This window comes from Tasmannia lanceolata, unplaced genomic scaffold (assembly GCF_043159265.1).
Source record: "Tasmannia lanceolata isolate RefF3 unplaced genomic scaffold, GAP_Taslan_0.1 ptg000044l, whole genome shotgun sequence".
Lineage (NCBI taxonomy): Eukaryota > Viridiplantae > Streptophyta > Magnoliopsida > Canellales > Winteraceae > Tasmannia > Tasmannia lanceolata.
The window spans coordinates 11,502,319-11,646,497 of record NW_027518721.1 but is presented as its reverse complement, the minus strand read 5'-3'; positions in this window follow the sequence as shown (position 1 = coordinate 11,646,497).

The window sequence follows — 144,179 nt, the reverse complement described above, 5'->3', positions numbered from 1 at the left end:
TTTCAATGAATTACGAGTTAAATTGAGTGAGTTATGGTCAATCAATCGTAGGGAGGTCAATAAATTGCTAAACCAAAGCGCGAGTCGAACTATTTCCATCATAACTCCCAAAATACTTGGAGTTTTTAATCTCCGTTTCTTTCGTTTTAAACTACACTTCGATTCCTTCGAAATGAAACTAATTTAAATGAATTACGAGTTAAATTGACAGAGTTATGGTCAATCAATCGGAGGTAGGTCAGTAAATTGCTAAACCAAAGCGCGAGTCTAACTATTTCCATCATAACTCTCAAAATACTTGGAGTTTTTCATCTCCTTTCTTTCGTTTTAAACTACACTTCGATTCATTTGAAATGAAATTAATTTCAATGACTTAAGATTTAAATTGAGAGAGTTATGGTCAATCAATCGTAGGTAGGTCAGTAAATTGCTAAACCAAAGCGCGAGTCTAACTATTTCCATCATAACTCTCAAAATACTTGGAGTTTTTCATCTCCGTTTCTTTCGTTTTAAACTACACTTCGATTCCTTCGAAATGAAACTAATTCAATGAATTACGAGTTAAATTGAGTGAGTTATGGTCAATCAATCGGAGGTAGGTCAGTAAATTGCTAAACCAAAGCGCGAGTCTAACTATTTCCATCATAACTCCCAAAATACTTGGAGTTTTTCATCTCTGTTTCTTTCGTTTTAAACTACACTTTGATTCCTTCGAAATGAAACTAATTTCAATCAATTACAAGTAAAATTGAGTGAGTTATGGTCAATTAATCGGAGGTAGGTCAGTAAATTGCTAAACCAAAGCGCGAGTCTAAATATTTCAATCATAACTCTCAAAATACTTGGAGTTTTTCATCTCCGTTTCTTTCGTTTTAAACTATACTTCGATTCCTTCGAAATGAAACTAATTTAAATGAATTACGAGTTAAATTGAGTGAGTTATGGTCAATCAATCGGAGGTAGGTCAGTAAATTGCTAAACCAAAGCGCGAGTCTAACTATTTCCATCATAACTCTCAAAATACTTGGAGTTTTTCATCTCCGTTTCTTTCGTTTTAAACTACACTTTGATTCCTTCGAAATGAAACTAATTTCAATGACTTAAGAGTTAAATTGGGAGAGTTATGGTCAATCAATCGGAGGTAGGTCAGTAAATTGCTAAACCAAAGCGCGAGTCTAACTATTTCCATCATAACTCTCAAAATACTTGGAGTTTTTCATCTCCGTTTCTTTCGTTATAAACTACACTTCGATTCCTTCGAAATGAAACTAATTTCAATGAATTACGAGTTAAATTGAGTGAGTTATGGTCAATCAATCGTAGGGAGGTCAGTAAATTGCTAAACCAAAGCGCGAGTCTAACTATTTCCATCATAACTCCCAAAATACTTGGAGTTTTTAATCTCCGTTTCTTTCGTTTTAAACTACACTTCGATTCGTTCGAAATGAAACTAATTTAAATGAATTACGAGTTAAATTGACAGAGTTATGGTCAATCAATCGGAGGTAGGTCAGTAAATTGCTAAACCAAAGCGCGAGTCTAACTATTTCCATCATAACTCTCAAAATACTTGGAGTTTTTCATCTCCGTTTCTTTCGTTTTAAACTACACTTCGATTCATTTGAAATGAAATTAATTTCAATGACTTAAGAGTTAAATTGAGAGAGTTATGGTCAATCAATCGTAAGTAGGTCAGTAAATTGCTAAACCAAAGCGCGAGTTTAACTATTTCCATCATAACTCTCAAAATACTTGGAGTTTTTCATCTCCGTTTCTTTCGTTTTAAACTACACTTCGATTCCTTCGAAATGAATCTAATTCAATGAATTACGAGTTAAATTGAGTGAGTTATGGTCAATCAATCGGAGGTAGGTCAGTAAATTGCTAAACCAAAGCGCGAGTCTAACTATTTCCATCATAACTCCCAAAATACTTGGAGTTTTTCATCTCCGTTTCTTTCGTTTTAAACTACACTTCGATTCCTTCGAAATGAAACTAATTTCAATCAATTACAAGTAAAATTGAGTGAGTTATGGTCAATTAATCGGAGGTAGGTCAGTAAATTGCTAAACCAAAGCGCGAGTCTAAATATTTCAATCATAACTCTCAAAATACTTGGAGTTTTTCATCTCCGTTTCTTTCGTTTTAAACTATACTTCGATTCCTTCGAAATGAAACTAATTTAAATGAATTACGAGTTAAATTGAGTGAGTTATGGTCAATAAATCGGAGGTAGGTCAGTAAATTGCTAAACCAAAGCGCGAGTCTAACAATTTCCATCATAACTCTCAAAATACTTGGAGTTTTTCATCTCCGTTTCTTTCGTTTTAAACTACACTTCGATTCCTTCGAAATGAAACTAATTCAATGAATTACGAGTTAAATTGAGTGAGTTATGGTCAATCAATCGGAGGTAGGTCAGTAAATTGCTAAACCAAAGCGCGAGTCTAACTATTTCCATCATAACTCCCAAAATACTTGGAGTTTTTCATCTCCGTTTCTTTCGTTTTAAACTACACTTCGATTCCTTCGAAATGAAACTAATTTAAATGAATTACGAGTTAAATTGACAGAGTTATTGTCAATCAATCGGAGGTAGGTCAGTAAATTGCTAAACCAAAGCGCGAGTCTAACTATTTCCATCATATCTCTCAAAATACTTGGAGTTTTTCATCTCCGTTTCTTTCGTTTTAAACTACACTTTGATTCCTTCGAAATGAAACTAATTTCAATGACTTAAGAGTTAAATTGGGAGAGTTATGGTCAATCAATCGGAGGTAGGTCAGTAAATTGCTAAACCAAAGCGCGAGTCTAACTATTTCCATCATAACTCTCAAAATACTTGGAGTTTTTCATCTCCGTTTCTTTCGTTTTAAACTACACTTTGATTCCTTCGAAATGAAACTAATTTCAATGACTTAAGAGTTAAATTGGGAGAGTTATGGTCAATCAATCGGAGGTAGGTCAGTAAATTGCTAAACCAAAGCGCGAGTCTAACTATTTCCATCATAACTCTCAAAATACTTGGAGTTTTTCATCTCCGTTTCTTTCGTTATAAACTACACTTCGATTCCTTCGAAATGAAACTAATTTCAATGAATTACGAGTTAAATTGAGTGAGTTATGGTCAATCAATCGTAGGGAGGTCAGTAAATTGCTAAACCAAAGCGCGAGTCTAACTATTTCCATCATTACTCCCAAAATACTTGGAGTTTTTAATCTCCGTTTCTTTCGTTTTAAACTACACTTCGATTCGTTCGAAATGAAACTAATTTAAATGAATTACGAGTTAAATTGACAGAGTTATGGTCAATCAATCGGAGGTAGGTCAGTAAATTGCTAAACCAAAGCGCGAGTCTAACTATTTCCATCATAACTCTCAAAATACTTGGAGTTTTTCATCTCCGTTTCTTTCGTTTTAAACTACACTTCGATTCATTTGAAATGAAATTAATTTCAATGACTTAGGAGTTAAATTGAGAGAGTTATGGTCAATCAATCGTAGGTAGGTCAGTAAATTGCTAAACCAAAGCGCGAGTCTAACTATTTCCATCATAACTCTCAAAATACTTGGAGTTTTTCATCTCCGTTTCTTTCGTTTTAAACTACACTTCGATTCCTTCGAAATGAAACTAATTCAATGAATTACGAGTTAAATTGAGTGAGTTATGGTCAATCAATCGGAGGTAGGTCAGTAAATTGCTAAACCAAAGCGCGAGTCTAACTATTTCCATCATAACTCCCAAAATACTTGGAGTTTTTCATCTCCGTTTCTTTCGTTTTAAACTACACTTCGATTCCTTCGAAATGAAACTAATTTAAATGAATTACGAGTTAAATTGACAGAGTTATTGTCAATCAATCGGAGGTAGGTCAGTAAATTGCTAAACCAAAGCGCGAGTCTAACTATTTCCATCATATCTCTCAAAATACTTGGAGTTTTTCATCTCCGTTTCTTTCGTTTTAAACTACACTTTGATTCCTTCGAAATGAAACTAATTTCAATGACTTAAGAGTTAAATTGGGAGAGTTATGGTCAATCAATCGGAGGTAGGTCAGTAAATTGCTAAACCAAAGCGCGAGTCTAACTATTTCCATCATAACTCTCAAAATACTTGGAGTTTTTCATCTCCGTTTCTTTCGTTTTAAACTACACTTTGATTCCTTCGAAATGAAACTAATTTCAATGACTTAAGAGTTAAATTGGGAGAGTTATGGTCAATCAATCGGAGGTAGGTCAGTAAATTGCTAAACCAAAGCGCGAGTCTAACTATTTCCATCATAACTCTCAAAATACTTGGAGTTTTTCATCTCCGTTTCTTTCGTTATAAACTACACTTCGATTCCTTCGAAATGAAACTAATTTCAATGAATTACGAGTTAAATTGAGTGAGTTATGGTCAATCAATCGTAGGGAGGTCAGTAAATTGCTAAACCAAAGCGCGAGTCTAACTATTTCCATCATAACTCCCAAAATACTTGGAGTTTTTAATCTCCGTTTCTTTCGTTTTAAACTACACTTCGATTCGTTCGAAATGAAACTAATTTAAATGAATTACGTGTTAAATTGACAGAGTTATGGTCAATCAATCGGAGGTAGGTCAGTAAATTGCTAAACCAAAGCGCGAGTCTAACTATTTCCATCATAACTCTCAAAATACTTGGAGTTTTTCATCTCCGTTTCTTTCGTTTTAAACTACACTTCGATTCATTTGAAATGAAATTAATTTCAATGACTTAAGAGTTAAATTGAGAGAGTTATGGTCAATCAATCGTAGGTAGGTCAGTAAATTGCTAAACCAAAGCGCGAGTCTAACTATTTCCATCATAACTCTCAAAATACTTGGAGTTTTTCATCTCCGTTTCTTTCGTTTTAAACTACACTTCGATTCCTTCGAAATGAAACTAATTCAATGAATTACGAGTTAAATTGAGTGAGTTATGGTCAATCAATCGGAGGTAGGTCAGTAAATTGCTAAACCAAAGCGCGAGTCTAACAATTTCCATCATAACTCTCAAAATACTTGGAGTTTTTCATCTCCGTTTCTTTTGTTTTAAACTACACTTCGATTCCTTCGAAATGAAACTAATTTCAATGACTTAAGAGTTAAATTTAGAGAGTTATGGTCAATCAATCGAAGGTAGGTCAGTAAATTGCTAAACCAAAGCGCGAGTCTAACTATTTCCACCATAACTCTCAAAATACTTGGAGTTTTTCATCTCCGTTTCTTTCGTTTTAAACTACACTTCGATTCCTTCGAAATGAAACTAATTTCAATGAATTACGAGTTAAATTGAGAGAGTTATGTTCAATCAATCGGAGGTAGGTCAGTAAATTGCTAAACCAAAGCGCGAGTCTAACTATTTCCATCATAACTCTCAAAATACTTGGAGTTTTTCATCTCCGTTTCTTTCGTTTTAAACTACACTTGGATTCCTTCGAAATGAAACTAATTTCAATGACTTAAGAGTTAAATTGGGAGAGTTATGGTCAATCAATCGGAGGTAGGTCAGTAAATTGCTAAACCAAAGCGCGAGTCTAACTAATTTCATCATAACTCTCAAAATACTTGGAGTTTTTCATCTCCGTTTCTTTCGTTTTAAACTACACTTCGATTCCTTCGAAATGAAACTAATTCAATGAATTACGAGTTAAATTGAGTGAGTTATGGTCAATCAATCGGAGGTAGGTCAGTAAATTGCAAAACCAAAGCGCGAGTCTAACTATTTCCATCATAACTCCCAAAATACTTGGAGTTTTTCATCTCCGTTTCTTTCGTTTTAAACTACACTTCGATTCCTTCGAAATGAAACTAATTTCAATCAATTAGAAGTAAAATTGAGTGAGTTATGGTAAATTAATCGGAGGTAGGTCAGTAAATTGCTAAACCAAAGCGCGAGTCTAACTATTTCCATCATAACTCTCAAAATACTTGGAGTTTTTCATCTCCGTTTCTTTCGTTTTAAACTATACTTCGATTCCTTTGAAATGAAACTAATTTAAATGAATTACGAGTTAAATTGAGTGAGATATGGTCAATAAATCGGAGGTAGGTCAGTAAATTGCTAAACCAAAGCGCGAGTCTAACAATTTCCATCATAACTTTCAAAATACTTGGAGTTTTTCATCTCCGTTTCTTTCGTTTTAAACTACACTTCGATTCCTTCGAAATGAAAATAAATTCAATGACTTAAGAGTTAAATTGAGAGAGTTATGGTCAATCAATCGGAGGTAGGTCAGTAAATTGCTAAACCAAAGCGCGAGTCTAACTATTTCCATCATAACTCTCAAAATACTTGGAGTTTTTCATCTCCGTTTCTTTCGTTTAAAACTACACTTCGATTCATTCGGAATGAAACAAATTTAAATGAATTACGAGTTAAATTGAGAGAGTTATGTTCAATAAATCGGAGGTAGGTCAGTAAATTGCTAAACCAAAGCGCGAGTCTAACAATTTCCATCATAACTCTCAAAATACTTGGAGTTTTTCATCTCCGTTTCTTTCGTTTTAAACTACACTTTGATTCCTTCGAAATGAAACAAATTTCAATGAATTACGAGTTAAATTGAGTGAGTTATGGTCAATCAATCGGAGGTAGGTCAGTAAATTGCTAAACCAAAGCGCGAGTCTAACTATTTCCATCATAACTCTCAAAATACTTCGTGTTTTTCTTCTCCGTTTCTTTCGTTTTAAACTACACTTCGATTCATTCGAAATGAAACGAATTTAAATGAATTACGAGTTAAATTGAGTGAGTTATGGTCAATCAATCGGAGGTAGGTCAGTAAATTGCTAAACCAAAGCGCGAGTCTAACTATTTCCATCATAACTCTCAAAATACTTAAAGTTTTTAATCTCCGTTTCTTTCGTTTTAAACTAAACTTCGATTCCTTCGAAATGAAACTAATTTAATTGAATTACGAGTTAAATTGACAGAGTTATGGTCAATCAATCGGAGGTAGGTCAGTAAATTGCTAAACCAAAGAGCGAGTCTAACTATTTCCATCATAACTCTCAAAATACTTGGAGTTTTTCATCTCCGTTTCTTTCGTTTTAAACTACACTTCGATTCATTCGAAATAAAACGAATTTAAATGAATTACGAGTTAAATTGAGTGAGTTATGGTCAATCAATCGGAGGTAGGTCAGTAAATTGCTAAACCAAAGCGCGAGTCTAACTATTTCCATCATAACTCTCAAAATACTTGGAGTTTTTCATCTCCGTTTCTTTCGTTTTAAACTACACTTCGATTCCTTCGAAATGAAACTAATTTAAATGAATTACGAGTTAAATTGACAGAGTTATTGTCAATCAATCGGAGGTAGGTCAGTAAATTGCTAAACCAAAGCGCGAGTCTAACTATTTCCATCATATCTCTCAAAATACTTGGAGTTTTTCATCTCCGTTTCTTTCGTTTTAAACTACACTTTGATTCCATCGAAATGAAACTAATTTCAATGACTTAAGAGTTAAATTGGGAGAGTTATGGTCAATCAATCGGAGGTAGGTCAGTAAATTGCTAAACCAAAGCGCGAGTCTAACTATTTCCATCATAACTCTCAAAATACTTGGAGTTTTTCATCTCCGTTTCTTTCGTTATAAACTACACTTCGATTCCTTCGAAATGAAACTAATTTCAATGAATTACGAGTTAAATTGAGTGAGTTATGGTCAATCAATCGTAGGGAGGTCAATAAATTGCTAAACCAAAGCACGAGTCTAACTATTTCCATCATAATTCCCAAAATACTTGGAGTTTTTAATCTCCGTTTCTTTCGTTTTAAACTACACTTCGATTCCTTCGAAATGAAACTAATTTAAATGAATTACGAGTTAAATTGACAGAGTTATGGTCAATCAATCGGAGGTAGGTCAGTAAATTGCTAAACCAAAGCGCGAGTCTAACTATTTCCATCATAACTCTCAAAATACTTGGAGTTTTTCATCTCCTTTCTTTCGTTTTAAACTACACTTCGATTCATTTGAAATGAAATTAATTTCAATGACTTAAGAGTTAAATTGAGAGAGTTATGGTCAATCAATCGTAGGTAGGTCAGTAAATTGCTAAACCAAAGCGCGAGTCTAACTATTTCCATCATAACTCTCAAAATACTTGGAGTTTTTCATCTCCGTTTCTTTCGTTTTAAACTACACTTCGATTCCTTCGAAATGAAACTAATTCAATGAATTACGAGTTAAATTGAGTGAGTTATGGTCAATCAATCGGAGGTAGGTCAGTAAATTGCTAAACCAAAGCGCGAGTCTAACTATTTCCATCATAACTCCCAAAATACTTGGAGTTTTTCATCTCCGTTTCTTTCGTTTTAAACTACACTTCGATTCCTTCGAAATGAAACTAATTTAAATGAATTACGAGTTAAATTGACAGAGTTATTGTCAATCAATCGGAGGTAGGTCAGTAAATTGCTAAACCAAAGCGCGAGTCTAACTATTTCCATCATAACTCTCAAAATACTTGGAGTTTTTCATCTCCGTTTCTTTCGTTTTAAACTACACTTTGATTCCTTCGAAATGAAACTAATTTCAATGACTTAAGAGTTAAATTGGGAGAGTTATGGTCAATCAATCGGAGGTAGGTCAGTAAATTGCTAAACCAAAGCGCGAGTCTAACTATTTCCATCATAACTCTCAAAATACTTGGAGTTTTTCATCTCCGTTTCTTTCGTTATAAACTACACTTCGATTCCTTCGAAATGAAACTAATTTCAATGAATTACGAGTTAAATTGAGTGAGTTATGGTCAATCAATCGTAGGGAGGTCAGTAAATTGCTAAACCAAAGCGCGAGTCTAACTATTTCCATCATAACTCCCAAAATACTTAGAGTTTTTAATCTCCGTTTCTTTCGTTTTAAACTACACTTCGATTCGTTCGAAATGAAACTAATTTAAATGAATTACGAGTTAAATTGACAGAGTTATGGTCAATCAATCGGAGGTAGGTCAGTAAATTGTTAAACCAAAGCGCGAGTCTAACTATTTCCATCATAACTCTCAAAATACTTGGAGTTTTTCATCTCCGTTTCTTTCGTTTTAAACTACACTTCGATTCATTTGAAATGAAATTAATTTCAATGACTTAAGAGTTAAATTGAGAGAGTTATGGTCAATCAATCGTAGGTAGGTCAGTAAATTGCTAAACCAAAGCGCGAGTCTAACTATTTCCATCATAACTCTCAAAATACTTGGAGTTTTTCATCTCCGTTTCTTTCGTTTTAAACTACACTTCGATTCCTTCGAAATGAAACTAATTCAATGAATTACGAGTTAAATTGAGTGAGTTATGGTCAATCAATCGGAGGTAGGTCAGTAAATTGCTAAACCAAAGCGCGAGTCTAACTATTTCCATCATAACTCCCAAAATACTTGGAGTTTTTCATCTCCGTTTCTTTCGTTTTAAACTACACTTTGATTCCTTCGAAATGAAACTAATTTCAATCAATTACAAGTAAAATTGAGTGAGTTATGGTCAATTAATCGGAGGTAGGTCAGTAAATTGCTAAACCAAAGCGCGAGTCTAAATATTTCAATCATAACTCTCAAAATACTTGGAGTTTTTCATCTCCGTTTCTTTCGTTTTAAACTATACTTCGATTCCTTCGAAATGAAACTAATTTAAATGAATTACGAGTTAAATTGAGTGAGTTATGGTCAATAAATCGGAGGTAGGTCAGTAAATTGCTAAACCAAAGCGCGAGTCTAACAATTTCCATCATAACTCTCAAAATACTTGGAGTTTTTCATCTCCGTTTCTTTTGTTTTAAACTACACTTCGATTCCTTCGAAATGAAACTAATTTCAATGACTTAAGAGTTAAATTTAGAGAGTTATGGTCAATCAATCAAAGGTAGGTCAGTAAATTGCTAAACCAAAGCGCGAGTCTAACTATTTACACCATAACTCTCAAAATACTTGGAGTTTTTCATCTCCGTTTCTTTCGTTTTAAACTACACTTCGATTCCTTCGAAATGAAACTAATTTCAATGAATTACGAGTTAAATTGAGAGAGTTATGTTCAATCAATCGGAGGTAGGTCAGTAAATTGCTAAACCAAAGCGCGAGTCTAACTATTTCCATCATAACTCTCAAAATACTTGGAGTTTTTCATCTCCGTTTCTTTCGTTTTAAACTACACTTGGATTCCTTCGAAATGAAACTAATTTCAATGACTTAAGAGTTAAATTGGGAGAGTTATGGTCAATCAATCGGAGGTAGGTCAGTAAATTGCTAAACCAAAGCGCGAGTCTAACTATTTTCATCATAACTCTCAAAATACTTGGAGTTTTTCATCTCCGTTTCTTTCGTTTTAAACTACACTTGGATTCCTTCGAAATGAAACTAATTTCAATGACTTAAGAGTTAAATTGGGAGAGTTATGGTCAATCAATCGGAGGTAGGTCAGTAAATTGCTAAACCAAAGCGCGAGTCTAACTATTTCCATCATAACTCTCAAAATACTTGGAGTTTTTCATCTCCGTTTCTTTCGTTTTAAACTACACTTCGATTCATTCGAAATTAAACGAATTTAAATGAATTACGAGTTAAATTGAGTGAGTTATGGTCAATCAATCGGAGGTAGGTCAGTAAATTGCTAAACCAAAGCGCGAGTCTAACTATTTCCATCATAACTCTCAAAATACTTGGAGTTTTTAATCTCCGTTTCTTTCGTTTTAAACTACACTTCGATTCCTTCGAAATGAAACTAATTTAAATGAATTACGAGTTAAATTGACAGAGTTATTGTCAATCAATCGGAGGTAGGTCAGTAAATTGCTAAACCAAAGCGCGAGTCTAACTATTTCCATCATATCTCTCAAAATACTTGGAGTTTTTCATCTCCGTTTCTTTCGTTTTAAACTACACTTTGATTCCTTCGAAATGAAACTAATTTCAATGACTTAAGAGTTAAATTGGGAGAGTTATGGTCAATCAATCGGAGGTAGGTCAGTAAATTGCTAAACCAAAGCGCGAGTCTAACTATTTCCATCATAACTCTCAAAATACTTGGAGTTTTTCATCTCCGTTTCTTTCGTTATAAACTACACTTCGATTCCTTCGAAATGAAACTAATTTCAATGAATTACGAGTTAAATTGAGTGAGTTATGGTCAATCAATCGTAGGGAGGTCAATAAATTGCTAAACCAAAGCGCGAGTCTAACTATTTCCATCATAATTCCCAAAATACTTGGAGTTTTTAATCTCCGTTTCTTTCGTTTTAAACTACACTTCGATTCCTTCGAAATGAAACTAATTTAAATGAATTACGAGTTAAATTGACAGAGTTATGGTCAATCAATCGGAGGTAGGTCAGTAAATTCCTAAACCAAAGCGCGAGTCTAACTATTTCCATCATAACTCTCAAAATACTTGGAGTTTTTCATCTCCTTTCTTTCGTTTTAAACTACACTTCGATTCATTTGAAATGAAATTAATTTCAATGACTTAAGAGTTAAATTGAGAGAGTTATGGTCAATCAATCGTAGGTAGGTCAGTAAATTGCTAAACCAAAGCGCGAGTCTAACTATTTCCATCATAACTCTCAAAATACTTGGAGTTTTTCATCTCCGTTTCTTTCGTTTTAAACTACACTTCGATTCCTTCGAAATGAAACTAATTCAATGAATTACGAGTTAAATTGAGTGAGTTATGGTCAATCAATCGGAGGTAGGTCAGTAAATTGCTAAACCAAAGCGCGAGTCTAACTATTTCCATCATAACTCCCAAAATACTTGGAGTTTTTCATCTCCGTTTCTTTCGTTTTAAACTACACTTCGATTCCTTCGAAATGAAACTAATTTAAATGAATTACGAGTTAAATTGACAGAGTTATTGTCAATCAATCGGAGGTAGGTCAGTAAATTGCTAAACCAAAGCGCGAGTCTAACTATTTCCATCATAACTCTCAAAATACTTGGAGTTTTTCATCTCCGTTTCTTTCGTTTTAAACTACACTTTGATTCCTTCGAAATGAAACTAATTTCAATGACTTAAGAGTTAAATTGGGAGAGTTATGGTCAATCAATCGGAGGTAGGTCAGTAAATTGCTAAACCAAAGCGCGAGTCTAACTATTTCCATCATAACTCTCAAAATACTTGGAGTTTTTCATCTCCGTTTCTTTCGTTATAAACTACACTTCGATTCCTTCGAAATGAAACTAATTTCAATGAATTACGAGTTAAATTGAGTGAGTTATGGTCAATCAATCGTAGGGAGGTCAGTAAATTGCTAAACCAAAGCGCGAGTCTAACTATTTCCATCATAACTCCCAAAATACTTGGAGTTTTTAATCTCCGTTTCTTTCGTTTTAAACTACACTTCGATTCGTTCGAAATGAAACTAATTTAAATGAATTACGAGTTAAATTGACAGAGTTATGGTCAATCAATCGGAGGTAGGTCAGTAAATTGCTAAACCAAAGCGCGAGTCTAACTATTTCCATCATAACTCTCAAAATACTTGGAGTTTTTCATCTCCGTTTCTTTTGTTTTAAACTACACTTCGATTCATTTGAAATGAAATTAATTTCAATGACTTAAGAGTTAAATTGAGAGAGTTATGGTCAATCAATCGTAGGTAGGTCAGTAAATTGCTAAACCAAAGCGCGAGTCTAACTATTTCCATCATAACTCTCAAAATACTTGGAGTTTTTCATCTCCGTTTCTTTCGTTTTAAACTACACTTCGATTCCTTCGAAATGAAACTAATTCAATGAATTACGAGTTAAATTGAGTGAGTTATGGTCAATCAATCGGAGGTAGGTCAGTAAATTGCTAAACCAAAGCGCGAGTCTAACTATTTCCATCATAACTCCCAAAATACTTGGAGTTTTTCATCTCCGTTTCTTTCGTTTTAAACTACACTTTGATTCCTTCGAAATGAAACTAATTTCAATCAATTACAAGTAAAATTGAGTGAGTTATGGTCAATTAATCGGAGGTAGGTCAGTAAATTGCTAAACCAAAGCGCGAGTCTAAATATTTCAATCATAACTCTCAAAATACTTGGAGTTTTTCATCTCCGTTTCTTTCGTTTTAAACTATACTTCGATTCCTTCGAAATGAAACTAATTTAAATGAATTACGAGTTAAATTGAGTGAGTTATGGTCAATAAATCGGAGGTAGGTCAGTAAATTGCTAAACCAAAGCGCGAGTCTAACAATTTCCATCATAACTCTCAAAATACTTGGAGTTTTTCATCTCCGTTTCTTTTGTTTTAAACTACACTTCGATTCCTTCGAAATGAAACTAATTTCAATGACTTAAGAGTTAAATTTAGAGAGTTATGGTCAATCAATCGAAGGTAGGTCAGTAAATTGCTAAACCAAAGCGCGAGTCTAACTATTTCCACCATAACTCTCAAAATACTTGGAGTTTTTCATCTCCGTTTCTTTCGTTTTAAACTACACTTCGATTCCTTCGAAATGAAACTAATTTCAATGAATTACGAGTTAAATTGAGAGAGTTATGTTCAATCAATCGGAGGGAGGTCAGTAAATTGCTAAACCAAAGCGCGAGTCTAACTATTTCCATCATAACTCTCAAAATACTTGGAGTTTTTCATCTCCGTTTCTTTCGTTTTAAACTACACTTGGATTCCTTCGAAATGAAACTAATTTCAATGACTTAAGAGTTAAATTGGGAGAGTTATGGTCAATCAATCGGAGGTAGGTCAGTAAATTGCTAAACCAAAGCGCGAGTCTAACTATTTTCATCATAACTCTCAAAATACTTGGAGTTTTTCATCTCCGTTTCTTTCGTTTTAAACTACACTTGGATTCCTTCGAAATGAAACTAATTTCAATGACTTAAGAGTTAAATTGGGAGAGTTATGGTCAATCAATCGGAGGTAGGTCAGTAAATTGCTAAACCAAAGCGCGAGTCTAACTATTTTCATCATAACTATCAAAATACTTGGAGTTTTTCATCTCCGTTTCTTTCGTTTTAAACTACACTTCGATTCCTTCGAAATGAAACTAATTCAATGAATTACGAGTTAAATTGAGTGAGATATGGTCAATAAATCGGAGGTAGGTCAGTAAATTGCTAAACCAAAGCGCGAGTCTAACAATTTCCATCATAACTTTCAAAATACTTGGAGTTTTTCATCTCCGTTTCTTTCGTTTTAAACTACACTTCGATTCCTTCGAAATGAAACTAAATTCAATGACTTAAGAGTTAAATTTAGAGAGTTATGGTCAATCAATCAAAGGTAGGTCAGTAAATTGCTAAACCAAAGCGCGAGTCTAACTATTTCCACCATAACTCTCAAAATACTTGGAGTTTTTCATCTCCGTTTCTTTCGTTTTAAACTACACTTCGATTCCTTCGAAATGAAATTAATTTCAATGAATTACGAGTTAAATTGAGAGAGTTATGTTCAATCAATCGGAGGTAGGTCAGTAAATTGCTAAACCAAAGCGCGAGTCTAACTATTTCCATCATAACTCTCAAAATACTTGGAGTTTTTCATCTCCGTTTCTTTCGTTTTAAACTACACTTGGATTCCTTCGAAATGAAACTAATTTCAATGACTTAAGAGTTAAATTGGGAGAGTTATGGTCAATCAATCGGAGGTAGGTCAGTAAATTGCTAAACCAAAGCGCGAGTCTAACTATTTTCATCATAACTCTCAAAATACTTGGAGTTTTTCATCTCCGTTTCTTTCGTTTTAAACTACACTTGGATTCCTTCGAAATGAAACTAATTTCAATGACTTAAGAGTTAAATTGGGAGAGTTATGGTCAATCAATCGGAGGTAGGTCAGTAAATTGTTAAACCAAAGCGCGAGTCTAACTATTTCCATCATAACTCTCAAAATACTTGGAGTTTTTCATCTCCGTTTCTTTCGTTTTAAACTACACTTCGATTCATTCGAAATTAAACGAATTTAAATGAATTACGAGTTAAATTGAGTGAGTTATGGTCAATCAATCGGAGGTAGGTCAGTAAATTGCTAAACCAAAGCGCGAGTCTAACTATTTCCATCATAACTCTCAAAATACTTGGAGTTTTTAATCTCCGTTTCTTTCGTTTTAAACTACACTTCGATTCCTTCGAAATGAAACTAATTTAAATGAATTACGAGTTAAATTGACAGAGTTATTGTCAATCAATCGGAGGTAGGTCAGTAAATTGCTAAACCAAAGCGCGAGTCTAACTATTTCCATCATATCTCTCAAAATACTTGGAGTTTTTCATCTCCGTTTCTTTCGTTTTAAACTACACTTTGATTCCTTCGAAATGAAACTAATTTCAATGACTTAAGAGTTAAATTGGGAGAGTTATGGTCAATCAATCGGAGGTAGGTCAGTAAATTGCTAAACCAAAGCGCGAGTCTAACTATTTCCATCATAACTCTCAAAATACTTGGAGTTTTTCATCTCCGTTTCTTTCGTTATAAACTACACTTCGATTCCTTCGAAATGAAACTAATTTCAATGAATTACGAGTTAAATTGAGTGAGTTATGGTCAATCAATCGTAGGGAGGTCAATAAATTGCTAAACCAAAGCGCGAGTCTAACTATTTCCATCATAATTCCCAAAATACTTGGAGTTTTTAATCTCCGTTTCTTTCGTTTTAAACTACACTTCGATTCCTTCGAAATGAAACTAATTTAAATGAATTACGAGTTAAATTGACAGAGTTATGGTCAATCAATCGGAGGTAGGTCAGTAAATTCCTAAACCAAAGCGCGAGTCTAACTATTTCCATCATAACTCTCAAAATACTTGGAGTTTTTCATCTCCTTTCTTTCGTTTTAAACTACACTTCGATTCATTTGAAATGAAATTAATTTCAATGACTTAAGAGTTAAATTGAGAGAGTTATGGTCAATCAATCGTAGGTAGGTCAGTAAATTGCTAAACCAAAGCGCGAGTCTAACTATTTCCATCATAACTCTCAAAATACTTGGAGTTTTTCATCTCCGTTTCTTTCGTTATAAACTACACTTCGATTCCTTCGAAATGAAACTAATTTCAATGAATTACGAGTTAAATTGAGTGAGTTATGGTCAATCAATCGTAGGGAGGTCAGTAAATTGCTAAACCAAAGCGCGAGTCTAACTATTTCCATCATAACTCCCAAAATACTTGGAGTTTTTAATCTCCGTTTCTTTCGTTTTAAACTACACTTCGATTCCTTCGAAATGAAACTAATTTAAATGAATTACGAGTTAAATTGACAGAGTTATGGTCAATCAATCGGAGGTAGGTCAGTAAATTGCTAAACCAAAGCGCGAGTCTAACTATTTCCATCATAACTCTCAAAATACTTGGAGTTTTTCATCTCCGTTTCTTTCGTTTTAAACTACACTTCGATTCATTTGAAATGAAATTAATTTCAATGACTTAAGAGTTAAATTGAGAGAGTTATGGTCAATCAATCGTAGGTAGGTCAGTAAATTGCTAAACCAAAGCGCGAGTCTAACTATTTCCATCATAACTCTCAAAATACTTGGAGTTTTTCATCTCCGTTTCTTTCGTTTTAAACTACACTTCGATTCCTTCGAAATGAAACTAATTCAATGAATTACGAGTTAAATTGAGTGAGTTATGGTCAATCAATCGGAGGTAGGTCAGTAAATTGCTAAACCAAAGCGCGAGTCTAACTATTTCCATCATAACTCCCAAAATACTTGGAGTTTTTCATCTCCGTTTCTTTCGTTTTAAACTACACTTTGATTCCTTCGAAATGAAACTAATTTCAATCAATTACAAGTAAAATTGAGTGAGTTATGGTCAATTAATCGGAGGTAGGTCAGTAAATTGCTAAACCAAAGCGCGAGTCTAAATATTTCAATCATAACTCTCAAAATACTTGGAGTTTTTCATCTCCGTTTCTTTCGTTTTAAACTATACTTCGATTCCTTCGAAATGAAACTAATTTAAATGAATTACGAGTTAAATTGAGTGAGTTATGGTCAATAAATCGGAGGTAGGTCAGTAAATTGCTAAACCAAAGCGCGAGTCTAACAATTTCCATCATAACTCTCAAAATACTTGGAGTTTTTCATCTCCGTTTCTTTTGTTTTAAACTACACTTCGATTCCTTCGAAATGAAACTAATTTCAATGACTTAAGAGTTAAATTTAGAGAGTTATGGTCAATCAATCGAAGGTAGGTCAGTAAATTGCTAAACCAAAGCGCGAGTCTAACTATTTCCACCATAACTCTCAAAATACTTGGAGTTTTTCATCTCCGTTTCTTTCGTTTTAAACTACACTTCGATTCCTTCGAAATGAAACTAATTTCAATGAATTACGAGTTAAATTGAGAGAGTTATGTTCAATCAATCGGAGGGAGGTCAGTAAATTGCTAAACCAAAGCGCGAGTCTAACTATTTCCATCATAACTCTCAAAATACTTGGAGTTTTTCATCTCCGTTTCTTTCGTTTTAAACTACACTTGGATTCCTTCGAAATGAAACTAATTTCAATGACTTAAGAGTTAAATTGGGAGAGTTATGGTCAATCAATCGGAGGTAGGTCAGTAAATTGCTAAACCAAAGCGCGAGTCTAACTATTTTCATCATAACTCTCAAAATACTTGGAGTTTTTCATCTCCGTTTCTTTCGTTTTAAACTACACTTGGAATCCTTCGAAATGAAACTAATTTCAATGACTTAAGAGTTAAATTGGGAGAGTTATGGTCAATCAATCGGAGGTAGGTCAGTAAATTGCTAAACCAAAGCGCGAGTCTAACTATTTTCATCATAACTCTCAAAATACTTAGAGTTTTTCATCTCCGTTTCTTTCGTTTTAAACTACACTTCGATTCCTTCGAAATGAAACTAATTCAATGAATTACGAGTTAAATTGAGTGAGATATGGTCAATAAATCGGAGGTAGGTCAGTAAATTGCTAAACCAAAGCGCGAGTCTAACAATTTCCATCATAACTTTCAAAATACTTGGAGTTTTTCATCTCCGTTTCTTTCGTTTTAAACTACACTTCGATTCCTTCGAAATGAAACTAAATTCAATGACTTAAGAGTTAAATTGAGAGAGTTATGGTCAATCAATCGGAGGTAGGTCAGTAAATTGCTAAACCAAAGCGCGAGTCTAACTATTTCCATCATAACTCTCAAAATACTTGGAGTTTTTCATCTCCGTTTCTTTCGTTTTAAACTACACTTCGATTCATTCGGAATGAAACAAATTTAAATGAATTACGAGTTAAATTGAGAGAGTTATGTTCAATAAATCGGAGGTAGGTCAGTAAATTGCTAAACCAAAGCGCGAGTCTAACAATTTCCATCATAACTCTCAAAATACTTGGAGTTTTTCATCTCCGTTTCTTTCGTTTTAAACTACACTTTGATTCCTTCGAAATGAAACTAATTTCAATGAATTACGAGTTAAATTGAGTGAGTTATGGTCAATCAATCGGAGGTAAGTCAGTAAATTGCTAAACCAAAGCGCGAGTCTAACTATTTCCATCATAACTCTCAAAATACTTCGAGTTTTTCATCTCCGTTTCTTTCGTTTTAAACTACACTTCGATTCATTCGAAATGAAACGAATTTAAATGAATTACGAGTTAAATTGAGTGAGTTATGGTCAATCAATCGGAGGTAGGTCAGTAAATTGCTAAACCAAAGCGCGAGTCTAACTATTTCCATCATAACTCTCAAAATACTTAAAGTTTTTAATCTCCGTTTCTTTCGTTTTAAACTAAACTTCGATTCCTTCGAAATGAAACTAATTTAATTGAATTACGAGTTAAATTGACAGAGTTATGGTCAATAAATCGGAGGTAGGTCAGTAAATTGCTAAACCAAAGAGCGAGTCTAACTATTTCCATCATAACTCTCAAAATACTTGGAGTTTTTCATCTCCGTTTCTTTCGTTTTAAACTACACTTCGATTCATTCGAAATGAAACGAATTTAAATGAATTACGAGTTAAATTGAGTGAGTTATGTCAATCAATCGGAGGTAGGTCAGTAAATTGCTAAACCAAAGCGCGAGTCTAACTATTTCCATCATAACTCTCAAAATACTTGGAGTTTTTCATCTCCGTTTCTTTCGTTTTAAACTATAGTTCGATTCCTTTGAAATGAAACTAATTTAAATGAATTACGAGTTAAATTGAGTGAGATATGGTCAATAAATCGGAGGTAGGTCAGTAAATTGCTAAACCAAAGCGCGAGTCTAACAATTTCCATCATAACTTTCAAAATAGTTGGAGTTTTTCATCTCCGTTTCTTTCGTTTTAAACTACACTTCGATTCCTTCGAAATGAAACTAAATTCAATGACTTAAGAGTTAAATTGAGAGAGTTATGGTCAATCAATCGGAGGTAGGTCAGTAAATTGCTAAACCAAAGCGCGAGTCTAACTATTTCCATCATAACTCTCAAAATACTTGGAGTTTTTCATCTCCGTTTCTTTCGTTTTAAACTACACTTCGATTCATTCGGAATGAAACAAATTTAAATGAATTACGAGTTAAATTGAGAGAGTTATGTTCAATAAATCGGAGGTAGGTCAGTAAATTGCTAAACCAAAGCGCGAGTCTAACAATTTCCATCATAACTCTCAAAATACTTGGAGTTTTTCATCTCCGTTTCTTTCGTTTTAAACTACACTTTGATTCCTTCGAAATGAAACTAATTTCAATGAATTACGAGTTAAATTGAGTGAGTTATGGTCAATCAATCGGAGGTAAGTCAGTAAATTGCTAAACTAAAGCGCGAGTCTAACTATTTCCATCATAACTCTCAAAATACTTCGAGTTTTTCATCTCCGTTTCTTTCGTTTTAAACTACACTTCGATTCATTCGAAATGAAACGAATTTAAATGAATTACGAGTTAAATTGAGTGAGTTATGGTCAATCAATCGGAGGTAGGTCAGTAAATTGCTAAACCAAAGCGCGAGTCTAACTATTTCCATCATAACTCTCAAAATACTTAAAGTTTTTAATCTCCGTTTCTTTCGTTTTAAACTAAACTTCGATTCCTTCGAAATGAAACTAATTTAATTGAATTACGAGTTAAATTGACAGAGTTATGGTCAATAAATCGGAGGTAGGTCAGTAAATTGCTAAACCAAAGAGCGAGTCTAACTATTTCCATCATAACTCTCAAAATACTTGGAGTTTTTCATCTCCGTTTCTTTCGTTTTAAACTACACTTCGATTCATTCGAAATGAAACGAATTTAAATGAATTACGAGTTAAATTGAGTGAGTTATGTCAATCAATCGGAGGTAGGTCAGTAAATTGCTAAACCAAAGCGCGAGTCTAACTATTTCCATCATAACTCTCAAAATACTTGGAGTTTTTCATCTCCGTTTCTTTCGTTTTAAACTACACTTCGATTCCTTCGAAATGAAACTAATTTAAATGAATTACGAGTTAAATTGACAGAGTTATTGTCAATCAATCGGAGGTAGGTCAGTAAATTGCTAAACCAAAGCGCGAGTCTAACTATTTTCATCATATCTCTCAAAATACTTGGAGTTTTTCATCTCCGTTTCTTTCGTTTTAAACTACACTTTGATTCCTTCGAAATGAAACTAATTTCAATGACTTAAGAGTTAAATTGGGAGAGTTATGGTCAATCAATCGGAGGTAGGTCAGTAAATTGCTAAACCAAAGCGCGAGTCTAACTATTTCCATCATAACTCTCAAAATACTTGGAGTTTTTCATCTCCGTTTCTTTCGTTATAAACTACACTTCGATTCCTTCGAAATGAAACTAATTTCAATGAATTACGAGTTAAATTGAGTGAGTTATGGTCAATCAATCGTAGGGAGGTCAATAAATTGCTAAACCAAAGCGCGAGTCTAACTATTTCCATCATAATTCCCAAAATACTTGGAGTTTTTAATCTCCGTTTCTTTCGTTTTAAACTACACTTCGATTCCTTCGAAATGAAACTAATTTAAATGAATTACGAGTTAAATTGACAGAGTTATGGTCAATCAATCGGAGGTAGGTCAGTAAATTGCTAAACCAAAGCGCGAGTCTAACTATTTCCATCATAACTCTCAAAATACTTGGAGTTTTTCATCTCCTTTCTTTCGTTTTAAACTACACTTCGATTCATTTGAAATGAAATTAATTTCAATGACTTAAGAGTTAAATTGAGAGAGTTATGGTCAATCAATCGTAGGTAGGTCAGTAAATTGCTAAACCAAAGCGCGAGTCTAACTATTTCCATCATAACTCTCAAAATACTTGGAGTTTTTCATCTCCGTTTCTTTCGTTTTAAACTACACTTCGATTCCTTCGAAATGAAACTAATTCAATGAATTACGAGTTAAATTGAGTGAGTTATGGTCAATCAATCGGAGGTAGGTCAGTAAATTGCTAAACCAAAGCGCGAGTCTAACTATTTCCATCATAACTCCCAAAATACTTGGAGTTTTTCATCTCCGTTTCTTTCGTTTTAAACTAAACTTCGATTCCTTCGAAATGAAACTAATTTAATTGAATTACGAGTTAAATTGACAGAGTTATGGTCAATAAATCGGAGGTAGGTCAGTAAATTGCTAAACCAAAGAGCGAGTCTAACTATTTCCATCATAACTCTCAAAATACTTGGAGTTTTTCATCTCCGTTTCTTTCGTTTTAAACTACACTTCGATTCATTCGAAATGAAACGAATTTAAATGAATTACGAGTTAAATTGAGTGAGTTATGTCAATCAATCGGAGGTAGGTCAGTAAATTGCTAAACCAAAGCGCGAGTCTAACTATTTCCATCATAACTCTCAAAATACTTGGAGTTTTTCATCTCCGTTTCTTTCGTTTTAAACTATACTTCGATTCCTTTGAAATGAAACTAATTTAAATGAATTACGAGTTAAATTGAGTGAGATATGGTAAATAAATCGGAGGTAGGTCAGTAAATTGCTAAACCAAAGCGCGAGTCTAACAATTTCCATCATAACTTTCAAAATACTTGGAGTTTTTCATCTCCGTTTCTTTCGTTTTAAACTACACTTCGATTCCTTCGAAATGAAACTAAATTCAATGACTTAAGAGTTAAATTGAGAGAGTTATGGTCAATCAATCGGAGGTAGGTCAGTAAATTGCTAAACCAAAGCGCGAGTCTAACTATTTCCATCATAACTCTCAAAATACTTGGAGTTTTTCATCTCCGTTTCTTTCGTTTTAAACTACACTTCGATTCATTCGGAATGAAACAAATTTAAATGAATTACGAGTTAAATTGAGAGAGTTATGTTCAATAAATCGGAGGTAGGTCAGTAAATTGCTAAACCAAAGCGCGAGTCTAACAATTTCCATCATAACTCTCAAAATACTTGGAGTTTTTCATCTCCGTTTCTTTCGTTTTAAACTACACTTTGATTCCTTCGAAATGAAACTAATTTCAATGAATTACGAGTTAAATTGAGTGAGTTATGGTCAATCAATCGGAGGTAAGTCAGTAAATTGCTAAACCAAAGCGCGAGTCTAACTATTTCCATCATAACTCTCAAAATACTTCGAGTTTTTCATCTCCGTTTCTTTCGTTTTAAACTACACTTCGATTCATTCGAAATGAAACGAATTTAAATGAATTACGAGTTAAATTGAGTGAGTTATGGTCAATCAATCGGAGGTAGGTCAGTAAATTGCTAAACCAAAGCGCGAGTCTAACTATTTCCATCATAACTCTCAAAATACTTAAAGTTTTTAATCTCCGTTTCTTTCGTTTTAAACTAAACTTCGATTCCTTCGAAATGAAACTAATTTAATTGAATTACGAGTTAAATTGACAGAGTTATGGTCAATAAATCGGAGGTAGGTCAGTAAATTGCTAAACCAAAGAGCGAGTCTAACTATTTCCATCATAACTCTCAAAATACTTGGAGTTTTTCATCTCCGTTTCTTTCGTTTTAAACTACACTTCGATTCATTCGAAATGAAACGAATTTAAATGAATTACGAGTTAAATTGAGTGAGTTATGTCAATCAATCGGAGGTAGGTCAGTAAATTGCTAAACCAAAGCGCGAGTCTAACTATTTCCATCATAACTCTCAAAATACTTGGAGTTTTTCATCTCCGTTTCTTTCGTTTTAAACTACACTTCGATTCCTTCGAAATGAAACTAATTTAAATGAATTACGAGTTAAATTGACAGAGTTATTGTCAATCAATCGGAGGTAGGTCAGTAAATTGCTAAACCAAAGCGCGAGTCTAACTATTTCCATCATATCTCTCAAAATACTTGGAGTTTTTCATCTCCGTTTCTTTCGTTTTAAACTACACTTTGATTCCTTCGAAATGAAACTAATTTCAATGACTTAAGAGTTAAATTGGGAGAGTTATGGTCAATCAATCGGAGGTAGGTCAGTAAATTGCTAAACCAAAGCGCGAGTCTAACTATTTCCATCATAACTCTCAAAATACTTGGAGTTTTTCATCTCCGTTTCTTTCGTTATAAACTACACTTCGATTCCTTCGAAATGAAACTAATTTCAATGAATTACGAGTTAAATTGAGTGAGTTATGGTCAATCAATCGTAGGGAGGTCAATAAATTGCTAAACCAAAGCGCGAGTCTAACTATTTCCATCATAATTCCCAAAATACTTGGAGTTTTTAATCTCCGTTTCTTTCGTTTTAAACTACACTTCGATTCCTTCGAAATGAAACTAATTTAAATGAATTACGAGTTAAATTGACAGAGTTATGGTCAATCAATCGGAGGTAGGTCAGTAAATTGCTAAACCAAAGCGCGAGTCTAACTATTTCCATCATAACTCTCAAAATACTTGGAGTTTTTCATCTCCTTTCTTTCGTTTTAAACTACACTTCGATTCATTTGAAATGAAATTAATTTCAATGACTTAAGAGTTAAATTGAGAGAGTTATGGTCAATCAATCGTAGGTAGGTCAGTAAATTGCTAAACCAAAGCGCGAGTCTAACTATTTCCATCATAACTCTCAAAATACTTGGAGTTTTTCATCTCCGTTTCTTTCGTTTTAAACTACACTTCGATTCCTTCGAAATGAAACTAATTCAATGAATTACGAGTTAAATTGAGTGAGTTATGGTCAATCAATCGGAGGTAGGTCAGTAAATTGCTAAACCAAAGCGCGAGTCTAACTATTTCCATCATAACTCCCAAAATACTTGGAGTTTTTCATCTCCGTTTCTTTCGTTTTAAACTACACTTCGATTCCTTCGAAATGAAACTAATTTAAATGAGTTACGAGTTAAATTGACAGAGTTATTGTCAATCAATCGGAGGTAGGTCAGTAAATTGCTAAACCAAAGCGCGAGTCTAACTATTTCCATCATAACTCTCAAAATACTTGGAGTTTTTCATCTCCGTTTCTTTCGTTTTAAACTACACTTTGATTCCTTCGAAATGAAACTAATTTCAATGACTTAAGAGTTAAATTGGGAGAGTTATGGTCAATCAATCGGAGGTAGGTCAGTAAATTGCTAAACCAAAGCGCGAGTCTAACTATTTCCATCATAACTCTCAAAATACTTGGAGTTTTTCATCTCCGTTTCTTTCGTTATAAACTACACTTCGATTCCTTCGAAATGAAACTAATTTCAATGAATTACGAGTTAAATTGAGTGAGTTATGGTCAATCAATCGTAGGGAGGTCAGTAAATTGCTAAACCAAAGCGCGAGTCTAACTATTTCCATCATAACTCCCAAAATACTTGGAGTTTTTAATCTCCGTTTCTTTCGTTTTAAACTACACTTCGATTCGTTCGAAATGAAACTAATTTAAATGAATTACGAGTTAAATTGACAGAGTTATGGTCAATCAATCGGAGGTAGGTCAGTAAATTGCTAAACCAAAGCGCGAGTCTAACTATTTCCATCATAACTCTCAAAATACTTGGAGTTTTTCATCTCCGTTTCTTTTGTTTTAAACTACACTTCGATTCCTTCGAAATGAAACTAATTTCAATGACTTAAGAGTTAAATTTAGAGAGTTATGGTCAATCAATCGAAGGTAGGTCAGTAAATTGCTAAACCAAAGCGCGAGTCTAACTATTTCCACCATAACTCTCAAAATACTTGGAGTTTTTCATCTCCGTTTCTTTCGTTTTAAACTACACTTCGATTCCTTCGAAATGAAACTAATTTCAATGAATTACGAGTTAAATTGAGAGAGTTATGTTCAATCAATCGGAGGTAGGTCAGTAAATTGCTAAACCAAAGCGCGAGTCTAACTATTTCCATCATAACTCTCAAAATACTTGGAGTTTTTCATCTCCGTTTCTTTCGTTTTAAACTTTACTTCGATTCCTTCGAAATGAAACTAATTTAAATGAATTACAAGTTAAATTGAGTGAGTTATGGTCAATCAATCGGAGGTAGGTCAGTAAATTGCTAAACCAAAGCGCGAGTCTAACAATTTCCATCATAACTCTCAAAATACTTGGAGTTTTTCATCTCCGTTTCTTTCGTTTTAAACTACACTTCGATTCCTTCGAAATGAAACTACTTTCAATGAATTACGAGTTAAATTGAGTGAGTTATGGTAAATCAATCGGAGAGAGGTCAGTAAATTGCTAAACCAAAGAGCGAGTCTAACTATTTCCATCGTAACTCTCAAAATACTTGGAGTTTTTCATCTCCGTTTCTTTCGTTTTAAACTACACTTCGATTCCTTCGAAATGAAACTAATTTAAAAGAATTACGAGTTAAATTGACAGAGTTATGGTCAATCAATCAGAGGTAGGTCAGTAAATTGCTAAACCAAAGCGCGAGTCTAACTATTTCCATCATAACTCTCAAAATACTTGGAGTTTTTCATCTCCGTTTCTTTCGTTTTAAACTACACTTCGATTCCTTCGAAATGAAACTAATTTAAATGAATTACGAGTTAAATTGAGAGAGTTATTGTCAATCAATCGGAGGTAGGTCAGTAAATTGCTAAACCAAAGCGCGAGTCTAACTATTTCCATCATAACTCTCAAAATACTTGGAGTTTTTCATCTCCGTTTCTTTCGTTTTAAACTACACTTTGATTCTTTCGAAATGAAACTAATTTCAATGACTTAAGAGTTAAATTGAAAGAGTTATGGTCAATCAATCGGAGGTAGGTCAGTAAATTGCTAAACCAAAGCGCGAGTTTAACTATTTCCATCATAACTCTCAAAATACTTGGAGTTTTTCATCTCCGTTTCTTTCGTTTTAAACTACATTTCGATTCTTTCGAAATGAAACTAATTTCAATGAATTACGAGTTAAATTGAGTGAGTTATGGTCAATCAATCGTAGGGACGTCAGTAAATTGCTAAACCAAAGCGCGAGTCTAACTATTTCCACCATAACTCTCAAAATACTTGGAGTTTTTCATCTCCGTTTCTTTCGTTTTAAACTACACTTCGATTCCTTCGAAATGAAACTAATTTCAATCAATTAGAAGTAAAATTGAGTGAGTTATGGTAAATTAATCGGAGGTAGGTCAGTAAATTGCTAAACCAAAGCGCGAGTCTAACTATTTCCATCATAACTCTCAAAATACTTGGAGTTTTTCATCTCCGTTTCTTTTGTTTTAAACTATACTTCGATTCCTTTGAAATGAAACTAATTTAAATGAATTACGAGTTAAATTGAGTGAGATATGGTCAATAAATCGGAGGTAGGTCAGTAAATTGCTAAACCAAAGCGCGAGTCTAACTATTTCCACCATAACTCTCAAAATACTTGGAGTTTTTCATCTCCGTTTCTTTCGTTTTAAACTACACTTCGATTCCTTCGAAATGAAACTAATTTCAATGAATTACGAGTTAAATTGAGAGAGTTATGTTCAATCAATCGGAGGTAGGTCAGTAAATTGCTAAACCAAAGCGCGAGTCTAACTATTTCCATCATAACTCTCAAAATACTTGGAGTTTTTCATCTCCGTTTCTTTCGTTTTAAACTACACTTGGATTCCTTCGAAATGAAACTAATTTCAATGACTTAAGAGTTAAATTGGGAGAGTTATGGTCAATCAATCGGAGGTAGGTCAGTAAATTGCTAAACCAAAGCGCGAGTCTAACTATTTCCATCATAACTCTCAAAATACTTGGAGTTTTTCATCTCCGTTTCTTTCGTTTTAAACTACACTTGGATTCCTTCGAAATGAAACTAATTTCAATGACTTAAGAGTTAAATTGGGAGAGTTATGGTCAATCAATCGGAGGTAGGTCAGTAAATTGCTAAACCAAAGCGCGAGTCTAACTATTTTCATCATAACTCTCAAAATACTTGGAGTTTTTCATCTCCGTTTCTTTCGTTTTAAACTACACTTCGATTCCTTCGAAATGAAACTAATTCAATGAATTACGAGTTAAATTGAGTGAGTTATGGTCAATCAATCGGAGGTAGGTCAGTAAATTGCTAAACCAAAGCGCGAGTCTAACTATTTCCATCATAACTCCCAAAATACTTGGAGTTTTTCATCTCCGTTTCTTTCGTTTTAAACTACACTTCGATTCCTTCGAAATGAAACTAATTTCAATCAATTAGAAGTAAAATTGAGTGAGTTATGGTAAATTAATCGGAGGTAGGTCAGTAAATTGCTAAACCAAAGCGCGAGTCTAACTATTTCCATCATAACTCTCAAAATACTTGGAGTTTTTCATCTCCGTTTCTTTCGTTTTAAACTACACTTCGATTCCTTCGAAATGAAACTAATTTCAATGAATTACGAGTTAAATTGAGAGAGTTATGTTCAATCAATCGGAGGTAGGTCAGTAAATTGCTAAACCAAAGCGCGAGTCTAACTATTTCCATCATAACTCTCAAAATACTTGGAGTTTTTCATCTCCGTTTCTTTCGTTTTAAACTTTACTTCGATTCCTTCGAAATGAAACTAATTTAAATGAATTACAAGTTAAATTAAGTGAGTTATGGTCAATCAATCGGAGGTAGGTCAGTAAATTGCTAAACCAAAGCGCGAGTCTAACAATTTCCATCATAACTCTCAAAATACTTGGAGTTTTTCATCTCCGTTTCTTTCGTTTTAAACTACACTTCGATTCCTTCGAAATGAAACTACTTTCAATGAATTACGAGTTAAATTGAGTGAGTTATGGTAAATCAATCGGAGAGAGGTCAGTAAATTGCTAAACCAAAGAGCGAGTCTAACTATTTCCATCGTAACTCTCAAAATACTTGGAGTTTTTCATCTCCGTTTCTTTCGTTTTAAACTACACTTCGATTCCTTCGAAATGAAACTAATTTAAAAGAATTACGAGTTAAATTGACAGAGTTATGGTCAATCAATCAGAGGTAGGTCAGTAAATTGCTAAACCAAAGCGCGAGTCTAACTATTTCCATCATAACTCTCAAAATACTTGGAGTTTTTCATCTCCGTTTCTTTCGTTTTAAACTACACTTCGATTCCTTCGAAATGAAACTAATTCAATGAATTACGAGTTAAATTGAGTGAGTTATGGTCAATCAATCGGAGGTAGGTCAGTAAATTGCTAAACCAAAGCGCGAGTCTAACTATTTCCATCATAACTCCCAAAATACTTGGAGTTTTTCATCTCCGTTTCTTTCGTTTTAAACTACACTTTGATTCCTTCGAAATGAAACTAATTTCAATCAATTACAAGTAAAATTGAGTGAGTTATGGTCAATTAATCGGAGGTAGGTCAGTAAATTGCTAAACCAAAGCGCGAGTCTAAATATTTCAATCATAACTCTCAAAATACTTGGAGTTTTTCATCTCCGTTTCTTTCGTTTTAAACTATACTTCGATTCCTTCGAAATGAAACTAATTTAAATGAATTACGAGTTAAATTGAGTGAGTTATGGTCAATAAATCGGAGGTAGGTCAGTAAATTGCTAAACCAAAGCGCGAGTCTAACAATTTCCATCATAACTCTCAAAATACTTGGAGTTTTTCATCTCCGTTTCTTTTGTTTTAAACTACACTTCGATTCCTTCGAAATGAAACTAATTTCAATGACTTAAGAGTTAAATTTAGAGAGTTATGGTCAATCAATCGAAGGTAGGTCAGTAAATTGCTAAACCAAAGCGCGAGTCTAACTATTTCCACCATAACTCTCAAAATACTTGGAGTTTTTCATCTCCGTTTCTTTCGTTTTAAACTACACTTCGATTCCTTCGAAATGAAACTAATTTCAATGAATTACGAGTTAAATTGAGAGAGTTATGTTCAATCAATCGGAGGTAGGTCAGTAAATTGCTAAACCAAAGCGCGAGTCTAACTATTTCCATCATAACTCTCAAAATACTTGGAGTTTTTCATCTCCGTTTCTTTCGTTTTAAACTTTACTTCGATTCCTTCGAAATGAAACTAATTTAAATGAATTACAAGTTAAATTGAGTGAGTTATGGTCAATCAATCGGAGGTAGGTCAGTAAATTGCTAAACCAAAGCGCGAGTCTAACAATTTCCATCATAACTCTCAAAATACTTGGAGTTTTTCATCTCCGTTTCTTTCGTTTTAAACTACACTTCGATTCCTTCGAAATGAAACTACTTTCAATGAATTACGAGTTAAATTGAGTGAGTTATGGTAAATCAATCGGAGAGAGGTCAGTAAATTGCTAAACCAAAGAGCGAGTCTAACTATTTCCATCGTAACTCTCAAAATACTTGGAGTTTTTCATCTCCGTTTCTTTCGTTTTAAACTACACTTCGATTCCTTCGAAATGAAACTAATTTAAAAGAATTACGAGTTAAATTGACAGAGTTATGGTCAATCAATCAGAGGTAGGTCAGTAAATTGCTAAACCAAAGCGCGAGTCTAACTATTTCCATCATAACTCTCAAAATACTTGGAGTTTTTCATCTCCGTTTCTTTCGTTTTAAACTACACTTCGATTCCTTCGAAATGAAACTAATTCAATGAATTACGAGTTAAATTGAGTGAGTTATGGTCAATCAATCGGAGGTAGGTCAGTAAATTGCTAAACCAAAGCGCGAGTCTAAATATTTCAATCATAACTCTCAAAATACTTGGAGTTTTTCATCTCCGTTTCTTTCGTTTTAAACTATACTTCGATTCCTTCGAAATGAAACTAATTTAAATGAATTACGAGTTAAATTGAGTGAGTTATGGTCAATAAATCGGAGGTAGGTCAGTAAATTGCTAAACCAAAGCGCGAGTCTAACAATTTCCATCATAACTCTCAAAATACTTGGAGTTTTTCATCTCCGTTTCTTTTGTTTTAAACTACACTTCGATTCCTTCGAAATGAAACTAATTTCAATGACTTAAGAGTTAAATTTAGAGAGTTATGGTCAATCAATCGAAGGTAGGTCAGTAAATTGCTAAACCAAAGCGCGAGTCTAACTATTTCCACCATAACTCTCAAAATACTTGGAGTTTTTCATCTCCGTTTCTTTCGTTTTAAACTACACTTTGATTCCTTCGAAATGAAACTAATTTCAATGAATTACGAGTTAAATTGAGAGAGTTATGTTCAATCAATCGGAGGTAGGTCAGTAAATTGCTAAACCAAAGCGCGAGTCTAACTATTTCCATCATAACTCTCAAAATACTTGGAGTTTTTCATCTCCGTTTCTTTCGTTTTAAACTTTACTTTGATTCCTTCGAAATGAAACTAATTTAAATGAATTACAAGTTAAATTGAGTGAGTTATGGTCAATCAATCGGAGGTAGGTCAGTAAATTGCTAAACCAAAGCGCGAGTCTAACAATTTCCATCATAACTCTCAAAATACTTGGAATTTTTCATCTCCGTTTCTTTCGTTTTAAACTACACTTCGATTCCTTCGAAATGAAACTACTTTCAATGAATTACGAGTTAAATTGAGTGAGTTATGGTAAATCAATCGGAGAGAGGTCAGTAAATTGCTAAACCAAAGAGCGAGTCTAACTATTTCCATCGTAACTCTCAAAATACTTGGAGTTTTTCATCTCCGTTTCTTTCGTTTTAAACTACACTTCGATTCCTTCGAAATGAAACTAATTTAAAAGAATTACGAGTTAAATTGACAGAGTTATGGTCAATCAATCAGAGGTAGGTCAGTAAATTGCTAAACCAAAGCGCGAGTCTAACTATTTCCATCATAACTCTCAAAATACTTGGAGTTTTTCATCTCCGTTTCTTTCGTTTTAAACTACACTTCGATTCCTTCGAAATGAAACTAATTCAATGAATTACGAGTTAAATTGAGTGAGTTATGGTCAATCAATCGGAGGTAGGTCAGTAAATTGCTAAACCAAAGCGCGAGTCTAACTATTTCCATCATAACTCCCAAAATACTTGGAGTTTTTCATCTCCGTTTCTTTCGTTTTAAACTACACTTTGATTCCTTCGAAATGAAACTAATTTCAATCAATTACAAGTAAAATTGAGTGAGTTATGGTCAATTAATCGGAGGTAGGTCAGTAAATTGCTAAACCAAAGCGCGAGTCTAAATATTTCAATCATAACTCTCAAAATACTTGGAGTTTTTCATCTCCGTTTCTTTCGTTTTAAACTATACTTCGATTCCTTCGAAATGAAACTAATTTAAATGAATTACGAGTTAAATTGAGTGAGTTATGGTCAATAAATCGGAGGTAGGTCAGTAAATTGCTAAACCAAAGCGCGAGTCTAACAATTTCCATCATAACTCTCAAAATACTTGGAGTTTTTCATCTCCGTTTCTTTTGTTTTAAACTACACTTCGATTCCTTCGAAATGAAACTAATTTCAATGACTTAAGAGTTAAATTTAGAGAGTTATGGTCAATCAATCGAAGGTAGGTCAGTAAATTGCTAAACCAAAGCGCGAGTCTAACTATTTCCACCATAACTCTCAAAATACTTGGAGTTTTTCATCTCCGTTTCTTTCGTTTTAAACTACACTTCGATTCCTTCGAAATGAAACTAATTTCAATGAATTACGAGTTAAATTGAGAGAGTTATGTTCAATCAATCGGAGGTAGGTCAGTAAATTGCTAAACCAAAGCGCGAGTCTAACTATTTCCATCATAACTCTCAAAATACTTGGAGTTTTTCATCTCCGTTTCTTTCGTTTTAAACTACACTTGGATTCCTTCGAAATGAAACTAATTTCAATGACTTAAGAGTTAAATTGGGAGAGTTATGGTCAATCAATCGGACGTAGGTCAGTAAATTGCTAAACCAAAGCGCGAGTCTAACTATTTTCATCATAACTCTCAAAATACTTGGAGTTTTTCATCTCCGTTTCTTTCGTTTTAAACTACACTTCGATTCCTTCGAAATGAAACTAATTCAATGAATTACGAGGTAAATTGAGTGAGTTATGGTCAATCAATCGGAGGTAGGTCAGTAAATTGCTAAACCAAAGCGCGAGTCTAACTATTTCCATCATAACTCCCAAAATACTTGGAGTTTTTCATCTCCGTTTCTTTCGTTTTAAACTACACTTCGATTCCTTCGAAATGAAACTAATTTCAATCAATTACAAGTAAAATTGAGTGAGTTATGGTAAATTAATCGGAGGTAGGTCAGTAAATTGCTAAACCAAAGCGCGAGTCTAACTATTTCCATCATAACTCTCAAAATACTTGGAGTTTTTCATCTCCGTTTCTTTCGTTTTAAACTATACTTCGATTCCTTCGAAATGAAACTAATTTAAATGAATTACGAGTTAAATTGAGTGAGATATGGTCAATAAATCGGAGGTAGGTCAGTAAATTGCTAAACCAAAGCGCGAGTCTAACAATTTCCATCATAACTTTCAAAATACTTGGAGTTTTTCATCTCCGTTTCTTTCGTTTTAAACTACACTTCGATTCCTTCGAAATGAAACTAAATTCAATGACTTAAGAGTTAAATTGAGAGAGTTATGGTCAATCAATCGGAGGTAGGTCAGTAAATTGCTAAACCAAAGCGCGAGTCTAACTATTTCCATCATAACTCTCAAAATACTTGGAGTTTTTCATCTCCGTTTCTTTCGTTTTAAACTACACTTCGATTCCTTCGAAATGAAACTAATTTCAATGAATTACGAGTTAAATTGAGAGAGTTATGTTCAATCAATCGGAGGTAGGTCAGTAAATTGCTAAACCAAAGCGCGAGTCTAACTATTTCCATCATAACTCTCAAAATACTTGGAGTTTTTCATCTCCGTTTCTTTCGTTTTAAACTTTACTTCGATTCCTTCGAAATGAAACTAATTTAAATGAATTACGAGTTAAATTGAGTGAGTTATGGTCAATCAATCGGAGGTAGGTCAGTAAATTGCTAAACCAAAGCGCGAGTCTAACAATTTCCATCATAACTCTCAAAATACTTGGAGTTTTTCATCTCCGTTTCTTTCGTTTTAAACTACACTTCGATTCCTTCGAAATGAAACTACTTTCAATGAATTACGAGTTAAATTGAGTGAGTTATGGTAAATCAATCGGAGAGAGGTCAGTAAATTGCTAAACCAAAGAGCGAGTCTAACTATTTCCATCGTAACTCTCAAAATACTTGGAGTTTTTCATCTCCGTTTCTTTCGTTTTAAACTACACTTCGATTCCTTCGAAATGAAACTAATTTAAAAGAATTACGAGTTAAATTGACAGAGTTATGGTCAATCAATCAGAGGTAGGTCAGTAAATTGCTAAACCAAAGCGCGAGTCTAACTATTTCCATCATAACTCTCAAAATACTTGGAGTTTTTCATCTCCGTTTCTTTCGTTTTAAACTACACTTCGATTCCTTCGAAATGAAACTAATTTAAATGAATTACGAGTTAAATTGAGAGAGTTATTGTCAATCAATCGGAGGTAGGTCAGTAAATTGCTAAACCAAAGCGCGAGTCTAACAATTTCCATCATAACTCTCAAAATACTTGGAGTTTTTCATCTCCGTTTCTTTTGTTTTAAACTACACTTCGATTCCTTCGAAATGAAACTAATTTCAATGACTTAAGAGTTAAATTTAGAGAGTTATGGTCAATCAATCGAAGGTAGGTCAGTAAATTGCTAAACCAAAGCGCGAGTCTAACTATTTCCACCATAACTCTCAAAATACTTGGAGTTTTTCATCTCCGTTTCTTTCGTTTTAAACTACACTTCGATTCCTTCGAAATGAAACTAATTTCAATGAATTACGAGTTAAATTGAGAGAGTTATGTTCAATCAATCGGAGGTAGGTCAGTAAATTGCTAAACCAAAGCGCGAGTCTAACTATTTCCATCATAACTCTCAAAATACTTGGAGTTTTTCATCTCCGTTTCTTTCGTTTTAAACTACACTTGGATTCCTTCGAAATGAAACTAATTTCAATGACTTAAGAGTTAAATTGGGAGAGTTATGGTCAATCAATCGGAGGTAGGTCAGTAAATTGCTAAACCAAAGCGCGAGTCTAACTATTTTCATCATAACTCTCAAAATACTTGGAGTTTTTCATCTCCGTTTCTTTCGTTTTAACCTACACTTCGATTCCTTCGAAATGAAACTAATTCAATGAATTACGAGTTAAATTGAGTGAGTTATGGTCAATCAATCGGAGGTAGGTCAGTAAATTGCTAAACCAAAGCGCGAGTCTAACTATTTCCATCATAACTCCCAAAATACTTGGAGTTTTTCATCTCCGTTTCTTTCGTTTTAAACTACACTTCGATTCCTTCGAAATGAAACTAATTTCAATCAATTACAAGTAAAATTGAGTGAGTTATGGTAAATTAATCGGAGGTAGGTCAGTAAATTGCTAAACCAAAGCGCGAGTCTAACTATTTCCATCATAACTCTCAAAATACTTGGAGTTTTTCATCTCCGTTTCTTTCGTTTTAAACTATACTTCGATTCCTTCGAAATGAAACTAATTTAAATGAATTACGAGTTAAATTGAGTGAGATATGGTCAATAAATCGGAGGTAGGTCAGTAAATTGCTAAACCAAAGCGCGAGTCTAACAATTTCCATCATAACTTTCAAAATACTTGGAGTTTTTCATCTCCGTTTCTTTCGTTTTAAACTACACTTCGATTCCTTCGAAATTAAACTAATTTAAAAGAATTACGAGTTAAATTGACAGAGTTATGGTCAATCAATCAGAGGTAGGTCAGTAAATTGCTAAACCAAAGCGCGAGTCTAACTATTTCCATCATAACTCTCAAAATACTTGGAGTTTTTCATCTCCGTTTCTTTCGTTTTAAACTACACTTCGATTCCTTCGAAATGAAACTAATTTAAATGAATTACGAGTTAAATTGAGAGAGTTATTGTCAATCAATCGGAGGTAGGTCAGTAAATTGCTAAACCAAAGCGCGAGTCTAACAATTTCCATCATAACTCCCAAAATACTTGGAGTTTTTCATCTCCGTTTCTTTCGTTTTAAACTACACTTTGATTCCTTCGAAATGAAACTAATTTCAATCAATTACAAGTAAAATTGAGTGAGTTATGGTAAATTAATCGGAGGTAGGTCAGTAAATTGCTAAACCAAAGCGCGAGTCTAACAATTTCCATCATAACTTTCAAAATACTTGGAGTTTTTCATCTCCGTTTCTTTCGTTTTAAACTACACTTCGATTCCTTCGAAATTAAACTAATTTAAAAGAATTACAAGTTAAATTGACAGAGTTATGGTCAATCAATCAGAGGTAGGTCAGTAAATTGCTAAACCAAAGCGCGAGTCTAACTATTTCCATCATAACTCTCAAAATACTTGGAGTTTTTCATCTCCGTTTCTTTCGTTTTAAACTACACTTCGATTCCTTCGAAATGAAACTAATTCAATGAATTACGAGGTAAATTGAGTGAGTTATGGTCAATCAATCGGAGGTAGGTCAGTAAATTGCTAAACCAAAGCGCGAGTCTAACTATTTCCATCATAACTCCCAAAATACTTGGAGTTTTTCATCTCCGTTTCTTTCGTTTTAAACTACACTTTGATTCCTTCGAAATGAAACTAATTTCAATCAATTACAAGTAAAATTGAGTGAGTTATGGTAAATTAATCGGAGGTAGGTCAGTAAATTGCTAAACCAAAGCGCGAGTCTAACTATTTCCATCATAACTCTCAAAATACTTGGAGTTTTTCATCTCCGTTTCTTTCGTTTTAAACTATACTTCGATTCCTTCGAAATGAAACTAATTTAAATGAATTACGAGTTAAATTGAGTGAGATATGGTCAATAAATCGGAGGTAGGTCAGTAAATTGCTAAACCAAAGCGCGAGTCTAACAATTTCCATCATAACTTTCAAAATACTTGGAGTTTTTCATCTCCGTTTCTTTCGTTTTAAACTACACTTCGATTCCTTCGAAATGAAACTAAATTCAATGACTTAAGAGTTAAATTGAGAGAGTTATGGTCAATCAATCGGAGGTAGGTCAGTAAATTGCTAAACCAAAGCGCGAGTCTAACTATTTCCATCATAACTCTCAAAATACTTGGAGTTTTTCATCTCCGTTTCTTTCGTTTTAAACTACACTTCGATTCCTTCGAAATGAAACTAATTTCAATGAATTACGAGTTAAATTGAGAGAGTTATGTTCAATCAATCGGAGGTAGGTCAGTAAATTGCTAAACCAAAGCGCGAGTCTAACTATTTCCATCATAACTCTCAAAATACTTGGAGTTTTTCATCTCCGTTTCTTTCGTTTTAAACTTTACTTCGATTCCTTCGAAATGAAACTAATTTAAATGAATTACGAGTTAAATTGAGTGAGTTATGGTCAATCAATCGGAGGTAGGTCAGTAAATTGCTAAACCAAAGCGCGAGTCTAACAATTTCCATCATAACTCTCAAAATACTTGGAGTTTTTCATCTCCGTTTCTTTCGTTTTAAACTACACTTCGATTCCTTCGAAATGAAACTACTTTCAATGAATTACGAGTTAAATTGAGTGAGTTATGGTAAATCAATCGGAGAGAGGTCAGTAAATTGCTAAACCAAAGAGCGAGTCTAACTATTTCCATCGTAACTCTCAAAATACTTGGAGTTTTTCATCTCCGTTTCTTTCGTTTTAAACTACACTTCGATTCCTTCGAAATGAAACTAATTTAAAAGAATTACGAGTTAAATTGACAGAGTTATGGTCAATCAATCAGAGGTAGGTCAGTAAATTGCTAAACCAAAGCGCGAGTCTAACTATTTCCATCAGAACTCTCAAAATACTTGGAGTTTTTCATCTCCGTTTCTTTCGTTTTAAACTACACTTCGATTCCTTCGAAATGAAACTAATTTAAATGAATTACGAGTTAAATTGAGAGAGTTATTGTCAATCAATCGGAGGTAGGTCAGTAAATTGCTAAACCAAAGCGCGAGTCTAACAATTTCCATCATAACTCTCAAAATACTTGGAGTTTTTCATCTCCGTTTCTTTTGTTTTAAACTACACTTCGATTCCTTCGAAATGAAACTAATTTCAATGACTTAAGAGTTAAATTTAGAGAGTTATGGTCAATCAATCGAAGGTAGGTCAGTAAATTGCTAAACCAAAGCGCGAGTCTAACTATTTCCACCATAACTCTCAAAATACTTGGAGTTTTTCATCTCCGTTTCTTTCGTTTTAAACTACACTTCGATTCCTTCGAAATGAAACTAATTTCAATGAATTACGAGTTAAATTGAGAGAGTTATGTTCAATCAATCGGAGGTAGGTCAGTAAATTGCTAAACCAAAGCGCGAGTCTAACTATTTCCATCATAACTCTCAAAATACTTGGAGTTTTTCATCTCCGTTTCTTTCGTTTTAAACTACACTTGGATTCCTTCGAAATGAAACTAATTTCAATGACTTAAGAGTTAAATTGGGAGAGTTATGGTCAATCAATCGGAGGTAGGTCAGTAAATTGCTAAACCAAAGCGCGAGTCTAACTATTTTCATCATAACTCTCAAAATACTTGGAGTTTTTCATCTCCGTTTCTTTCGTTTTAAACTACACTTCGATTCCTTCGAAATGAAACTAATTCAATGAATTACGAGTTAAATTGAGTGAGTTATGGTCAATCAATCGGAGGTAGGTCAGTAAATTGCTAAACCAAAGCGCGAGTCTAACTATTTCCATCATAACTCCCAAAATACTTGGAGTTTTTCATCTCCGTTTCTTTCGTTTTAAACTACACTTCGATTCCTTCGAAATGAAACTAATTTCAATCAATTACAAGTAAAATTGAGTGAGTTATGGTAAATTAATCGGAGGTAGGTCAGTAAATTGCTAAACCAAAGCGCGAGTCTAACTATTTCCATCATAACTCTCAAAATACTTGGAGTTTTTCATCTCCGTTTCTTTCGTTTTAAACTATACTTCGATTCCTTCGAAATGAAACTAATTTAAATGAATTACGAGTTAAATTGAGTGAGATATGGTCAATAAATCGGAGGTAGGTCAGTAAATTGCTAAACCAAAGCGCGAGTCTAACAATTTCCATCATAACTTTCAAAATACTTGGAGTTTTTCATCTCCGTTTCTTTCGTTTTAAACTACACTTCGATTCCTTCGAAATTAAACTAATTTAAAAGAATTACGAGTTAAATTGACAGAGTTATGGTCAATCAATCAGAGGTAGGTCAGTAAATTGCTAAACCAAAGCGCGAGTCTAACTATTTCCATCATAACTCTCAAAATACTTGGAGTTTTTCATCTCCGTTTCTTTCGTTTTAAACTACACTTCGATTCCTTCGAAATGAAACTAATTTAAATGAATTACGAGTTAAATTGAGAGAGTTATTGTCAATCAATCGGAGGTAGGTCAGTAAATTGCTAAACCAAAGCGCGAGTCTAACAATTTCCATCATAACTCTCAAAATACTTGGAGTTTTTCATCTCCGTTTCTTTTGTTTTAAACTACACTTCGATTCCTTCGAAATGAAACTAATTTCAATGACTTAAGAGTTAAATTTAGAGAGTTATGGTCAATCAATCGAAGGTAGGTCAGTAAATTGCTAAACCAAAGCGCGAGTCTAACTATTTCCACCATAACTCTCAAAATACTTGGAGTTTTTCATCTCCGTTTCTTTCGTTTTAAACTACACTTCGATTCCTTCGAAATGAAACTAATTTCAATGAATTACGAGTTAAATTGAGAGAGTTATGTTCAATCAATCGGAGGTAGGTCAGTAAATTGCTAAACCAAAGCGCGAGTCTAACTATTTCCATCATAACTCTCAAAATACTTGGAGTTTTTCATCTCCGTTTCTTTCGTTTTAAACTACACTTGGATTCCTTCGAAATGAAACTAATTTCAATGACTTAAGAGTTAAATTGGGAGAGTTATGGTCAATCAATCGGAGGTAGGTCAGTAAATTGCTAAACCAAAGCGCGAGTCTAACTATTTTCATCATAACTCTCAAAATACTTGGAGTTTTTCATCTCCGTTTCTTTCGTTTTAAACTACACTTCGATTCCTTCGAAATGAAACTAATTCAATGAATTACGAGTTAAATTGAGTGAGTTATGGTCAATCAATCGGAGGTAGGTCAGTAAATTGCTAAACCAAAGCGCGAGTCTAACTATTTCCATCATAACTCCCAAAATACTTGGAGTTTTTCATCTCCGTTTCTTTCGTTTTAAACTACACTTCGATTCCTTCGAAATGAAACTAATTTCAATCAATTACAAGTAAAATTGAGTGAGTTATGGTAAATTAATCGGAGGTAGGTCAGTAAATTGCTAAACCAAAGCGCGAGTCTAACTATTTCCATCATAACTCTCAAAATACTTGGAGTTTTTCATCTCCGTTTCTTTCGTTTTAAACTATACTTCGATTCCTTCGAAATGAAACTAATTTAAATGAATTACGAGTTAAATTGAGTGAGATATGGTCAATAAATCGGAGGTAGGTCAGTAAATTGCTAAACCAAAGCGCGAGTCTAACAATTTCCATCATAACTTTCAAAATACTTGGAGTTTTTCATCTCCGTTTCTTTCGTTTTAAACTACACTTCGATTCCTTCGAAATGAAACTAAATTCAATGACTTAAGAGTTAAATTGAGAGAGTTATGGTCAATCAATCGGAGGTAGGTCAGTAAATTGCTAAACCAAAGCGCGAGTCTAACTATTTCCATCATAACTCTCAAAATACTTGGAGTTTTTCATCTCCGTTTCTTTCGTTTTAAACTACACTTCGATTACTTCGAAATGAAACTAAATTCAATGAATTACGAGTTAAATTGAGAGAGTTATGTTCAATCAATCGGAGGTAGGTCAGTAAATTGCTAAACCAAAGCGCGAGTCTAACTATTTCCATCATAACTCTCAAAATACTTGGAGTTTTTCATCTCCGTTTCTTTCGTTTTAAACTTTACTTCGATTCCTTCGAAATGAAACTAATTTAAATGAATTACAAGTTAAATTGAGTGAGTTATGGTCAATCAATCGGAGGTAGGTCAGTAAATTGCTAAACCAAAGCGCGAGTCTAACAATTTCCATCATAACTCTCAAAATACTTGGAGTTTTTCATCTCCGTTTCTTTCGTTTTAAACTACACTTCGATTCCTTCGAAATGAAACTACTTTCAATGAATTACGAGTTAAATTGAGTGAGTTATGGTAAATCAATCGGAGAGAGGTCAGTAAATTGCTAAACCAAAGAGCGAGTCTAACTATTTCCATCGTAACTCTCAAAATACTTGGAGTTTTTCATCTCCGTTTCTTTCGTTTTAAACTACACTTCGATTCCTTCGAAATGAAACTAATTTAAAAGAATTACGAGTTAAATTGACAGAGTTATGGTCAATCAATCAGAGGTAGGTCAGTAAATTGCTAAACCAAAGCGCGAGTCTAACTATTTCCATCATAACTCTCAAAATACTTGGAGTTTTTCATCTCCGTTTCTTTCGTTTTAAACTACACTTCGATTCCTTCGAAATGAAACTAATTCAATGAATTACGAGTTAAATTGTGTGAGTTATGGTCAATCAATCGGAGGTAGGTCAGTAAATTGCTAAACCAAAGCGCGAGTCTAACTATTTCCATCATAACTCCCAAAATACTTGGAGTTTTTCATCTCCGTTTCTTTCGTTTTAAACTACACTTTGATTCCTTCGAAATGAAACTAATTTCAATGAATTACGAGTTAAATTGAGAGAGTTATGTTCAATCAATCGGAGGTAGGTCAGTAAATTGCTAAACCAAAGCGCGAGTCTAACTATTTCCATCATAACTCTCAAAATACTTGGAGTTTTTCATCTCCGTTTCTTTCGTTTTAAACTTTACTTCGATTCCTTCGAAATGAAACTAATTTAAATGAATTACAAGTTAAATTGAGTGAGTTATGGTCAATCAATCGGAGGTAGGTCAGTAAATTGCTAAACCAAAGCGCGAGTCTAACAATTTCCATCATAACTCTCAAAATACTTGGAGTTTTTCATCTCCGTTTCTTTCGTTTTAAACTACACTTCGATTCCTTCGAAATGAAACTACTTTCAATGAATTACGAGTTAAATTGAGTGAGTTATGGTAAATCAATCGGAGAGAGGTCAGTAAATTGCTAAACCAAAGAGCGAGTCTAACTATTTCCATCGTAACTCTCAAAATACTTGGAGTTTTTCATCTCCGTTTCTTTCGTTTTAAACTACACTTCGATTCCTTCGAAATGAAACTAATTTAAAAGAATTACGAGTTAAATTGACAGAGTTATGGTCAATCAATCAGAGGTAGGTCAGTAAATTGCTAAACCAAAGCGCGAGTCTAACTATTTCCATCATAACTCTCAAAATACTTGGAGTTTTTCATCTCCGTTTCTTTCGTTTTAAACTACACTTCGATTCCTTCGAAATGAAACTAATTCAATGAATTACGAGTTAAATTGAGTGAGTTATGGTCAATCAATCGGAGGTAGGTCAGTAAATTGCTAAACCAAAGCGCGAGTCTAACTATTTCCATCATAACTCTCAAAATACTTGGAGTTTTTCATCTCCGTTTCTTTCGTTTTAAACTACACTTCGATTCCTTCGAAATGAAACTAATTTCAATGAATTACGAGTTAAATTGAGAGAGTTATGTTCAATCAATCGGAGGTAGGTCAGTAAATTGCTAAACCAAAGCGCGAGTCTAACTATTTCCATCATAACTCTCAAAATACTTGGAGTTTTTCATCTCCGTTTCTTTCGTTTTAAACTTTACTTCGATTCCTTCGAAATGAAACTAATTTAAATGAATTACAAGTTAAATTGAGTGAGTTATGGTCAATCAATCGGAGGTAGGTCAGTAAATTGCTAAACCAAAGCGCGAGTCTAACTATTTCCATCATAACTCTCAAAATACTTGGAGTTTTTCATCTCCGTTTCTTTCGTTTTAAACTATACTTCGATTCCTTCGAAATGAAACTAGTTTCAATGAATTACGAGTTAAATTGAGAGAGTTATGTTCAATCAATCGGAGGTAGGTCAGTAAATTGCTAAACCAAAGCGCGAGTCTAACTATTTCCATCATAACTCTCAAAATACTTGGAGTTTTTCATCTCCGTTTCTTTCGTTTTAAACTACACTTGGATTCCTTCGAAATGAAACTAATTTCAATGACTTAAGAGTTAAATTGGGAGAGTTATGGTCAATCAATCGGAGGTAGGTCAGTAAATTGCTAAACCAAAGCGCGAGTCTAACTATTTTCATCATAACTCTCAAAATACTTGGAGTTTTTCATCTCCGTTTCTTTCGTTTTAAACTACACTTCGATTCCTTCGAAATGAAACTAATTCAATGAATTACGAGTTAAATTGAGTGAGTTATGGTCAATCAATCGGAGGTAGGTCAGTAAATTGCTAAACCAAAGCGCGAGTCTAACTATTTCCATCATAACTCCCAAAATACTTGGAGTTTTTCATCTCCGTTTCTTTCGTTTTAAACTACACTTCGATTCCTTCGAAATGAAACTAATTTCAATCAATTACAAGTAAAATTGAGTGAGTTATGGTAAATTAATCGGAGGTAGGTCAGTAAATTGCTAAACCAAAGCGCGAGTCTAACTATTTCCATCATAACTCTCAAAATACTTGGAGTTTTTCATCTCCGTTTCTTTCGTTTTAAACTATACTTCGATTCCTTCGAAATGAAACTAATTTAAATGAATTACGAGTTAAATTGAGTGAGATATGGTCAATAAATCGGAGGTAGGTCAGTAAATTGCTAAACCAAAGCGCGAGTCTAACAATTTCCATCATAACTTTCAAAATACTTGGAGTTTTTCATCTCCGTTTCTTTCGTTTTAAACTACACTTCGATTCCTTCGAAATGAAACTAAATTCAATGACTTAAGAGTTAAATTGAGAGAGTTATGGTCAATCAATCGGAGGTAGGTCAGTAAATTGTTAAACCAAAGCGCGAGTCTAACTATTTCCATCATAACTCTCAAAATACTTGGAGTTTTTCATCTCCGTTTCTTTCGTTTTAAACTACACTTCGATTCCTTCGAAATGAAACTAATTTCAATGAATTACGAGTTAAATTGAGAGAGTTATGTTCAATCAATCGGAGGTAGGTCAGTAAATTGCTAAACCAAAGCGCGAGTCTAACTATTTCCATCATAACTCTCAAAATACTTGGAGTTTTTCATCTCCGTTTCTTTCGTTTTAAACTTTACTTCGATTCCTTCGAAATGAAACTAATTTAAATGAATTACAAGTTAAATTGAGTGAGTTATGGTCAATCAATCGGAGGTAGGTCAGTAAATTGCTAAACCAAAGCGCGAGTCTAACAATTTCCATCATAACTCTCAAAATACTTGGAGTTTTTCATCTCCGTTTCTTTCGTTTTAAACTACACTTCGATTCCTTCGAAATGAAACTACTTTCAATGAATTACGAGTTAAATTGAGTGAGTTATGGTAAATCAATCGGAGAGAGGTCAGTAAATTGCTAAACCAAAGAGCGAGTCTAACTATTTCCATCGTTACTCTCAAAATACTTGGAGTTTTTCATCTCCGTTTCTTTCGTTTTAAACTACACTTCGATTCCTTCGAAATGAAACTAATTTAAAAGAATTACGAGTTAAATTGACAGAGTTATGGTCAATCAATCAGAGGTAGGTCAGTAAATTGCTAAACCAAAGCGCGAGTCTAACTATTTCCATCATAACTCTCAAAATACTTGGAGTTTTTCATCTCCGTTTCTTTCGTTTTAAACTACACTTCGATTCCTTCGAAATGAAACTAATTCAATGAATTACGAGTTAAATTGAGTGAGTTATGGTCAATCAATCGGAGGTAGGTCAGTAAATTGCTAAACCAAAGCGCGAGTCTAACTATTTCCATCATAACTCCCAAAATACTTGGAGTTTTTCATCTCCGTTTCTTTCGTTTTAAACTAAACTTTGATTCCTTCGAAATGAAACTAATTTCAATGAATTACGAGTTAAATTGAGAGAGTTATGTTCAATCAATCGGAGGTAGGTCAGTAAATTGCTAAACCAAAGCGCGAGTCTAACTATTTCCATCATAACTCTCAAAATACTTGGAGTTTTTCATCTCCGTTTCTTTCGTTTTAAACTTTACTTCGATTCCTTCGAAATGAAACTAATTTAAATGAATTACAAGTTAAATTGAGTGAGTTATGGTCAATCAATCGGAGGTAGGTCAGTAAATTGCTAAACCAAAGCGCGAGTCTAACAATTTCCATCATAACTCTCAAAATACTTGGAGTTTTTCATCTCCGTTTCTTTCGTTTTAAACTACACTTCGATTCCTTCGAAATGAAACTACTTTCAATGAATTACGAGTTAAATTGAGTGAGTTATGGTAAATCAATCGGAGAGAGGTCAGTAAATTGCTAAACCAAAGAGCGAGTCTAACTATTTCCATCGTAACTCTCAAAATACTTGGAGTTTTTCATCTCTGTTTCTTTCGTTTTAAACTACACTTCGATTCCTTCGAAATGAAACTAATTTAAAAGAATTACGAGTTAAATTGACAGAGTTATGGTCAATCAATCAGAGGTAGGTCAGTAAATTGCTAAACCAAAGCGCGAGTCTAACTATTTCCATCATAACTCTCAAAATACTTGGAGTTTTTCATCTCCGTTTCTTTCGTTTTAAACTACACTTCGATTCCTTCGAAATGAAACTAATTCAATGAATTACGAGTTAAATTGAGTGAGTTATGGTCAATCAATCGGAGGTAGGTCAGTAAATTGCTAAACCAAAGCGCGAGTCTAACTATTTCCATCATAACTCTCAAAATACTTGGAGTTTTTCATCTCCGTTTCTTTCGTTTTAAACTACACTTCGATTCCTTCGAAATGAAACTAATTTCAATGAATTACGAGTTAAATTGAGAGAGTTATGTTCAATCAATCGGAGGTAGGTCAGTAAATTGCTAAACCAAAGCGCGAGTCTAACTATTTCCATCATAACTCTCAAAATACTTGGAGTTTTTCATCTCCGTTTCTTTCGTTTTAAACTTTACTTCGATTCCTTCGAAATGAAACTAATTTAAATGAATTACAAGTTAAATTGAGTGAGTTATGGTCAATCAATCGGAGGTAGGTCAGTAAATTGCTAAACCAAAGCGCGAGTCTAACTATTTCCATCATAACTCTCAAAATACTTGGAGTTTTTCATCTCCGTTTCTTTCGTTTTAAACTATACTTCGATTCCTTCGAAATGAAACTACTTTCAATGAATTACGAGTTAAATTGAGAGAGTTATGTTCAATCAATCGGAGGTAGGTCAGTAAATTGCTAAACCAAAGCGCGAGTCTAACTATTTCCATCATAACTCTCAAAATACTTGGAGTTTTTCATCTCCGTTTCTTTCGTTTTAAACTACACTTGGATTCCTTCGAAATGAAACTAATTTCAATGACTTAAGAGTTAAATTGGGAGAGTTATGGTCAATCAATCGGAGGTAGGTCAGTAAATTGCTAAACCAAAGCGCGAGTCTAACTATTTTCATCATAACTCTCAAAATACTTGGAGTTTTTCATCTCCGTTTCTTTCGTTTTAAACTACACTTCGATTCCTTCGAAATGAAACTAATTCAATGAATTACGAGTTAAATTGAGTGAGTTATGGTCAATCAATCGGAGGTAGGTCAGTAAATTGCTAAACCAAAGCGCGAGTCTAACTATTTCCATCATAACTCCCAAAATACTTGGAGTTTTTCATCTCCGTTTCTTTCGTTTTAAACTACACTTCGATTCCTTCGAAATGAAACTAATTTCAATCAATTACAAGTAAAATTGAGTGAGTTATGGTAAATTAATCGGAGGTAGGTCAGTAAATTGCTAAACCAAAGCGCGAGTCTAACTATTTCCATCATAACTCTCAAAATACTTGGAGTTTTTCATCTCCGTTTCTTTCGTTTTAAACTATACTTCGATTCCTTCGAAATGAAACTAATTTAAATGAATTACGAGTTAAATTGAGTGAGATATGGTCAATAAATCGGAGGTAGGTCAGTAAATTGCTAAACCAAAGCGCGAGTCTAACAATTTCCATCATAACTTTCAAAATACTTGGAGTTTTTCATCTCCGTTTCTTTCGTTTTAAACTACACTTCGATTCCTTCGAAATGAAACTAAATTCAATGACTTAAGAGTTAAATTGAGAGAGTTATGGTCAATCAATCGGAGGTAGGTCAGTAAATTGCTAAACCAAAGCGCGAGTCTAACTATTTCCATCATAACTCTCAAAATACTTGGAGTTTTTCATCTCCGTTTCTTTCGTTTTAAACTACACTTCGATTCCTTCGAAATGAAACTAATTTCAATGAATTACGAGTTAAATTGAGAGAGTTATGTTCAATCAATCGGAGGTAGGTCAGTAAATTGCTAAACCAAAGCGCGAGTCTAACTATTTCCATCATAACTCTCAAAATACTTGGAGTTTTTCATCTCCGTTTCTTTCGTTTTAAACTTTACTTCGATTCCTTCGAAATGAAACTAATTTAAATGAATTACAAGTTAAATTGAGTGAGTTATGGTCAATCAATCGGAGGTAGGTCAGTAAATTGCTAAACCAAAGCGCGAGTCTAACAATTTCCATCATAACTCTCAAAATACTTGGAGTTTTTCATCTCCGTTTCTTTCGTTTTAAACTACACTTCGATTCCTTCGAAATGAAACTACTTTCAATGAATTACGAGTTAAATTGAGTGAGTTATGGTAAATCAATCGGAGAGAGGTCAGTAAATTGCTAAACCAAAGAGCGAGTCTAACTATTTCCATCGTAACTCTCAAAATACTTGGAGTTTTTCATCTCCGTTTCTTTCGTTTTAAACTACACTTCGATTCCTTCGAAATGAAACTAATTTAAAAGAATTACGAGTTAAATTGACAGAGTTATGGTCAATCAATCAGAGGTAGGTCAGTAAATTGCTAAACCAAAGCGCGAGTCTAACTATTTCCATCATAACTCTCAAAATACTTGGAGTTTTTCATCTCCGTTTCTTTCGTTTTAAACTACACTTCGATTCCTTCGAAATGAAACTAATTCAATGAATTACGAGTTAAATTGAGTGAGTTATGGTCAATCAATCGGAGGTAGGTCAGTAAATTGCTAAACCAAAGCGCGAGTCTAACTATTTCCATCATAACTCCCAAAATACTTGGAGTTTTTCATCTCCGTTTCTTTCGTTTTAAACTACACTTTGATTCCTTCGAAATGAAACTAATTTCAATCAATTACAAGTAAAATTGAGTGAGTTATGGTCAATTAATCGGAGGTAGGTCAGTAAATTGCTAAACCAAAGCGCGAGTCTAAATATTTCAATCATAACTCTCAAAATACTTGGAGTTTTTCATCTCCGTTTCTTTCGTTTTAAACTATACTTCGATTCCTTCGAAATGAAACTAATTTAAAAGAATTACGAGTTAAATTGACAGAGTTATGGTCAATCAATCAGAGGTAGGTCAGTAAATTGCTAAACCAAAGCGCGAGTCTAACTATTTCCATCATAACTCTCAAAATACTTGGAGTTTTTCATCTCCGTTTCTTTCGTTTTAAACTACACTTCGATTCCTTCGAAATGAAACTAATTCAATGAATTACGAGTTAAATTGAGTGAGTTATGGTCAATCAATCGGAGGTAGGTCAGTAAATTGCTAAACCAAAGCGCGAGTCTAACTATTTCCATCATAACTCCCAAAATACTTGGAGTTTTTCATCTCCGTTTCTTTCGTTTTAAACTACACTTTGATTCCTTCGAAATGAAACTAATTTCAATCAATTACAAGTAAAATTGAGTGAGTTATGGTCAATTAATCAGAGGTAGGTCAGTAAATTGCTAAACCAAAGCGCGAGTCTAACTATTTCCATCATAACTCTCAAAATACTTGGAGTTTTTCATCTCCGTTTCTTTCGTTTTAAACTACACTTCGATTCCTTCGAAATGAAACTAATTTCAATGAATTACGAGTTAAATTGAGAGAGTTATGTTCAATCAATCGGAGGTAGGTCAGTAAATTGCTAAACCAAAGCGCGAGTCTAACTATTTCCATCATAACTCTCAAAATACTTGGAGTTTTTCATCTCCGTTTCTTTCGTTTTAAACTTTACTTCGATTCCTTCGAAATGAAACTAATTTAAATGAATTACAAGTTAAATTGAGTGAGTTATGGTCAATCAATCGGAGGTAGGTCAGTAAATTGCTAAACCAAAGCGCGAGTCTAACAATTTCCATCATAACTCTCAAAATACTTGGAGTTTTTCATCTCCGTTTCTTTCGTTTTAAACTACACTTCGATTCCTTCGAAATGAAACTACTTTCAATGAATTACGAGTTAAATTGAGTGAGTTATGGTAAATCAATCGGAGAGAGGTCAGTAAATTGCTAAACCAAAGAGCGAGTCTAACTATTTCCATCGTAACTCTCAAAATACTTGGAGTTTTTCATCTCCGTTTCTTTCGTTTTAAACTACACTTCGATTCCTTCGAAATGAAACTAATTTAAAAGAATTACGAGTTAAATTGACAGAGTTATGGTCAATCAATCAGAGGTAGGTCAGTAAATTGCTAAACCAAAGCGCGAGTCTAACTATTTCCATCATAACTCTCAAAATACTTGGAGTTTTTCATCTCCGTTTCTTTCGTTTTAAACTACACTTCGATTCCTTCGAAATGAAACTAATTCAATGAATTACGAGTTAAATTGAGTGAGTTATGGTCAATCAATCGGAGGTAGGTCAGTAAATTGCTAAACCAAAGCGCGAGTCTAACTATTTCCATCATAACTCCCAAAATACTTGGAGTTTTTCATCTCCGTTTCTTTCGTTTTAAACTACACTTTGATTCCTTCGAAATGAAACTAATTTCAATCAATTACAAGTAAAATTGAGTGAGTTATGGTCAATTAATCGGAGGTAGGTCAGTAAATTGCTAAACCAAAGCGCGAGTCTAAATATTTCAATCATAACTCTCAAAATACTTGGAGTTTTTCATCTCCGTTTCTTTCGTTTTAAACTATACTTCGATTCCTTCGAAATGAAACTAATTTAAATGAATTACGAGTTAAATTGAGTGAGTTATGGTCAATAAATCGGAGGTAGGTCAGTAAATTGCTAAACCAAAGCGCGAGTCTAACAATTTCCATCATAACTCTCAAAATACTTGGAGTTTTTCATCTCCGTTTCTTTTGTTTTAAACTACACTTCGATTCCTTCGAAATGAAACTAATTTCAATGACTTAAGAGTTAAATTTAGAGAGTTATGGTCAATCAATCGAAGGTAGGTCAGTAAATTGCTAAACCAAAGCGCGAGTCTAACTATTTCCACCATAACTCTCAAAATACTTGGAGTTTTTCATCTCCGTTTCTTTCGTTTTAAACTACACTTCGATTCCTTCGAAATGAAACTAATTTCAATGAATTACGAGTTAAATTGAGAGAGTTATGTTCAATCAATCGGAGGTAGGTCAGTAAATTGCTAAACCAAAGCGCGAGTCTAACTATTTCCATCATAACTCTCAAAATACTTGGAGTTTTTCATCTCCGTTTCTTTCGTTTTAAACTTTACTTCGATTCCTTCGAAATGAAACTAATTTAAATGAATTACAAGTTAAATTGAGTGAGTTATGGTCAATCAATCGGAGGTAGGTCAGTAAATTGCTAAACCAAAGCGCGAGTCTAACAATTTCCATCATAACTCTCAAAATACTTGGAGTTTTTCATCTCCGTTTCTTTCGTTTTAAACTACACTTCGATTCCTTCGAAATGAAACTACTTTCAATGAATTACGAGTTAAATTGAGTGAGTTATGGTAAATCAATCGGAGAGAGGTCAGTAAATTGCTAAACCAAAGAGCGAGTCTAACTATTTCCATCGTAACTCTCAAAATACTTGGAGTTTTTCATCTCCGTTTCTTTCGTTTTAAACTACACTTCGATTCCTTCGAAATGAAACTAATTTAAAAGAATTACGAGTTAAATTGACAGAGTTATGGTCAATCAATCAGAGGTAGGTCAGTAAATTGCTAAACCAAAGCGCGAGTCTAACTATTTCCATCATAACTCTCAAAATACTTGGAGTTTTTCATCTCCGTTTCTTTCGTTTTAAACTTTACTTCGATTCCTTCGAAATGAAACTAATTTAAATGAATTACAAGTTAAATTGAGTGAGTTATGGTCAATCAATCGGAGGTAGGTCAGTAAATTGCTAAACCAAAGCGCGAGTCTAACAATTTCCATCATAACTCTCAAAATACTTGGAGTTTTTCATCTCCGTTTCTTTCGTTTTAAACTACACTTCGATTCCTTCGAAATGAAACTAATTTCAATGAATTACGAGTTAAATTGAGAGAGTTATGTTCAATCAATCGGAGGTAGGTCAGTAAATTGCTAAACCAAAGCGCGAGTCTAACTATTTCCATCATAACTCTCAAAATACTTGGAGTTTTTCATCTCCGTTTCTTTCGTTTTAAACTTTACTTCGATTCCTTCGAAATGAAACTAATTTAAATGAATTACAAGTTAAATTGAGTGAGTTATGGTCAATCAATCGGAGGTAGGTCAGTAAATTGCTAAACCAAAGCGCGAGTCTAACAATTTCCATCATAACTCTCAAAATACTTGGAGTTTTTCATCTCCGTTTCTTTCGTTTTAAACTACACTTCGATTCCTTCGAAATGAAACTACTTTCAATGAATTACGAGTTAAATTGAGTGAGTTATGGTAAATCAATCGGAGAGAGGTCAGTAAATTGCTAAACCAAAGAGCGAGTCTAACTATTTCCATCGTAACTCTCAAAATACTTGGAGTTTTTCATCTCCGTTTCTTTCGTTTTAAACTACACTTCGATTCCTTCGAAATGAAACTAATTTAAAAGAATTACGAGTTAAATTGACAGAGTTATGGTCAATCAATCAGAGGTAGGTCAGTAAATTGCTAAACCAAAGCGCGAGTCTAACTATTTCCATCATAACTCTCAAAATACTTGGAGTTTTTCATCTCCGTTTCTTTCGTTTTAAACTTTACTTCGATTCCTTCGAAATGAAACTAATTTAAATGAATTACAAGTTAAATTGAGTGAGTTATGGTCAATCAATCGGAGGTAGGTCAGTAAATTGCTAAACCAAAGCGCGAGTCTAACAATTTCCATCATAACTCTCAAAATACTTGGAGTTTTTCATCTCCGTTTCTTTCGTTTTAAACTACACTTCGATTCCTTCGAAATGAAACTACTTTCAATGAATTACGAGTTAAATTGAGTGAGTTATGGTAAATCAATCGGAGAGAGGTCAGTAAATTGCTAAACCAAAGAGCGAGTCTAACTATTTCCATCGTAACTCTCAAAATACTTGGAGTTTTTCATCTCCGTTTCTTTCGTTTTAAACTACACTTCGATTCCTTCGAAATGAAACTAATTTAAAAGAATTACGAGTTAAATTGACAGAGTTATGGTCAATCAATCAGAGGTAGGTCAGTAAATTGCTAAACCAAAGCGCGAGTCTAACTATTTCCATCATAACTCTCAAAATACTTGGAGTTTTTCATCTCCGTTTCTTTCGTTTTAAACTACACTTCGATTCCTTCGAAATGAAACTAATTCAATGAATTACGAGTTAAATTGAGTGAGTTATGGTCAATCAATCGGAGGTAGGTCAGTAAATTGCTAAACCAAAGCGCGAGTCTAACTATTTCCATCATAACTCCCAAAATACTTGGAGTTTTTCATCTCCGTTTCTTTCGTTTTAAACTACACTTTGATTCCTTCGAAATGAAACTAATTTCAATCAATTACAAGTAAAATTGAGTGAGTTATGGTCAATTAATCGGAGGTAGGTCAGTAAATTGCTAAACCAAAGCGCGAGTCTAAATATTTCAATCATAACTCTCAAAATACTTGGAGTTTTTCATCTCCGTTTCTTTCGTTTTAAACTATACTTCGATTCCTTCGAAATGAAACTAATTTAAATGAATTACGAGTTAAATTGAGTGAGTTATGGTCAATAAATCGGAGGTAGGTCAGTAAATTGCTAAACCAAAGCGCGAGTCTAACAATTTCCATCATAACTCTCAAAATACTTGGAGTTTTTCATCTCCGTTTCTTTTGTTTTAAACTACACTTCGATTCCTTCGAAATGAAACTAATTTCAATGACTTAAGAGTTAAATTTAGAGAGTTATGGTCAATCAATCGAAGGTAGGTCAGTAAATTGCTAAACCAAAGCGCGAGTCTAACTATTTCCATCATAACTCTCAAAATACTTGGAGTTTTTCATCTCCGTTTCTTTCGTTTTAAACTACACTTCGATTCCTTCGAAATGAAACTAATTTCAACGAATTACGAGTTAAATTGAGAGAGTTATGTTCAATCAATCGGAGGTAGGTCAGTAAATTGCTAAACCAAAGCGCGAGTCTAACTATTTCCATCATAACTCTCAAAATACTTGGAGTTTTTCATCTCCGTTTCTTTCGTTTTAAACTTTACTTCGATTCCTTCGAAATGAAACTAATTTAAATGAATTACAAGTTAAATTGAGTGAGTTATGGTCAATCAATCGGAGGTAGGTCAGTAAATTGCTAAACCAAAGCGCGAGTCTAACAATTTCCATCATAACTCTCAAAATACTTGGAGTTTTTCATCTCCGTTTCTTTCGTTTTAAACTACACTTCGATTCCTTCGAAATGAAACTACTTTCAATGAATTACGAGTTAAATTGAGTGAGTTATGGTAAATCAATCGGAGAGAGGTCAGTAAATTGCTAAACCAAAGAGCGAGTCTAACTATTTCCATCGTAACTCTCAAAATACTTGGAGTTTTTCATCTCCGTTTCTTTCGTTTTAAACTACACTTCGATTCCTTCGAAATGAAACTAATTTAAAAGAATTACGAGTTAAATTGAGTGAGTTATGGTCAATCAATCAGAGGTAGGTCAGTAAATTGCTAAACCAAAGCGCGAGTCTAACTATTTCCATCATAACTCTCAAAATACTTGGAGTTTTTCATCTCCGTTTCTTTCGTTTTAAACTACACTTCGATTCCTTCGAAATGAAACTAATTCAATGAATTACGAGTTAAATTGAGTGAGTTATGGTCAATCAATCGGAGGTAGGTCAGTAAATTGCTAAACCAAAGCGCGAGTCTAACTATTTCCATCATAACTCCCAAAATACTTGGAGTTTTTCATCTCCGTTTCTTTCGTTTTAAACTACACTTTGATTCCTTCGAAATGAAACTAATTTCAATCAATTACAAGTAAAATTGAGTGAGTTATGGTCAATTAATCGGAGGTAGGTCAGTAAATTGCTAAACCAAAGCGCGAGTCTAAATATTTCAATCATAACTCTCAAAATACTTGGAGTTTTTCATCTCCGTTTCTTTCGTTTTAAACTATACTTCGATTCCTTCGAAATGAAACTAATTTAAATGAATTACGAGTTAAATTGAGTGAGTTATGGTCAATTAATCGGAGGTAGGTCAGTAAATTGCTAAACCAAAGCGCGAGTCTAACTATTTCCATCATAACTCCCAAAATACTTGGAGTTTTTCATCTCCGTTTCTTTCGTTTTAAACTACACTTCGATTCCTTCGAAATGAAACTAATTTCAATCAATTACAAGTAAAATTGAGTGAGTTATGGTAAATTAATTGGAGGTAGGTCAGTAAATTGCTAAACCAAAGCGCGAGTCTAACTATTTCCATCATAACTCTCAAAATACTTGGAGTTTTTCATCTCCGTTTCTTTCGTTTTAAACTATACTTCGATTCCTTCGAAATGAAACTAATTTAAATGAATTACGAGTTAAATTCAGTGAGATATGGTCAATAAATCGGAGGTAGGTCAGTAAATTGCTAAACCAAAGCGCGAGTCTAACAATTTCCATCATAACTTTCAAAATACTTGGAGTTTTTCATCTCCGTTTCTTTCGTTTTAAACTACACTTCGATTCCTTCGAAATGAAACTAAATTCAATGACTTAAGAGTTAAATTGAGAGAGTTATGGTCAATCAATCGGAGGTAGGTCAGTAAATTGCTAAACCAAAGCGCGAGTCTAACTATTTCCATCATAACTCTCAAAATACTTGGAGTTTTTCATCTCCGTTTCTTTCGTTTTAAACTACACTTCGATTCCTTCGAAATGAAACTAATTTCAATGAATTACGAGTTAAATTGAGAGAGTTATGTTCAATCAATCGGAGGTAGGTCAGTAAATTGCTAAACCAAAGCGCGAGTCTAACTATTTCCATCATAACTCTCAAAATACTTGGAGTTTTTCATCTCCGTTTCTTTCGTTTTAAACTTTACTTCGATTCCTTCGAAATGAAACTAATTTAAATGAATTACGAGTTAAATTGAGTGAGTTATGGTCAATCAATCGGAGGTAGGTCAGTAAATTGCTAAACCAAAGCGCGAGTCTAACAATTTCCATCATAACTCTCAAAATACTTGGAGTTTTTCATCTCCGTTTCTTTCGTTTTAAACTACACTTCGATTCCTTCGAAATGAAACTACTTTCAATGAATTACGAGTTAAATTGAGTGAGTTATGGTAAATCAATCGGAGAGAGGTCAGTAAATTGCTAAACCAAAGAGCGAGTCTAACTATTTCCATCGTAACTCTCAAAATACTTGGAGTTTTTCATCTCCGTTTCTTTCGTTTTAAACTACACTTCGATTCCTTCGAAATGAAACTAATTTAAAAGAATTACGAGTTAAATTGACAGAGTTATGGTCAATCAATCAGAGGTAGGTCAGTAAATTGCTAAACCAAAGCGCGAGTCTAACTATTTCCATCATAACTCTCAAAATACTTGGAGTTTTTCATCTCCGTTTCTTTCGTTTTAAACTACACTTCGATTCCTTCGAAATGAAACTACTTTCAATGAATTACGAGTTAAATTGAGTGAGTTATGGTAAATCAATCGGAGAGAGGTCAGTAAATTGCTAAACCAAAGAGCGAGTCTAACTATTTCCATCGTAACTCTCAAAATACTTGGAGTTTTTCATCTCCGTTTCTTTCGTTTTAAACTACACTTCGATTCCTTCGAAATGAAACTAATTTAAAAGAATTACGAGTTAAATTGACAGAGTTATGGTCAATCAATCAGAGGTAGGTCAGTAAATTGCTAAACCAAAGCGCGAGTCTAACTATTTCCATCATAACTCTCAAAATACTTGGAGTTTTTCATCTCCGTTTCTTTCGTTTTAAACTACACTTCGATTCCTTCGAAATGAAACTACTTTCAATGAATTACGAGTTAAATTGAGTGAGTTATGGTAAATCAATCGGAGAGAGGTCAGTAAATTGCTAAACCAAAGAGCGAGTCTAACTATTTCCATCGTAACTCTCAAAATACTTGGAGTTTTTCATCTCCGTTTCTTTCGTTTTAAACTACACTTCGATTCCTTCGAAATGAAACTAATTTAAAAGAATTACGAGTTAAATTGACAGAGTTATGGTCAATCAATCAGAGGTAGGTCAGTAAATTGCTAAACCAAAGCGCGAGTCTAACTATTTCCATCATAACTCTCAAAATACTTGGAGTTTTTCATCTCCGTTTCTTTCGTTTTAAACTACACTTCGATTCCTTCGAAATGAAACTAATTTAAATGAATTACGAGTTAAATTGAGAGAGTTATTGTCAATCAATCAGAGGTAGGTCAGTAAATTACTAAACCAAAGCGCGAGTCTAACTATTTCCATCATAACTCTCAAAATACTTGGAGTTTTTCATCTCCGTTTCTTTCGTTTTAAACTACATTTCGATTCTTTCGAAATGAAACTAATTTCAATGAATTACGAGTTAAATTGAGTGAGTTATGGTCAATCAATCGTAGGGACGTCAGTAAATTGCTAAACCAAAGCGCGAGTCTAACTATTTCCATCATAACTCTCAAAATACTTGGAGTTTTTCATCTCCGTTTCTTTCGTTTTAAACTACACTTCGATTCCTTCGAAATGAAACTAATTTAAATGAATTACGAGTTAAATTGACAGAGTTATGGTCAATCAATCGGAGGTAGGTCAGTAAATTGCTAAACCAAAGCGCGAGTCTAACTATTTCCATCATAACTCTCAAAATACTTGGAGTTTTTCATCTCCGTTTCTTTCGTTTTAAACTACACTTCGATTCATTCGAAATGAAACAAATTTAAATGAATTACGAGTTAAATTGAGAGAGTTATGTTCAATAAATCGGAGGTAGGTCAGTAAATTGCTAAACCAAAGCGCGAGTCTAACTATTTCCATCATAACTCTCAAAATACTTGGAGTTTTTCATCTCCGTTTCTTTCGTTTTAAACTACACTTGGATTCCTTCGAAATGAAACTAATTTCAATGAATTACGAGTTAAATTGAGTGAGTTATGGTCAATCAATCGGAGGTAGGTCAGTAAATTGCTAAACCAAAGCGCGAGTCTAACTATTTCCATCATAACTCTCAAAATACTTCGAGTTTTTCTTCTCCGTTTCTTTCGTTTTAAACTACACTTCGATTCATTCGAAATGAAACGAATTTAAATGAATTACGAGTTAAATTGAGTGAGTTATGGTAAATCAATCGGAGGTAGGTCAGTAAATTGCTAAACCAAAGCGCGAGTCTAACTATTTCCATCATAACTCTCAAAATACTTGGAGTTTTTAATCTCCGTTTCTTTCGTTTTAAACTACACTTCGATTCCTTCGAAATGAAACTAATTTAAATGAATTACGAGTTAAATTGACAGAGTTATGGTCAATCAATCGGAGAGAGGTCAGTAAATTGCTAAACCAAAGAGCGAGTCTAACTATTTCCATCATAACTCTCAAAATACTTGGAGTTTTTCATCTCCGTTTCTTTCGTTTTAAACTACACTTCGATTCATTCGAAATGAAACGAATTTAAATGAATTACGAGTTAAATTGAGTGAGTTATGGTCAATCAATCGGAGGTAGGTCAGTAAATTGCTAAACCAAAGCGCGAGTCTAACTATTTCCATCATAACTCTCAAAATACTTGGAGTTTTTCATCTCCGTTTCTTTCGTTTTAAACTACACTTCGATTCCTTCGAAATGAAACTAATTTAAATGAATTACGAGTTAAATTGACAGAGTTATTGTCAATCAATCGGAGGTAAGTCAGTAAATTGCTAAACCAAAGCGCGAGTCTAACTATTTCCATCATAACTCTCAAAATACTTGGAGTTTTTCATCTCCGTTTCTTTCGTTATAAACTACACTTCGATTCCTTCGAAATGAAACTAATTTCAATGAATTACGAGTTAAATTGAGTGAGTTATGGTCAATCAATCGTAGGGAGGTCATTAATTGCTAAACCAAAGCGCGAGTCTAACTATTTCCATCATAACTCCCAAAATACTTGGAGTTTTTCATCTCCGTTTCTTTCGTTTTAAACTACACTTCGATTCCTTCGAAATGAAACTAATTTAAATGAATTACGAGTTAACTTGACAGAGTTATGGTCAATCAATCGGAGGTAGGTCAGTAAATTGCTAAACCAAAGCGCGAGTCTAACTATTTCCATCATAACTCTCAAAATACTTGGAGTTTTTCATCTCCGTTTCTTTCGTTTTAAACTACACTTCGATTCATTCGAAATGAAACAAATTTAAATGAATTACGAGTTAAATTGAGAGAGTTATGTTCAATAAATCGGAGTTAGGTCAGTAAATTGCTAAACCAAAGCGCGAGTCTAACTATTTCCATCATAACTCTCAAAATACTTGGAGTTTTTCATCTCCGTTTCTTTCGTTTTAAACTACACTTTGATTCCTTCGAAATGAAACTAATTTCAATGAATTACGAGTTAAATTGAGTGAGTTATGGTCAATCAATCGGAGAGAGGTCAGTAAATTGCTAAACCAAAGCGCGAGTCTAACTATTTCCATCATAACTCTCAAAATACTTCGAGTTTTTCATCTCCGTTTCTTTCGTTTTAAACTACACTTCGATTCATTCGAAATGAAACGAATTTAAATGAATTACGAGTTAAATTGAGTGAGTTATGGTCAATCAATCGGAGGTAGGTCAGTAAATTGCTAAACCAAAGCGCGAGTCTAACTATTTACATCATAACTCTCAAAATACTTGGAGTTTTTCATCTCCGTTTCTTTCGTTTTAAACTGCACTTCGATTCCTTTGAAATGAAACTAATTTAAATGAATTACGAGTTAAATTGACAGAGTTATGGTCAACCAATCGGAGAGAGGTCAGTAAATTGCTAAACCAAAGAGCGAGTCTAACTATTTCCATCATAACTCTCAAAATACTTGGAGTTTTTCATCTCCGTTTCTTTCGTTTTAAACTACACTTCGATTCATTCGAAATGAAACGAATTTAAATGAATTACGAGTTAAATTGAGTGAGTTATGGTCAATCAATCGGAGGTAGGTCAGTAAATTCCTAAACCAAAGCGCGAGTCTAACTATTTCCATCATAACTCTCAAAATACTTGGAGTTTTTCATCTCCGTTTCTTTCGTTTTAAACTAAACTTCGATTCCTTCGAAATGAAACTAATTTCAATCAATTACAAGTAAAATTGAGTGAGTTATGGTCAATTAATCGGAGGTAGGTCAGTAAATTGCTAAACCAAAGCGCGAGTCTAACTATTTCCATCATAACTCTCAAAATACTTGGAGTTTTTCATCTCCGTTTCTTTCGTTTTAAACTACACTTGGATTCCTTCGAAATGAAACTAATTTCAATGACTTAAGAGTTAAATTGGGAGAGTTATGGTCAATCAATCGGAGGTAGGTCAGTAAATTGCTAAACCAAAGCGCGAGTCTAACTATTTTCATCATAACTCTCAAAATACTTGGAGTTTTTCATCTCCGTTTCTTTCGTTTTAAACTACACTTCGATTCCTTCGAAATGAAACTAATTCAATGAATTACGAGTTAAATTGAGTGAGTTATGGTCAATCAATCGGAGGTAGGTCAGTAAATTGCTAAACCAAAGCGCGAGTCTAACTATTTCCATCAAAACTCCCAAAATACTTGGAGTTTTTCATCTCCGTTTCTTTCGTTTTAAACTAAACTTCGATTCCTTCGAAATGAAACTAATTTCAATCAATTACAAGTAAAATTGAGTGAGTTATGGTCAATTAATCGGAGGTAGGTCAGTAAATTGCTAAACCAAAGCGCGAGTCTAACTATTTCCATCATAACTCTCAAAATACTTGGAGTTTTTCATCTCCGTTTCTTTCGTTTTAAACTACACTTTGATTCCTTCGAAATGAAACTAATTTCAATGACTTAAGAGTTAAATTGGGAGAGTTATGGTCAATCAATCGGAGGTAGGTCAGTAAATTGCTAAACCAAAGCGCGAGTCTAACTATTTCCATCATAACTCTCAAAATACTTGGAGTTTTTCATCTCCGTTTCTTTCGTTATAAACTACACTTCGATTCCTTCGAAATGAAACTAATTTCAATGAATTACGAGTTAAATTGAGAGAGTTATGTTCAATCAATCGGAGGTAGGTCAGTAAATTGCTAAACCAAAGCGCGAGTCTAACTATTTCCATTATAACTCTCAAAATACTTGGAGTTTTTCATCTCCGTTTCTTTCGTTTTAAACTTTACTTCGATTCCTTCGAAATGAAACTAATTTAAATGAATTACGAGTTAAATTGAGTGAGTTATGGTCAATCAATCGGAGGTAGGTCAGTAAATTGCTAAACCAAAGCGCGAGTCTAACAATTTCCATCATAACTCTCAAAATACTTGGAGTTTTTCATCTCCGTTTCTTTCGTTTTAAACTACACTTCGATTCCTTCAAAATGAAACTACTTTCAATGAATTACGAGTTAAATTGAGTGAGTTATGGTAAATCAATCGGAGAGAGGTCAGTAAATTGCTAAACCAAAGAGCGAGTCTAACTATTTCCATCGTAACTCTCAAAATACTTGGAGTTTTTCATCTCCGTTTCTTTCGTTTTAAACTACACTTCGATTCCTTCGAAATGAAACTAATTTAAATGAATTACGAGTTAAATTGAGAGAGTTATTGTCAATCAATCGGAGGTAAGTCAGTAAATTGCTAAACCAAAGCGCGAGTCTAACTATTTCCATCATAACTCTCAAAATACTTGGAGTTTTTCATCTCCGTTTCTTTCGTTTTAAACTACACTTGGATTCCTTCGAAATGAAACTAATTTCAATGACTTAAGAGTTAAATTGGGAGAGTTATGGTCAATCAATCGGAGGTAGGTCAGTAAATTGCTAAACCAAAGCGCGAGTCTAACTATTTTCATCATAACTCTCAAAATACTTGGAGTTTTTCATCTCCGTTTCTTTCGTTTTAAACTACACTTCGATTCCTTCGAAATGAAACTAATTCAATGAATTACGAGTTAAATTGAGTGAGTTATGGTCAATCAATCGGAGGTAGGTCAGTAAATTGCTAAACCAAAGCGCGAGTCTAACTATTTCCATCAAAACTCCCAAAATACTTGGAGTTTTTCATCTCCGTTTCTTTCGTTTTAAACTAAACTTCGATTCCTTCGAAATGAAACTAATTTCAATCAATTACAAGTAAAATTGAGTGAGTTATGGTCAATTAATCGGAGGTAGGTCAGTAAATTGCTAAACCAAAGCGCGAGTCTAACTATTTCCATCATAACTCTCAAAATACTTGGAGTTTTTCATCTCCGTTTCTTTCGTTTTAAACTACACTTTGATTCCTTCGAAATGAAACTAATTTCAATGACTTAAGAGTTAAATTGGGAGAGTTATGGTCAATCAATCGGAGGTAGGTCAGTAAATTGCTAAACCAAAGCGCGAGTCTAACTATTTCCATCATAACTCTCAAAATACTTGGAGTTTTTCATCTCCGTTTCTTTCGTTATAAACTACACTTCGATTCCTTCGAAATGAAACTAATTTCAATGAATTACGAGTTAAATTGAGAGAGTTATGTTCAATCAATCGGAGGTAGGTCAGTAAATTGCTAAACCAAAGCGCGAGTCTAACTATTTCCATTATAACTCTCAAAATACTTGGAGTTTTTCATCTCCGTTTCTTTCGTTTTAAACTTTACTTCGATTCCTTCGAAATGAAACTAATTTAAATGAATTACGAGTTAAATTGAGTGAGTTATGGTCAATCAATCGGAGGTAGGTCAGTAAATTGCTAAACCAAAGCGCGAGTCTAACAATTTCCATCATAACTCTCAAAATACTTGGAGTTTTTCATCTCCGTTTCTTTCGTTTTAAACTACACTTCGATTCCTTCAAAATGAAACTACTTTCAATGAATTACGAGTTAAATTGAGTGAGTTATGGTAAATCAATCGGAGAGAGGTCAGTAAATTGCTAAACCAAAGAGCGAGTCTAACTATTTCCATCGTAACTCTCAAAATACTTGGAGTTTTTCATCTCCGTTTCTTTCGTTTTAAACTACACTTCGATTCCTTCGAAATGAAACTAATTTAAATGAATTACGAGTTAAATTGAGAGAGTTATTGTCAATCAATCGGAGGTAAGTCAGTAAATTGCTAAACCAAAGCGCGAGTCTAACTATTTCCATCATAACTCTCAAAATACTTGGAGTTTTTCATCTCCGTTTCTTTCGTTTTAAACTACACTTGGATTCCTTCGAAATGAAACTAATTTCAATGACTTAAGAGTTAAATTGGGAGAGTTATGGTCAATCAATCGGAGGTAGGTCAGTAAATTGCTAAACCAAAGCGCGAGTCTAACTATTTTCATCATAACTCTCAAAATACTTGGAGTTTTTCATCTCCGTTTCTTTCGTTTTAAACTACACTTCGATTCCTTCGAAATGAAACTAATTCAATGAATTACGAGTTAAATTGAGTGAGTTATGGTCAATCAATCGGAGGTAGGTCAGTAAATTGCTAAACCAAAGCGCGAGTCTAACTATTTCCATCAAAACTCCCAAAATACTTGGAGTTTTTCATCTCCGTTTCTTTCGTTTTAAACTAAACTTCGATTCCTTCGAAATGAAACTAATTTCAATCAATTACAAGTAAAATTGAGTGAGTTATGGTCAATTAATCGGAGGTAGGTCAGTAAATTGCTAAACCAAAGCGCGAGTCTAACTATTTCCATCATAACTCTCAAAATACTTGGAGTTTTTCATCTCCGTTTCTTTCGTTTTAAACTACACTTTGATTCCTTCGAAATGAAACTAATTTCAATGACTTAAGAGTTAAATTGGGAGAGTTATGGTCAATCAATCGGAGGTAGGTCAGTAAATTGCTAAACCAAAGCGCGAGTCTAACTATTTCCATCATAACTCTCAAAATACTTGGAGTTTTTCATCTCCGTTTCTTTCGTTATAAACTACACTTCGATTCCTTCGAAATGAAACTAATTTCAATGAATTACGAGTTAAATTGAGTGAGTTATGGTCAATCAATCGTAGGGAGGTCAGTAAATTGCTAAACCAAAGCGCGAGTCTAACTATTTCCATCATAACTCCCAAAATACTTGGAGTTTTTAATCTCCGTTTCTTTCGTTTTAAACTACACTTCGATTCCTTCGAAATGAAACTAATTTAAATGAATTACGAGTTAAATTGACAGAGTTATGGTCAATCAATCGGAGGTAGGTCAGTAAATTGCTAAACCAAAGCGCGAGTCTAACTATTTCCATCATAACTCTCAAAATACTTGGAGTTTTTCATCTCCGTTTCTTTCGTTTTAAACTACACTTGGATTCCTTCGAAATGAAACTAATTTCAATGACTTAAGAGTTAAATTGGGAGAGTTATGGTCAATCAATCGGAGGTAGGTCAGTAAATTGCTAAACCAAAGCGCGAGTCTAACTATTTTCATCATAACTCTCAAAATACTTAGAGTTTTTCATCCCCGTTTCTTTCGTTTTAAACTACACTTCGATTCCTTCGAAATGAAACTAATTCAATGAATTACGAGTTAAATTGAGTGAGTTATGGTCAATCAATCGGAGGTAGGTCAGTAAATTGCTAAACCAAAGCGCGAGTCTAACTATTTCCATCATAACTTCCAAAATACTTGGAGTTTTTCATCTCCGTTTCTTTCGTTTTAAACTACACTTCGATTCCTTCGAAATGAAACTAATTTCAATCAATTACAAGTAAAATTGAGTGAGTTATGGTCAATTAATCGAAGGTAGGTCAGTAAATTGCTAAACCAAAGCGCGAGTCTAACTATTTCCATCATAACTCTCAAAATACTTGGAGTTTTTCATCTCCGTTTCTTTCGTTTTAAACTAGACTTCGATTCCTTCGAAATGAAACTAATTTAAATGAATTACGAGTTAAATTGAGTGAGTTATGGTCAATAAATCGGAGGTAGGTCAGTAAATTGCTAAACCAAAGCGCGAGTCTAACAATTTCCATCATAACTCTCAAAATACTTGGAGTTTTTCATCTCCGTTTCTTTCGTTTTAAACTACACTTCGATTCCTTCGAAATGAAACTAAATTCAATGACTTAAGAGTTAAATTGAGAGAGTTATGGTCAATCAATCGGAGGTAGGTCAGTAAATTGCTAAACCAAAGCGCGAGTCTAACTATTTCCATCATAACTCTCAAAATACTTGGAGTTTTTCATCTCCGTTTCTTTCGTTTTAAACTACACTTCGATTCCTTCGAAATGAAACTAATTTCAATGAATTACGAGTTAAATTAAGAGAGTTATGTTCAATCAATCGGAGGTAGGTCAGTAAATTGCTAAACCAAAGCGCGAGTCTAACTATTTCCATCATAACTCTCAAAATACTTGGAGTTTTTCATCTCCGTTTCTTTCGTTTTAAACTTTACTTCGATTCCTTCGAAATGAAACTAATTTAAATGAATTACGAGTTAAATTGAGTGAGTTATGGTCAATCAATCGGAGGTAGGTCAGTAAATTGCTAAACCAAAGCGCGAGTCTAACAATTTCCATCATAACTCTCAAAATACTTGGAGTTTTTCATCTCCGTTTCTTTCGTTTTAAACTACACTTCGATTCCTTTAAAATGAAACTACTTTCAATGAATTACGAGTTAAATTGAGTGAGTTATGGTAAATCAATCGGAGAGAGGTCAGTAAATTGCTAAACCAAAGAGCGAGTCTAACTATTTCCATCGTAACTCTCAAAATACTTGGAGTTTTTCATCTCCGTTTCTTTCGTTTTAAACTACACTTCGATTCCTTCGAAATGAAACTAATTTAAAAGAATTACGAGTTAAATTGACAGAGTTATGGTCAATCAATTAGAGGTAGGTCAGTAAATTGCTAAACCAAAGCGCGAGTCTAACTATTTCCATCATAACTCTCAAAATACTTGGAGTTTTTCATCTCCGTTTCTTTCGTTTTAAACTACACTTCGATTCCTTCGAAATGAAACTAATTTAAATGAATTACGAGTTAAATTGAGAGAGTTATTGTCAATCAATCGGAGGTAGGTCAGTAAATTGCTAAACCAAAGCGCGAGTCTAACTATTTCCATCATAACTCTCAAAATACTTGGAGTTTTTCATCTCCGTTTCTTTCGTTTTAAACTACACTTTGATTCTTTCGAAATGAAACTAATTTCAATGACTTAAGAGTTAAATTGAGAGAGTTATGGTCAATCAATCGGAGGTAGGTCAGTAAATTGCTAAACCAAAGCGCGAGTCTAACTATTTCCATCATAACTCTCAAAATACTTGGAGTTTTTCATCTCCGTTTCTTTCGTTTTAAACTACATTTCGATTCTTTCGAAATGAAACTAATTTCAATGAATTACGAGTTAAATTGAGTGAGTTATGGTCAATCAATCGTAGGGAGGTCAGTAAATTGCTAAACCAAAGCGCGAGTCTAACTATTTCCATCATAACTCTCAAAATACTTGGAGTTTTTCATCTCCGTTTCTTTCGTTTTAAAATACACTTCGATTCCTTCGAAATGAAACTAATTTAAATGAATTACGAGTTAAATTGACAGAGTTATGGTCAATCAATCGGAGGTAGGTCAGTAAATTGCTAAACCAAAGCGCGAGTCTAACTATTTCCATCATAACTCTCAAAATACTTGGAGTTTTTCATCTCCGTTTCTTTCGTTTTAAACTACACTTCGATTCATTCGAAATTAAACAAATTTAAATGAATTACGAGTTAAATTGAGAGAGTTATGTTCAATAAATCGGAGGTAGGTCAGTAAATTGCTAAACCAAAGCGCGAGTCTAACTATTTCCATCATAACTCTCAAAATACTTGGAGTTTTTCATCTCCGTTTCTTTCGTTTTAAACTACACTTCGATTCCTTCGAAATGAAACTAATTTCAATGAATTACGAGTTAAATTGAGAGAGTTATGTTCAATCAATCGGAGGTAGGTCAGTAAATTGCTAAACCAAAGCGCGAGTCTACTTATTTCCATCATAACTCTCAAAATACTTGGAGTTTTTCATCTCCGTTTCTTTCGTTTTAAACTTTACTTCGATTCCTTCGAAATGAAACTAATTTAAATGAATTACGAGTTAAATTGAGTGAGTTATGGTCAATCAATCGGAGGTAGGTCAGTAAATTGCTAAACCAAAGCGCGAGTCTAACAATTTCCATCATAACTCTCAAAATACTTAGAGTTTTTCATCTCCGTTTCTTTCGTTTTAAACTACACTTCGATTCCTTCGAAATGAAACTAATTTAAATGAATTACGAGTTAAATTGAGAGAGTTATTGTCAATCAATCGGAGGTAGGTCAGTAAATTGCTAAACCAAAGCGCGAGTCTAACTATTTCCATCATAACTCTCAAAATACTTGGAGTTTTTCATCTCCGTTTCTTTCGTTTTAAACTACACTTCGATTCATTTGAAATGAAATTAATTTCAATGACTTAAGAGTTAAATTGAGAGAGTTATGGTCAATCAATCGTAGGTAGGTCAGTAAATTGCTAAACCAAAGCGCGAGTCTAACTATTTCCATCATAACTCTCAAAATACTTGGAGTTTTTCATCTCCGTTTCTTTCGTTTTAAACTACACTTCGATTCCTTCGAAATGAAACTAATTCAATGAATTACGAGGTAAATTGAGTGAGTTATGGTCAATCAATCGGAGGTAGGTCAGTAAATTGCTAAACCAAAGCGCGAGTCTAACTATTTCCATCATAACTCTCAAAATACTTGGAGTTTTTCATCTCCGTTTCTTTCGTTATAAACTACACTTCGATTCCTTCGAAATGAAACTAATTTCAATGAATTACGAGTTAAATTGAGTGAGTTATGGTCAATCAATCGTAGGGAGGTCAATAAATTGCTAAACCAAAGCGCGAGTCTAACTATTTCCATCATAACTCCCAAAATACTTGGAGTTTTTAATCTCCGTTTCTTTCGTTTTAAACTACACTTCGATTCCTTCGAAATGAAACTAATTTAAATGAATTACGAGTTAAATTGACAGAGTTATGGTCAATCAATCGGAGGTAGGTCAGTAAATTGCTAAACCAAAGCGCGAGTCTAACTATTTCCATCATAACTCTCAAAATACTTGGAGTTTTTCATCTCCGTTTCTTTCGTTTTAAACTACACTTCGATTCATTTGAAATGAAATTAATTTCAATGACTTAAGAGTTAAATTGAGAGAGTTATGGTCAATCAATCGTAGGTAGGTCAGTAAATTGCTAAACCAAAGCGCGAGTCTAACTATTTCCATCATAACTCTCAAAATACTTGGAGTTTTTCATCTCCGTTTCTTTCGTTTTAAACTACACTTCGATTCCTTCGAAATGAAACTAATTCAATGAATTACGAGGTAAATTGAGTGAGTTATGGTCAATCAATCGGAGGTAGGTCAGTAAATTGCTAAACCAAAGCGCGAGTCTAACTATTTCCATCGTAACTCTCAAAATACTTGGAGTTTTTCATCTCCGTTTCTTTCGTTTTAAACTACACTTCGATTCCTTCGAAATGAAACTAATTTAAAAGAATTACGAGTTAAATTGACAGAGTTATGGTCAATCTATCGGAGGTAGGTCAGTAAATTGCTAAACCAAAGCGCGAGTCTAACTATTTCCATCATAACTCTCAAAATACTTAGAGTTTTTCATCTCCGTTTCTTTCGTTTTAAACTACACTTCGATTCCTTCGAAATGAAACTAATTTAAATGAATTATGAGTTAAATTGAGAGAGTTATTGTCAATCAATCGGAGGTAGGTCAGTAAATTGCTAAACCAAAGCGCGAGTCTAACTATTTCCATCATAACTCTCAAAATACTTGGAGTTTTTCATCTCCGTTTCTTTCGTTTTAAACTACACTTTGATTCTTTCGAAATGAAACTAATTTTAATGACTTAAGAGTTAAATTGAGAGAGTTATGGTCAATCAATCGGAGGTAGGTCAGTAAATTGCTAAACCAAAGCGCGAGTCTAACTATTTCCATCATAACTCTCAAAATACTTGGAGTTTTTCATCTCCGTTTCTTTCGTTTTAAACTACATTTCGATTCTTTCGAAATGAAACTAATTTCAATGAATTACGAGTTAAATTGAGTGAGTTATGGTCAATCAATCGTATGGGGTCAGTAAATTGCTAAACCAAAGCGCGAGTCTAACTATTTCCATCATAACTCTCAAAATACTTGGAGTTTTTCATCTCCGTTTCTTTCGTTTTAAACTACACTTCCATTCCTTCGAAATGAAACTAATTTCAATGACTTAAGAGTTAAATTGAGAGAGTTATGGTCAATCAATCGGAGGTAGGTCAGTAAATTGCTAAACCAAAGCGCGAGTCTAACTATTTCCATCATAACTCTCAAAATACTTGGAGTTTTTCATCTCCGTTTCTTTCGTTTTAAACTACACTTCGATTCCTTCGAAATGAAACTAATTTCAATGAATTACGAGTTAAATTGAGAGAGTTATTTTCAATCAATCGGAGGTAGGTCAGTAAATTGCTAAACCAAAGCGCGAGTCTACTTATTTCCATCATAACTCTCAAAATACTTGGAGTTTTTCATCTCCGTTTCTTTCGTTTTAAACTTTACTTCGATTCCTTCGAAATGAAACTAATTTAAATGAATTACGAGTTAAATTGAGTGAGTTATGGTCAATCAATCGGAGGTAGGTCAGTAAATTGCTAAACCAAAGCGCGAGTCTAACAATTTCCATCATAACTCTCAAAATACTTAGAGTTTTTCATCTCCGTTTCTTTCGTTTTAAACTACACTTCGATTCCTTCGAAATGAAACTAATTTCAATGAATTACGAGTTAAATTGAGTGAGTTATGGTAAATCAATCGGAGAGAGGTCAGTAAATTGCTAAACCAAAGAGCGAGTCTAACTATTTCCATCGTAACTCTCAAAATACTTGGAGTTTTTCATCTCCGTTTCTTTCGTTTTAAACTACACTTCGATTCCTTCGAAATGAAACTAATTTAAAAGAATTACGAGTTAAATTGACAGAGTTATGGTCAATCAATCGGAGGTAGGTCAGTAAATTGCTAAACCAAAGCGCGAGTCTAACTATTTCCATCATAACTCTCAAAATACTTGGAGTTTTTCATCTCCGTTTCTTTCGTTTTAAACTACACTTCGATTCCTTCGAAATGAAACTAATTTAAATGAATTACGAGTTAAATTGAGAGAGTTATTGTCAATCAATCGGAGGTAGGTCAGTAAATTGCTAAACCAAAGCGCGAGTCTAACTATTTCCATCATAACTCTCAAAATACTTGGAGTTTTTCATCTCCGTTTCTTTCGTTTTAAACTACACTTTGATTCTTTCGAAATGAAACTAATTTCAATGACTTAAGAGTTAAATTGAGAGAGTTATGGTCAATCAATCGGAGGTAGGTCAGTAAATTGCTAAACCAAAGCGCGAGTCTAACTATTTCCATCATAACTCTCAAAATACTTGGAGTTTTTCATCTCCGTTTCTTTCGTTTTAAACTACATTTTGATTCTTTCGAAATGAAACTAATTTCAATGAATTACGAGTTAAATTGAGTGAGTTATGGTCAATCAATCGTAGGGAGGTCAGTAAATTGCTAAACCAAAGCGCGAGTCTAACTATTTCCATCATAACTCTCAAAATACTTGGAGTTTTTCATCTCCGTTTCTTTCGTTTTAAACTACACTTCGATTCCTTCGAAATGAAACTAATTTAAATGAATTACGAGTTAAATTGACAGAGTTATGGTCAATCAATCGGAGGTAGGTCAGTAAATTGCTAAACCAAAGCGCGAGTCTAACTATTTCCATCATAACTCTCAAAATACTTGGAGTTTTTCATCTCCGTTTCTTTCGGTTTAAACTACACTTCGATTGATTCGAAATGAAACAAATTTAAATGAATTACGAGTTAAATTGAGAGAGTTATGTTCAATAAATCGGAGGTAGGTCAGTAAATTGCTAAACCAAAGCGCGAGTCTAACTATTTCCATCATAACTCTCAAAATACTTGGAGTTTTTCATCTCCGTTTCTTTCGTTTTAAACTACACTTTGATTCCTTCGAAATGAAACTAATTTCAATGAATTACGAGTTAAATTGAGTGAGTTATGGTCAATCAATCGGAGGTAGGTCAGTAAATTGCTAAACCAAAGCGCGAGTCTAACTATTTCCATCATAACTCTCAAAATACTTCGAGTTTTTCATCTCCGTTTCTTTCATTTTAAACTACACTTCGATTCATTCGAAATGAAACGAATTTAAATGAATTACGAGTTAAATTGAGTGAGTTATGGTCAATCAATCGGAGGTAGGTCAGTAAATTGCTAAACCAAAGCGCGAGTCTAACTATTTCCATCATAACTCTCAAAATACTTGGAGTTTTTCATCTCCGTTTCTTTCGTTTTAAACTACACTTCGATTCCTTCGAAATGAAACTAATTTAAATGAATTACGAGTTAAATTGACAGAGTTATGGTCAATCAATCGGAGAGAGGTCAGTAAATTGCTAAACCAAAGAGCGAGTCTAACTATTTCCATCATAACTCTCAAAATACTTGGAGTTTTTCATCTCCGTTTCTTTCGTTTTAAACTACACTTCGATTCATTCGAAATGAAACGAATTTAAATAAATTACGAGTTAAATTGAGTGAGTTATGGTCAATCAATCGGAGGTAGGTCAGTAAATTGCTAAACCAAAGCGCGAGTCTAACTATTTCCATCATAACTCTCAAAATACTTGGAGTTTTTCATCTCCGTTTCTTTCGTTTTAAACTACACTTCGATTCCTTCGAAATGAAACTAATTTAAATGAATTACGAGTTAAATTGACAGAGTTATTGTCAATCAATCGGAGGTAGGTCAGTAAATTGCTAAACCAAAGCGCGAGTCTAACTATTTCCATCATAACTCTCAAAATACTTGGAGTTTTTCATCTCCGTTTCTTTCGTTTTAAACTACACTTTGATTCCTTCGAAACGAAACTAATTTCAATGACTTAAGAGTTAAATTGGGAGAGTTATGGTCAATCAATCGGAGGTAGGTCAGTAAATTGCTAAACCAAAGCGCGAGTCTAACTATTTCCATCATAACTCTCAAAATACTTGGAGTTTTTCATCTCCGTTTCTTTCGTTATAAACTACACTTCGATTCCTTCGAAATGAAACTAATTTCAATGAATTACGAGTTAAATTGAGTGAGTTATGGTCAATCAATCGTAGGGAGGTCAATAAATTGCTAAACCAAAGCGCGAGTCTAACTATTTCCATCATAACTCCCAAAATACTTGGAGTTTTTAATCTCCGTTTCTTTCGTTTTAAACTACACTTCGATTCCTTCGAAATGAAACTAATTTAAATGAATTACGAGTTAAATTGACAGAGTTATGGTCAATCAATCGGAGGTAGGTCAGTAAATTGCTAAACCAAAGCGCGAGTCTAACTATTTCCATCATAACTCTCAAAATACTTGGAGTTTTTCATCTCCGTTTCTTTCGTTTTAAACTACACTTCGATTCATTTGAAATGAAATTAATTTCAATGACTTAAGAGTTAAATTGAGAGAGTTATGGTCAATCAATCGTAGGTAGGTCAGTAAATTGCTAAACCAAAGCGCGAGTCTAACTATTTCCATCATAACTCTCAAAATACTTGGAGTTTTTCATCTCCGTTTCTTTCGTTTTAAACTACACTTCGATTCCTTCGAAATGAAACTAATTCAATGAATTACGAGGTAAATTGAGTGAGTTATGGTCAATCAATCGGAGGTAGGTCAGTAAATTGCTAAACCAAAGCGCGAGTCTAACTATGTCCATCATTACTCCCAAAATACTTGGAGTTTTTCATCTCCGTTTCTTTCGTTTTAAACTACACTTCGATTCTTTCGAAATGAAACTAATTTAAATGAATTACGAGTTAAATTGACAGAGTTATTGTCAATCAATCGTAGGTAGGTCAGTAAATTGCTAAACCAAAGCGCGAGTCTAACTATTTCCATCATAACTCTCAAAATACTTGGAGTTTTTCATCTCCGTTTCTTTCGTTTTAAACTACACTTCGATTCCTTCGAAATGAAACTAATTTCAATCAATTCCAAGTAAAATTGAGTGAGTTATGGTCAATTAATCGGAGGTAGGTCAGTAAATTGCTAAACCAAAGCGCGAGTCTAACTATTTCCATCATAACTCTCAAAATACTTGGAGTTTTTCATCTCCGTTTCTTTCGTTTTAAACTACACTTTGATTCCTTCGAAATGAAACTAATTTCAATGACTTAAGAGTTAAATTGGGAGAGTTATGGTCAATCAATCGGAGGTAGGTCAGTAAATTGCTAAACCAAAGCGCGAGTCTACTTATTTCCATCATAACTCTCAAAATACTTGGAGTTTTTCATCTCCGTTTCTTTCGTTTTAAACTTTACTTCGATTCCTTCGAAATGAAACTAATTTAAATGAATTACGAGTTAAATTGAGTGAGTTATGGTCAATCAATCGGAGGTAGGTCAGTAAATTGCTAAACCAAAGCGCGAGTCTAACAATTTCCATCATAACTCTCAAAATACTTAGAGTTTTTCATCTCCGTTTCTTTCGTTTTAAACTACACTTCGATTCCTTCGAAATGAAACTAATTTCAATGAATTACGAGTTAAATTGAGTGAGTTATGGTAAATCAATCGGAGAGAGGTCAGTAAATTGCTAAACCAAAGAGCGAGTCTAACTATTTCCATCGTAACTCTCAAAATACTTGGAGTTTTTCATCTCCGTTTCTTTCGTTTTAAACTACACTTTGATTCCTTCGAAATGAAACTAATTTAAAAGAATTACGAGTTAAATTGACAGAGTTATGGTCAATCAATCGGAGGTAGGTCAGTAAATTGCTAAACCAAAGCGCGAGTCTAACTATTTCTATCATAACTCTCAAAATACTTGGAGTTTTTCATCTCCGTTTCTTTCGTTTTAAACTACACTTCGATTCCTTCGAAATGAAACTAATTTAAATGAATTACGAGTTAAATTGAGAGAGTTATTGTCAATCAATCGGAGGTAGGTCAGTAAATTGCTAAACCAAAGCGCGAGTCTAACTATTTCCATCATAACTCTCAAAATACTTGGAGTTTTTCATCTCCGTTTCTTTCGTTTTAAACTACACTTTGATTCTTTCGAAATGAAACTAATTTCAATGACTTAAGAGTTAAATTGAGAGAGTTATGGTCAATCAATCGGAGGTAGGTCAGTAAATTGCTAAACCAAAGCGCGAGTCTAACTATTTCCATCATAACTCTCAAAATACTTGGAGTTTTTCATCTCCGTTTCTTTCGTTTTAAACTACATTTCGATTCTTTCGAAATGAAACTAATTTCAATGAATTACGAGTTAAATTGAGTGAGTTATGGTCAATCAATCGTAGGGAGGTCAGTAAATTGCTAAACCAAAGCGCGAGTCTAACTATTTCCATCATAACTCTCAAAATACTTGGAGTTTTTCATCTCCGTTTCTTTCGTTTTAAACTACACTTCGATTCCTTCGAAATGAAACTAATTTAAATGAATTACGAGTTAAATTGACAGAGTTATGGTCAATCAATCGGAGGTAGGTCAGTAAATTGCTAAACCAAAGCGCGAGTCTAACTATTTCCATCATAACTCTCAAAATACTTGGAGTTTTTCATCTCCGTTTCTTTCGGTTTAAACTACACTTCGATTGATTCGAAATGAAACAAATTTAAATGAATTACGAGTTAAATTGAGAGAGTTATGTTCAATAAATCGGAGGTAGGTCAGTAAATTGCTAAACCAAAGCGCGAGTCTAACTATTTCCATCATAACTCTCAAAATACTTGGAGTTTTTCATCTCCGTTTCTTTCGTTTTAAACTACACTTTGATTCCTTCGAAATGAAACTAATTTCAATGAATTACGAGTTAAATTGAGTGAGTTATGGTCAATCAATCGGAGGTAGGTCAGTAAATTGCTAAACCAAAGCGCGAGTCTAACTATTTCCATCATAACTCTTAAAATACTTCGAGTTTTTCATCTCCGTTTCTTTCGTTTTAAACTACACTTCGATTCATTCGAAATGAAACGAATTTAAATGAATTACGAGTTAAATTGAGTGAGTTATGGTCAATCAATCGGAGGTAGGTCAGTAAATTGCTAAACCAAAGCGCGAGTCTAACTATTTCCATCATAACTCTCAAAATACTTGGAGTTTTTCATCTCCGTTTCTTTCGTTTTAAACTACACTTCGATTCCTTCGAAATGAAACTAATTTAAATGAATTACGAGTTAAATTGACAGAGTTATGGTCAATCAATCGGAGAGAGGTCAGTAAATTGCTAAACCAAAGAGCGAGTCTAACTATTTCCATCATAACTCTCAAAATACTTGGAGTTTTTCATCTCCGTTTCTTTCGTTTTAAACTACACTTCGATTCATTCGAAATGAAACGAATTTAAATAAATTACGAGTTAAATTGAGTGAGTTATGGTCAATCAATCGGAGGTAGGTCAGTAAATTGCTAAACCAAAGCGCGAGTCTAACTATTTCCATCATAACTCTCAAAATACTTGGAGTTTTTCATCTCCGTTTCTTTCGTTTTAAACTACACTTCGATTCCTTCGAAATGAAACTAATTTAAATGAATTACGAGTTAAATTGACAGAGTTATTGTCAATCAATCGGAGGTAGGTCAGTAAATTGCTAAACCAAAGCGCGAGTCTAACTATTTCCATCATAACTCTCAAAATACTTGGAGTTTTTCATCTCCGTTTCTTTCGTTTTAAACTACACTTTGATTCCTTCGAAACGAAACTAATTTCAATGACTTAAGAGTTAAATTGGGAGAGTTATGGTCAATCAATCGGAGGTAGGTCAGTAAATTGCTAAACCAAAGCGCGAGTCTAACTATTTCCATCATAACTCTCAAAATACTTGGAGTTTTTCATCTCCGTTTCTTTCGTTATAAACTACACTTCGATTCCTTCGAAATGAAACTAATTTCAATGAATTACGAGTTAAATTGAGTGAGTTATGGTCAATCAATCGTAGGGAGGTCAATAAATTGCTAAACCAAAGCGCGAGTCTAACTATTTCCATCATAACTCCCAAAATACTTGGAGTTTTTAATCTCCGTTTCTTTCGTTTTAAACTACACTTCGATTCCTTCGAAATGAAACTAATTTAAATGAATTACGAGTTAAATTGACAGAGTTATGGTCAATCAATCGGAGGTAGGTCAGTAAATTGCTAAACCAAAGCGCGAGTCTAACTATTTCCATCATAACTCTCAAAATACTTGGAGTTTTTCATCTCCGTTTCTTTCGTTTTAAACTACACTTCGATTCATTTGAAATGAAATTAATTTCAATGACTTAAGAGTTAAATTGAGAGAGTTATGGTCAATCAATCGTAGGTAGGTCAGTAAATTGCTAAACCAAAGCGCGAGTCTAACTATTTCCATCATAACTCTCAAAATACTTGGAGTTTTTCATCTCCGTTTCTTTCGTTTTAAACTAGACTTCGATTCCTTCGAAATGAAACTAATTCAATGAATTACGAGTTAAATTGAGTGAGTTATGGTCAATCAATCGGAGGTAGGTCAGTAAATTGCTAAACCAAAGCGCGAGTCTAACTATGTCCATCATAACTCCCAAAATACTTGGAGTTTTTCATCTCCGTTTCTTTCGTTTTAAACTACACTTCGATTCCTTCGAAATGAAACTAATTTAAATGAATTACGAGTTAAATTGACAGAGTTATTGTCAATCAATCGGAGGTAGGTCAGTAAATTGCTAAACCAAAGCGCGAGTCTAACTATTTCCATCATAACTCTCAAAATACTTGGAGTTTTTCATCTCCGTTTCTTTCGTTTTAAACTACACTTTGATTCCTTCGAAATGAAACTAATTTCAATGACTTAAGAGTTAAATTGGGAGAGTTATGGTCAATCAATCGGAGGTAGGTCAGTAAATTGCTAAACCAAAGCGCGAGTCTAACTATTTCCATCATAACTCTCAAAATAGTTGGAGTTTTTCATCTCCGTTTCTTTCGTTATAAACTACACTTCGATTCCTTCGAAATGAAACTAATTTCAATGAATTACGAGTTAAATTGAGTGAGTTATGGTCAATCAATCGTAGGGAGGTCAGTAAATTGCTAAACCAAAGCGCGAGTCTAACTATTTCCATCATAACTCCCAAAATACTTGGAGTTTTTAATCTCCGTTTCTTTCGTTTTAAACTACACTTCGATTCCTTCGAAATGAAACTAATTTAAATGAATTACGAGTTAAATTGACAGAGTTATGGTCAATCAATCGGAGGTAGGTCAGTAAATTGCTAAACCAAAGAGCGAGTCTAACTATTTTCATCATAACTCTCAAAATACTTGGAGTTTTTCATCTCCGTTTCTTTCGTTTTAAACTACACTTCGATTCATTCGAAATGAAACGAATTTAAATGAATTACGAGTTAAATTGAGTGAGTTATGGTCAATCAATCGGAGGTAGGTCAGTAAATTGCTAAACCAAAGCGCGAGTCTAACTATTTCCATCATAACTCTCAAAATACTTGGAGTTTTTCATCTCCGTTTCTTTCGTTTTAAACTACAATTCGATTCCTTCGAAATGAAACTAATTTAAATGAATTACGAGTTAAATTGACAGAGTTATTGTCAATCAATCGGAGGTAGGTCAGTAAATTGCTAAACCAAAGCGCGAGTCTAACTATTTCCATCATAACTCTCAAAATACTTGTAGTTTTTCATCTCCGTTTCTTTCGTTTTAAACTACACTTGGATTCCTTCGAAATGAAACTAATTTCAATGACTTAAGAGTTAAATTGAGAGAGTTATGGTCAATCAATCGGAGGTAGGTCAGTAAATTGCTAAACCAAAGCGCGAGTCTAACTATTTCCATCATAACTCTCAAAATACTTGGAGTTTTTCATCTCCGTTTCTTTCGTTATAAACTACACTTCGATTCCTTCGAAATGAAACTAATTTCAATGAATTACGAGTTAAATTGAGTGAGTTATGGTCAATCAATCGTAGGGAGGTCAGTAAATTGCTAAACCAAAGCGCGAGTCTAACTATTTCCATCATAACTCCCAAAATACTTGGAGTTTTTAATCTCCGTTTCTTTCGTTTTAAACTACACTTCGATTCCTTCGAAATGAAACTAATTTAAATGAATTACGAGTTAAATTGACAGAGTTATGGTCAATCAATCGGAGGTAGGTCAGTAAATTGCTAAACCAAAGCGCGAGTCTAACTATTTCCATCATAACTCTCAAAATACTTGGAGTTTTTCATCTCCGTTTCTTTCGTTTTAAACTACACTTCGATTCATTTGAAATGAAATTAATTTCAATGACTTAAGAGTTAAATTGAGAGAGTTATGGTCAATCAATCGTAGGTAGGTCAGTAAATTGCTAAACCAAAGCGCGAGTCTAACTATTTCCATCATAACTCTCAAAATACTTGGAGTTTTTCATCTCCGTTTCTTTCGTTTTAAACTACACTTCGATTCCTTCGAAATGAAACTAATTCAATGAATTACGAGTTAAATTGAGTGAGTTATGGTCAATCAATCGGAGGTAGGTCAGTAAATTGCTAAACCAAAGCGCGAGTCTAACTATTTCCATCATAACTCCCAAAATACTTGGAGTTTTTCATCTCCGTTTCTTTCGTTTTAAACTACACTTCGATTCCTTCGAAATGAAACTAATTTCAATCAATTACAAGTAAAATTGAGTGAGTTATGGTCAATTAATCGGAGGTAGGTCAGTAAATTGCTAAACCAAAGCGCGAGTCTAACTATTTCCATCATAACTCTCAAAATACTTGGAGTTTTTCATCTCCGTTTCTTTCGTTTTAAACTATACTTCGATTCCTTCGAAATGAAACTAATTTAAATGAATTACGAGTTAAATTGAGTGAGTTATGGTCAATAAATCGGAGGTAGGTCAGTAAATTGCTAAACCAAAGCGCGAGTCTAACAATTTCCATCATAACTCTCAAAATACTTGGAGTTTTTCATCTCCGTTTCTTTTGTTTTAAACTACACTTTGATTCCTTCGAAATGAAACTAATTTCAATGACTTAAGAATTAAATTTAGAGAGTTATGGTCAATCAATCGAAGGTAGGTCAGTAAATTGCTAAACCAAAGCGCGAGTCTAACTATTTCCACCATAACTCTCAAAATACTTGGAGTTTTTCATCTCCGTTTCTTTCGTTTTAAACTACACTTCGATTCCTTCGAAATGAAATTAATTTCAATGAATTACGAGTTAAATTGAGAGAGTTATGTTCAATCAATCGGAGGTAGGTCAGTAAATTGCTAAACCAAAGCGCGAGTCTAACTATTTCCATCATAACTCTCAAAATACTTAGAGTTTTTCATCTCCGTTTCTTTCGTTTTAAACTTTACTTCGATTCCTTCGAAATGAAACTAATTTAAATGAATTACGAGTTAAATTGAGTGAGTTATGGTCAATCGATCGGAGGTAGGTCAGAAAATTGCTAAACCAAAGCGCGAGTCTAACTATTTCCATCATAACTCTCAAAATACTTGTAGTTTTTCATCTCCGTTTCTTTCGTTTTAAACTACACTTGGATTCCTTCGAAATGAAACTAATTTCAATGACTTAAGAGTTAAATTGGGAGAGTTATGGTCAATCAATCGGAGGTAGGTCAGTAAATTGCTAAACCAAAGCGCGAGTCTAACTATTTCCATCATAACTCTCAAAATACTTGGAGTTTTTCATCTCCGTTTCTTTCGTTATAAACTACACTTCGATTCCTTCGAAATGAAACTAATTTCAATGAATTACGAGTTAAATTGAGTGAGTTATGGTCAATCAATCGTAGGGAGGTCAGTAAATTGCTAAACCAAAGCGCGAGTCTAACTATTTCCATCATAACTCCCAAAATACTTGGAGTTTTTAATCTCCGTTTCTTTCGTTTTAAACTACACTTCGATTCCTTCGAAATGAAACTAATTTAAATGAATTACGAGTTAAATTGACAGAGTTATGGTCAATCAATCAGAGGTAGGTCAGTAAATTGCTAAACCAAAGCGCGAGTCTAACTATTTCCATCATAACTCTCAAAATACTTGGAGTTTTTCATCTCCGTTTCTTTCGTTTTAAACTACACTTCGATTCATTTGAAATGAAATTAATTTCAATGACTTAAGAGTTAAATTGAGAGAGTTATGGTCAATCAATCGTAGGTAGGTCAGTAAATTGCTAAACCAAAGCGCGAGTCTAACTATTTCCATCATAACTCTCAAAATACTTGGAGTTTTTCATCTCCGTTTCTTTCGTTTTAAGCTACACTTCGATTCCTTCGAAATGAAACTAATTCAATGAATTACGAGTTAAATTGAGTGAGTTATGGTCAATCAATCGGAGGTAGGTCAGTAAATTGCTAAACCAAAGCGCGAGTCTAACTATTTCCATCATAACTCCCAAAATACTTGGAGTTTTTCATCTCCGTTTCTTTCGTTTTAAACTACACTTCGATTCCTTCGAAATGAAACTAATTTCAATCAATTACAAGTAAAATTGAGTGAGTTATGGTCAATTAATCGGAGGTAGGTCAGTAAATTGCTAAACCAAAGCGCGAGTCTAACTATTTCCATCATAACTCTCAAAATACTTGGAGTTTTTCATCTCCGTTTCTTTCGTTTTAAACTATACTTCGATTCCTTCGAAATGAAACTAATTTAAATGAATTACGAGTTAAATTGAGTGAGTTATGGTCAATAAATCGGAGGTAGGTCAGTAAATTGCTAAACCAAAGCGCGAGTCTAACAATTTCCATCATAACTCTCAAAATACTTGGAGTTTTTCATCTCCGTTTCTTTTGTTTTAAACTACACTTCGATTCCTTCGAAATGAAACTAATTTCAATGACTTAAGAATTAAATTTAGAGAGTTATGGTCAATCAATCGAAGGTAGGTCAGTAAATTGCTAAACCAAAGCGCGAGTCTAACTATTTCCACCATAACTCTCAAAATACTTGGAGTTTTTCATCTCCGTTTCTTTCGTTTTAAACTACACTTCGATTCCTTCGAAATGAAATTAATTTCAATTAATTACGAGTTAAATTGAGAGAGTTATGTTCAATCAATCGGAGGTAGGTCAGTAAATTGCTAAACCAAAGCGCGAGTCTAACTATTTCCATCATAACTCTCAAAATACTTGGAGTTTTTCATCTCCGTTTCTTTCGTTTTAAACTACACTTCGATTCCTTCGAAATGAAATTAATTTCAATGAATTACGAGTTAAATTGAGAGAGTTATGTTCAATTAATCGGAGGTAGGTCAGTAAATTGCTAAACCAAAGCGCGAGTCTAACTATTTCCATCATAACTCTCAAAATACTTGGAGTTTTTCATCTCCGTTTCTTTCGTTTTAAACTTTACTTCGATTCCTTCGAAATGAAACTAATTTAAATGAATTACGAGTTAAATTGAGTGAGTTATGGTCAATCGATCGGAGGAAGGTCAGTAAATTGCTAAACCAAAGCGCGAGTCTAACAATTTCCATTATAACTCTCAAAATACTTGGAGTTTTTCATCTCCGTTTCTTTCGTTTTAAACTACACTTCGATTCCTTCGAAATGAAACTAATTTCAATGAATTACGAGTTAAATTGAGTGAGTTATGGTAAATCAATCGGAGAGAGGTCAGTAAATTGCTAAACCAAAGAGCGAGTCTAACTATTTCCATCATAACTCGCAAAATACTTGGAGTTTTTCATCTCCGTTTCTTTCGTTTTAAACTACACTTCGATTCCTTCGAAATGAAACTAATTTAAAAGAATTACGAGTTAAATTGACAGATTTATGGTCAATCAATCGGAGGTAGGTCAGTAAATTGCTAAACCAAAGCGCGAGTCTAACTATTTCCATCATAACTCTCAAAATACTTGGAGTTTTTCATCTCCGTTTCTTTCGTTTTAAACTACACTTCGATTCATTCGAAATGAAACAAATTTAAATGAATTACGAGTTAAATTGAGAGAGTTATGTTCAATAAATCGGAGGTAGGTCAGTAAATTGCTAAACCAAAGCGCGAGTCTAACTATTTCCATCATAACTCTCAAAATACTTGGAGTTTTTCATCTCCGTTTCTTTCGTTTTAAACTACACTTTGATTCCTTCGAAATGAAACTAATTTCAATGAATTACGAGTTAAATTGAGTGAGTTATGGTCAATCAATCGGAGGTAGGTCAGTAAATTGCTAAACCAAAGCGCGAGTCTAACTATTTCCATCATAACTCTCAAAATACTTCGAGTTTTTCATCTCCGTTTCTTTCGTTTTAAACTACACTTCGATTCATTCGAAATGAAACGAATTTAAATGAATTACGAGTTAAATTGAGTGAGTTATGGTCAATCAATCGGAGGTAGGTCAGTAAATTGCTAAACCAAAGCGCGAGTCTAACTATTTCCATCATAACTCTCAAAATACTTAGAGTTTTTCATCTCCGTTTTGTTCGTTTTAAACTACACTTCGATTCCTTCGAAATAAAACTAATTTCAATGAGTTAAGAGTTAAATTGAGAGAGTTATGGTCAATCAATCGGAGGTAGGTCAGTAAATTGCTAAACCAAAGCGCGAGTCTAACTATTTCCATCATAACTCTCAAAATACTTGGAGTTTTTCATCTCCGTTTCTTTCGTTTTAAACTACACTTCGATTTCTTCGAAATGAAACTAATTTAAATGAATTACGAGTTAAATTGACAGAGTTATTGTCAATCAATCGGAGGTAGGTCAGTAAATTGCTAAACCAAAGCGCGAGTCTAACTATTTCCATCATAACTCTCAAAATACTTGGAGTTTTTCATCTCCGTTTCTTTCGTTTTAAACTACACATTGATTCCTTCGAAACGAAACTAATTTCAATGACTTAAGAGTTAAATTGGGAGAGTTATGGTCAATCAATCGGAGGTAGGTCAGTAAATTGCTAAACCAAAGCGCGAGTCTAACTATTTCCATCATAACTCTCAAAATACTTGGAGTTTTTCATCTCCGTTTCTTTCGTTATAAACTACACTTCGATTCCTTCGAAATGAAACTAATTTCAATGAATTACGAGTTAAATTGAGTGAGTTATGGTCAATCAATCGTAGGGAGGTCACTAAATTGCTAAACCAAAGCGCGAGTCTAACTATTTCCATCATAACTCCCAAAATACTTGGAGTTTTTCATCTCCGTTTCTTTCGTTTTAAACTACACATTGATTCCTTCGAAACGAAACTAATTTCAATGACTTAAGAGTTAAATTGGGAGAGTTATGGTCAATCAATCGGAGGTAGGTCAGTAAATTGCTAAACCAAAGCGCGAGTCTAACTATTTCCATCATAACTCTCAAAATACTTGGAGTTTTTCATCTCCGTTTCTTTCGTTATAAACTACACTTCGATTCCTTCGAAATGAAACTAATTTCAATGAATTACGAGTTAAATTGAGTGAGTTATGGTCAATCAATCGTAGGGAGGTCACTAAATTGCTAAACCAAAGCGCGAGTCTAACTATTTCCATCATAACTCCCAAAATACTTGGAGTTTTTAATCTCCGTTTCTTTCGTTTTAAACTACACTTCGATTCCTTCGAAATGAAACTAATTTAAATGAATTACGAGTTAAATTGACAGAGTTATGGTCAATCAATCGGAGGTAGGTCAGTAAATTGCTAAACCAAAGCGCGAGTCTAACTATTTCCATCATAACTCTCAAAATACTTGGAGTTTTTCATCTCCGTTTCTTTCGTTTTAAACTACACTTCGATTCATTTGAAATGAAATTAATTTCAATGACTTAAGAGTTAAATTGAGAGAGTTATGGTCAATCAATCGTAGGTAGGTCAGTAAATTGCTAAACCAAAGCGCGAGTCTAACTATTTCCATCATAACTCTCAAAATACTTGGAGTTTTTCATCTCCGTTTCTTTCGTTTTAAACTACACTTCGATTCCTTCGAAATGAAACTAATTCAATGAATTACGAGTTAAATTGAGTGAGTTATGGTCAATCAATCGGAGGTAGGTCAGTAAATTGCTAAACCAAAGCGCGAGTCTAACTATGTCCATCATAACTCCCAAAATACTTGGAGTTTTTCATCTCCGTTTCTTTCGTTTTAAACTACACTTCGATTCCTTCGAAATGAAACTAATTTAAATGAATTACGAGTTAAATTGACAGAGTTATTGTCAATCAATCGGAGGTAGGTCAGTAAATTGCTAAACCAAAGCGCGAGTCTAACTATTTCCATCATAACTCTCAAAATACTTGGAGTTTTTCATCTCCGTTTCTTTCGTTTTAAACTACACTTTGATTCCTTCGAAATGAAACTAATTTCAATGACTTAAGAGTTAAATTGGGAGAGTTATGGTCAATCAATCGGAGGTAGGTCAGTAAATTGCTAAACCAAAGCGCGAGTCTAACTATTTCCATCATAACTCTCAAAATACTTGGAGTTTTTCATCTCCGTTTCTTTCGTTATAAACTACACTTCGATTCCTTCGAAATGAAACTAATTTCAATGAATTACGAGTTAAATTGAGTGAGTTATGGTCAATCAATCGTAGGGAGGTCAGTAAATTGCTAAACCAAAGCGCGAGTCTAACTATTTCCATCATAACTCCCAAAATACTTGGAGTTTTTAATCTCCGTTTCTTTCGTTTTAAACTACACTTCGATTCCTTCGAAATGAAACTAATTTAAATGAATTACGAGTTAAATTGACAGAGTTATGGTCAATCAATCGGAGGTAGGTCAGTAAATTGCTAAACCAAAGAGCGAGTCTAACTATTTTCATCATAACTCTCAAAATACTTGGAGTTTTTCATCTCCGTTTCTTTCGTTTTAAACTACACTTCGATTCATTCGAAATGAAACGAATTTAAATGAATTACGAGTTAAATTGAGTGAGTTATGGTCAATCAATCGGAGGTAGGTCAGTAAATTGCTAAACCAAAGCGCGAGTCTAACTATTTCCATCATAACTCTCAAAATACTTGGAGTTTTTCATCTCCGTTTCTTTCGTTTTAAACTACAATTCGATTCCTTCGAAATGAAACTAATTTAAATGAATTACGAGTTAAATTGACAGAGTTATTGTTAATCAATCGGAGGTAGGTCAGTAAATTGCTAAACCAAAGCGCGAGTCTAACTATTTCCATCATAACTCTCAAAATACTTGTAGTTTTTCATCTCCGTTTCTTTCGTTTTAAACTACACTTGGATTCCTTCGAAATGAAACTAATTTCAATGACTTAAGAGTTAAATTGGGAGAGTTATGGTCAATCAATCGGAGGTAGGTCAGTAAATTGCTAAACCAAAGAGCGAGTCTAACTATTTCCATCATAACTCTCAAAATACTTGGAGTTTTTCATCTCCGTTTCTTTCGTTTTAAACTACACTTCGATTCATTCGAAATGAAACAAATTTAAATGAATTACGAGTTAAATTGAGAGAGTTATGTTCAATAAATCGGAGGTAGGTCAGTAAATTGCTAAACCAAAGCGCGAGTCTAACTATTTCCATCATAACTCTCAAAATACTTGGAGTTTTTCATCTCCGTTTCTTTCGTTTTAAACTACACTTTGATTCCTTCGAAATGAAACTAATTTCAATGAATTACGAGTTAAATTGAGTGAGTTATGGTCAATCAATCGGAGGTAGGTCAGTAAATTGCTAAACCAAAGCGCGAGTCTAACTATTTCCATCATAACTCTCAAAATACTTCGAGTTTTTCATCTCCGTTTCTTTCGTTTTAAACTACACTTCGATTCATTCGAAATGAAACGAATTTAAATGAATTACGAGTTAAATTGAGTGAGTTATGGTCAATCAATCGGAGGTAGGTCAGTAAATTGCTAAACCAAAGCGCGAGTCTAACTATTTCCATCATAACTCTCAAAATACTTAGAGTTTTTCATCTCCGTTTTGTTCGTTTTAAACTACACTTCGATTCCTTCGAAATGAAACTAATTTCAATGAGTTAAGAGTTAAATTGAGAGAGTTATGGTCAATCAATCGGAGGTAGGTCAGTAAATTTCTAAACCAAAGCGCGAGTCTAACTATTTCCATCATAACTCTCAAAATACTTGGAGTTTTTCATCTCCGTTTCTTTCGTTTTAAACTACACTTCGATTCCTTCGAAATGAAACTAATTTAAATGAATTACGAGTTAAATTGACAGAGTTATTGTCAATCAATCGGAGGTAGGTCAGTAAATTGCTAAACCAAAGCGCGAGTCTAACTATTTCCATCATAACTCTCAAAATACTTGGAGTTTTTCATCTCCGTTTCTTTCGTTTTAAACTACACATTGATTCCTTCGAAACGAAACTAATTTCAATGACTTAAGAGTTAAATTGGGAGAGTTATGGTCAATCAATCGGAGGTAGGTCAGTAAATTGCTAAACCAAAGCGCGAGTCTAACTATTTCCATCATAACTCTCAAAATACTTGGAGTTTTTCATCTCCGTTTCTTTCGTTATAAACTACACTTCGATTCCTTCGAAATGAAACTAATTTCAATGAATTACGAGTTAAATTGAGTGAGTTATGGTCAATCAATCGTAGGGAGGTCACTAAATTGCTAAACCAAAGCGCGAGTCTAACTATTTCCATCATAACTCCCAAAATACTTGGAGTTTTTAATCTCCGTTTCTTTCGTTTTAAACTACACTTCGATTCCTTCGAAATGAAACTAATTTAAATGAATTACGAGTTAAATTGACAGAGTTATGGTCAATCAATCGGAGGTAGGTCAGTAAATTGCTAAACCAAAGCGCGAGTCTAACTATTTCCATCATAACTCTCAAAATACTTGGAGTTTTTCATCTCCGTTTCTTTCGTTTTAAACTACACTTCGATTCATTTGAAATGAAATTAATTTCAATGACTTAAGAGTTAAATTGAGAGAGTTATGGTCAATCAATCGTAGGTAGGTCAGTAAATTGCTAAACCAAAGCGCGAGTCTAACTATTTCCATCATAACTCTCAAAATACTTGGAGTTTTTCATCTCCGTTTCTTTCGTTTTAAACTACACTTCGATTCCTTCGAAATGAAACTAATTCAATGAATTACGAGTTAAATTTAGTGAGTTATGGTCAATCAATCGGAGGTAGGTCAGTAAATTGCTAAACCAAAGCGCGAGTCTAACTATGTCCATCATAACTCCCAAAATACTTGGAGTTTTTCATCTCCGTTTCTTTCGTTTTAAACTACACTTCGATTCCTTCGAAATGAAACTAATTTAAATGAATTACGAGTTAAATTGACAGAGTTATTGTCAATCAATCGGAGGTAGGTCAGTAAATTGCTAAACCAAAGCGCGAGTCTAACTATTTCCATCATAACTCTCAAAATACTTGGAGTTTTTCATCTCCGTTTCTTTCGTTTTAAACTACACTTTGATTCCTTCGAAATGAAACTAATTTCAATGACTTAAGAGTTAAATTGGGAGAGTTATGGTCAATCAATCGGAGGTAGGTCAGTAAATTGCTAAACCAAAGCGCGAGTCTAACTATTTCCATCATAACTCTCAAAATACTTGGAGTTTTTCATCTCCGTTTCTTTCGTTATAAACTACACTTCGATTCCTTCGAAATGAAACTAATTTCAATGAATTACGAGTTAAATTGAGTGAGTTATGGTCAATCAATCGTAGGGAGGTCAGTAAATTGCTAAACCAAAGCGCGAGTCTAACTATTTCCATCATAACTCCCAAAATACTTGGAGTTTTTAATCTCCGTTTCTTTCGTTTTAAACTACACTTCGATTCCTTCGAAATGAAACTAATTTAAATGAATTACGAGTTAAATTGACAGAGTTATGGTCAATCAATCGGAGGTAGGTCAGTAAATTGCTAAACCAAAGAGCGAGTCTAACTATTTTCATCATAACTCTCAAAATACTTGGAGTTTTTCATCTCCGTTTCTTTCGTTTTAAACTACACTTCGATTCATTCGAAATGAAACGAATTTAAATGAATTACGAGTTAAATTGAGTGAGTTATGGTCAATCAATCGGAGGTAGGTCAGTAAATTGCTAAACCAAAGCGCGAGTCTAACTATTTCCATCATAACTCTCAAAATACTTGGAGTTTTTCATCTCCGTTTCTTTCGTTTTAAACTACAATTCGATTCCTTCGAAATGAAACTAATTTAAATGAATTACGAGTTAAATTGACAGAGTTATTGTTAATCAATCGGAGGTAGGTCAGTAAATTGCTAAACCAAAGCGCGAGTCTAACTATTTCCATCATAACTCTCAAAATACTTGTAGTTTTTCATCTCCGTTTCTTTCGTTTTAAACTACACTTGGATTCCTTCGAAATGAAACTAATTTCAATGACTTAAGAGTTAAATTGGGAGAGTTATGGTCAATCAATCGGAGGTAGGTCAGTAAATTGCTAAACCAAAGAGCGAGTCTAACTATTTCCATCATAACTCTCAAAATACTTGGAGTTTTTCATCTCCGTTTCTTTCGTTTTAAACTACACTTCGATTCATTCGAAATGAAACTATTTTAAAAGAATTACGAGTTAAATTGACAGATTTATGGTCAATCAATCGGAGGTAGGTCAGTAAATTGCTAAACCAAAGCGCGAGTCTAACTATTTCCATCATAACTCTCAAAATACTTGGAGTTTTTCATCTCCGTTTCTTTCGTTTTAAACTACACTTCGATTCCTTCGAAATGAAACTAATTTAAATGAATTACGAGTTAAATTGACAGAGTTATGGTCAATCAATCGGAGAGAGGTCAGTAAATTGCTAAACCAAAGAGCGAGTCTAACTATTTCCATCATAACTCTCAAAATACTTGGAGTTTTTCATCTCCGTTTCTTTCGTTTTAAACTACACTTCGATTCATTCGAAATGAAACGAATTTAAATAAATTACGAGTTAAATTGAGTGAGTTATGGTCAATCAATCGGAGGTAGGTCAGTAAATTGCTAAACCAAAGCGCGAGTCTAACTATTTCCATCATAACTCTCAAAATACTTGGAGTTTTTCATCTCCGTTTCTTTCGTTTTAAACTACACTTCGATTCCTTCGAAATGAAACTAATTTCAATGAATTACGAGTTAAATTGAGTGAGTTATGGTCAATCAATCGTAGGGAGGTCACTAAATTGCTAAACCAAAGCGCGAGTCTAACTATTTCCATCATAACTCCCAAAATACTTGGAGTTTTTAATCTCCGTTTCTTTCGTTTTAAACTACACTTCGATTCCTTCGAAATGAAACTAATTTAAATGAATTACGAGTTAAATTGACAGAGTTATGGTCAATCAATCGGAGGTAGGTCAGTAAATTGCTAAACCAAAGCGCGAGTCTAACTATTTCCATCATAACTCTCAAAATACTTGGAGTTTTTCATCTCCGTTTCTTTCGTTTTAAACTACACTTCGATTCATTTGAAATGAAATTAATTTCAATGACTTAAGAGTTAAATTGAGAGAGTTATGGTCAATCAATCGTAGGTAGGTCAGTAAATTGCTAAACCAAAGCGCGAGTCTAACTATTTCCATCATAACTCTCAAAATACTTGGAGTTTTTCATCTCCGTTTCTTTCGTTTTAAACTACACTTCGATTCCTTCGAAATGAAACTAATTCAATGAATTACGAGTTAAATTGAGTGAGTTATGGTCAATCAATCGGAGGTAGGTCAGTAAATTGCTAAACCAAAGCGCGAGTCTAACTATGTCCATCATAACTCCCAAAATACTTGGAGTTTTTCATCTCCGTTTCTTTCGTTTTAAACTACACTTCGATTCCTTCGAAATGTAACTAATTTAAATGAATTACGAGTTAAATTGACAGAGTTATTGTCAATCAATCGGAGGTAGGTCAGTAAATTGCTAAACCAAAGCGCGAGTCTAACTATTTCCATCATAACTCTCAAAATACTTGGAGTTTTTCATCTCCGTTTCTTTCGTTTTAAACTACACTTGGATTCCTTCGAAATGAAACTAATTTCAATGACTTAAGAGTTAAATTGGGAGAGTTATGGTCAATCAATCGGAGGTAGGTCAGTAAATTGCTAAACCAAAGCGTGAGTCTAACTATTTCCATCATAACTCTCAAAATACTTGGAGTTTTTCATCTCCGTTTCTTTCGTTATAAACTACACTTCGATTCCTTCGAAATGAAACTAATTTCAATGAATTACGAGTTAAATTGAGTGAGTTATGGTCAATCAATCGTAGGGAGGTCAGTAAATTGCTAAACCAAAGCGCGAGTCTAACTATTTCCATCATAACTCCCAAAATACTTGGAGTTTTTAATCTCCGTTTCTTTCGTTTTAAACTACACTTCGATTCCTTCGAAATGAAACTAATTTAAATGAATTACGAGTTAAATTGACAGAGTTATGGTCAATCAATCGGAGGTAGGTCAGTAAATTGCTAAACCAAAGAGCGAGTCTAACTATTTTCATCATAACTCTCAAAATACTTGGAGTTTTTCATCTCCGTTTCTTTCGTTTTAAACTACACTTCGATTCATTCGAAATGAAACGAATTTAAATGAATTACGAGTTAAATTGAGTGAGTTATGGTCAATCAATCGGAGGTAGGTCAGTAAATTGCTAAACCAAAGCGCGAGTCTAACTATTTCCATCATAACTCTCAAAATACTTGGAGTTTTTCATCTCCGTTTCTTTCGTTTTAAACTACAATTCGATTCCTTCGAAATGAAACTAATTTAAATGAATTACAAGTTAAATTGACAGAGTTATTGTCAATCAATCGGAGGTAGGTCAGTAAATTGCTAAACCAAAGCGCGAGTCTAACTATTTCCATCATAACTCTCAAAATACTTGGAGTTTTTCATCTCCGTTTCTTTCGTTTTAAACTACACTTCGATTCCTTCGAAATGAAACTAATTTAAATGAATTACGAGTTAAATTGAGAGAGTTATTGTCAATCAATCGGAGGTAGGTCAGTAAATTGCTAAACCAAAGCGCGAGTCTAACTATTTCCATCATAACTCTCAAAATACTTGGAGTTTTTCATCTCCGTTTCTTTCGTTTTAAACTACACTTTGATTCTTTCGAAATGAAACTAATTTCAATGACTTAAGAGTTAAATTGAGAGAGTTATGGTCAATCAATCGGAGGTAGGTCAGTAAATTGCTAAACCAAAGCGCGAGTCTAACTATTTCCATCATAACTCTCAAAATACTTGGAGTTTTTCATCTCCGTTTCTTTCGTTTTAAACTACATTTCGATTCTTTCGAAATGAAACTAATTTCAATGAATTACGAGTTAAATTGAGTGAGTTATGGTCAATCAATCGTAGGGAGGTCAGTAAATTGCTAAACCAAAGCGCGAGTCTAACTATTTCCATCATAACTCTCAAAATACTTGGAGTTTTTCATCTCCGTTTCTTTCGTTTTAAACTACACTTCGATTCCTTCGAAATGAAACTAATTTAAATGAATTACGAGTTAAATTGACAGAGTTATGGTCAATCAATCGGAGGTAGGTCAGTAAATTGCTAAACCAAAGCGCGAGTCTAACTATTTCCATCATAACTCTCAAAATACTTGGAGTTTTTCATCTCCGTTTCTTTCGGTTTAAACTACACTTCGATTGATTCGAAATGAAACAAATTTAAATGAATTACGAGTTAAATTGAGAGAGTTATGTTCAATAAATCGGTGGTAGGTCAGTAAATTGCTAAACCAAAGCGCGAGTCTAACTATTTCCATCATAACTCTCAAAATACTTGGAGTTTTTCATCTCCGTTTCTTTCGTTTTAAACTACACTTTGATTCCTTCGAAATGAAACTAATTTCAATGAATTACGAGTTAAATTGAGTGAGTTATGGTCAATCAATCGGAGGTAGGTCAGTAAATTGCTAAACCAAAGCGCGAGTCTAACTATTTCCATTATAACTCTCAAAATACTTCGAGTTTTTCATCTCCGTTTCTTTCGTTTTAAACTACACTTCGATTCATTCGAAATGAAACGAATTTAAATGAATTACGAGTTAAATTGAGTGAGTTATGGTCAATCAATCGGAGGTAGGTCAGTAAATTGCTAAACCAAAGCGCGAGTCTAACTATTTCCATCATAACTCTCAAAATACTTGGAGTTTTTCATCTCCGTTTCTTTCGTTTTAAACTACACTTTGATTCCTTCGAAACGAAACTAATTTCAATGACTTAAGAGTTAAATTTGGAGAGTTATGGTCAATCAATCGGAGGTAGGTCAGTAAATTGCTAAACCAAAGCGCGAGTCTAACTATTTCCATCATAACTCTCAAAATACTTGGAGTTTTTCATCTCCGTTTCTTTCGTTATAAACTACACTTCGATTCCTTCGAAATGAAACTAATTTCAATGAATTACGAGTTAAATTGAGTGAGTTATGGTCAATCAATCGTAGGGAGGTCAATAAATTGCTAAACCAAAGCGCGAGTCTAACTATTTCCATCATAACTCCCAAAATACTTAGAGTTTTTAATCTCCGTTTCTTTCGTTTTAAACTACACTTCGATTCCTTCGAAATGAAACTAATTTAAATGAATTACGAGTTAAATTGACAGAGTTATGGTCAATCAATCGGAGGTAGGTCAGTAAATTGCTAAACCAAAGCGCGAGTCTAACTATTTCCATCATAACTCTCAAAATACTTGGAGTTTTTCATCTCCGTTTCTTTCGTTTTAAACTACATTTCGATTCTTTCGAAATGAAACTAATTTCAATGAATTACGAGTTAAATTGAGTGAGTTATGGTCAATCAATCGTAGGGAGGTCAGTAAATTGCTAAACCAAAGCGCGAGTCTAACTATTTCCATCATAACTCTCAAAATACTTGGAGTTTTTCATCTCCGTTTCTTTCGTTTTAAACTACACTTCGATTCATTCGAAATGAAACTATTTTAAAAGAATTACGAGTTAAATTGACAGATTTATGGTCAATCAATCGGAGGTATGTCAGTAAATTGCTAAACCAAAGCGCGAGTCTAACTATTTCCATCATAACTCTCAAAATACTTGGAGTTTTTCATCTCCGTTTCTTTCGTTTTAAACTACACTTCGATTCCTTCGAAATGAAACTAATTTAAATGAATTACGAGTTAAATTGACAGAGTTATGGTCAATCAATCGGAGAGAGGTCAGTAAATTGCTAAACCAAAGAGCGAGTCTAACTATTTCCATCATAACTCTCAAAATACTTGGAGTTTTTCATCTCCGTTTCTTTCGTTTTAAACTACACTTCGATTCATTCGAAATGAAACGAATTTAAATAAATTACGAGTTAAATTGAGTGAGTTATGGTCAATCAATCGGAGGTAGGTCAGTAAATTGCTAAACCAAAGCGCGAGTCTAACTATTTCCATCATAACTCTCAAAATACTTGGAGTTTTTCATCTCCGTTTCTTTCGTTTTAAACTACACTTCGATTCCTTCGAAATGAAACTAATTTAAATGAATTACGAGTTAAATTGAGTGAGTTATGGTCAATAAATCGGAGGTAGGTCAGTAAATTGCTAAACCAAAGCGCGAGTCTAAAAATTTCCATCATAACTCTCAAAATACTTGGAGTTTTTCATCTCCGTTTCTTTCGTTTTAAACTACACTTTGATTCCTTCGAAACGAAACTAATTTCAATGACTTAAGAGTTAAATTGGGAGAGTTATGGTCAATCAATCGGAGGTAGGTCAGTAAATTGCTAAACCAAAGCGCGAGTCTAACGATTTCCATCATAACTCTCAAAATACTTGGAGTTTTTCATCTCCGTTTCTTTCGTTATAAACTACACTTCGATTCCTTCGAAATGAAACTAATTTCAATGAATTACGAGTTAAATTGAGTGAGTTATGGTCAATCAATCGTAGGGAGGTCAATAAATTGCTAAACCAAAGCGCGAGTCTAACTATTTCCATCATAACTCCCAAAATACTTAGAGTTTTTAATCTCCGTTTCTTTCGTTTTAAACTACACTTCGATTCCTTCGAAATGAAACTAATTTAAATGAATTACGAGTTAAATTGACAGAGTTATGGTCAATCAATCGGAGGTAGGTCAGTAAATTGCTAAACCAAAGCGCGAGTCTAACTATTTCCATCATAACTCTCAAAATACTTGGAGTTTTTCATCTCCGTTTCTTTCGTTTTAAACTACACTTCGATTCATTTGAAATGAAATTAATTTCAATGACTTAAGAGTTAAATTGAGAGAGTTATGGTCAATCAATCGTAGGTAGGTCAGTAAATTGCTAAACCAAAGCGCGAGTCTAACTATTTCCATCATAACTCTCAAAATACTTGGAGTTTTTCATCTCCGTTTCTTTCGTTTTAAACTACACTTCGATTCCTTCGAAATGAAACTAATTCAATGAATTACGAGTTAAATTGAGTGAGTTATGGTCAATCAATCGGAGGTAGGTCAGTAAATTGCTAAACCAAAGCGCGAGTCTAACTATGTCCATCATAACTCCCAAAATACTTGGAGTTTTTCATCTCCGTTTCTTTCGTTTTAAACTACACTTCGATTCCTTCGAAATGTAACTAATTTAAATGAATTACGAGTTAAATTGACAGAGTTATTGTCAATCAATCGGAGGTAGGTCAGTAAATTGCTAAACCAAAGCGCGAGTCTAACTATTTCCATCATAACTCTCAAAATACTTGGAGTTTTTCATCTCCGTTTCTTTCGTTTTAAACTACACTTGGATTCCTTCGAAATGAAACTAATTTCAATGACTTAAGAGTTAAATTGGGAGAGTTATGGTCAATCAATCGGAGGTAGGTCAGTAAATTGCTAAACCAAAGCGCGAGTCTAACTATTTCCATCATAACTCTCAAAATACTTGGAGTTTTTCATCTCCGTTTCTTTCGTTATAAACTACACTTCGATTCCTTCGAAATGAAACTAATTTCAATGAATTACGAGTTAAATTGAGTGAGTTATGGTCAATCAATCGTAGGGAGGTCAGTAAATTGCTAAACCAAAGCGCGAGTCTAACTATTTCCATCATAACTCCCAAAATACTTGGAGTTTTTAATCTCCGTTTCTTTCGTTTTAAACTACACTTCGATTCCTTCGAAATGAAACTAATTCAATGAATTACGAGTTAAATTGAGTGAGTTATGGTCAATCAATCGGAGGTAGGTCAGTAAATTGCTAAACCAAAGCGCGAGTCTAACTATGTCCATCATAACTCCCAAAATACTTGGAGTTTTTCATCTCCGTTTCTTTCGTTTTAAACTACACTTCGATTCCTTCGAAATGTAACTAATTTAAATGAATTACGAGTTAAATTGACAGAGTTATTGTCAATCAATCGGAGGTAGGTCAGTAAATTGCTAAACCAAAGCGCGAGTCTAACTATTTCCATCATAACTCTCAAAATACTTGGAGTTTTTCATCTCCGTTTCTTTCGTTTTAAACTACACTTGGATTCCTTCGAAATGAAACTAATTTCAATGACTTAAGAGTTAAATTGGGAGAGTTATGGTCAATCAATCGGAGGTAGGTCAGTAAATTGCTAAACCAAAGCGCGAGTCTAACTATTTCCATCATAACTCTCAAAATACTTGGAGTTTTTCATCTCCGTTTCTTTCGTTATAAACTACACTTCGATTCCTTCGAAATGAAACTAATTTCAATGAATTACGAGTTAAATTGAGTGAGTTATGGTCAATCAATCGTAGGGAGGTCAGTAAATTGCTAAACCAAAGCGCGAGTCTAACTATTTCCATCATAACTCCCAAAATACTTGGAGTTTTTAATCTCCGTTTCTTTCGTTTTAAACTACACTTCGATTCCTTCGAAATGAAACTAATTTAAATGAATTACGAGTTAAATTGACAGAGTTATGGTCAATCAATCGGAGGTAGGTCAGTAAATTGCTAAACCAAAGAGCGAGTCTAACTATTTTCATCATAACTCTCAAAATACTTGGAGTTTTTCATCTCCGTTTCTTTCGTTTTAAACTACACTTCGATTCATTCGAAATGAAACGAATTTAAATGAATTACGAGTTAAATTGAGTGAGTTATGGTCAATCAATCGGAGGTAGGTCAGTAAATTGCTAAACCAAAGCGCGAGTCTAACTATTTCCATCATAACTCTCAAAATACTTGGAGTTTTTCATCTCCGTTTCTTTCGTTTTAAACTACAATTCGATTCCTTCGAAATGAAACTAATTTAAATGAATTACGAGTTAAATTGACAGAGTTATTGTCAATCAATCGGAGGTAGGTCAGTAAATTGCTAAACCAAAGCGCGAGTCTAACTATTTCCATCATAACTCTCAAAATACTTGTAGTTTTTCATCTCCGTTTCTTTCGTTTTAAACTACACTTGGATTCCTTCGAAATGAAACTAATTTCAATGACTTAAGAGTTAAATTGGGAGAGTTATGGTCAATCAATCGGAGGTAGGTCAGTAAATTGCTAAACCAAAGCGCGAGTCTAACTATTTCCATCATAACTCTCAAAATACTTGGAGTTTTTCATCTCCGTTTCTTTCGTTATAAACTACACTTCGATTCCTTCGAAATGAAACTAATTTCAATGAATTACGAGTTAAATTGAGTGAGTTATGGTCAATCAATCGTAGGGAGGTCAGTAAATTGCTAAACCAAAGCGCGAGTCTAACTATTTCCATCATAATTCCCAAAATACTTGGAGTTTTTAATCTCCGTTTCTTTTGTTTTAAACTACACTTCGATTCCTTCGAAATGAAACTAATTTAAATGAATTACGAGTTAAATTGACAGAGTTATGGTCAATCAATCGGAGGTAGGTCAGTAAATTGCTAAACCAAAGCGCGAGTCTAACTATTTCCATCATAACTCTCAAAATACTTGGAGTTTTTCATCTCCGTTTCTTTCGTTTTAAACTACACTTCGATTCATTTGAAATGAAATTAATTTCAATGACTTAAGAGTTAAATTGAGAGAGTTATGGTCAATCAATCGTAGGTAGGTCAGTAAATTGCTAAACCAAAGCGCGAGTCTAACTATTTCCATCATAACTCTCAAAATACTTGGAGTTTTTCATCTCCGTTTCTTTCGTTTTAAACTACACTTCGATTCCTTCGAAATGAAACTAATTTAAATGAATTCCGAGTTAAATTGACAGAGTTATGGTCAATCAATCGGAGAGAGGTCAGTAAATTGCTAAACCAAAGAGCGAGTCTAACTATTTCCATCATAACTCTCAAAATACTTGGAGTTTTTCATCTCCGTTTCTTTCGTTTTAAACTACACTTCGATTCATTCGAAATGAAACGAATTTAAATAAATTACGAGTTAAATTGAGTGAGTTATGGTCAATCAATCGGAGGTAGGTCAGTAAATTGCTAAACCAAAGCGCGAGTCTAACTATTTCCATCATAACTCTCAAAATACTTGGAGTTTTTCATCTCCGTTTCTTTCGTTTTAAACTACACTTCGATTCCTTCGAAATGAAACTAATTTAAATGAATTACGAGTTAAATTGACAGAGTTATTGTCAATCAATCGGAGGTAGGTCAGTAAATTGCTAAACCAAAGCGCGAGTCTAACTATTTCCATCATAACTCTCAAAATACTTGGAGTTTTTCATCTCCGTTTCTTTCGTTTTAAACTACACTTTGATTCCTTCGAAACGAAACTAATTTCAATGACTTAAGAGTTAAATTGGGAGAGTTATGGTCAATCAATCGGAGGTAGGTCAGTAAATTGCTAAACCAAAGCGCGAGTCTAACTATTTCCATCATAACTCTCAAAATACTTGGAGTTTTTCATCTCCGTTTCTTTTGTTTTAAACTACACTTTGATTCCTTCGAAACGAAACTAATTTCAATGACTTAAGAGTTAAATTGGGAGAGTTATGGTCAATCAATCGGAGGTAGGTCAGTAAATTGCTAAACCAAAGCGCGAGTCTAACTATTTCCATCATAACTCTCAAAATACTTGGAGTTTTTCATCTCCGTTTCTTTCGTTATAAACTACACTTCGATTCCTTCGAAATGAAACTAATTTCAATGAATTACGAGTTAAATTGAGTGAGTTATGGTCAATCAATCGTAGGGAGGTCACTAAATTGCTAAACCAAAGCGCGAGTCTAACTATTTCCATCATAACTCCCAAAATACTTGGAGTTTTTAATCTCCGTTTCTTTCGTTTTAAACTACACTTCGATTCCTTCGAAATGAAACTAATTTAAATGAATTACGAGTTAAATTGACAGAGTTATGGTCAATCAATCGGAGGTAGGTCAGTAAATTGCTAAACCAAAGCGCGAGTCTAACTATTTCCACCATAACTCTCAAAATACTTGGAGTTTTTCATCTCCGTTTCTTTCGTTTTAAACTACACTTCGATTCATTTGAAATGAAATTAATTTCAATGACTTAAGAGTTAAATTGAGAGAGTTATGGTCAATCAATCGTAGGTAAGTCAGTAAATTGCTAAACCAAAGCGCGAGTCTAACTATTTCCATCATAACTCTCAAAATACTTGGAGTTTTTCATCTCCGTTTCTTTCGTTTTAAACTACACTTCGATTCCTTCGAAATGAAACTAATTAAATGAATTACGAGTTAAATTGAGTGAGTTATGGTCAATCAATCGGAGGTAGGTCAGTAAATTGCTAAACCAAAGCGCGAGTCTAACTATGTCCATCATAACTCCCAAAATACTTGGAGTTTTTCATCTCCGTTTCTTTCGTTTTAAACTACACTTCGATTCCTTCGAAATGAAACTAATTTAAATGAATTACGAGTTAAATTGACAGAGTTATTGTCAATCAATCGGAGGTAGGTCAGTAAATTGCTAAACCAAAGCGCGAGTCTAACTATTTCCATCATAACTCTCAAAATACTTGGAGTTTTTCATCTCCGTTTCTTTCGTTTTAAACTACACTTTGATTCCTTCGAAATGAAACTAATTTCAATGACTTAAGAGTTAAATTGGGAGAGTTATGGTCAATCAATCGGAGGTAGGTCAGTAAATTGCTAAACCAAAGCGCGAGTCTAACTATTTCCATCATAACTCTCAAAATACTTGGAGTTTTTCATCTCCGTTTCTTTCGTTATAAACTACACTTCGATTCCTTCGAAATGAAACTAATTTCAATGAATTACGAGTTAAATTGAGTGAGTTATGGTCAATCAATCGTAGGGAGGTCAGTAAATTGCTAAACCAAAGCGCGAGTCTAACTATTTCCATCATAACTCCCAAAATACTTGGAGTTTTTAATCTCCGTTTCTTTCGTTTTAAACTATACTTCGATTCCTTCGAAATGAAACTAATTTAAATGAATTACGAGTTAAATTGACAGAGCTATAGTCAATCAATCGGAGGTAGGTCAGTAAATTGCTAAACCAAAGAGCGAGTCTAACTATTTTCATCATAACTCTCAAAATACTTGGAGTTTTTCATCTCCGTTTCTTTCGTTTTAAACTACACTTCGATTCATTCGAAATGAAACGAATTTAAATGAATTACGAGTTAAATTGAGTGAGTTATGGTCAATCAATCGGAGGTAGGTCAGTAAATTGCTAAACCAAAGCGCGAGTCTAAAAATTTCCATCATAACTCTCAAAATACTTGGAGTTTTTCATCTCCGTTTCTTTCGTTTTAAACTACACTTCGATTCATTTGAAATGAAATTAATTTCAATGACTTAAGAGTTAAATTGAGAGAGTTATGGTCAATCAATCGTAGGTAGGTCAGTAAATTGCTAAACCAAAGCGCGAGTCTAACTATTTCCATCATAACTCTCAAAATACTTGGAGTTTTTCATCTCCGTTTCTTTCGTTTTAAACTACACTTCGATTCCTTCGAAATGAAACTAATTCAATGAATTACGAGTTAAATTGAGTGAGTTATGGTCAATCAATCGGAGGTAGGTCAGTAAATTGCTAAACCAAAGCGCGAGTCTAACTATTTCCATCATAACTCCCAAAATACTTGGAGTTTTTCATCTCCGTTTCTTTCGTTTTAAACTACACTTCGATTCCTTCGAAATGAAACTAATTTCAATCAATTACAAGTAAAATTGAGTGAGTTATGGTCAATTAATTGGAGGTAGGTCAGTAAATTGCTAAACCAAAGCGCGAGTCTAACTATTTCCATCATAACTCTCAAAATACTTGGAGTTTTTCATCTCCGTTTCTTTCGTTTTAAACTATACTTCGATTCCTTCGAAATGAAACTAATTTAAATGAATTACGAGTTAAATTGAGTGAGTTATGGTCAATAAATCGGAGGTAGGTCAGTAAATTGCTAAACCAAAGCGCGAGTCTAACAATTTCCATCATAACTCTCAAAATACTTGGAGTTTTTCATCTCCGTTTCTTTTGTTTTAAACTACACTTCGATTCCTTCGAAATGAAACTAATTTCAATGACTTAAGAATTAAATTTAGAGAGTTATGGTCAATCAATCGAAGGTAGGTCAGTAAATTGCTAAACCAAAGCGCGAGTCTAACTATTTCCACCATAACTCCCAAAATACTTGGAGTTTTTCATCTCCGTTTCTTTCGTTTTAAACTACACTTCGATTCCTTCGAAATGAAATTAATTTCAATGAATTACGAGTTAAATTGAGAGAGTTATGTTCAATCAATCGGAGGTAGGTCAGTAAATTGCTAAACCAAAGCGCGAGTCTAACTATTTCCATCATAACTCTCAAAATACTTGGAGTTTTTCATCTCCGTTTCTTTCGTTTTAAACTTTAGTTCGATTCCTTCGAAATGAAACTAATTTAAATGAATTACGAGTTAAATTGAGTGAGTTATGGTTAATCGATCGGAGGTAGGTCAGTAAATTGCTAAACCAAAGCGCGAGTCTAACTATTTCCATCATAACTCTCAAAATACTTGGAGTTTTTCATCTCCGTTTCTTTCGTTTTAAACTACACTTGGATTCCTTCGAAATGAAACTAATTTCAATGACTTAAGAGTTAAATTGGGAGAGTTATGGTCAATCAATCGGAGGTAGGTCAGTAAATTGCTAAACCAAAGCGCGAGTCTAACTATTTCCATCATAACTCTCAAAATACTTGGAGTTTTTCATCTCCGTTTCTTTCGTTATAAACTACACTTCGATTCCTTCGAAATGAAACTAATTTCAATGAATTACGAGTTAAATTGAGTGAGTTATGGTCAATCAATCGTAGGGAGGTCAGTAAATTGCTAAACCAAAGCGCGAGTCTAACTATTTCCATCATAACTCCCAAAATACTTGGAGTTTTTAATCTCCGTTTCTTTCGTTTTAAACTACACTTCGATTCCTTCGAAATGAAACTAATTTAAATGAATTACGAGTTAAATTGACAGAGTTATGGTCAATCAATCGGAGGTAGGTCAGTAAATTGCTAAACCAAAGCGCGAGTCTAACTATTTCCAACATAACTCTCAAAATACTTGGAGTTTTTCATCTCCGTTTCTTTCGTTTTAAACTACACTTCGATTCATTTGAAATGAAATTAATTTCAATGACTTAAGAGTTAAATTGAGAGAGTTATGGTCAATCAATCGTAGGTAGGTCAGTAAATTGCTAAACCAAAGCGCGAGTCTAACTATTTCCATCATAACTCTCAAAATACTTGGAGTTTTTCATCTCCGTTTCTTTCGTTTTAAACTACACTTCGATTCCTTCGAAATGAAACTAATTCAATGAATTACGAGTTAAATTGAGTGAGTTATGGTCAATCAATCGGAGGTAGGTCAGTAAATTGCTAAACCAAAGCGCGAGTCTAACTATTTCCATCATAACTCCCAAAATACTTGGAGTTTTTCATCTCCGTTTCTTTCGTTTTAAACTACACTTCGATTCCTTCGAAATGAAACTAATTTCAATCAATTACAAGTAAAATTGAGTGAGTTATGGTCAATTAATCGGAGGTAGGTCAGTAAATTGCTAAACCAAAGCGCGAGTCTAACTATTTCCATCATAACTCTCAAAATACTTGGAGTTTTTCATCTCCGTTTCTTTCGTTTTAAACTATACTTCGATTCCTTCGAAATGAAACTAATTTAAATGAATTACGAGTTAAATTGAGTGAGTTATGGTCAATAAATCGGAGGTAGGTCAGTAAATTGCTAAACCAAAGCGCGAGTCTAAAAATTTCCATCATAACTCTCAAAATACTTGGAGTTTTTCATCTCCGTTTCTTTTGTTTTAAACTACACTTCGATTCCTTCGAAATGAAACTAATTTCAATGACTTAAGAATTAAATTTAGAGAGTTATGGTCAATCAATCGAAGGTAGGTCAGTAAATTGCTAAACCAAAGCGCGAGTCTAACTATTTCCACCATAACTCTCAAAATACTTGGAGTTTTTCATCTCCGTTTCTTTCGTTTTAAACTACACTTCGATTCCTTCGAAATGAAATTAATTTCAATGAATTACGAGTTAAATTGAGAGAGTTATGTTCAATCAATCGGAGGTAGGTCAGTAAATTGCTAAACCAAAGCGCGAGTCTAACTATTTCCATCATAACTCTCAAAATACTTGGAGTTTTTCATCTCCGTTTCTTTCGTTTTAAACTACACTTCGATTCCTTCGAAATGAAATTAATTTCAATGAATTACGAGTTAAATTGAGAGAGTTATGTTCAATTAATCGGAGGTAGGTCAGTAAATTGCTAAACCAAAGCGCGAGTCTAACTATTTCCATCATAACTCTCAAAATACTTGGAGTTTTTCATCTCCGTTTCTTTTGTTTTAAACTTTACTTCGATTCCTTCGAAATGAAACTAATTTAAATGAATTACGAGTTAAATTGAGTGAGTTTTGGTCAATCGATCGGAGGAAGGTCAGTAAATTGCTAAACCAAAGCGCGAGTCTAACAATTTCCATCATAACTCTCAAAATACTTGGAGTTTTTCATCTCCGTTTCTTTCGTTTTAAACTACACTTCGATTCCTTCGAAATGAAACTAATTTCAATGAATTACGAGTTAAATTGAGTGAGTTATGGTAAATCAATCGGAGAGAGGTCAGTAAATTGCTAAACCAAAGAGCGAGTCTAACTATTTCCATCATAACTCGCAAAATACTTGGAGTTTTTCATCTCCGTTTCTTTCGTTTTAAACTACACTTCGATTCCTTCGAAATGAAACTAATTTAAAAGAATTACGAGTTAAATTGACAGATTTATGGTCAATCAATCGGAGGTAGGTCAGTAAATTGCTAAACCAAAGCGCGAGTCTAACTATTTCCATCATAACTCTCAAAATACTTGGAGTTTTTCATCTCCGTTTCTTTCGTTTTAAACTACACTTCGATTCATTCGAAATGAAACAAATTTAAATAAATTACGAGTTAAATTGAGAGAGTTATGTTCAATAAATCGGAGGTAGGTCAGTAAATTGCTAAACCAAAGCGCGAGTCTAACTATTTCCATCATAACTCTCAAAATACTTGGAGTTTTTCATCTCCGTTTCTTTCGTTTTAAACTACACTTTGATTCCTTCGAAATGAAACTAATTTCAACGAATTACGAGTTAAATTGAGTGAGTTATGGTCAATCAATCGGAGGTAGGTCAGTAAATTGCTAAACCAAAGCGCGAGTCTAACTATTTCCATCATAACTCTCAAAATACTTCGAGTTTTTCATCTCCGTTTCTTTCGTTTTAAACTACACTTCGATTCATTCGAAATGAAACGAATTTAAATGAATTACGAGTTAAATTGAGTGAGTTATGGTCAATCAATCGGAGGTAGGTCAGTAAATTGCTAAACCAAAGCGCGAGTCTAACTATTTCCATCATAACTCTCAAAATACTTAGAGTTTTTCATCTCCGTTTCTTTCGTTTTAAACTACACTTCGATTCCTTCGAAATGAAACTAATTTCAATGAGTTAAGAGTTAAATTGAGAGAGTTATGGTCAATCAATCGGAGGTAGGTCAGTAAATTGCTAAACCAAAGCGCGAGTCTAACTATTTCCATCATAACTCTCAAAATACTTGGAGTTTTTCATCTCCGTTTCTTTCGTTTTAAACTTTACTTCGATTCCTTCGAAATGAAACTAATTTAAATGAATTACGAGTTAAATTGAGTGAGTTATGGTCAATCGATCGGAGGTAGGTCAGTAAATTGCTAAACCAAAGCGCGAGTCTAACTATTTCCATCATAACTCTCAAAATACTTGTAGTTTTTCATCTCCGTTTCTTTCGTTTTAAACTACACTTGGATTCCTTCGAAATGAAACTAATTTCAATGACTTAAGAGTTAAATTGGGAGAGTTATGGTCAATCAATCGGAGGTAGGTCAGTAAATTGCTAAACCAAAGCGCGAGTCTAACTATTTCCATCATAACTCTCAAAATACTTGGAGTTTTTCATCTCCGTTTCTTTCGTTATAAACTACACTTCGATTCCTTCGAAATGAAACTAATTTCAATGAATTACGAGTTAAATTGAGTGAGTTATGGTCAATCAATCGTAGGGAGGTCAGTAAATTGCTAAACCAAAGCGCGAGTCTAACTATTTCCATCATAACTCCCAAAATACTTGGAGTTTTTAATCTCCGTTTCTTTCGTTTTAAACTACACTTCGATTCCTTCGAAATGAAACTAATTTAAATGAATTACGAGTTAAATTGACAGAGTTATGGTCAATCAATCGGAGGTAGGTCAGTAAATTGCTAAACCAAAGCGCGAGTCTAACTATTTCCATCATAACTCTCAAAATACTTGGAGTTTTTCATCTCCGTTTCTTTCGTTTTAAACTACACTTCGATTCATTTGAAATGAAATTAATTTCAATGACTTAAGAGTTAAATTGAGAGAGTTATGGTCAATCAATCGTAGGTAGGTCAGTAAATTGCTAAACCAAAGCGCGAGTCTAACTATTTCCATCATAACTCTCAAAATACTTGGAGTTTTTCATCTCCGTTTCTTTCGTTTTAAACTACACTTCGATTCCTTCGAAATGAAACTAATTCAATGAATTACGAGTTAAATTGAGTGAGTTATGGTCAATCAATCGGAGGTAGGTCAGTAAATTGCTAAACCAAAGCGCGAGTCTAACTATTTCCATCATAACTCCCAAAATACTTGGAGTTTTTCATCTCCGTTTCTTTCGTTTTAAACTACACTTCGATTCCTTCGAAATGAAACTAATTTCAATCAATTACAAGTAAAATTGAGTGAGTTATGGTCAATTAATCGGAGGTGGGTCAGTAAATTGCTAAACCAAAGCGCGAGTCTAACTATTTCCATCATAACTCTCAAAATACTTGGAGTTTTTCATCTCCGTTTCTTTCGTTTTAAACTATACTTCGATTCCTTCGAAATGAAACTAATTTCAATGAATTACGAGTTAAATTGAGTGAGTTATGGTCAATAAATCGGAGGTAGGTCAGTAAATTGCTAAACCAAAGCGCGAGTCTAACAATTTCAATCATAACTCTCAAAATACTTGGAGTTTTTCATCTCCGTTTCTTTTGTTTTAAACTACACTTCGATTCCTTCGAAATGAAACTAATTTCAATGACTTAAGAATTAAATTTAGAGAGTTATGGTCAATCAATCGAAGGTAGGTCAGTAAATTGCTAAACCAAAGCGCGAGTCTAACTATTTCCACCATAACTCTCAAAATACTTGGAGTTTTTCATCTCCGTTTCTTTCGTTTTAAACTACACTTCGATTCCTTCGAAATGAAATTAATTTCAATGAATTACGAGTTAAATTGAGAGAGTTATGTTCAATCAATCGGAGGTAGGTCAGTAAATTGCTAAACCAAAGCGCGAGTCTAACTATTTCCATCATAACTCTCAAAATACTTGGAGTTTTTCATCTCCGTTTCTTTCGTTTTAAACTACACTTCGATTCCTTCGAAATGAAATTAATTTCAATGAATTACGAGTTAAATTGAGAGAGTTATGTTCAATTAATCGGAGGTAGGTCAGTAAATTGCTAAACCAAAGCGCGAGTCTAACTATTTCCATCATAACTCTCAAAATACTTGGAGTTTTTCATCTCCGTTTCTTTCGTTTTAAACTTTACTTCGATTCCTTCGAAATGAAACTAATTTAAATGAATTACGAGTTAAATTGAGTGAGTTATGGTCAATCGATCGGAGGAAGGTCAGTAAATTGCTAAACCAAAGCGCGAGTCTAACAATTTCCATCATAACTCTCAAAATACTTGGAGTTTTTCATCTCCGTTTCTTTCGTTTTAAACTACACTTCGATTCCTTCGAAATGAAACTAATTTCAATGAATTACGAGTTAAATTGAGTGAGTTATGGTAAATCAATCGGAGAGAGGTCAGTAAATTGCTAAACCAAAGAGCGAGTCTAACTATTTCCATCATAACTCGCAAAATACTTGGAGTTTTTCATCTCCGTTTCTTTCGTTTTAAACTACACTTCGATTCCTTCGAAATGAAACTAATTTAAAAGAATTACGAGTTAAATTGACAGATTTATGGTCAATCAATCGGAGGTAGGTCAGTAAATTGCTAAACCAAAGCGCGAGTCTAACTATTTCCATCATAACTCTCAAAATACTTGGAGTTTTTCATCTCCGTTTCTTTCGTTTTAAACTACACTTCGATTCATTCGAAATGAAACAAATTTAAATGAATTACGAGTTAAATTGAGAGAGTTATGTTCAATAAATCGGAGGTAGGTCAGTAAATTGCTAAACCAAAGCGCGAGTCTAACTATTTCCATCATAACTCTCAAAATACTTGGAGTTTTTCATCTCCGTTTCTTTCGTTTTAAACTACACTTTGATTCCTTCGAAATGAAACTAATTTCAATGAATTACGAGTTAAATTGAGTGAGTTATGGTCAATCAATCGGAGGTAGGTCAGTAAATTGCTAAACCAAAGCGCGAGTCTAACTATTTCCATCATAACTCTTAAAATACTTCGAGTTTTTCATCTCCGTTTCTTTCGTTTTAAACTACACTTCGATTCATTCGAAATGAAACGAATTTAAATGAATTACGAGTTAAATTGAGTGAGTTATGGTCAATCAATCGGAGGTAGGTCAGTAAATTGCTAAACCAAAGCGCGAGTCTAACTATTTCCATCATAACTCTCAAAATACTTAGAGTTTTTCATCTCCGTTTCTTTCGTTTTAAACTACACTTCGATTCCTTCGAAATGAAACTAATTTCAATGAGTTAAGAGTTAAATTGAGAGAGTTATGGTCAATCAATCGGAGGTAGGTCAGTAAATTGCTAAACCAAAGCGCGAGTCTAACTATTTCCATCATAACTCTCAAAATACTTGGAGTTTTTCATCTCCGTTTCTTTCGTTTTAAACTACACTTCGATTCCTTCGAAATGAAACTAATTTCAATGAGTTAAGAGTTAAATTTAGAGAGTTATGGTCAATCAATCGGAGGTAGGTCAGTAAATTGCTAAACCAAAGCGCGAGTCTAACTATTTCCATCATAACTCTCAAAATACTTGGAGTTTTTCATCTCCGTTTCTTTCGTTTTAAACTACACTTTGATTCCTTCGAAATGAAACTAATTTCAATGACTTAAGAGTTAAATTGGGAGAGTTATGGTCAATCAATCGGAGGTAGGTCAGTAAATTGCTAAACCAAAGCGCGAGTCTACTTATTTCCATCATAACTCTCAAAATACTTGGAGTTTTTCATCTCCGTTTCTTTCGTTTTAAACTTTACTTCGATTCCTTCGAAATGAAACTAATTTAAATGAATTACGAGTTAAATTGAGTGAGTTATGGTCAATCAATCGGAGGTAGGTCAGTAAATTGCTAAACCAAAGCGCGAGTCTAACAATTTCCATCATAACTCCCAAAATACTTAGAGTTTTTAATCTCCGTTTCTTTCGTTTTAAACTACACTTCGATTCCTTCGAAATGAAACTAATTTAAATGAATTACGAGTTAAATTGACAGAGTTATGGTCAATCAATCGGAGGTAGGTCAGTAAATTGCTAAACCAAAGCGCGAGTCTAACTATTTCCATCATAACTCTCAAAATACTTGGAGTTTTTCATCTCCGTTTCTTTCGTTTTAAACTACACTTCGATTCATTTGAAATGAAATTAATTTCAATGACTTAAGAGTTAAATTGAGAGAGTTATGGTCAATCAATCGTAGGTAGGTCAGTAAATTGCTAAACCAAATCGCGAGTCTAACTATTTCCATCATAACTCTCAAAATACTTGGAGTTTTTCATCTCCGTTTCTTTCGTTTTAAACTACACTTCGATTCCTTCGAAATGAAACTAATTCAATGAATTACGAGTTAAATTGAGTGAGTTATGGTCAATCAATCGGAGGTAGGTCAGTAAATTGCTAAACCAAAGCGCGAGTCTAACTATGTCCATCATAACTCCCAAAATACTTGGAGTTTTTCATCTCCGTTTCTTTCGTTTTAAACTACACTTCGATTCCTTCGAAATGAAATTAATTTCAATGAATTACGAGTTAAATTGAGAGAGTTATGTTCAATTAATCGGAGGTAGGTCAGTAAATTGCTAAACCAAAGCGCGAGTCTAACTATTTCCATCATAACTCTCAAAATACTTGGAGTTTTTCATCTCCGTTTCTTTTGTTTTAAACTTTACTTCGATTCCTTCGAAATGAAACTAATTTAAATGAATTACGAGTTAAATTGAGTGAGTTATGGTCAATCGATCGGAGGAAGGTCAGTAAATTGCTAAACCAAAGCGCGAGTCTAACAATTTCCATCATAACTCTCAAAATACTTGGAGTTTTTCATCTCCGTTTCTTTCGTTTTAAACTACACTTCGATTCCTTCGAAATGAAACTAATTTCAATGAATTACGAGTTAAATTGAGTGAGTTATGGTAAATCAATCGGAGAGAGGTCAGTAAATTGCTAAACCAAAGAGCGAGTCTAACTATTTCCATCATAACTCGCAAAATACTTGGAGTTTTTCATCTCCGTTTCTTTCGTTTTAAACTACACTTCGATTCCTTCGAAATGAAACTAATTTAAAAGAATTACGAGTTAAATTGACAGATTTATGGTCAATCAATCGGAGGTAGGTCAGTAAATTGCTAAACCAAAGCGCGAGTCTAACTATTTCCATCATAACTCTCAAAATACTTGGAGTTTTTCATCTCCGTTTCTTTCGTTTTAAACTACACTTCGATTCATTCGAAATGAAACAAATTTAAATGAATTACGAGTTAAATTGAGAGAGTTATGTTCAATAAATCGGAGGTAGGTCAGTAAATTGCTAAACCAAAGCGCGAGTCTAACTATTTCCATCATAACTCTCAAAATACTTGGAGTTTTTCATCTCCGTTTCTTTCGTTTTAAACTACACTTTGATTCCTTCGAAATGAAACTAATTTCAACGAATTACGAGTTAAATTGAGTGAGTTATGGTCAATCAATCGGAGGTAGGTCAGTAAATTGCTAAACCAAAGCGCGAGTCTAACTATTTCCATCATAACTCTCAAAATACTTCGAGTTTTTCATCTCCGTTTCTTTCGTTTTAAACTACACTTCGATTCATTCGAAATGAAACGAATTTAAATGAATTACGAGTTAAATTGAGTGAGTTATGGTCAATCAATCGGAGGTAGGTCAGTAAATTGCTAAACCAAAGCGCGAGTCTAACTATTTCCATCATAACTCTCAAAATACTTAGAGTTTTTCATCTCCGTTTCTTTCGTTTTAAACTACACTTCGATTCCTTCGAAATGAAACTAATTTCAATGAGTTAAGAGTTAAATTGAGAGAGTTATGGTCAATCAATCGGAGGTAGGTCAGTAAATTGCTAAACCAAAGCGCGAGTCTAACTATTTCCATCATAACTCTCAAAATACTTGGAGTTTTTCATCTCCGTTTCTTTCGTTTTAAACTTTACTTCGATTCCTTCGAAATGAAACTAATTTAAATGAATTACGAGTTAAATTGAGTGAGTTATGGTCAATCGATCGGAGGTAGGTCAGTAAATTGCTAAACCAAAGCGCGAGTCTAACTATTTCCATCATAACTCTCAAAATACTTGTAGTTTTTCATCTCCGTTTCTTTCGTTTTAAACTACACTTGGATTCCTTCGAAATGAAACTAATTTCAATGACTTAAGAGTTAAATTGGGAGAGTTATGGTCAATCAATCGGAGGTAGGTCAGTAAATTGCTAAACCAAAGCGCGAGTCTAACTATTTCCATCATAACTCTCAAAATACTTGGAGTTTTTCATCTCCGTTTCTTTCGTTATAAACTACACTTCGATTCCTTCGAAATGAAACTAATTTCAATGAATTACGAGTTAAATTGAGTGAGTTATGGTCAATCAATCGTAGGGAGGTCAGTAAATTGCTAAACCAAAGCGCGAGTCTAACTATTTCCATCATAACTCCCAAAATACTTGGAGTTTTTAATCTCCGTTTCTTTCGTTTTAAACTACACTTCGATTCCTTCGAAATGAAACTAATTTAAATGAATTACGAGTTAAATTGACAGAGTTATGGTCAATCAATCGGAGGTAGGTCAGTAAATTGCTAAACCAAAGCGCGAGTCTAACTATTTCCATCATAACTCTCAAAATACTTGGAGTTTTTCATCTCCGTTTCTTTCGTTTTAAACTACACTTCGATTCATTTGAAATGAAATTAATTTCAATGACTTAAGAGTTAAATTGAGAGAGTTATGGTCAATCAATCGTAGGTAGGTCAGTAAATTGCTAAACCAAAGCGCGAGTCTAACTATTTCCATCATAACTCTCAAAATACTTGGAGTTTTTCATCTCCGTTTCTTTCGTTTTAAACTACACTTCGATTCCTTCGAAATGAAACTAATTCAATGAATTACGAGTTAAATTGAGTGAGTTATGGTCAATCAATCGGAGGTAGGTCAGTAAATTGCTAAACCAAAGCGCGAGTCTAACTATTTCCATCATAACTCCCAAAATACTTGGAGTTTTTCATCTCCGTTTCTTTCGTTTTAAACTACACTTCGATTCCTTCGAAATGAAACTAATTTCAATCAATTACAAGTAAAATTGAGTGAGTTATGGTCAATTAATCGGAGGTGGGTCAGTAAATTGCTAAACCAAAGCGCGAGTCTAACTATTTCCATCATAACTCTCAAAATACTTGGAGTTTTTCATCTCCGTTTCTTTCGTTTTAAACTACACTTTGATTCCTTCGAAATGAAACTAATTTCAATGAATTACGAGTTAAATTGAGTGAGTTATGGTCAATCAATCGGAGGTAGGTCAGTAAATTGCTAAACCAAAGCGCGAGTCTAACTATTTCCATCATAACTCTTAAAATACTTCGAGTTTTTCATCTCCGTTTCTTTCGTTTTAAACTACACTTCGATTCATTCGAAATGAAACGAATTTAAATGAATTACGAGTTAAATTGAGTGAGTTATGGTCAATCAATCGGAGGTAGGTCAGTAAATTGCTAAACCAAAGCGCGAGTCTAACTATTTCCATCATAACTCTCAAAATACTTAGAGTTTTTCATCTCCGTTTCTTTTGTTTTAAACTACACTTCGATTCCTTCGAAATGAAACTAATTTCAATGAGTTAAGAGTTAAATTGAGAGAGTTATGGTCAATCAATCGGAGGTAGGTCAGTAAATTGCTAAACCAAAGCGCGAGTCTAACTATTTCCATCATAACTCTCAAAATACTTGGAGTTTTTCATCTCCGTTTCTTTCGTTTTAAACTACACTTCGATTCCTTCGAAATGAAACTAATTTCAATGAGTTAAGAGTTAAATTGAGAGAGTTATGGTCAATCAATCGGAGGTAGGTCAGTAAATTGCTAAACCAAAGCGCGAGTCTAACTATTTCCATCATAACTCTCAAAATACTTGGAGTTTTTCATCTCCGTTTCTTTCGTTTTAAACTACACTTCGATTCCTTCGAAATGAAACTAATTTCAATGAGTTAAGAGTTAAATTTAGAGAGTTATGGTCAATCAATCGGAGGTAGGTCAGTAAATTGCTAAACCAAAGCGCGAGTCTAACTATTTCCATCATAACTCTCAAAATACTTGGAGTTTTTCATCTCCGTTTCTTTCGTTTTAAACTACACTTTGATTCCTTCGAAATGAAACTAATTTCAATGACTTAAGAGTTAAATTGGGAGAGTTATGGTCAATCAATCGGAGGTAGGTCAGTAAATTGCTAAACCAAAGCGCGAGTCTACTTATTTCCATCATAACTCTCAAAATACTTGGAGTTTTTCATCTCCGTTTCTTTCGTTTTAAACTTTACTTCGATTCCTTCGAAATGAAACTAATTTAAATGAATTACGAGTTAAATTGAGTGAGTTATGGTCAATCAATCGGAGGTAGGTCAGTAAATTGCTAAACCAAAGCGCGAGTCTAACAATTTCCATCATAACTCCCAAAATACTTAGAGTTTTTAATCTCCGTTTCTTTCGTTTTAAACTACACTTCGATTCCTTCGAAATAAAACTAATTTAAATGAATTACGAGTTAAATTGACAGAGTTATGGTCAATCAATCGGAGGTAGGTCAGTAAATTGCTAAACCAAAGCGCGAGTCTAACTATTTCCATCATAACTCTCAAAATACTTGGAGTTTTTTATCTCCGTTTCTTTCGTTTTAAACTACACTTCGATTCATTTGAAATGAAATTAATTTCAATGACTTAAGAGTTAAATTGAGAGAGTTATGGTCAATCAATCGTAGGTAGGTCAGTAAATTGCTAAACCAAAGCGCGAGTCTAACTATTTCCATCATAACTCTCAAAATACTTGGAGTTTTTCATCTCCGTTTCTTTCGTTTTAAACTACACTTCGATTCCTTCGAAATGAAACTAATTCAATGAATTACGAGTTAAATTGAGTGAGTTATGGTCAATCAATCGGAGGTAGGTCAGTAAATTGCTAAACCAAAGCGCGAGTCTAACTATGTCCATCATAACTCCCAAAATACTTGGAGTTTTTCATCTCCGTTTCTTTCGTTTTAAACTACACTTCGATTCCTTCGAAATGAAACTAATTTAAATGAATTACGAGTTAAATTGACAGAGTTATTGTCAATCAATCGGAGGTAGGTCAGTAAATTGCTAAACCAAAGCGCGAGTCTAACTATTTCCATCATAACTCTCAAAATACTTGGAGTTTTTCATCTCCGTTTCTTTCGTTTTAAACTACACTTTGATTCCTTCGAAATGAAACTAATTTCAATGACTTAAGAGTTAAATTGGGAGAGTTATGGTCAATCAATCGGAGGTAGGTCAGTAAATTGCTAAACCAAAGCGCGAGTCTAACTATTTCCATCATAACTCTCAAAATACTTGGAGTTTTTCATCTCCGTTTCTTTCGTTATAAACTACACTTCGATTCCTTCGAAATGAAACTAATTTCAATGAATTACGAGTTAAATTGAGTGAGTTATGGTCAATCAATCGTAGGGAGGTCAGTAAATTGCTAAACCAAAGCGCGAGTCTAACTATTTCCATCATAACTCCCAAAATACTTGGAGTTTTTAATCTCCGTTTCTTTCGTTTTAAACTACACTTCGATTCCTTCGAAATGAAACTAATTTAAATGAAATACGAGTTAAATTGACAGAGTTATGGTCAATCAATCGGAGGTAGGTCAGTAAATTGCTAAACCAAAGAGCGAGTCTAACTATTTTCATCATAACTCTCAAAATACTTGGAGTTTTTCATCTCCGTTTCTTTCGTTTTAAACTACACTTCGATTCATTCGAAATGAAACGAATTTAAATGAATTACGAGTTAAATTGAGTGAGTTATGGTCAATCAATCGGAGGTAGGTCAGTAAATTGCTAAACCAAAGCGCGAGTCTAACTATTTCCATCATAACTCTCAAAATACTTGGAGTTTTTCATCTCCGTTTCTTTCGTTTTAAACTACAATTCGATTCCTTCGAAATGAAACTAATTTAAATGAATTACGAGTTAAATTGACAGAGTTATTGTCAATCAATCGGAGGTAGGTCAGTAAATTGCTAAACCAAAGCGCGAGTCTAACTATTTCCATCATAACTCTCAAAATACTTGTAGTTTTTCATCTCCGTTTCTTTCGTTTTAAACTACACTTGGATTCCTTCGAAATGAAACTAATTCAATGACTTAAGAGTTAAATTGGGAGAGTTATGGTCAATCAATCGGAGGTAGGTCAGTAAATTGCTAAACCAAAGCGCGAGTCTAACTATTTCCATCATAACTCTCAAAATACTTGGAGTTTTTCATCTCCGTTTCTTTCGTTATAAACTACACTTCGATTCCTTCGAAATGAAACTAATTTCAATGAATTACGAGTTAAATTGAGTGAGTTATGGTCAATCAATCGTAGGGAGGTCAGTAAATTGCTAAACCAAAGCGCGAGTCTAACTATTTCCATCATAATTCCCAAAATACTTGGAGTTTTTAATCTCCGTTTCTTTCGTTTTAAACTACACTTCGATTCCTTCGAAATGAAACTAATTTAAATGAATTACGAGTTAAATTGACAGAGTTATGGTCAATCAATCGGAGGTAGGTCAGTAAATTGCTAAACCAAAGCGCGAGTCTAACTATTTCCATCATAACTCTCAAAATACTTGGAGTTTTTCATCTCCGTTTCTTTCGTTTTAAACTACACTTCGATTCATTTGAAATGAAATTAATTTCAATGACTTAAGAGTTAAATTGAGAGAGTTATGGTCAATCAATCGTAGGTAGGTCAGTAAATTGCTAAACCAAAGCGCGAGTCTAACTATTTCCATCATAACTCTCAAAATACTTGGAGTTTTTCATCTCCGTTTCTTTCGTTTTAAACTACACTTCGATTCCTTCGAAATGAAACTAATTCAATGAATTACGAGTTAAATTGAGTGAGTTATGGTCAATCAATCGGAGGTAGTGTAGACACCCCATTTTGCTCTGCTTTGATTAAAAAAGAAATTAGGGTTTCGCTGTCAATTTTTCAATGTTTTCTATTCCGGTGTTCGTCCCTTACGCTTTCTCAAATCTTTCTGGTCATTTCTGCATTGTTCTGATTTTTTCCGCTAAAGTGCGGAGAAGGGTTATTCGTGAGAATCCGAGCAAGGGAGAATTTGTACCCGTTTGGTGGGCCCGCATTGAACATTTGTTTAAAATTGAATCAACCGGGGGCCCACATTGTGGGGCCCACGTTGTGGGGCCCGCGTTGTGGGGCCCGCGTTGTGGGGCCCGCGTTGTGGGGCCCGCGTTGTGGGGCCTCAATGGGGCCTCTTGTGAGGCCTCTTATGAAGAGCAATGATGGTAGCTCTCCACTAAGACAACATGATGGGCCCTCTACTAAGAACAATAATGATGGATTCTCCACTAAGAAACATGATGGGCCCTCCACTAAGAACAATAATGATGGATTCTCCACTAAGAAACATGATGGGCCCTCCACTAAGAACAATAATGATGGATTCTCCACTAAGAAACATGATGGGCCCTCCACTAAGAACAATAATGATGGATTCTCCACTAAGAGGGACAACATGATGAGCTCTCCACCAACATATCTCTCTCTCTCTCTTTCTCTCCCTATATATATCTTCCTTCCCATCCATAAAAAGAAAAGAAGAGAAATTTATCTTCCATTATCTCTTTCTCTTCCATTATCTCTTCTAATCACTCCCTCCAATCCCTTTCCTCAATATATTCTTCCATCCCTCTCCCTAATATTCTTCTTCCATTATCTCTTCACTCCCTCAATCACTCCCTCTAAACACTCCAGAGAAAGCGAAAGACGGCGGAGCGGATCGGCGGCGGCAGGATTTTTTATATTTTTTTGGATTGGGCGAAGATCTTCACCACAGGTAGGTGCATTGTTCTCAAAATATTTCTGTATTTTTCCGAATTTTTCTGATTTTTTCCGCAAATTGTGTTTTAAAAATGGAAAACTCTTCAAAAAACATCTTTTGACGAAGAAAAATTAAATTATATACCAAACAGATTCTAAAATTAATGAAATTTCGTGGGAAAATAATATGTTACTGATTCATTTTACCATGAATTTATAAAGATTTGTGGAGTTTATTTGGTATATTATTTAATATTTTCTTTGAAACTTATCAGATTTTAGGAGAATTTTTACTAACATCAGATCATCATTAAAATTCATAAAATTTTTACAGTAGTCTTATCTTCCATATTACTTGTTACTGTAAAATTTTCGTGTTATTTGGATCTGTTTTAATATGGGATGTAGTGTTAATTTATTATCTGGTCTGGAAATTGTAAAATCCGAAATTGGTAGTAAATAATTTCTAAAATTCATGAAAATATCACTGCATGCTATTTTGATTCATATAGTATTTCTGTAGAAATTTCATAGAATTTAGAGTTGTATTTCTACTAGTTTATGTGTTAATTGTGCAATCTGGACATTTAATGGATTAATCAAGATTAAATGTGAATTTAATGTAAAAATATGCAAAACTCATCCTGTAAGCTACATACATTTTCATCTTGCTGCTGTAGAAATTTCGAATCATTTCGAATTTATTTGCAACAATTTCACTTGTAAAACCGCTCATATGCTTAAAATTGATAAAATCCATGGAAAATTCGAAATTAATTGAAAATCATATAAAAATTCCTAAAGAACTTTAAAATTCTGTCACATGTTCACTCCTTAATCCATTAAAACAGAAATTTTAGGATCTTTAGATTTTCCTGGAAAAATGGCCAGTGCATCCATAATCGTATCCCAATTGCAACTTGATCTTTGACAATTTGAATATTTAAGTTATAGCATGTTGTTGGCTCCGAGGTTATTGTCCACGGAAATCCTGAGATTCTGCCAGGCAATAAGATGCTATAACCTAAGTATTAAATTGCACAAGGAAAGAGCGCACGATTCCCTCCTTTGGATGCCATTCAAGGCCGAAATTGCTGAACCCTAGAACCATTGGTAATCCTTAAATGTCTAGAAACTGAAAATCTTCGAAATCTGAAACTCATTAACCTCGAGAACTTAAATCGATTTATCTTGTGTCTTTCGGAACCATTGGATTATGGTTTCCAATCTAAGAACCATTAGAGCCCAATTTAGGAACACTGGTGTCGTGCCGTGTCCTAGGTTTTAGGGAGTCCTAGAGTTAGGAGTCCAGCCTCATCACGGACGCTTGCTATGAATAGCAACCGTACCATAGGTCTAGTTACACTAGTCACCCAATCTTTCCTTAAGACAAGCCTAGTAAACTAGGATGTAGGCAAACCTGCATTAGTCTAAGGAACAACTTGCATTTAGATAAGAATCATACAGCATCTTAGATGAAATCCTAAGATAATAAAATCCTCAACTTGAATTAAATAACTACTTTTAAAACTGTTGAAACAGTCAAATCCGTTTAAGTCGGTGTCCTAGTTGAGTTAGGCATAAGTAGCTTAGCTTAGGTGCACCGAACTACGTCGACTCTGATCCCAGTGAGGCTTGGGTACGTAGGCAGCTTGGATGTCTGATGGCATACCACCCGCGAGTCGGCACCACAACAAATTGTGGTGTTTTGTATATTAATTTTCTTGTAAATGCTTAATCAAATCACTTAGGATTTTTCATGAAATTAGAATTTTAGGAGAACTTTCACCTAGATTGAATCCAGACAAATTAAGAAATCAAGATACACATTTAGGATTCACATTGAAATTAGATTCTAGGATGCATGTCACTTAGTTCGCACATTAACATAGAGTTGAATGAGCCATTTAAAATAAATTTAAAAGAGTTAGCTTTTGGAATCGAAGACCGATTATCGGACAAGAATGGTGCATGTGGTGGATAACTCCCCATACCTTCCATTCTCGTAACCAGGTAGCGAGTCTAGATTTCTGGTTAATTATGGGTCCTAGATCCCACATCTAGGTGGCGACTCTGTCAGTCTCTTTCGTGTGGAATTCGGATTGCCTTAGTGATCCCAAGTCCACAGGAAAGACGAATTCAAATCAACACTAAGAAGCACACGCCAATCGCGTGGGTACGAGAGACCAAGAGAGTGCGCGGCGGCTCGCGCCCCACGCCCCTCTCGCGGGATCATGTCCCATAGTCTGGCGACTCTGCTGGGGACCACCTAACTTCATTACAATTCCAAAGGATAACTCATTTGAATTTAATTTAACTGGCTCATAAAAACTCTATATTTGTTAGATTAGTTTGTCTTGTTTTATTTTCTCATCACATATACTCAAACTTAGTCTAACAAAACCTGAAGGCATCATAGATTGCGCGAACTTATTGCACACACTTACATCACTTTCATCTAAACCCCTGCATCTCACATGCACACACGTCCTATTTTAGGAACCCGGAGTGTTATCTAGCATGGTTGACTGGGATTTCATCACCTGGTGCCTCTGTGCTAGAGAAGCATTCCACCCTTAGCCTAGTACCTTTATGGTACGTAAACGGATCTCTTGTTCACGTACTGATACGCCGGACACTGGTACAGTATATCGAACAGGGATTCGCGCTAAGGGAACTCTTGGCCTTACCCCTAGATTAACCCACACATGCATGTAGTATACGAACACATGTGCATCACGTGTGTGAGCCTAGTTTAGGATATCCTACCTATTTGTGTCTAGATTAGGCCGTAGACCATCTTCTAATGGCTACGATCGGTCCTAGGTACACAAACAAAGTCATGAGTCGAGATCCTCTCTCCACTCCGCTAGATTAGGATTAGGGTTGATGCCTTCAGGTAACACTGATAAAATGTGCAAAGATTAAAAAACTTTCCCTTTGGGGTTAGGATTTAAATCCCATTCATTTCCAAAGATCTCATAGGATTAGTCATTCATGATCCATCCGTTGAAAGCAATCTTATGCTATCTCATCTCATCTCGATCGTACGATTTTTAATCTTATATTATCTGATTCGATCGAGTATCCATACTTCCTTTATATTGGTAGGAACTCATCCTAATCTCATGTTCATGTAATCCTGATTATCCCTGTATCCTTTCTCCTGGCTTACAGACACCATGTCTACTCGTACAATTCTTGATTGGATCCGTGGTACATTAAGAGAATCCCATATCTATGCCATAAGTGAGCAAGAGAAAAATCTCTTCGGTTACGTGGCCACCATCAAGCTCGATTGGGGATTACTCTATGCTGCATCAGAGTGTTGGGATCCCGATCATCATGTCTTTCGTTTTGGCAACCAAGAAATGTGTCCCACCTTTGAAGAATGGTGTGCCTTATTGGAATATCCTGTAGATGGCCCTCTGGTGAAGCCATCTTACGTGTCGGATTATCGTCCTTTGTTCCTTCGCTTGATGAATAATCCAGATGAATCCATGAACTCTTTCATCAAAGACCAGGAAGTGTCCATGCAACAACTGATTGACATTTACCCTCCTGTTGGGCATATTGGTGCTGTTGATATTCAAAAAGCCCGAGGTCGCGCTCTGAGATTCTGCTCCTTTGCTAGGTTCCTCACTGTCCAGCCTTCTCGCTGTGCGTCAGCTGTTCTCTTGGACCTCGTTGATCAGATGGATCGTGGCGCCAATCCAATTCCTACTATGCTTGCAGAAACCTTCAATGGATTGGATGAGATGGCTCGTCTTCGTGCCAGCTCAGGTCCAGGCTCTTATGTTCGATCTTTTGTTGGGTCCTTCTCAGGATGTCCTGCATTACTTCACGTGTGGTTATGCCACAAGCTAAAAATTGCAGCTCCTGTGCATTTTGATCATACGTTATACACCTTCGGTGAATGGCGTCATGATGTTTCTTTCAATCATAAAGGCGATTGGGCTGAGTGGTTGAGTTCTCGCCATGAAGATCAGATTTATTGGCAAATCCCTGGAATCCAAGAAGCTGTCTTCAATACTGGAGAAGCTAACTACGTTCGCCTTCTTGGCCTCAAAAAGACTTCCTTTTATATTCCTGCGAGGATTCAGCGTCAGTATGGAAGGGAGCAATCCATTGTGCCTCCCCTTCGTCATTTCTATCCGCCTGAGGATCTCAAGCCCAAGATTGTCAAAGCCGTTTCATCTGCTTGGGATGTTCGAATCATCAAATCTTTCAAGGAGTCAGTTGAGGAAGATAGTCGTCCAAAGAAGAAGTCTAGAAAGAGTGCTTAATGTCATGTTTTCTCTTATCAGTCTATCTTTGAAAGATCGAACCATGTACTCAAGCTTTAATGATCTATCAATAAAAGTTCACCTTTTTCTTTCAGTATCTTCGTCTATGCATACATCAGTGTCTACTTCTTTCTGATTTTAAATATGTCTTTCAAATATTACAGGGCCGTAGACACCATAGCTAACCCTAATACTCCTTGGGTTCGGGTCTCTTCTCGATTACAGAGGAAATCTGTATCCCCGCCACCTTCTCTGAGAACCCCAGCATCTCATTCTTTCCCGTCCTCATCCTCACCAATGGCAGAAAACCAGGACAGTCCTCCACTCGCTGCTATCACCGATACTCTTACCTTGATTCTCCGGCAGCTTCAAGAACTCAAGGAAGAGAACCAAGTTATCAAGGCTCAGCTTTCTGAGAAGTTCGGACAATCGTTGTCCAAAGATAAAAGGCCCATGCACCATACAGCTACTTCAGTCGCACCTGCCCAGCCGGCGTTTATCCCCATTACTGATAAAATTGAAGAAGATCTGGAAAAAGAGCAATACAGTCAGGACCACAGTAACCCTTCTCAGTCCATGGTTGATAAGTCTGTTATGGAGAAATTAGAGACTCTTACCAGAAAAGTTCAAGACATTCAGTTTCAAGACCAGGGTAGTTTCAATCCCAGTGATCTTACTCTATTTCCCGAAATCCGCCTTCCTGCTAATTTTCAAATGCCCGATTTCGACAAATATGATGGTGTGGGTTGTCCAATCACACATTTACAAATGTTCACCATCATGTGTCAGCCTCAAGGCTTATCTCCTGAGCAAATGGCTCAATTGTTCCCAGTTTCCCTAACCAAGGTTGCTAGGAGATGGTTCATGGTCTTGGACAAGACTCGTTACAGGACATGGAAGGATATCGGCGAGCAATTCATCAGGCAGTTCAAATATGATGATGGGACAGAAATCACCAGAAAGGATTTAGAGAGAACAAAACAAGACTCGAGAGAATCCTTTCTGATTTTTGTGAAAAGATGGAGGAGAATAGCAGCTCAGATGATGGAGCGCCCGTCTGAGGAGGAGCAAGTCCAGATAATCATGAAAAATATTTCCCCCCAGCTCCAGTATCACATGTCATTGCAATACTATCCAGACTTCAAACACTTCATTGTGGCTGGCACCCAGATAGAGGAGGCTATGGCTCAAGGTGTATTCAACCGTAGCAACCCAAATCCTAGAGATTTCAAAAAATCCCCACCAGCCCAAGTCAGTAGTATCTCCCATTCCAATGCTCAATCCTCTAAATCCCAGGAACCTCTAGTAATGGACTATGCTCAACCTGCGACCGCACCTCGGCAACAAGCCCGGGTAGAATTTACTCCTCTTCCCATTCCATCTTCGGAGGTGCTTAAGCAGTGTCTGGCTTCAGGTCGCATAACCCTACCTGCCACCCGGCCTCCCCCCAATCCTTTACCTGCCAATTGGCGAGCCGACCTACACTGTGAGTATCACAGGGGTCCTGGTCATCTTACAGACAATTGCATCGCCTTGAAATTCAGAATCCAGAAACTTATTGATGAGAAAGTCATTGCATTCCAACCAAGACCCAATGTTACCCAAAACCCGCTACCTGGTCATGCTAATCCTCCCGCTGCCGTTAATGCCATAACCATAGGAGATCCTGAGTTTGACCCTCTCACCCTCATATGTGCTTTAGAACCCATTTCTGAACCCGAAATCATCTTCTGTGATGAATCATACCTGAGGGAGTCTGTACCTCCCTTGGTAATCACCTATGAGCCACAAGTCCCTCAAATTATCACCTATGGTGAGCCAGAATTGGATGAAGTCAGACATGTGACAAGGGGTGGAAGAATTTTCAAACCTGCTGAATTAAGAGTCGAAAATCCAGGGGCATTGGCTCGAGGAGAGGAGCCGCAATACGTGAAGGACCCAGATGATGAAGTTGTTCAGCAGTTGAAGAAAACTCAGGCTGTCATATCTGTTTGGGGGTTGTTGATAGCATCGAAGAAACACAGAGAGGCTGTGTTGAAAGAACTGAATACCACACAGGTGTCCTCAGAAATATCTCCAGAGCAACTAGCTGAAGTTGTCGCTCTGACACACGCCACCAGGGCCATTAGTTTCTCAGACCAGGAGCTGCCTCCTCAAGGTCGGAATCATGCTAGAGCTCTTCATGTCACTGTTGTTTGCGAAGGCAAGAAAGTACCGTCTGTGCTGGTAGATAATGGATCCGCGTTGAATGTATGTCCATTAAGAACTGCCATTACCTTGGGTTTCGGTCCCACTGATTTTACCGAATCAACCCTTGGTATCCTCGCATATGACAATACCCGCAGAAATGTGGTCGGAGTCCTTACCACCAGGATCGTTATAGGCGGTCAAGAATTTGAGGTGGAATTTCAAGTTATTGATATCAAGGCCTCGTTCAACATACTTCTGGGACGACCCTGGTTGCATAAGGAAGGTGTTGTTGCCTCAACCCTTCATCAAAAACTGAAGTTCATTAAAGAAGGAAAATTGATCACTGTCAGAGGCGACGAAGAGCCAGAAATAGGGCAGATAACAGGAGAAACTCGGATTCTTCCAGTTACAAAAGCAGATGATTACAACTTGAATGGTTTCGCATTCGATGTTACTGCTATTTCCTATGAAGATGCCTCTCGGGAGGAGTTGTATTTGCCTTTTGCCATCAGTCCTGTGGTTGCCAAGATGATGAGAAAAATGAACTACTTTCCGGGTATGAATTTAGGCCGTGATCCAAGCAAAGCGTCTCACTGGCGCCCAATCAAAGCAAACTCTGGAGCTTTCGGTCTTGGGTATATACCTACTGAGGAGGAGGAGGAATCCATGAAAGAATTGTTGAAATTGAAGGAAGAAATCCGCCGCACTGGAAGGATACTCCCGATGACTCCATATTCCTTATCAATGAATGGTCACTTTATCAAAGAAGGTGAGACTTCTCCATACTATGGGTTTTCTGAACCATGGTATGACTCAGTAACAGGGATCATGATACCAGGTTTTGAAATATTCAGTGGCCTTGCTCTCCCAGAAACAGAACCGCCGGTATATTGTGTTGAAAAAACTGTTGAGGATTGGATAGTCTGCCTTGAGCCAGATATGTTGGGGTCTTTGTTCGAAGAAGATGTGCCTGATGTTGTTTGTCAGGAGTTGCCCGTTTTAGATCATTCTAAAAAGCAAGAAGAGACTGACTGTGAAGATGTGCTGGTGGTAGTTATTCAGAGTAATGATACCTTTACTGAACCTCAGAGTCAGATTGCACCTGCAACAGAAAATCTTTCAAACTGGAGTTCTGATGTTTTTCCACCTTATTATATTGCTAAGTCAAGTCTAGTCAAGTCGAGTGAATCGGTGTCAGTGCCTAGTCCAGGCGAGTCATTTTCTGAGTTTATTTACTATGTGAATCCTGAGCCTGTTCAGGATGAGTCCAATGATAATGATGTAACTTCTTTCAATTCAATGAAATCTGATTCTCAGTATGTCTCTGTGTTTGCTTCTGACTTTAATAATAATGATAACACTCCCTCCTCAGACGAGGAAGAGGGGATCGACGAAACTCCCTTTGAATTACAGCATATGCTCAAACAAGAGGAGGAGCGCCGAGCCCAGCCTCTTAAAGATGAAATCGAAATTATAAACATCGGAACAGAAGATTTAATACAGGAAATACGAATTGGAAATACTCTATCATCTGAAGAGCGCGATGAATTAATAAACCTACTTAAGGAATATAAAGAAGTTTTTGCCTGGTCCTACAAAGATATGCCCGGGTTGAGCGAAGACATTGTTCAACACAAGCTACCTTTGTTGCCTGGGATTAAACCTAAAAAGCAGAAGCTAAGGAGAATGAAGCCTGAGTGGGTCCTGAAAGTAGAAGAAGAGGTTACTAAGCAGTTGAATGCTGGATTTCTGCAAGTGGTGGAATATCCAGAATGGCTCGCAAATATAGTACCTGTACCAAAGAAAGATGGAAAGGTGAGAATGTGTGTAGATTTTAGGGATTTGAACAAGGCAAGTCCAAAAGATGATTTCCCTCTACCACATATCGATATCTTGGTGGACAATACGGCCGGGCATGAATTACTATCTTTCATGGATGGTTTCTCGGGCTACAATCAAATTAAGATGGCACCCGAGGACATGGCTAAGACCTCGTTCATTACACAATGGGGGACATATTGCTATCGGGTAATGCCATTTGGTCTTAAGAATGCTGGTGCGACGTATCAAAGAGCAGCTACAGCCTTACTCCATGACATGATACATAGAGAAGTCGAAGTTTATGTCGATGATATGATTGTAAAAGCTAGGGAAAGGAGGGATCACATCCCGAACCTCAAGAAGTTCTTTGAAAGAATACTCAAATACCAGCTTCGCCTGAATCCTAGCAAGTGTGTATTCGGGGTTACCTCTGGTAAGTTGTTAGGATTCATGGTGAGTCAAAGGGGTATAGAGGTGGATCCTCAGAAGATTAAGGCTATCCAGGAGATGCCGCCGCCTAGAACCGAGAAGGAAATTCGGGGATTCCTAGGAAGGATACAGTTCCTAAGGCGATTCATCGCTCATCTGACATCAACTTGTGAACCTATCTTTAAGCTCTTAAAGAAGAACTCTTCCAAAGAATGGACAGAGGAATGTCAGCAGGCCTTTGAAAAGATAAAGCAGAGTTTGTCTGAACCACCGATAGTAGCACCAGTGATACCGGGACATCCATTGCTGCTTTATTTGTCAGTAACAGAAACCACAATGGGTTGTATGTTAGCGCAGCAAGATCCAGAAACCAAGCATGAAAAGGCTGTGTATTATCTTAGCAAGAAGATGTTGGAGTATGAACAGAAGTATACTGTCCTAGAAAAAACCTGCTTAGCCTTGGTTTGGGCTACTCAGCGACTCAGGCATTACATTTTATCACATAAGGTCTTGCTCCTGTCAAGGATGGATCCTCTGAAATATCTCTTTGAAAAACCAGCCTTGACAGGCAGGACTGCCAGATGGTTATTGTTGTTGTCTGAGTTTGACATCACCCATGTAACCCAAAAATCAGTAAAGGGCCGAGTCATTGCTGAACAATTGGCAGAAGCACCCCGAGAAGAAAATCAGCCTTTCAAGACGATGTTCCCAGATGAAGAGATCATGATGGTAGAAGATGAATATCCAGAAACTGGTTGGACCCTCTATTTTGATGGAGCAGCAAACCAAACAGGGCAAGGAGTAGGGGCATTGCTTGTGTCACCCCGAAATGAGCATGTTCCCCTTGCAGTTAAGTTACAATTCAATTGCACGAACAATATGGCAGAGTATGAAGCATGCATTGTTGGGCTTGAGGCAGCATTGGCCTTAGGCATAGAGAATCTTGACGTATATGGAGATTCAATGTTAATCATTTGCCAAACCCAAGGAGAATGGAGAACCAAAGAAGAAAAGTTGCTGCCATATCATGAATACTTGGATATTCTCGCTAAGCAATTCCAGCACATCACTTTCAGTTATTTGCCAAGGTTGAAGAATAGATTCGCCGATGCCTTAGCGACGTTAGCTTCTATGATTGACATACCTCACAATATGAAAATGAGGCCCATCACGGTTCAAGAGCAATGGGCTCCTGCATATGTTGATGCTATAGAGATAGCTGCAAGATGTCCCGATGGTAAACCATGGTATACGGACATAAAGAACTACATCTCGGGCCAGGGGCATCCCAATGAGGCGTCGAATAAGGAGATAAGGACTTTGCAGAGATTGGCGGCTAACTTTGTCATTTGTGGAGGAGAGCTGTATCGACGGTCCTTCGACGGAATTCAACTCTTATGTGTCACTGAAGATCAGGCAGAAGAAATTCTCGCAGATGTTCATGAAGGGGTGTGTGGACCTCATATGAATGGGAAGATGTTGTCAAAGAAGATCCTACGTCTGGGGTACTATTGGCCAACATTGGAAGCAGATTGTCACACATTTGTGAAGAAATGCTATAAATGTCAGATACATGCGAATCTCATCCATGTACCACCTACCGAATTGCATTCTCTTACTTCTCCTTGGCCGTTTTCGGTTTGGGGAATTGACATTATTGGCAAAATTTCCCCTAAGTCATCTAGTGGTCACGAGTACATACTCGTTGCAATTGACTACTTCACTAAGTGGGTTGAGGCCGCTTCTTATGCAAAGCTTACATCCGCATCAGTTGCTAAATTCATACGAACCAACATCATATGCAGATATGGAATTCCCCATGAACTTATCTCAGATAACGGATCTCATTTCAAGAAAGAAGTTATCACTCTTTGCGAAGAGTTCAAGATTAAGCATCATAAATCTTCACCTTATCGGCCGCAGACAAATGGAGCGGTGGAAGCTGCAAACAAAAATGTCAAGACTATCATTAGCAAGATGTCAGAAACTTATAAGGATTGGTCGAATAAGTTGCCGTACGCATTGTGGGCTTACAGAACATCAATTAGAGCTTCAACTGGGGCAACCCCTTACTCTCTTGTTTATGGTATGGAAGCAGTGCTACCTGTGGAGATCCGTGTACCTTCGCTCCGAGTATTGACTGAAGTCAAGTTGCCAGAAAATGAATGGGCAGACGCCAGATATAAAGAGCTGAACATGCTAGATGAAAAGAGGTTAAAAGCACTTTACCATGTGCAGGGTTATCAGCGCAGAATAGCCCGGGCTTTTAATAAAAAGGTTAAAATCAGAGATCTCGAAGAAGGCAATCTTGTTCTAAAAGAAAATCGAGCACCAGTGCTTGACCCAAGAGGCAAATTCAAGCCTAATTGGTCAGGGCCATACATCGTGGACCAAATCTTACCCGGAAAAGCCTTCAAGCTCCGTAATTTAAATGGAGAAATATTGCCGGAACCAACAAATCTTGATCAACTCAAGAGGTTCTATGCTTGAACACCAGAAGGCCGTCTTTTGGCCGAATAAAACCCAAATTCATAACCCAAAATCAAAAAATATATAACCTTTTGCAAACCCTTTCGAGCCTACATAAAATTTTCCTTCAAAACCCAATGTACTAGGGGCATTCCCCTGAACTACGCATGACCTGATTCCTACACTGGGATACGTAGGCAACCTGTTCACAGGTTCGGTCGAAACTCTTGCAAAACCTTAAGCCATTCTTTGAAAAGCTCTACCTCACCTGTAAAGTCCTTTTGGTGTTCAAAAAAAAAAAAAAAAAAAAAAAAAAAAAAATGGAGCTTGAAAATCCGCTAGATTGAAAACCTGAAAAGGCGATCTAGGCAAAATTCAGGATCATTCCTCTGCTAAGTTGAAAACCTGAAAAGGCAGCTTAGGCAAAAGTTAAGGGGGTAGCCTGCTGAGTTGAAAACCTAAAAGGCGATTCAGGCAAAAGTTAAGGTTGAACGGTCCGCCAAGTTGAAAATCTAAAAAGGAATACTTGGTCGTGGTAAGATGGGGTTCACGCCAGAAGAATTACATCGACCTCTGAACTCTCAGTAGGTCAGGCAAAAATAACAATGATTCCCGAAACTAAGGGCATTAATTTCAAAACAATCCGAAAGTTGATAGAAGGATATATGAAGTATCACTGTCTTAAAAAATAAGTGAAGATGTTTATCAGTGGAGAAACATTCTTTAAAAGAGGCTAACCTAACCCAAAAGAAAATACTGATAAGTCAGAAGCATCACGAGATCACTTGAGTAATCTTTCTTATTTTGTCTTTTTATTACCAATGTCTGTGGTTCTATTTTTAGAAAAATTTACAAATGCTATTTTAAAGAATTGTTGTAGGGTGCAATCACTCTGAAGGCAGGTTCATTAACGGATTCCGAGAAACTTGGAAAAGGTGCGACTGTCACGAATGGTGAAAAATCGTTGCAAGAATGATCTCTGGTCAATGAATAGAAGAAGGTTAGAAGGCCTTAAACTGGGGCAGGTTGCTAATAAAGTGGCATCTCATATTCAAGCCTTGAAAGACCTTTGCTGCATGGTGGTATTGAATCATTTGCTTCCAAAATTGTTAATTGGAGATTCCAGTTCCCCCTTTCCTGATAATCTCTGTTATCATATACTCTCTGAGTCCATTTGAAAGTGGTCTTCTTTCTTTGAACATCATACAAATATGATATCTCATTTCCTTGGAACTCCGTAAAAATACGGTATTCCATTTTCTTCTAAGTCCATTCAAAAATGTTCTCTTATTCTCTTTGAGCATCATACAAATATGATACCTCATTTCCTTGGAATTCCGTAATTCATCAAATCCAATTCTACGTTAAATTCAAATTCCCAAAATTCATCAAGTCCAATTCTACGTCAAAATTCAAAATCCCAAAATTCATCAACTCCAATCCTACGTCAAATTCAAATTCCCCAAATTCATCAAATCCAATTCTACGTCAAATTCAAATTCATAAAAAAACCTCCAAATTCATTAATCTCAACCGAAGATTGAAGCCGTAAAAATACGGTATTTCATTCTGAGTCCATTAAAAAATGTTCTCTTATTCCCTTTGAGCATCATACAAATATGATACCTCATTTCCTTGGAACTCCGTAAAAATACGGTATTCCATTCTCTTCTAAATCCATTCAAAAATGTTCTCTTATTCTCTTTGAGCATCATACAAATATGATACCTCATTTCCTTGGAACTCCGTAAAAAATACGGTATTCCATTCTCTTCTGAGTCCATTCAAAAATGTTCTCTTATTCTCTTTGAGCATCATACAAATATGATACCTCATTTCCTTGGAACTCCGTAAAAAATACGGTATTCCATTCTCTTCTGAGTCCATTCAAAAATGTTCTCTTATTCTCTTTGAGCATCATACAAATATGATACCTCATTTCTTTGGAACTCCGTAAAAATACGGTATTCCATTCTCTTCTGAGTCCATTCAAAAATGTTCTCTTATTCTCTTTGAGCATCATACAAATATGATACCTCATTTCCTTGGAACTCCGTAAAAAATACGGTGTTCCATTCTCTTCGAGTCCATACAACTACGTTCTCTTATTCTCTTTGAGCATCATACAAATATGATACCTCATTTCTTTGGAACTCCGTAAAAATACGGTATTCCATTCTCTTCAGGTCCATACAACTATGGTCTCTTACTCTCTTTGAGCATCATACAAATGTGATGTCTCATTTCCTTGGAAGCCGTAAAAATATGGTATTTCATTCTGAGTCCATTCAAAAATGGTCTTTTCTCTTTGAACATCATATAAATGTGATGTCGAGCGGCACCGCAGCGGGATTTTTTTACTACATTCCAATTCTAGGACTTCGTTTTGGGTTTTACATTAGGTAGTAAATGCTTGCGTCTAGGTTCCGTAGAGTCTTTTGTCGATTAAAGCTACGCAAAATGGTTCTGTCATTTTGACTTTGGTATTCGATGACTACGTCATCTCTACCAAAGAGGGGCATCTGTAGACACCCCATTTTGCTCTGCTTTGATTAAAAAAGAAATTAGGGTTTCGCTGTCAATTTTTCAATGTTTTCTATTCCGGTGTTCGTCCCTTACGCTTTCTCAAATCTTTCTGGTCATTTCTGCATTGTTCTGATTTTTTCCGCTAAAGTGCGGAGAAGGGTTATTCGTGAGAATCCGAGCAAGGGAGAATTTGTACCCGTTTGGTGGGCCCGCATTGAACATTTGTTTAAAATTGAATCAACCGGGGGCCCACATTGTGGGGCCCACGTTGTGGGGCCCGCGTTGTGGGGCCCGCGTTGTGGGGCCCGCGTTGTGGGGCCCGCGTTGTGGGGCCTCAATGGGGCCTCTTGTGAGGCCTCTTATGAAGAGCAATGATGGTAGCTCTCCACTAAGACAACATGATGGGCCCTCTACTAAGAACAATAATGATGGATTCTCCACTAAGAAACATGATGGGCCCTCCACTAAGAACAATAATGATGGATTCTCCACTAAGAAACATGATGGGCCCTCCACTAAGAACAATAATGATGGATTCTCCACTAAGAAACATGATGGGCCCTCCACTAAGAACAATAATGATGGATTCTCCACTAAGAGGGACAACATGATGAGCTCTCCACCAACATATCTCTCTCTCTCTCTTTCTCTCCCTATATATATCTTCCTTCCCATCCATAAAAAGAAAAGAAGAGAAATTTATCTTCCATTATCTCTTTCTCTTCCATTATCTCTTCTAATCACTCCCTCCAATCCCTTTCCTCAATATATTCTTCCATCCCTCTCCCTAATATTCTTCTTCCATTATCTCTTCACTCCCTCAATCACTCCCTCTAAACACTCCAGAGAAAGCGAAAGACGGCGGAGCGGATCGGCGGCGGCAGGATTTTTTATATTTTTTTGGATTGGGCGAAGATCTTCACCACAGGTAGGTGCATTGTTCTCAAAATATTTCTGTATTTTTCCGAATTTTTCTGATTTTTTCCGCAAATTGTGTTTTAAAAATGGAAAACTCTTCAAAAAACATCTTTTGACGAAGAAAAATTAAATTATATACCAAACAGATTCTAAAATTAATGAAATTTCGTGGGAAAATAATATGTTACTGATTCATTTTACCATGAATTTATAAAGATTTGTGGAGTTTATTTGGTATATTATTTAATATTTTCTTTGAAACTTATCAGATTTTAGGAGAATTTTTACTAACATCAGATCATCATTAAAATTCATAAAAATTTTACAGTAGTCTTATCTTCCATATTACTTGTTACTGTAAAATTTTCGTGTTATTTGGATCTGTTTTAATATGGGATGTAGTGTTAATTTATTATCTGGTCTGGAAATTGTAAAATCCGAAATTGGTAGTAAATAATTTCTAAAATTCATGAAAATATCACTGCATGCTATTTTGATTCATATAGTATTTCTGTAGAAATTTCATAGAATTTAGAGTTGTATTTCTACTAGTTTATGTGTTAATTGTGCAATCTGGACATTTAATGGATTAATCAAGATTAAATGTGAATTTAATGTAAAAATATGCAAAACTCATCCTGTAAGCTACATACATTTTCATCTTGCTGCTGTAGAAATTTCGAATCATTTCGAATTTATTTGCAACAATTTCACTTGTAAAACCGCTCATATGCTTAAAATTGATAAAATCCATGGAAAATTCGAAATTAATTGAAAATCATATAAAAATTCCTAAAGAACTTTAAAATTCTGTCACATGTTCACTCCTTAATCCATTAAAACAGAAATTTTAGGATCTTTAGATTTTCCTGGAAAAATGGCCAGTGCATCCATAATCGTATCCCAATTGCAACTTGATCTTTGACAATTTGAATATTTAAGTTATAGCATGTTGTTGGCTCCGAGGTTATTGTCCACGGAAATCCTGAGATTCTGCCAGGCAATAAGATGCTATAACCTAAGTATTAAATTGCACAAGGAAAGAGCGCACGATTCCCTCCTTTGGATGCCATTCAAGGCCGAAATTGCTGAACCCTAGAACCATTGGTAATCCTTAAATGTCTAGAAACTGAAAATCTTCGAAATCTGAAACTCATTAACCTCGAGAACTTAAATCGATTTATCTTGTGTCTTTCGGAACCATTGGATTATGGTTTCCAATCTAAGAACCATTAGAGCCCAATTTAGGAACACTGGTGTCGTGCCGTGTCCTAGGTTTTAGGGAGTCCTAGAGTTAGGAGTCCAGCCTCATCACGGACGCTTGCTATGAATAGCAACCGTACCATAGGTCTAGTTACACTAGTCACCCAATCTTTCCTTAAGACAAGCCTAGTAAACTAGGATGTAGGCAAACCTGCATTAGTCTAAGGAACAACTTGCATTTAGATAAGAATCATACAGCATCTTAGATGAAATCCTAAGATAATAAAATCCTCAACTTGAATTAAATAACTACTTTTAAAACTGTTGAAACAGTCAAATCCGTTTAAGTCGGTGTCCTAGTTGAGTTAGGCATAAGTAGCTTAGCTTAGGTGCACCGAACTACGTCGACTCTGATCCCAGTGAGGCTTGGGTACGTAGGCAGCTTGGATGTCTGATGGCATACCACCCGCGAGTCGGCACCACAACAAATTGTGGTGTTTTGTATATTAATTTTCTTGTAAATGCTTAATCAAATCACTTAGGATTTTTCATGAAATTAGAATTTTAGGAGAACTTTCACCTAGATTGAATCCAGACAAATTAAGAAATCAAGATACACATTTAGGATTCACATTGAAATTAGATTCTAGGATGCATGTCACTTAGTTCGCACATTAACATAGAGTTGAATGAGCCATTTAAAATAAATTTAAAAGAGTTAGCTTTTGGAATCGAAGACCGATTATCGGACAAGAATGGTGCATGTGGTGGATAACTCCCCATACCTTCCATTCTCGTAACCAGGTAGCGAGTCTAGATTTCTGGTTAATTATGGGTCCTAGATCCCACATCTAGGTGGCGACTCTGTCAGTCTCTTTCGTGTGGAATTCGGATTGCCTTAGTGATCCCAAGTCCACAGGAAAGACGAATTCAAATCAACACTAAGAAGCACACGCCAATCGCGTGGGTACGAGAGACCAAGAGAGTGCGCGGCGGCTCGCGCCCCACGCCCCTCTCGCGGGATCATGTCCCATAGGTAGGTCAGTAAATTGCTAAACCAAAGCGCGAGTCTAACTATTTCCATCATAACTCCCAAAATACTTGGAGTTTTTCATCTCCGTTTCTTTCGTTTTAAACTACACTTCGATTCCTTCGAAATGAAACTAATTTCAATCAATTACAAGTAAAATTGAGTGAGTTATGGTCAATTAATCGGAGGTAGATCAGTAAATTGCTAAACCAAAGCGCGAGTCTAACTATTTCCATCATAACTCTCAAAATACTTGGAGTTTTTCATCTCCGTTTCTTTCGTTTTAAACTATACTTCGATTCCTTCGAAATGAAACTAATTTAAATGAATTACGTGTTAAATTGAGTGAGTTAAGGTCAATAAATCGGAGGTAGGTCAGTAAATTGCTAAACCAAAGCGCGAGTCTAACTATTTCCATCATAACTCTCAAAATACTTGGAGTTTTTCATCTCCGTTTCTTTCGTTTTAAACTACACTTCGATTCATTTGAAATGAAATTAATTTCAATGACTTAAGAGTTAAATTGAGAGAGTTATGGTCAATCAATCGTAGGTAGGTCAGTAAATTGCTAAACCAAAGCGCGAGTCTAACTATTTCCATCATAACTCTCAAAATACTTGGAGTTTTTCATCTCCGTTTCTTTCGTTTTAAACTACACTTCGATTCCTTCGAAATGAAACTAATTCAATGAATTACGAGTTAAATTGAGTGAGTTATGGTCAATCAATCGGAGGTAGGTCAGTAAATTGCTAAACCAAAGCGCGAGTCTAACTATTTCCATCATAACTCCCAAAATACTTGGAGTTTTTCATCTCCGTTTCTTTCGTTTTAAACTACACTTCGATTCCTTCGAAATGAAACTAATTTCAATCAATTACAAGTAAAATTGAGTGAGTTATGGTCAATTAATCGGAGGTAGATCAGTAAATTGCTAAACCAAAGCGCGAGTCTAACTATTTCCATCATAACTCTCAAAATACTTGGAGTTTTTCATCTCCGTTTCTTTCGTTTTAAACTATACTTCGATTCCTTCGAAATGAAACTAATTTAAATGAATTACGTGTTAAATTGAGTGAGTTATGGTCAATAAATCGGAGGTAGGTCAGTAAATTGCTAAACCAAAGCGCGAGTCTAACTATTTCCATCATAACTCTCAAAATACTTGGAGTTTTTCATCTCCGTTTCTTTCGTTTTAAACTACACTTCGATTCATTTGAAATGAAATTAATTTCAATGACTTAAGAGTTAAATTGAGAGAGTTATGGTCAATCAATCGTAGGTAGGTCAGTAAATTGCTAAACCAAAGCGCGAGTCTAACTATTTCCATCATAACTCTCAAAATACTTGGAGTTTTTCATCTCCGTTTCTTTCGTTTTAAACTACACTTCGATTCCTTCGAAATGAAACTAATTCAATGAATTACGAGTTAAATTGAGTGAGTTATGGTCAATCAATCGGAGGTAGGTCAGTAAATTGCTAAACCAAAGCGCGAGTCTAACTATTTCCATCATAACTCTCAAAATACTTGGAGTTTTTCATCTCCGTTTCTTTCGTTTTAAACTACACTTCGATTCCTTCGAAATGAAACTCATTTAAATGAATTACGAGTTAAATTGACAGAGTTATTGTCAATCAATCGGAGGTAGGTCAGTAAATTGCTAAACCAAAGCGCGAGTCTAACTATTTCCATCATAACTCTCAAAATACTTGGAGTTTTTCATCTCCGTTTCTTTCGTTTTAAACTACACTTTGATTCCTTCGAAACGAAACTAATTTCAATGACTTAAGAGTTAAATTGGGAGAGTTATGGTCAATCAATCGGAGGTAGGTCAGTAAATTGCTAAACCAAAGCGCGAGTCTAACTATTTCCATCATAACTCTCAAAATACTTGGAGTTTTTCATCTCCGTTTCTTTCGTTATAAACTACACTTCGATTCCTTCGAAATGAAACTAATTTCAATGAATTACGAGTTAAATTGAGTGAGTTATGGTCAATCAATCGTAGGGAGGTCAATAAATTGCTAAACCAAAGCGCGAGTCTAACTATTTCCATCATAACTCCCAAAATACTTAGAGTTTTTAATCTCCGTTTCTTTCGTTTTAAACTACACTTCGATTCCTTCGAAATGAAACTAATTTAAATGAATTACGAGTTAAATTGACAGAGTTATGGTCAATCAATCGGAGGTAGGTCAGTAAATTGCTAAACCAAAGCGCGAGTCTAACTATTTCCATCATAACTCTCAAAATACTTGGAGTTTTTCATCTCCGTTTCTTTCGTTTTAAACTACACTTCGATTCATTTGAAATGAAATTAATTTCAATGACTTAAGAGTTAAATTGATAGAGTTATGGTCAATCAATCGTAGGTAGGTCAGTAAATTGCTAAACCAAAGCGCGAGTCTAACTATTTCCATCATAACTCTCAAAATACTTGGAGTTTTTCATCTCCGTTTCTTTCGTTTTAAACTACACTTCGATTCCTTCGAAATGAAACTAATTCAATGAATTACGAGTTAAATTGAGTGAGTTATGGTCAATCAATCGGAGGTAGGTCAGTAAATTGCTAAACCAAAGCGCGAGTCTAACTATGTCCATCATAACTCCCAAAATACTTGGAGTTTTTCATCTCCGTTTCTTTCGTTTTAAACTACACTTCGATTCCTTCGAAATGAAACTAATTTAAATGAATTACGAGTTAAATTGACAGAGTTATTGTCAATCAATCGGAGGTAGGTCAGTAAATTGCTAAACCAAAGCGCGAGTCTAACTATTTCCATCATAACTCTCAAAATACTTGGAGTTTTTCATCTCCGTTTCTTTCGTTTTAAACTACACTTTGATTCCTTCGAAATGAAACTAATTTCAATGACTTAAGAGTTAAATTGGGAGAGTTATGGTCAATCAATCGGAGGTAGGTCAGTAAATTGCTAAACCAAAGCGCGAGTCTAACTATTTCCATCATAACTCTCAAAATACTTGGAGTTTTTCATCTCCGTTTCTTTCGTTATAAACTACACTTCGATTCCTTCGAAATGAAACTAATTTCAATGAATTACGAGTTAAATTGAGTGAGTTATGGTCAATCAATCGTAGGGAGGTCAGTAAATTGCTAAACCAAAGCGCGAGTCTAACTATTTCCATCATAACTCCCAAAATACTTGGAGTTTTTAATCTCCGTTTCTTTCGTTTTAAACTACACTTCGATTCCTTCGAAATGAAACTAATTTAAATGAATTACGAGTTAAATTGACAGAGTTATGGTCAATCAATCGGAGGTAGGTCAGTAAATTGCTAAACCAAAGAGCGAGTCTAACTATTTTCATCATAACTCTCAAAATACTTGGAGTTTTTCATCTCCGTTTCTTTCGTTTTAAACTACACTTCGATTCATTCGAAATGAAACGAATTTAAATGAATTACGAGTTAAATTGAGTGAGTTATGGTCAATCAATCGGAGGTAGGTCAGTAAATTGCTAAACCAAAGCGCGAGTCTAACTATTTCCATCATAACTCTCAAAATACTTGGAGTTTTTCATCTCCGTTTCTTTCGTTTTAAACTACAATTCGATTCCTTCGAAATGAAACTAATTTAAATGAATTACGAGTTAAATTGACAGAGTTATTGTCAATCAATCGGAGGTAGGTCAGTAAATTGCTAAACCAAAGCGCGAGTCTAACTATTTCCATCATAACTCTCAAAATACTTGTAGTTTTTCATCTCCGTTTCTTTCGTTTTAAACTACACTTGGATTCCTTCGAAATGAAACTAATTTCAATGACTTAAGAGTTAAATTGGGAGAGTTATGGTCAATCAATCGGAGGTAGGTCAGTAAATTGCTAAACCAAAGCGCGAGTCTAACTATTTCCATCATAACTCTCAAAATACTTGGAGTTTTTCATCTCCGTTTCTTTCGTTATAAACTACACTTCGATTCCTTCGAAATGAAACTAATTTCAATGAATTACGAGTTAAATTGAGTGAGTTATGGTCAATCAATCGTAGGGAGGTCAGTAAATTGCTAAACCAAAGCGCGAGTCTAACTATTTCCATCATAATTCCCAAAATACTTGGAGTTTTTAATCTCCGTTTCTTTCGTTTTAAACTACACTTCGATTCCTTCGAAATGAAACTAATTTAAATGAATTACGAGTTAAATTGACAGAGTTATGGTCAATCAATCAGAGGTAGGTCAGTAAATTGCTAAACCAAAGCGCGAGTCTAACTATTTCCATCATAACTCTCAAAATACTTGGAGTTTTTCATCTCCGTTTCTTTCGTTTTAAACTACACTTCGATTCATTTGAAATGAAATTAATTTCAATGACTTAAGAGTTAAATTGAGAGAGTTATGGTCAATCAATCGTAGGTAGGTCAGTAAATTGCTAAACCAAAGCGCGAGTCTAACTATTTCCATCATAACTCTCAAAATACTTGGAGTTTTTCATCTCCGTTTCTTTCGTTTTAAACTACACTTCGATTCCTTCGAAATGAAACTAATTTAAATGAATTACGTGTTAAATTGAGTGAGTTAAGGTCAATAAATCGGAGGTAGGTCAGTAAATTGCTAAACCAAAGCGCGAGTCTAACTATTTCCATCATAACTCTCAAAATACTTGGAGTTTTTCATCTCCGTTTCTTTCGTTTTAAACTACACTTCGATTCATTTGAAATGAAATTAATTTCAATGACTTAAGAGTTAAATTGAGAGAGTTATGGTCAATCAATCGTAGGTAGGTCAGTAAATTGCTAAACCAAAGCGCGAGTCTAACTATTTCCATCATAACTCTCAAAATACTTGGAGTTTTTCATCTCCGTTTCTTTCGTTTTAAACTACACTTCGATTCCTTCGAAATGAAACTAATTCAATGAATTACGAGTTAAATTGAGTGAGTTATGGTCAATCAATCGGAGGTAGGTCAGTAAATTGCTAAACCAAAGCGCGAGTCTAACTATTTCCATCATAACTCCCAAAATACTTGGAGTTTTTCATCTCCGTTTCTTTCGTTTTAAACTACACTTCGATTCCTTCGAAATGAAACTAATTTCAATCAATTACAAGTAAAATTGAGTGAGTTATGGTCAATTAATCGGAGGTAGATCAGTAAATTGCTAAACCAAAGCGCGAGTCTAACTATTTCCATCATAACTCTCAAAATACTTGGAGTTTTTCATCTCCGTTTCTTTCGTTTTAAACTATACTTCGATTCCTTCGAAATGAAACTAATTTAAATGAATTACGTGTTAAATTGAGTGAGTTATGGTCAATAAATCGGAGGTAGGTCAGTAAATTGCTAAACCAAAGCGCGAGTCTAACTATTTCCATCATAACTCTCAAAATACTTGGAGTTTTTCATCTCCGTTTCTTTCGTTTTAAACTACACTTCGATTCATTTGAAATGAAATTAATTTCAATGACTTAAGAGTTAAATTGAGAGAGTTATGGTCAATCAATCGTAGGTAGGTCAGTAAATTGCTAAACCAAAGCGCGAGTCTAACTATTTCCATCATAACTCTCAAAATACTTGGAGTTTTTCATCTCCGTTTCTTTCGTTTTAAACTACACTTCGATTCCTTCGAAATGAAACTAATTCAATGAATTACGAGTTAAATTGAGTGAGTTATGGTCAATCAATCGGAGGTAGGTCAGTAAATTGCTAAACCAAAGCGCGAGTCTAACTATTTCCATCATAACTCTCAAAATACTTGGAGTTTTTCATCTCCGTTTCTTTCGTTTTAAACTACACTTCGATTCCTTCGAAATGAAACTCATTTAAATGAATTACGAGTTAAATTGACAGAGTTATTGTCAATCAATCGGAGGTAGGTCAGTAAATTGCTAAACCAAAGCGCGAGTCTAACTATTTCCATCATAACTCTCAAAATACTTGGAGTTTTTCATCTCCGTTTCTTTCGTTTTAAACTACACTTTGATTCCTTCGAAACGAAACTAATTTCAATGACTTAAGAGTTAAATTGGGAGAGTTATGGTCAATCAATCGGAGGTAGGTCAGTAAATTGCTAAACCAAAGCGCGAGTCTAACTATTTCCATCATAACTCTCAAAATACTTGGAGTTTTTCATCTCCGTTTCTTTCGTTATAAACTACACTTCGATTCCTTCGAAATGAAACTAATTTCAATGAATTACGAGTTAAATTGAGTGAGTTATGGTCAATCAATCGTAGGGAGGTCAATAAATTGCTAAACCAAAGCGCGAGTCTAACTATTTCCATCATAACTCCCAAAATACTTAGAGTTTTTAATCTCCGTTTCTTTCGTTTTAAACTACACTTCGATTCCTTCGAAATGAAACTAATTTAAATGAATTACGAGTTAAATTGACAGAGTTATGGTCAATCAATCGGAGGTAGGTCAGTAAATTGCTAAACCAAAGCGCGAGTCTAACTATTTCCATCATAACTCTCAAAATACTTGGAGTTTTTCATCTCCGTTTCTTTCGTTTTAAACTACACTTCGATTCATTTGAAATGAAATTAATTTCAATGACTTAAGAGTTAAATTGAGAGAGTTATGGTCAATCAATCGTAGGTAGGTCAGTAAATTGCTAAACCAAAGCGCGAGTCTAACTATTTCCATCATAACTCTCAAAATACTTGGAGTTTTTCATCTCCGTTTCTTTCGTTTTAAACTACACTTCGATTCCTTCGAAATGAAACTAATTCAATGAATTACGAGTTAAATTGAGTGAGTTATGGTCAATCAATCGGAGGTAGGTCAGTAAATTGCTAAACCAAAGCGCGAGTCTAACTATGTCCATCATAACTCCCAAAATACTTGGAGTTTTTCATCTCCGTTTCTTTCGTTTTAAACTACACTTCGATTCCTTCGAAATGAAACTAATTTAAATGAATTACGAGTTAAATTGACAGAGTTATTGTCAATCAATCGGAGGTAGGTCAGTAAATTGCTAAACCAAAGCGCGAGTCTAACTATTTCCATCATAACTTTCAAAATACTTGGAGTTTTTCATCTCCGTTTCTTTCGTTTTAAACTACACTTTGATTCCTTCGAAATGAAACTAATTTCAATGACTTAAGAGTTAAATTGGGAGAGTTATGGTCAATCAATCGGAGGTAGGTCAGTAAATTGCTAAACCAAAGCGCGAGTCTAACTATTTCCATCATAACTCTCAAAATACTTGGAGTTTTTCATCTCCGTTTCTTTCGTTATAAACTACACTTCGATTCCTTCGAAATGAAACTAATTTCAATGAATTACGAGTTAAATTGAGTGAGTTATGGTCAATCAATCGTAGGGAGGTCAGTAAATTGCTAAACCAAAGCGCGAGTCTAACTATTTCCATCATAACTCCCAAAATACTTGGAGTTTTTAATCTCCGTTTCTTTCGTTTTAAACTACACTTCGATTCCTTCGAAATGAAACTAATTTAAATGAATTACGAGTTAAATTGACAGAGTTATGGTCAATCAATCGGAGGTAGGTCAGTAAATTGCTAAACCAAAGAGCGAGTCTAACTATTTTCATCATAACTCTCAAAATACTTGGAGTTTTTCATCTCCGTTTCTTTCGTTTTAAACTACACTTCGATTCATTCGAAATGAAACGAATTTAAATGAATTACGAGTTAAATTGAGTGAGTTATGGTCAATCAATCGGAGGTAGGTCAGTAAATTGCTAAACCAAAGCGCGAGTCTAACTATTTCCATCATAACTCTCAAAATACTTGGAGTTTTTCATCTCCGTTTCTTTCGTTTTAAACTACAATTCGATTCCTTCGAAATGAAACTAATTTAAATGAATTACGAGTTAAATTGACAGAGTTATTGTCAATCAATCGGAGGTAGGTCAGTAAATTGCTAAACCAAAGCGCGAGTCTAACTATTTCCATCATAACTCTCAAAATACTTGTAGTTTTTCATCTCCGTTTCTTTCGTTTTAAACTACACTTGGATTCCTTCGAAATGAAACTAATTTCAATGACTTAAGAGTTAAATTGGGAGAGTTATGGTCAATCAATCGGAGGTAGGTCAGTAAATTGCTAAACCAAAGCGCGAGTCTAACTATTTCCATCATAACTCTCAAAATACTTGGAGTTTTTCATCTCCGTTTCTTTCGTTATAAACTAAACTTCGATTCCTTCGAAATGAAACTAATTTCAATGAATTACGAGTTAAATTGAGTGAGTTATGGTCAATCAATCGTAGGGAGGTCAGTAAATTGCTAAACCAAAGCGCGAGTCTAACTATTTCCATCATAATTCCCAAAATACTTGGAGTTTTTAATCTCCGTTTCTTTCGTTTTAAACTACACTTCGATTCCTTCGAAATGAAACTAATTTAAATGAATTACGAGTTAAATTGACAGAGTTATGGTCAATCAATCAGAGGTAGGTCAGTAAATTGCTAAACCAAAGCGCGAGTCTAACTATTTCCATCATAACTCTCAAAATACTTGGAGTTTTTCATCTCCGTTTCTTTCGTTTTAAACTACACTTCGATTCATTTGAAATGAAATTAATTTCAATGACTTAAGAGTTAAATTGAGAGAGTTATGGTCAATCAATCGTAGGTAGGTCAGTAAATTGCTAAACCAAAGCGCGAGTCTAACTATTTCCATCATAACTCTCAAAATACTTGGAGTTTTTCATCTCCGTTTCTTTCGTTTTAAACTACACTTCGATTCCTTCGAAATGAAACTAATTCAATGAATTACGAGTTAAATTGAGTGAGTTATGGTCAATCAATCGGAGGTAGGTCAGTAAATTGCTAAACCAAAGCGCGAGTCTAACTATTTCCATCATAACTCCCAAAATACTTGGAGTTTTTCATCTCCGTTTCTTTCGTTTTAAACTACACTTCGATTCCTTCGAAATGAAACTAATTTCAATCAATTACAAGTAAAATTGAGTGAGTTATGTTCAATCAATCGGAGGTAGGTCAGTAAATTGCTAAACCAAAGCGCGAGTCTAACTATTTCCATCATAACTCTCAAAATACTTGGAGTTTTTCATCTCCGTTTCTTTCGTTTTAAACTTTACTTCGATTCCTTCGAAATGAAACTAATTTAAATGAATTACGAGTTAAATTGAGTGAGTTATGGTCAATCGATCGGAGGTAGGTCAGTAAATTGCTAAACCAAAGCGCGAGTCTAACTATTTCCATCATAACTCTCAAAATACTTGTAGTTTTTCATCTCCGTTTCTTTCGTTTTAAACTATACTTGGATTCCTTCGAAATGAAACTAATTTCAATGACTTAAGAGTTAAATTGGGAGAGTTATGGTCAATCAATCGGAGGTAGGTCAGTAAATTGCTAAACCAAAGCGCGAGTCTAACTATTTCCATCATAACTCTCAAAATACTTGGAGTTTTTCATCTCCGTTTCTTTCGTTATAAACTACACTTCGATTCCTTCGAAATGAAACTAATTTCAATGAATTACGAGTTAAATTGAGTGAGTTATGGTCAATCAATCGTAGGGAGGTCAGTAAATTGCTAAACCAAAGCGCGAGTCTAACTATTTCCATCATAACTCCCAAAATACTTGGAGTTTTTAATCTCCGTTTCTTTCGTTTTAAACTACACTTCGATTCCTTCGAAATGAAACTAATTTAAATGAATTACGAGTTAAATTGACAGAGTTATGGTCAATCAATCGGAGGTAGGTCAGTAAATTGCTAAACCAAAGCGCGAGTCTAACTATTTCCATCATAACTCTCAAAATACTTGGAGTTTTTCATCTCCGTTTCTTTCGTTTTAAACTACACTTCGATTCATTTGAAATGAAATTAATTTCAATGACTTAAGAGTTAAATTGAGAGAGTTATGGTCAATCAATCGTAGGTAGGTCAGTAAATTGCTAAACCAAAGCGCGAGTCTAACTATTTCCATCATAACTCTCAAAATACTTGGAGTTTTTCATCTCCGTTTCTTTCGTTTTAAACTACACTTCGATTCCTTCGAAATGAAACTAATTCAATGAATTACGAGTTAAATTTAGTGAGTTATGGTCAATCAATCGGAGGTAGGTCAGTAAATTGCTAAACCAAAGCGCGAGTCTAACTATTTCCATCATAACTCCCAAAATACTTGGAGTTTTTCATCTCCGTTTCTTTCGTTTTAAACTACACTTCGATTCCTTCGAAATGAAACTAATTTCAATCAATTACAAGTAAAATTGAGTGAGTTATGGTCAATTAATCGGAGGTAGGTCAGTAAATTGCTAAACCAAAGCGCGAGTCTAACTATTTCCATCATAACTCCCAAAATACTTGGACTTTTTAATCTCCGTTTCTTTCGTTTTAAACTACACTTCGATTCCTTCGAAATGAAATTAATTTCAATGAATTACGAGTTAAATTGAGAGAGTTATGTTCAATCAATCGGAGGTAGGTCAGTAAATTGCTAAACCAAAGCGCGAGTCTAACTATTTCCATCATAACTCTCAAAATACTTGGAGTTTTTCATCTCCGTTTCTTTCGTTTTAAACTACACTTCGATTCCTTCGAAATGAAACTAATTTAAATGAATTACGAGTTAAATTGAGTGAGTTATGGTCAATAAATCGGAGGTAGGTGAGTAAATTGCTAAACCAAAGCGCGAGTCTAACAATTTCCATCATAACTCTCAAAATACTTGGAGTTTTTCATCTCCGTTTCTTTTGTTTTAAACTACACTTCGATTCCTTCGAAATGAAACTAATTTCAATGACTTAAGAATTAAATTTAGAGAGTTATGGTCAATCAATCGAAGGTAGGTCAGTAAATTGCTAAACCAAAGCGCGAGTCTAACTATTTCCACCATAACTCTCAAAATACTTGGAGTTTTTCATCTCCGTTTCTTTCGTTTTAAACTACACTTCGATTCCTTCGAAATGAAATTAATTTCAATGAATTACGAGTTAAATTGAGAGAGTTATGTTCAATCAATCGGAGGTAGGTCAGTAAATTGCTAAACCAAAGCGCGAGTCTAACTATTTCCATCATAACTCTCAAAATACTTGGAGTTTTTCATCTCCGTTTCTTTCGTTTTAAACTACACTTCGATTCCTTCGAAATGAAATTAATTTCAATGAATTACGAGTTAAATTGAGAGAGTTATGTTCAATTAAGCGGAGGTAGGTCAGTAAATTGCTAAACCAAAGCGCGAGTCTAACTATTTCCATCATAACTCTCAAATTACTTGGAGTTTTTCATCTCCGTTTCTTTCGTTATAAACTACACTTCGATTCCTTCGAAATGAAACTAATTTCAATGAATTACGAGTTAAATTGAGTGAGTTATGGTCAATCAATCGTAGGGAGGTCAGTAAATTGCTAAACCAAAGCGCGAGTCTAACTATTTCCATCATAACTCCCAAAATACTTGGAGTTTTTAATCTCCGTTTCTTTCGTTTTAAACTACACTTCGATTCCTTCGAAATGAAACTAATTTAAATGAATTACGAGTTAAATTGACAGAGTTATGGTCAATCAATCGGAGGTAGGTCAGTAAATTGCTAAACCAAAGAGCGAGTCTAACTATTTTCATCATAACTCTCAAAATACTTGGAGTTTTTCATCTCCGTTTCTTTCGTTTTAAACTACACTTCGATTCATTCGAAATGAAACGAATTTAAATGAATTACGAGTTAAATTGAGTGAGTTATGGTCAATCAATCGGAGGTAGGTCAGTAAATTGCTAAACCAAAGCGCGAGTCTAACTATTTCCATCATAACTCTCAAAAGACTTGGAGTTTTTCATCTCCGTTTCTTTCGTTTTAAACTACAATTCGATTCCTTCGAAATGAAACTAATTTAAATGAATTACGAGTTAAATTGACAGAGTTATTGTCAATCAATCGGAGGTAGGTCAGTAAATTGCTAAACCAAAGCGCGAGTCTAACTATTTCCATCATAACTCTCAAAATACTTGGAGTTTTTCATCTCCGTTTCTTTCGTTTTAAACTACACTTGGATTCCTTCGAAATGAAACTAATTTCAATGACTTAAGAGTTAAATTGGGAGAGTTATGGTCAATCAATCAGAGGTAGGTCAGTAAATTGCTAAACCAAAGCGCGAGTCTAACTATTTCCATCATAACTCTCAAAATACTTGGAGTTTTTCATCTCCGTTTCTTTCGTTATAAACTACACTTCGATTCCTTCGAAATGAAACTAATTTCAATGAATTACGAGTTAAATTGAGTGAGTTATGGTCAATCAATCGTAGGGAGGTCAGTAAATTGCTAAACCAAAGCGCGAGTCTAACTATTTCCATCATAACTCCCAAAATACTTGGAGTTTTTAATCTCCGTTTCTTTCGTTTTAAACTACACTTCGATTACTTCGAAATGAAACTAATTTAAATGAATTACGAGTTAAATTGACAGAGTTATTGTCAATCAATCGGAGGTAGGTCAGTAAATTGCTAAACCAAAGCGCGAGTCTAACTATTTCCATCATAACTCTCAAAATACTTGGAGTTTTTCATCTCCGTTTCTTTCGTTTTAAACTACACTTGGATTCCTTCGAAATGAAACTAATTTCAATGACTTAAGAGTTAAATTGGGAGAGTTATGGTCAATCAATCAGAGGTAGGTCAGTAAATTGCTAAACCAAAGCGCGAGTCTAACTATTTCCATCATAACTCTCAAAATACTTGGAGTTTTTCATCTCCGTTTCTTTCGTTATAAACTACACTTCGATTCCTTCGAAATGAAACTAATTTCAATGAATTACGAGTTAAATTGAGTGAGTTATGGTCAATCGATCGGAGGTAGGTCAGTAAATTGCTAAACCAAAGCGCGAGTCTAACTATTTCCATCATAACTCTCAAAATACTTGTAGTTTTTCATCTCCGTTTCTTTCGTTTTAAACTACACTTGGATTCATTCGAAATGAAACTAATTTCAATGACTTAAGAGTTAAATTGGGAGAGTTATTGTCAATCAATCGGAGGTAGGTCAGTAAATTGCTAAACCAAAGCGCGAGTCTAACTATTTCCATCATAACTCTCAAAATACTTGGAGTTTTTCATCTCCGTTTCTTTCGTTTTAAACT